The following is a 143,577-nucleotide window of genomic DNA, read 5'->3' on the forward strand; positions in this document are numbered from 1 at the left end:
TGGAAGACTGAACATCCTTTCTCGTTCCATGCAAACCGTGTGACAATACGACCTTTCAACTCTGCCAGTCTCAGCTAGTCTACATATATGCAGACAGGGAGAGCAGGTAGGGCTAGCAGAGTTGAAAGGTAATACTGGCACATGATTTTAATAGAATGTTGCTCAGTCCTGGAATGTAGGATTCTGCAAACAAGCTCAAGATAGCTCAGATTGAATAACAGAATCATTGCAAAAAAAGTTGGATATTTATAATATTGAGTTAATGGTAAAATGTAGAGTATGGCTGGAATCATCTTCAGCTTCAACGCTTAGGGCTGTAAAACCAATAATAAAAGATTGTGTTGGTTGAAGATATTCTGGAAATGTTGAGAATTGTAAGGAGCGGAGATGGGAATATTAATTACCAAAATAACGATTTTTGTCTAGATGTCGATCTGACACATGATGGTCCGGACCAGAGATATTCAAATACAGTCAAAGGATTATTGCAGGCTGGGAAGCAGGCACGATGTGTTTATCCGTGATATCAGCGGGGTGAATAAATGGCGTGGCCTTGTCCTTATGGCTGACTGGCTAAATTAATCCCCCCTCCCCGAAACACGAACTCATCTTGGGTTACAGGACAGGCAGGTGTGTCGCTCGGATCTCCTAATCCTCCCGAATGCAGGATTTAAAAGGAAGGGAAAACTCGAGCGGAATCGCGAGCGGCCACAGGTAGATCAGATTGCCATCTGCCCTGCAAAACTGCAGACGAGAATACTGAACGGGGATGTGGCATTGTTTCCATAGCAACGTTTATTATAGATCTGTCTATCTATTTATTTATTTCTTTATTTGCAAAGCCTTTTCTGAATAGATTTTGGAGAATAATAAAAAAAAAAAAAAAAAAAAAAAACGTGTCTGTTTAGATTCAAGATTGTTAACCCGTAGATCAACTGTTAGAGGGATATTTTCTAACACAGTTTTGCGTTTGTTTGTTTGTTTTGTGGTTACTAATTAACTGAACGAGAGTGAGACTGGCGCTCTCTCACACACACACACACACAGCCATACAAAGAGGTATGAAAATAACACACGATGTTTTAGATTTTCCCTGTACCTCAATTTATGTTTAGAAGTGCGTTACCAGCACAACGCGCGATCATTTATAACAGTGAGATCAATTATACAAAGAAAGAACGATAACGTAATTGCATTTTAAAGCAAATATTACGATTCCTGTTTTTATTTATTTATTTATTTAAAGGGAAATATTGAAATTGTCGGTCAGTTTGTGTGTGTGTGTGTGTGTGTGTGTGTGTGTGTGTGTGTGTGTGTGTGTGTGTGTGTTATAAACACATGATTTACCGCGATCACATTACTTTGCATTCAAGAGCCTTGTGCTGTATTATAGTTCGTTATCTTGCAAAATGTTCAGTTTGACGGCAAAACATTAACCAGGTCACTACGCATGAACTATTAACTAATATATTTAAACAGAATCCATATCGAATCTACATGAAAGAAAAACGACAGGCTTATTTATATTTAACATTTAATGAACACGAATACAGCAAGATCAGGCACTCGATTTACAATGAAATCATTATTTTATATAGACTGCTGAGCATACATTGTCCAGCTCTTCCTGTCCCATAAGAACGCCATTCATCTAAGTGACTGCAGTGCAAGTCCACCTGCGAGCAACAGGTGGCCACGAAATGCACATGTAATCATGTTAAAGTAATTGGGTAGAAAAACAGAGTCCGACGGGCCACTGCTTGGAGACACATTGCTGGGCAGCCGGGTGTAGAGATTGCATGCTTGAGGTGGCAAAGTGGTCTCCGGTCATATTAATCCATGCAGCGGCTTCATACATCTGTATAGGAGGGTTGGGACGAAACTGTGGACAATAGACCTCCATAGGTTAACATGAGTACCCTGTTGATAATCTTTAGGCAGTGCGCCGACACCCGCCCACATAAGCTTAACACACAGACATATCTGATAGTCTTACTCTTTTACACACACGTGATATATATATATATATATATATATCCAGTGGAAAGTGTACGGCGTGTTTTTTTTTTTTTTTTTTTTTTTTCTTGAAGGAATAAAACAAAACAATATGTAATATATATCCTTGTGTCTGGTTTGATTTTGTTGTTGTTCTGAAATGGATCTCGGTGGCATTTCAGGGTTCTAAATATTATTCGAATAGAATAATCGCATGTATTAATGAACCTTTTCTTGGTATCGTCCTGAATTGCGTACGCTTTCAGTGTACCTGACGCGGAAAGACTATCGTGCTGAACTGCAGAAGTCCGAGCGGCTCCCATCTGATACAAACGATCTGATATAAGGACATTTCAGATTGCTTTGCCATATCAATATCAGGGTCTGCTTCATACAATCACGTTTGTTTACTGGTTTCATGTTTTGAGTGCCCTCGTCTCTCGATCTGTACACAGGTGCAGTTTTGAAAGACAGTTTGGTTTGTAATGAAAACACTGAACGGATCACTGAAATACACACGCTACCAAATTAGTTCTGTTGAAATTATATATAGTTTTCAAATATTTTGTTTAAATGCGTTGACTTTGTGAATAATTCAATGTATATATCCATAATGCATTGGTCATGTTACAGGTCTTTCAAATACTCCCCAAGCAAATTCACAGCATTGAAATTCACAAAAGAATAAGGTGTTCTATTTTTTTTAATTACGCAGTGAATTCAAATGCAATATGATTAAGTATAGAGATCAGTTTATGAAACATTATTTCAAAAGTTTTCTTTGTTGCATTTTATAATGTGACCCAGTCCGCATGAGTAACCATTGGACCATATGTCGGCATCGTTTTACTGTTTATAGATATTGCATTTTTTTTACCACCTTCCAAAAAGCATTCGTACCAGGACCACCTACATGGAAGCTGAATTTGCCATTTCAGTTTGTGAAGCATATTATTTTATGATCTGGGTCTTTTGCCAAGACGATAGCTCGCCCACTTCTGCCTCCAACCTTCGCGTTGTCAGTGGACTTCTATTCTGAAAACGCCTTTGTAGAACTATGAGGTAATCAATATAAGTACCCAGCGAAACAGCTTATCTCATTGGTCCGTTTAAAGCCTTCCTCTTGGAAGACCCGCCCTCTTTTCTTTCCTGGGTGATATAAATATAATCCGCTAGAGCTAGAGGCAGAAGCGAGACCGAGGAGATTGGCAGACGGTGTGAAGTGAGAGAGGGAGAGGAAGAGGGTGAGGGAGAGGGAGGGAGGGAGAGAGAGAATGGGAGAGGGAGGGAGAGGGAGAGGCAGAGGGAGAGTGGGATGGTGAGGGAGATCGAGATGGTGAGGGAGAGGGAGGGAGAGAGTGGAAGAGGGAGGGAGGGGGATAGGCAGAGGGAAACGATTGCAGACTTTAGAAGTCTGCAAGGAGAAGCTAAGCAATCCGTTTCAGAGAGGCGAGGCAGGAGAAATCAAAAGGCGGAAAGAAGTTTCAGAAGACGGGGCCAGATCCACCTGTAGATCACTCGCTTCGGGGTCTCGCTGAACTGCAACCACTAGTATACCGGTAAGCAGAGCTGGCTCTCAAACTCGGACTGTGACACAGTGGTTCTGTACTAAGTAGCCAATATATGTGGAAATGTTTTATTGGTTAAAACGGCGTGCTCCGCTACACGGGCTAGATTATTTTCTCCTACATTATTTACAGTGCAAATATCGTCTATGCATCTGCTCCAATAACATGGGTTCTATTGAGTTAACAGAAGATTAATAACATTTAAGATCTAGTAGGTACAAAATATTAATTGTGCATGCTTTTTCATACCTGTCAATCATTACTGATGCCAGAATGCAGAGTTTCTTCCAGAACTGTACATTTTGTACATATTAGGTTTACTCTTTTCAGCTATTGCCAAAAAGTTTTGCAGCATCTAGAATTTAAGGATAATAGTAGTACAGCGTTTCATCTTAGTGTTTCGTTAAGTACATGGAAAACTACAAAGCGGCGGCGGTGTGTAATTCAATATGTTAACGTAACATTATTCCGCAGGTTTCATTCGACTTTATGAAGCAAAATGAGTTAATTCTTGTGATGCAAAACTTTTAGCCAGGGCTGTAGTTAGATAAAGCTGAAGGGACTTGTATTAATGTTTTATTAACAGAAATCTGAATTTTTGAATACGCAGGTCTTCTACTTCTCCAGCCTCGGTCTGGATTAAACCAAACCTTTCGGGGCAGCCCGTGTAGTGGTGACGCGCAGGCTTTGAAGTACAATGGGGTTCTGTAACGGTAACTTTCGTGACTGGCACAGTACTAAGACGGGTATCCCGTGTGTGCCAGTGCTGGTACCATTGCATGGCAAACATTAGCTTGTCACCCACTGCTCTTCCTGCGCGTCTTACTTATTTAAATATTTGGGGTCCGATTGCTCCTTTAGGGGTCCGTAGGTACGCACTCACAATGCCTGTCTGGAGAGATAACCCTCATGACTGCTACTAACACATTAGTACAGGTATCCTATTAAAAGTTGCAGCATGCTTTGTTTTTACTGGTGCAGAAGTGCAGAGAGCACCTTTCATTTAGTTTGGTCAGATTAGCAGGTTTTCTTTCTATCGTTTTACATAAAAAGGTTCCACATTAAGCACACGGTAAACGCTTCGTGAATAGGGCCCACAGAGGATATGTGGAAGTAATATCGCTATCTTTGCGTCATCCCCGATCCTGTTCTGTTTAGCCTTGTCGAGAAAAAAATAAAAATCCATGTTTTTGAAAACAGTACCCGTTTTTATTTATTTTTATTGTTATTTTTAATATTTTGTATTATTCTTTTTATTAATATTTCAGCTATTTACCCAGTAAAACTGTTTGAGAAATCTCGAGATAGATGCAGCTTGCTTCGGACGATGTTTAGCACATGTCACCAGAATCTTGAGAGATGCCCGTCCGCCGATAAGAATGGTCGTGCTACACTTACATTTCTGCTTATGCAGATGCGATGAAACTGTGTGACGGAGCCGACTGTCAGTCGTTTGGTGTGCAATAAACGAGCGAACGACGGGTGTAGGTAATCTACTTTTGAACTGAATCGATGTTCATTGTAAAAGTAATGGCAGTGGTATCGTTTTGGTTTCATCCAGGTGTTTAATTTATTTCGACAACCGTGTTCAAGAAAAAAAAAAAAAAAAAAAAAAAGTTTGTTTGACCCTCCTATAACGCACGGCTTTTTTTTTTTTTTTTTTTTTTTTTTTTTTTAAGTTGCGTTGGTTTAATATCAAGACAGCGAGCAACTGTGTAAATGTCATGATCTCTCTTGGAAATGAAAAGGGCCGCTGTTAGGTTTGAAATCCATGCTGGCTGCTAGTCTGTGCTGAATCAATCCAGCAAAGAGGAGATTTCAGCACTAGACTCTGGACAGCTCCCGGGACTCCCAGTTGACCCGCTCTGTGCTGAGCGGCGCCACCAGCTACAACTCAGGGTCCAGCTGTAAAAAGATAAGCTTTATTTATTTATTTTATTAAACTTATTTTTGTTATAAACCTATTGCTTTGAAATATTAAATGCACATTTACGTGTTTATTTGTTTTACAGAAAAAAGCGACACAATGGAAGAGCTGTTTAAGTTAAAATGTCCGAGGTTGTGCGCTGTGTTGTGATTTATGGTTACACTCAAATAATTTGATATCGATTATCAAGAGAAGAGTACCTGAATTTAATATAATATATATATATATATATATATATATATATATATATATATATATATATATATATATATATATATATACACACACACCATTTACAAGTCATTGTTACGGGTGAAACAAAAAAACGGTGAATATTATAATCCATTCAGACTCTTCTCGCTCAGTTCAATAACACAATTAAATCAAGCGGGTTTCAGATTTGAGTAAAATCTTGGTTAAAATGCGCGATTGAGTTCTAAACAGTTTCACCTGAATTCGTTGTAACTGAGTCACTGTTTTCAAATGTAGTTCTTCTAATGTCGGTATTTTGTATTCCCCGAACAATACTCATGATGTAAATACAAATATTCACTCTTTCAAAACACGGAAAATAATAATAATAATAATAATAATAATAATAATAATAATAATAAAATAATAATAATATACACTGTAAAAACCGTATTTTTACGCAAAATTTACCTTAATGTTGACATATTTTTTTTCAGTTTGTTCAATATTAGTGTAAAATATTTTTGAAAAAAAAAAGTTAATAATACAGAAATATACACTAGAACTATTCTACAAATATAGTGTTATTAAGTCAATATTAAGGTAAATTAACGTAAAAATACGATTTTTAAAGTACTTATTTTAAGCGTTGTTTTTAATTACAACAAATATGTGTTTGTTTGTTTGCTTGCTTTCTTGTTTTACCCTTGTAAACCAGTTGTCTTATCTCCCAGTAAGAATAAATTAATTCTTCTTCTTCTTCTTCTTCTTCTTCTTCTTCTTCTTTCTTCTTCTTCTTTTCTTCTTCTTCTTCTTCTTCTTCTTCTTCTTCTTCTTCTTCTTCTTCTTCTTCTCCTGTCATTTAGCAGATGCTTTTATCCAAAGTAACTTACAGAGACTGGGTGTAGAACTAAGGACTGTGTTAAGTAGGTAAAATAAATAAATAAATAACAAACACGTTTCATTTAAATCATAGTCACTCCGCTAGATAAAAGTGCTATCTAGTGTTAATTCAAAACGAGCCTTATTAATAAAAACAAAAACAACAACAACAATAATAATAATAATAATAATAATAATAATAATAATAATAATAATAATAATAATAATAATAATAATAATAATTTCAAAAGTTCCGTTCAGTCGCACAGGTCTGTATATTTTGCTGTAAGGCTTGCCTCTGTGCGCCGCTGGCCTTCAGATTCTATTAATAAAATCCATTCAAATGGGGAAATGCGCTTTACCAGAAACACAAGGTATATATATACCATGCATTAAGAGTGACTGCTTTGATTATCTGTACAGTATAAGCTGACAGTATTATGAGACAGTAAAAGTACAGTTTAAATATCAATATACCGATATTAAATTTCCCTAAAGGGTGCATGATTAGGGAGCTATTGATCCAAAAGAATAACACAACAACAATAATAATAATAATAATAATAATAATAATAATAATAATAATAATAATAATAATAATAATAATAATAATAATAATAATAATAATACATTAGCTGCAGCCTAAGCATACATGCAATGTTTGTTAAATAAATTCAATTTAAAAATAGCGTTGTGTCTCATTTTACATAAACAGTGCTAATGTTAGTTGACATGAAACGTGGTATATGGGGACGAGCTCTTAAAACGACTGCCTGTGTCATTTATTCAAAGCTGAACGTCCGCGTTTTCTTTTCTGTTAAGAAGAATTGATATATCTCAGCATAAGCATAAGACCACACTGCGTTTTTCCTCATGCGCAAACATTGCCGTGTTCATTTTTAACACAAACCTGCGAAATGTTTAAACAGAGCGCAAATCCCAGTACAAGTCTTCGTTCTGTAGTGCAGTTTTCTATTTTGGTGGAACCGGCGCAAATCGCTGAAAAGCGAGCCATTTAATAAGTCATTCAAAAGCAGTGGGTTTGTCAAGTGTGCAAGCCTAGTCTAGTGGCCCTGGAAATAACTGGCAAATTACACTGCCCTACAGGATGAGCAATTGAGGAGCCCTTCAAACTGGCTGATAGGAGAATTATTGAACAAATCAAAAATACTCATGCAAGTAATTTTTTTTTAATTTTTTTTTTTGAGCACGCCGGGCACCCAGTTGTCACGTCTCTCTGATTATTTATTTCGTCTTCCTGCAATCGCCGTGGGTTTGTATTTGAATACAGACATCACGACGTGTCCATGTGGATATTTTGTCTGCCACTGGTCTTGCTGTGCCGTTGCTGGAATCGTACTTTTTGAATAGACGTGAATAACTCCAATTTCCTGTTCAATCTAGGAGGAAGGCACGAGGATTAATTTTATTTTTTAGAGTTGATGAAATATATAAAGTAATGTGTGAGATTTAAGGGTATCCAAAAAAAATTAAAAAAAAAAACTGTAAAACCAGAATTGTGGCACATGCGTTTGTATAAATGGACTGGCCCTAACGTCTTTGTTATCAAAATTGTATTCTGACATTATGTAATATATAAAGGTTATCTCTTCTGAGTCTCCCGTCACAACTCGGAAACACAGCTGGATTTAGAGAGGTACACAGTGGCGGGAATCATTGCTATTTTACACATCTGACGTCCTGAAAGGTATTAGCGACGAATTGTGACTTTTTTTTTTTTTTCTTGAAAGTCCGAAAGACTAATTTGCAGGTAGGAGCTGTTTTTTTTTTTTTTTTTTTTTTGTGATGGTTTGAAAACGTTTACAAAACTATAATGTGAATCAATAAAGGGTTAATCGCCATGCAGTTCGTGCAGCGGCTGTCGGGGCGCTTTTGAAGCAGCGCGCAGAGGCTGGGTCGAGTGATCTGAGCCCAGGCTGGCTCTCCTCCGGGGATTGAAGTTAATCGAGGGGAGGGGGTCCGTTTCATCTCGAGGGTCTCTCTATCGCCCAGAATCAACCCGTTCTCTTTAATGTTGGCTTTCAAGGAAATCAAAGCGTGCCCCGCCTCTCCCGGCCTGGTGTGCGTTACAAATCATAAAGTCATCTTAGAGTCGACTCGCAGCTCCCCCTCCTTAGATTCATTTACACCAAGAATTTAACAAGAGCCTCGCCATCACCATACCGATCATTATAGCGAATGTTATATTTCATTTGGATAGCTGATGCAATTGATTAGACCAGAAAAGCAGACTGGCCTTCATACAGTATTGATAATTTTTGACACCACGTGTACCCCTCTTGTTTAAACGTCCTGACATTTATTTCTGTTGCATTGTTTTCCCTTCATAGATCAGACTATTTAAGTATTTTAAATTTCTCACACAGACAGGAAGGCGATGTCAGCCCTCCCTCCTAACCTCTCCGACCAGACGACCTTAAAGGAGTGGACATGTGTGCCTTTGGAGGTACACAAGATTACATTCTGTGATGTATTGTGCTCAGGACGTCATTGAGTAGGGTGTTGTGCGCAGTTACAATGCCTGTAATGTGTAAATATTTTTTTGCAAGATATATGTATGTACACAATTATATCAGGTTCAGGGTTAGGGTTAGAGTTCTGTGGTGAGAATTATTTTATGAAAGGAGAAACACGCTGAATAAAGCTGCCAAACCAGAAATAAACAAACTACGACTGTTAATACAGGGGCATGCAGGTTACTCTGGGCCTTATGTAATTTAAAATGTTACAGTTTTTCTTTTAGAAGACCATTGCTGGCGACTATCAGGAGTAAATATCTCCGAGAATCTATCCCATTGTGTCTCACCCACCATACCTTTGGGTTGAGTTTTAGCTGTGGTTTAAAATTGCGTTTTCAACACTAGTTTGACCCCTTCCCCATTTTTTCTATAGTGTAATATTCTATGCTGACAGTGGCCTTTAACAGTGAAAGAGATTAGGATTGCGAGAGGCGAAGCTGATCATACAGAGGCACTGTGGGGCAGAGCAGCCCCTAGAGCTGATAATATATTAATTACAGATCAGATGTGTTTCTTTCGCTGAAGCAGCCACATGCTCCCTTCCCTGAAGCCATTAGAAAATGAATCACTGGTGCTATCTCTCGCCCTCTCTCTCTACAGCCCTGTTGCATGGTTACCAGCCTTGCAAATAAAACACAGGAAATAAAGAGAAGGGAGGCAGCGCATTATCACTGTGTACTCAGTCCTCCCAGGGTAGATAAAACCTGCTGGACTGTTAGTGCTCCCCACTACCCTGCAGGACGGCTAGACCAGTGACTAGCAGGTACAGGGATTTGAAATGAAAAAAAGAAGGTAGCTAGGCTGGATATTGACTAATAAAAACAGAGAGGTGATTATCATAGATAACGGGTTCTATAGCGATTGACACACCTAGCATCCTAAAAGGGAAATGTTAAGGAACGAATTGCGCAACCCTCTAGAACAGCTGCAGCACCTTATTGACAGTGTTATGACGGGTGTTCTAATTTTTGGGGTGAATGATACTCAGTTCCCTCTGATAGTAATTTGAACATCTCATTTTCTGTTATTTTGAAATGGTATTGTATTAAGTTTCTTGGATACGTTTCTAAGGACCATTTTAATTCTGGTCATTCTTGACGCGGACAGTATTACCGCTGTTATATTGCTATTGAACTGGTTTGAAATGAAACATGAAGGGGCAATGAACACAAGAGTATATAATGGGGGATCCTTTATCAGGCCTTTCCAGTAGAGGGTGTCCCAAGAGACAGCATGAAAGCAACTTTCAACCCAGCGCTCTCGAAGAATACATTTACAGGTCTCAGACCTCAGACCTCGTGATGTGAATATGGGTGCTTCCAAGACTGCCAGGGGACTAATTGCTCTGTAGAAAGGAAGGTTCGTTTTTAATGTCTTGTTTGTTTAAAGCTGCAGCGTTCTCTGGGTAATTACAGAGTGACCTCCCCCTGCCTCCCTCCCTTCTCCATCAGTAAAGGGCTAGCATGCCTTCAAGTGTTAGGATGGAAAGCTAGACAGTAGGGGGTCGGGGTAGGGTTAATGGGGGGGGGGAGTATGTTCGGCATTATACAGTAGGAGTGCTTTGCACTTCCCAGAATCTGTGCCCCGCGGTTATAAAAATGAGACAGGGTCGTGACTGTGAACACTTCATTCATTGCTTCTCCCAGCTCGGACTGGCTCCATTTATAGAGTGAGAATTGAAAAATATTGAGTTTTCCAATGTCTTTCTTCCAGGTAGCTGGGCGACCCCAGTTCGGTGAACGGGGGAACGGTGCACCCTGGTGGCAGGAGGGCTGTACTGCAACGTGTAAGTATAACTAGACTGCTTTAAAGATAGTGATAGTAGACCGTGCACCCTTTGTTCAGAAAACCTTCCATTTATTTCAATTGTTAAGGGGAAATAATAAGACTTTATATATTTACTTTTCAGCAAACTGCAGGGTTTAGTGTTCTGTTAAATAAATCTGCAGACCTCTGTGCTCATAATGAACCAGGGTTGTCTACAAGTGTTATTTATTCATACAGAATAAATAACACTTAGCCAGAGAGAGATAGAGAGAGAGAGTGATGTAGAGGAGTCCTGTTATAGAGGTGACCATTGGCTGCACAGTCGTGCGTTTTGTGAATAAATATATACATGGATAAGCATTGCAGCGTGAGTGTTTTAATCCTTTTAAAGAAACCCATTCATTCACGGCAGCAGCTGTATCTTTTTTTGTGACAGGCAAACAGAGTGCAAGGGTTGCATCAGTACTTTCCATTCTCTCTACATGTTCAATCTTTTAACACAAAGGGTTCACCTATCCCACACACAAACCCCTCCCTGCTGTCTGTGAATAGGCCTGGTGTGTTGCTATGGCGATCAGGGATGCTATTTCCCCCCTCGTCTCCTGTGGATGTCTTTTCCTCCTCAGCAGTGAGCTCTTTGTGTTTGTTTTTTGTATTATTGGTAACAGTGACACCTTTTTGATTGCTTGAAAACGGGAAGTCTAGATGTACAACCCACACGTGCCCACACACACACACACACACACACACACACACACACACACATGAAATTACATTGATTAAGCTCAGTGGGAAGTGAGGGTAATTCTCCAGCAGTGTAGAGCTTCCAGGACCTGGCTGGTTAATTACAGTTAATAGCAATTCCTGAATGCCATGATATTTCACTGCTCCACACTTCCACCTTTCGTAATTGCAGTGACCTACATTCCACATCGAGGCAGACTGTTAGTATACATTCAGCTAGACACAAACGCTGCAGCCTTTGCATTTTACTGATTGAAGTATTTTACACAGAACTGACTCCTTGGTGTCTTGCCTATGTTCGTCTGTGATAACTATTGCACACGTACACAAAGTGCCTCTCGCTAGATGGCAGTATTAAGCCTCACAGACTTGGTGTTTTGGGTACATCAGTCCAAGGTGAAATCAGGCATGGGTCCGTTGCCAGGTAACAGGGAGGAGTTGTTATGAACGCCATGGCAACAGTGCCATGTGGCAGATCTATGGGATTGGAATCAGCTGCTGTATGTCGTTTGCCACTCCATTTACTAGGCTTTCACTGGAGCGGCAAGCTTTTTAATCTGATGACCCTGCACTGTTAAAGTGAGGGGAACATATGCTTCTGTTCACTAGAATGAAAACAGACTCCTGTGCAAACAGCTTCAGAAATGCATGCATTATATCACAGAGCAAACACTGTGCATATGCCGCTTCATTCTTTTTAACACAGACTCGCAGGCAAACAGTTTAAGTACACAGAAAACGCTGTTCGTGTTTTAATCACATGAAAATACAGGGACTTTTGTCATTAGCCTTTCTGCTTATGTTTCCGCCAGGGTTGTTTTACACAACCCCACGCGTAGAACTGTCAATCGTTCCTGTTTAGCAGATGATTTAATTCATTAAAAAAATAGTCTTATAAGATGTGTCGAAGTTTGCACTACTGTTGTGAAATTTGCAGGCTTTGGCACAATGGAAATTGGAAGGGAGTGTAGGGTGTCCTTCTGGCACTGGGTGCCCCCAGTGTGTCCTTCTGGTTTCAGCCTGCCTGCACTCCTCGACCCCTGGCCCTGATGCTGTGTGGAAGACTAGTGATTTTGTTGTTTTTTTGCTGATAAAGGTGACAACAAGTCACAGTCTCCCATCCAGAGCAGGGCTTCAGCTCAACGGCGTAGGGGAATTATTTCTTTTTTCTCTTTCTTTCTCTTTTGTTTCTCTCTCTTTCTTCACAGTGGCTCAGATGTAATGGAAGTGAACACATCTATACATACAAGCATCTCTCAACATGTTCACATGTGTCTGTCACACGCTAGAGTTTTTACATGTATCTGGAGAACCGGAGGTGTGTTTGTGATGGTTCCCGGAGCATGTATGCACTGTCTGTGTGACTTGGTGTAAAGGCATGTTCCACCACTCTGCTGTTTTAGATTGGCAAACAAAGACCCCCTGTAACACACAGAGGAACAGACGACCTATCAGCACCTCTTCGTCACAGAACGACTCAATCTCCCGGTTTAGCACCCACAGAGTCACATTTTGGCATGGACCCGTGGTTTGTGTTGAATTCGTTCTGGTCAGCTGAACAATTTGAAAGACACACACTGCAGGAGTCGGTATGAGCTGCAGTGGTGGTCTAGAATGTCCTGTGCAGGCACCTGTCAAGTTTCAGGTGTGACACTGAGTTGAAATGTACTGCAGAATTCCAATATCTAAGTGAATCATTTGCTCAGGGTGTTTTAAAAGACAGACGCACTGGGCTTATTTCCACCGATCACTGCAGGGTGGAGGGAGGGGTGAGAGAGGTTTACAAACAATGAGAACCTGACGCGTTGCTCAGATCTTCCCAGTTTATTCTCAGTGGTGGCTCCTTTTCTCCCTTATGAATAAATTGTCACACAATCAATGTACAGTAACAACTGTGAATGATATCTGGGAAACAGAGTTGAATCTCGACCTTGCCCAGGCATGGATGTTCATCACAACTGCTGGACTCGTGCTGTATCTGTTAACGAGACCCTAATAGTGAAACTCCAGATGTAGGTGTTCAAAATAAACTTGATTATGTTATTGCACATGCCTCCCCTGTTATTGTAAAACAATGTATTGTATTATCACTACCTGCTGAAGAAATACAGATTGGGGTTATATTTAAAAGTATGTTGTCTTTGGAAAAAGTTTGGAACATTAGTGGACAGTGTTTGAAGTTAATGCATCACCTGGCAAATACACTGAGCTGTATAAAAAATTGTATCTATCTCTTATTCCTACAAGCCTGGTGTTAACATTGAGCATGGCTGTAGAATGTTCAGTCAATACACTGCAGATCAATCAGTCCAATGAACAAGGACAGAATATTCCGCAGTGCAAAGCTAACATCCTGCTTCTTAGTATCAATTAGGATATTATTCGAGACCTCAAGGGTGTTTGTTTGGTTCACAAGTCCCTGGAGAGCTGGGAGGGGAGCAGTTGCCTAAACAATGCCAGCCTCTGTGCTATGAACTCAGGAAGGTAATTAAAAAGCTACCTGCAGAGCCAGCCCAACGAATTACAGTGGAACACGATCACATGCTGTATTTAAATACTGCTTTCGCAGCGGATTCACATTAGAAAGACAAAGAACCTGCTTCATGTGTTGTAATCTTTTTTTTATTTTTATTTTTATTATTTTTGTAGGAGGAGGAAAGGGCTGACAGGCTGGAATGTTTTGGAGCGCACTTCAGGCAAGAGAGGAGCTTCTCTGAAAACGAAGACATCTCATGTTTCTGTTTCATGTTATAATTATATAATTAAATCCAATAAGAAAGCTCTTTAAAATATCGTTGAGTTATAACACGGAAAGGGTTTGGGCATTTCCTTTTTAAAGACTGACTCCTTTATAAAAGTAAGCCACAATCAATGTTGATTACAAGGCGTTTGTGTATGTGTGTGTGTGTGTGTGTGTGTGTGTGTGTGTGTGTGTGTGTGTGTGTGTGTGTGTGGTCAAATGCTGTGCTTTTCATCAGCTATGTGCAATGTAATCTTACATTTTAAAAGCAAGCCTATATTGTACATAATTATTTTAAATGTACCTGTGGCTGAAACAGCAGTGGTATGATTGTCAAGGTGAAAAAGCCCTCTCATGAGTTTACACACATAAATACCAGAAACACCAAAAGAATAATATATAATAAAATAATAATAAATTAAATGACAACCCATAGCTGTGTTGTATAAAGAAAAAAAAAAGAACGGCATTGTGATTGAGTGAGTCATTTACAGAGATATATAGATAGAGAGAGAGAGAGAGAGAGAGAGAGAGAGAGAGAGAGAGAGAGAGAGAGAGAGAGAGAGAGAGAGAGAACAACGTGAAGCCCACAAACAACATGCAGAAAAACCGAGGTACTGACACGGGAGTACAGTTCATTCACTGACCACAGGAGGGCAGTGTTGTGTACATGCAGCTAGCCAGCGTGCAGCACATTGCTGAAGCCACCCCGCCTGTGTTTTCTGCCCATGGTTTCCCAGCAGAATTGATTCAAGGTCGTGCAGATTGCTTGTGGCTGCCTGCCCCTCAGAGGGAGGGCTTTGACATCCAATATTTGGAGCACAATTTCAATTGGATTTCTCTTGCCTCGCCACTTATAGGAAGCATGGAGGCAGTGAAATGGTTCTGTTAAGGTGACTTTAGCTGAATTCAAACAGCAATACACAGTATTGCAATCATAAAACATGATTAAACAATGCTAAAGACTGTAGTTTACGTCGTCATAGCTACGCTATGTGGTACTCCTAGCGGTAGAGGCCAGGCCCGGCGTTGTGGGCCGGCCTTAGGGGGCCTGGCCCGTCCAGTTTAGGTCCAGTGACCCGCCCGGAGGGGGGGGGGGGTGGGGGGTGGTGTCCCCCCCCCCCCGTTTCTGATTCTAAATTGATAGAAACAATCTTGCCATAAGAAATCATTAATCAAATCAAATTAACGCACAATAATAACAATTTTAAAAAAATGTCTAGTTGCTTCTGGTGTTTGGAAACCCGTTGGCAGAGTTGCTCTATCGGGTTGTTTACAAGAGCGCATGCATTGGGGTGGGGGGTCTGTTTATTGCAGTCTCTGTGGAGGGCTGCTCACTGTATGATTGTATTCGGTTCAAGTAGTGATGCTCAGACACAAAGTTGTTGCTACACTTGTATACACTTAAAATAATATTTATTTATGTGTTTATTGTCGTCACAATTAAGTAAAATAGTAAATAGAAAATGCGTCTGCTCTAAATAAGTGAATGCTTGTCTCCCCCCCCCCTCTCTTTGCGTTCATGCTGCTGCCGGTCCTGGTTAGAGGGCGTGTCTGTGTGATTTTTTTTTAAGAAGCAAGCCCTGGTATTTGAAGCGCTGGTTTTATATTTCTTTTCCACACAACGTGGCAACTGCAAGATCAGTGTTTCACATGAGAACAGCGTTAGGAACAGCTCGTCCCCGACGCTGGAAATTCAAGACCGCGTCTTCTGCAACATTGCTTGTAGAGCACTGACGGTCACTTGAAAAGTCTGCAAAAAACATCACACACTATAATGACGTTTCAGTTTCTGCAAAGCACACACGTTGCTTTGTTTTTTAAAAAAAATTAAATATGCATTAAGCGACAGCAACCTGCACCCCCACCCTCAGGTTTAAGGACCACCCCTAACTTCTTGGTAAACTTTTTAGTCTCAAACCGATTCTCCTCACAGCTGTGTACGAATTTCAACGCTCCCGAGTATTATTTTTTGTTTTGTTTTTGTTTTAAAGTAATCAGTTATTTTTATTTTTATTTTTTTAATATAATTTGATCTTGTTTTAACTATGGAGCATGCAGCAAGTACAATGCCGGAGAATGTCGACTGTCTGGACAATCTCATTCAATCGTTACACGAAGTTTTCTCCGCTGATGAGGTAGACATAGAAGAAGTGAAGACGCTCATGGAGTCTTATAAGAGTAACCCCAAAGACTGGATGAAATTTGCTAAATTTGACAAACACAGGTAATTCACACGCACACAGAAAAAGTAAATGTATGAACAAAGAGGCATTTCAATTGCATGATTCTGGATGACCAAAGGCTGAAAACATTGACTGCTTTTGATTATAAACTGGGGATTTGAGCGATCGTAGAATTTTGGTAGTTCATAGATCTTAAGATCTGCGGTGCCGGAGTTCACTTTTCTTCCCAGTAAAACCAGGCGTGTTTCCCGGGATGAAGACCTGTGTGAGGGTGCCGGCATGTCTATGCAGGCTGAACCCAGTGTAATTGAAATGGCTATGGTGTAATCATTCGAGAAAGAGATACAGAGAGAACCTTTGCGTTAGTTAGCCACTCTAGAATACTGACGTTGCACAGCACACCGTGAGCTATTTAATTCACAATATTTCAAAAATGCGTCTGGACAGTTAATATCCCGTGTAACCCAACACACAACATCTACACAACAATAAACAAAAATACAATTCAGTCACTTAACTGTAAAAATAAGGATTAGTTGCACTACCTTTTAAAAGTGAGAAATCTGTAATAACTAATATGAGGTCGTTATGAAAAGATCGGCACCCACAGGGCATGGATTATAATCAAACAGTAACCTCCATGGAATGCTATTGCCACTAAACACCCTTTCAACAGGGACGCTAATGTGTTTTCGATAGGGCTCTGTGTGCAAAAGATTACATAACAAAGTGACCTCACAGTGTTCCACCGCTCTCCAGAACATTCCAATACTGGTAACTGGGCAGGATTCCATATTGCATACAGCTGTGGAACCTTCTAGCAGTATAATGTGGTCAATGCATTACTATACCCTCTAGTGAAAACGTATGTTATAATGCCCAACTCACTCTACTGTCGCTCAGATACACCAGGAACCTTGTGGACGAGGGGAACGGGAAGTTTAATCTTATGCTCCTGTGCTGGGGAGAGAGGCACGGCAGGTAAGCAGGGAACACTGTTATCTCCACTAGTGCTAATCTCTTGCCAGGATCTGTTGCTAATGGGCTCTGTGTTCTACACACAGCTTTCTGTAAAAGTAAACCCAACACAGCAAACACAACTTGCACTGCCTGCAGTGGGCTGCTTTGTCAATGCTAGTTATTAAAGGCTTGTATTTAAAATGTCTTGCTGCTCCTATGATTTCAGACAGAAAAGAGCCAAGTACAGTTTAAGCTAAAAACAGTTCCTCAAGTACAGTAGCTGTTGATGTGTCCTGTTTCTATAGGTGTTGAGTGCTGTTCCCCACACCCCCCTCCCTCCGCCTCTCTCTCTCCACTCTGCAGCAGTATTCACGATCATACAAACTCCCACTGCTTCCTCAAGCTGCTGCAGGGCAGACTCAAGGAGACGCTGTACGACTGGCCCGAGGACCAGCGCTGCAAGCAGGAGCTGCAGAAGAGATGTGAGATCAACTTCGAGGAGAATCAGTGCACCTACATCAATGGTAAAACTAGAAGCAGACCAACGCTGTCTGAAGTGTACCCGCGTGTAGAAAATGTAAAACCTACAGTACATTTTCATCAGTATTGTGATCACTGTATTAGTATGGCTTACCGTATGACGGGGGGGGGGATATGCATTTGAAACCTTGTTGTTTTGTTTCCAGACTCTATTGGGCTTCATCGGGTAGAGAACAGCAGTCACTGTGACCATGCGGTGAGCCTGCACCTCTACAGCCCGCCCTTTGATACCTGCCACACCTTCGACGAGAGGACGGGCCACAGGAACTCTGTCAAGATGACCTTCTGGAGCAAGTATGGAGAGAGGACCCCCTACGTGAGTCCCACTTCCATTCATAACTTGCTCCTTCACTTAACTGTGCCACGTTGCCCATCTTGGTTGGGTACCCACAGGCTTTTGCCCTGCTGCAGGTTTAGGAAGGAAAATCGGATGGGTTTAGCTTGCCTCATTGTCTTCAGCGTCCGCTCAGGTCATGCTCCCAACAAGTCCAAGGGGAGATTTCCCCGGCTGGGTCCGTCCCACTGCAGTTCAGCAGCTTGATAATACCCGTTGTTTAGACTGGCTTTGACAGCCCAAGGGCGCCTGTTGATCTGCAGTCCTTCTAACTGCAGCAGTGAGGCAACATTCAAACTGAGGAAAACAAAAACAGGGGGTTTCAGACGATCCCCTCCTCTCAACAGGAGGCCTATAAATAGCCTTAACCCTCGACCTTGACTGGAGGTGTGCGGCAGAGTGAAATTTCACTCCCTTCCTGCTGCTAAGGTTCTGTTCCACTGAGGAGTATAATCCAGCTTTAGTTCTGTTCCACTGAGGAGTATAATCCAGCTTTAGTTCTGTTCCACTGAGGAGTATAATCCAGCTTTAGTTCTGTTCCACTGAGGAGTATAATCTGGTTTTAGTTCTGTTCCACTGAGGAGTATAATCTGGTTTTAGTTCTGTTCCACTGAGGAGTATAATCTGGTTTTAGTTCTGTTCCACTGAGGAGTATAATCCAGCTTTAGTTCTGTTCGACTGAGGAGTATAATCTGGTTTTAGTTCTGTTCCACTGAGGAGTATAATCTGGTTTTAGTTCTGTTCCACTGAGGAGTATAATCTGGTTTTAGTTCTGTTCCACTGAGGAGTATAATCTGGTTTTAGTTCTGTTCCACTGAGGAGTATAATCTGGTTTTAGTTCTGTTCCACTGAGGAGTATAATCTGGTTTTAGTTCTGTTCCACTGAGGAGTATAATCCAGCTTTAGTTCTGGTTCTCGAGACAGGAGGTGAATGAAGTACGATCCAGCAGTTTGAGTTGTCCCTCCTTCCTCAGTACAGCCTGGTATTTTTTCAGGGGAACTGACATGCTGTAAGTTTTTAGTTTAGTTGTAATTTATTTGCTGTGTGCCCACAGGGCCAGAAGACTGTGTGCTTTTCCAGAGTTCCTGAAATGTTTTTGCATGTGTGTTTCCATTGGTGCATTGGGACTGTTCAAACAGCCTGTGGAATAAAGATAGCATTCCATATTCCTGTCAAAACACATTTATTGTCTGGAGTATAGGAATATTCTCTTCAAAAGGACGGTTTGAAATTGCATGTTTTGTGATATGGGCTCCCATGAGATATTACCCCATTCATTAAAATACCATTTTGAACAATCAAAGGGTAACAGACCCAAATGTTTGACTTGATAAGAAATCTCTTGCTGGAGTCGGCAAAGAGCCAGTGCAGGTATGTTGGGCTGTGGGTCAGCTTCTTCGAATGACAACATTCATTGTGTTATTGTCATTGTCAATAAGGTATAAGACTCAGCTTACATGTATTTGATTTCAAGGCACAATCTTACAGGTGTTGCAGTTCAGTTATGTAAGGCAGTCACTGACATCAAACACCAGATTCCTGATTCCTTCAGGGGGTGGATAGGAGATCTGGAGGTGTAGGAATCTCAGCTCGGGGTGTCTCATTACTACCCTTAAACTGAAAACAAATCGTTTAAAGCAAGGTGGGGTCCCTTAACTATTTCCTTTTATCTTCTGTACCTGACCAAAAAAACAATTTCCATCAAACAAGTCATCATGCTTCTATCTCAGCCATCACCTTACAACATAATAAATACAAATATCGATCAATATATGAATATTCTCTTGCTAAAGTTTGATATAATGCAACTGTCACGTGTTTGAACTTGTCTTTCGTTCACTCGGTCATTTCCACTGGATCTTCTATCATAGTTCACCGAGAACGTAATTCAAACTACTGTCACTTATTCTCCACTCAGAGCTATCAATCTCTCTCACTCCAGTTGCTGGTCCACTTGGTGTACATGAGCATCACATTTCTGTACACATGTGACTATGATTCTATGCTTACAATTTTTTTTTTGTATTTATTTATTTGTTTATTTTAGGGAACGGCTTCATCAAAAGAGAACAACTGACTTTAGGACCAATGAAATACTGGAGTTCGGACTGGATTGAAAGAATGCTATTGGGTTCTGAGACGAGACCATCCTAGTTACTGTACAGCACTCTGTGTCCACTGAAACCTTGAAAATGCAATCGCATGCAGAATTGCAGGACTCGAGAAGAATATTAAAACTATTCTTCTTAAAAATATATATATTAAAAAAAGCTTTTATTATCAATATTGTTATTTGTTTAGAAAAATAAGTAGTGAAAACAAAATGCATGTTTTTAACGGGAACCTCTTGTCTCACAGACCACTAAGCTAAACAAGCACGGGCCCTTACCACGTTGTTGTATTTTGTTAACAATAAAATCCAAACTGAATTTTATTATTATTATTATTATTATTATTTATTATTATTATTATTATTATTATTATTATTATTAATTTTATTCATTTTATTTTTTTACATGGGCAAACTTGTCATATTTAGCAGGGACTTGCTGTATCATGTAGGCGTGCAAAGTAAGCGTGCAATCTGGCGCCCTCTGGTGTTGTAAACCTTACTGTGCTTTAAACTAATAATTGGTTTTTTTGGGGTTTTTTTTAAGTAGGTTACACCAGCGCTTCTCAGCCCGGGTCCTATGGGACCCCTTCCGGCTTTCATTCCAACTGAGCTCTCAATTACTTAACTAAACCCTTAATTGATCTAATAATTAGCTTAATTACGGCTTTTTGATTGTTCTGAGCTCCTAAAAAGTTGCAGATTTCGAGTTACTACAGGGACCTGGAATCCAGTGTTTATTGAGGCCCAGTGTCTCAGTCAATTCAAACAGAGCATCAAGGCTGCTCCAGTCGAATCAGTTCACTGATTCTGGCAGACAGGAAAGGGTCTGTAGATTACACAGCTGTACAAATGCCAGGAGCAAAGTCTCTAGCAAATGAATAGCTGCGTTCTGATTTTCTTTTCCATGTAAAAGTTTAGCCCCACTTGGTTTAAGAGGATTTATTATTATTATTATTATTATTATTATTATTATTATTATTATAATAAAAATAATAAAACCAATTGACCAAATTAAACTTAATTAATACCGATTCGTAACACCCAGAGATCTCTATTCTCAGTATACACACACACACACACACACACACACACACACACACACACACAATAAAACACCTCATATCACATGTTTCCAAAGGGGGAAATAGAAAATTAGTAAACATTAGTTTGTTCTTCAAAAACAATTCCCCGATAGCAACTGATCGCTCGACGATACCATTATAATTATGTTCTCGGATACTCCCTCAGGAGTCGACCGTGCAACCGATGGTTTCAAAGTTGACTCAAAGACATCGTGTTCACTGTCACAATTATTCAAGTAGTCGTAATCAATGTACGTACATCATGCATTACGTACCAATTGGGTTTAAACATAAAGAAAGAAAATTCACAAACGAGAGTGCTGTGCTCGACGTAAAACCATGAAACTATGTAATTATAATGATTATATTTAGAATGAACTTTGGCGGTTTAAAAAAAAAAAAAATAGACTATAGCAATACGGATAATGAGGGATTGAAAATATCAGGGAGCAGCCTGTCCCTTGAAATAAGGGGAGAATGTCACTTAATGGGTTAATACTGGAGCAACGTAACTGGGAAGCGAGAACCACCACGAACATATAAGAAAGGACCAAGGTAAAAACAGCAAATTGATTTTAATAGGCTAGTTATTGGTTGTCACGGAATGCAGGAGCATCTGTCTCTTGGTCGGCTTTTGAGTGTTCAGAAATAACCTGGAGCACACGGTGACGTCATTCAGTGGCAAATATGGGGAAGGCTTTGAGGTCTGTGCCGTACAAACAGCTGGGCAGTGCGTGTCATGATTCATATTTGAAATCACACAGCAACGGGGAGGCGCGCCAGATCTGTAACTCATACCGCAGCGGCTCATTTCTAAGGAACACAAATCTATAATTATTATACTGTAATTCCAGATACAAAAAAACCCAACAAAACATACACACGTCAGACAATGTGTGCACTGATTTGAGAATGCGTTTTTTTTTTTTTTAATCTAATCTATGACCGTGTGAAGAATTTCTAGGCACTTTACAAAATACATCGCATGTTGCCTCATTTACTGTAGTCATTTTTAACAACTGAGACATCTCTTGCTCCAAATCATGACTTTTTACGTTTTCGTGTAGCTGTTTCGTGCTTGATTTTAACTGTGCATAAACAAACACATTAAAACAAAGGAGGGGGGGGGGGCTATATATGTTCACGACGGCTTAAAATTGGCTACATAAATACACAGTTCTGTCCCTGCAACTATTATGCACGCTGGGAGTTGTAGTTCTGCACAACGACATCAACGCGAACCTGAAAGGCTCAAATCGTTCTTAAACACTACAGCACCCATAAAGCCTTGGGGTTCGTTGCGAAAAAAATCTTACCGGCTGCCCGTTGCGCTGCATTCCGGGAGTTGTTGTTCTTACAGAAACGTCGCACCGTTGATCCCAACTGCACAGGCACCTGGGAAAGACTACAACTTTCATGATGCACAGCGAGTTTGGTAAACACAGAACTGTCAGAACAGCAAAATCTCCATTTTGTCAGCAGCAGTCTTAACATGGCTGAAAATGAAAGCGACAGGCAGAGGTAGGGATAGGATTTAATTTTTACTTCGTAAACAGTTTTTTTTTTTTTTTCACTACAAGCACTTTATGGACCCGGCGCAGGTTTAAATGGCCGAAGGAAGACCACAACAGCGGGGAGATGGATATTAAAACAGCGTTTTTCAATGCTGCCAGAGATGGGAAGCTGAAACTTATTCAGAAGTTAGTCAGCAACAAAAGTATAGAGGAGTTGGAAGCCCTGGCCGGGGAAAAGACCCAAGGAGGCACCCCGCTTTTAATAGCGTCCAGAAACGGGCACCTGGAGGTGGTGGAGTATTTGCTGCAGCACTGCAGGGCCGATGTGGAACTGGGCGGTTCTGTAAACTTTGATGGGGAGACTATAGAAGGGGCGCCACCTCTGTGGGCTGCCTCTGCGGCTGGTCACCTGCATGTCGTCCGCGGCTTGTTGAAAAACGGGGCGTCTGTCAACAACACCACCCTGACCAACTCCACCCCGCTGCGGGCCGCTTGCTTCGACGGGCACCTGGAGATCGTCAGGTACCTGGTCGAGCACAGGGCAGACATGGAGGTGGCCAACCGGCACGGCCACACCTGCCTGATGATCTCTTGCTACAAGGGCCACAAGGAGATCGCCAAGTACCTGCTGGAGAAGGGGGCCGACGTGAACCGCAAGAGCGTGAAGGGCAACACCGCCCTCCACGACTGCGCCGAGTCCGGCAGCCTGGACATCATGAAGATGCTGCTCAAGGGCAACGCCAAGATGGAGAAGGACGGTTACAGGATGACTCCCCTGCTGGCCGCCAGCGTCACGGGCCACACCAACATCGTGGAGTATCTCATCCACCAGCCCAGGACCTCCAGAGAGGAGCGGATCGACGCCCTGGAGCTGCTCGGTGCCACTTTCGTGGACAAGAAGAGGGACTTGCTGGGGGCCATGAAGTACTGGAAGAGGGCCATGGAGATGAGACACAGTGACAAAGGCAGCATTGTTCACAAGCCCGAGCCGGGGCAGCAGGTGCTGGCGTATGATTACTCCAGGGAGGTGACGTCCAGCGAAGAGCTGGAGTCTTTGATCACAGACCCGGATGAGATGCGCATGCAGGCCCTTTTGATTCGGGAGCGCATCCTGGGGCCCTCCCACCCGGACACCTCCTACTACATCCGCTACCGAGGGGCCGTGTACGCAGACTCTGGGAACTTCGAGCGCTGCATCAACCTCTGGAAGTACGCCCTGGACATGCAGCAGAGCAACCTGGACCCACTCAGCCCCATGACTGCGAGCAGCTTCCTCTCCTTCGCCGAGCTCTTCTCCTTCGTCCTGCAGGACCGCGCCAAGGGCACCCTGGCCACCAAAGTGACCTTCAACGACCTGATGGGCATCCTGTGCAAGAGCGTGCGGGAGGTGGAGCGGGCAGTCTGCCAGCGGGAGAACCCTCCGGAGGTGACCCAGTTCACCAAGGCTCTCTCCATCATCCTGCACCTCATCTTCCTGCTGGGCAAGGTGGACTGCAGCCCAGAGCAGGAACATTTCAAGAAGCAGACCATCTACCGGCTCCTGAAGCTCAACCCCAGGGGAAGGAACGGCTACACCCCCTTGCACCTGGCCGTGGATAAGGAGACCACCACCGTGGGCCGCTACCCCGTGGGCAAGTTCCCCTCGCTGCAGGTGGCCCTGGTCCTTTTCGAGTGTGGCGCCGACGTGGACTCGCGGGATTACGACAACAACACCCCTCTGCATGTGTCCGCCATGAACGGCAGCATCGAAATCATGAGCGTGCTTATAGAGGCCGGCGCCCATTTCGACGCCACCAACTCCCAGCGCAAGACCGCCTGCGACCTGCTGGACGAGAAGGCCACCACCAAGAACCTGATGCACCCCTTAAACCACGTCACCCTCCAGTGCCTTGCTGCCAGAGCCATTGAAAAACACAAACTGCCTTACAAGGGCCTGATCCCGGAAGAGATGGAGGCCTTTATTGAGCTGCATTAACCTTTCGTGCTGCCAACGCCGTTGCATTATAGAATTGTAGGGGCTGCTGAGAAATATTTGAACTGTGTCAGCCTGAGGGGCTACAACTTTTAACTCTTGTTTTGTTTTTAAACTGTTGGTGGCATGGAGAGACGGGAGGTGGGCATATTTGCCAAGAGCCTGCATGAGGCTTGACAACAGCTTCCGATCTTCTTGTTTTTTTTTGTTTTTTTTAATTTGTTAATTTTATTTGAAGCACTTTTAAGTTCTAGTACTTTGTTTTTCATCTAAAGTACAGAAATCGCTGGGCAACCATTGAGTCTCTTGTTTAAACATGTAAATTAAAAATAAGATGCCTGAATAAAATTCAGTGATTATAAGAGAGGGCTATTTTGCATTTGTTTAAAAAAGCACAGCAAACAGGGTTGCGCTGGACGTTTGGAGAGCAATTATTTCTGTAGCCTAACTTAGAGTGGCAGACCTGGGTTACAATAGTGATCTTTATTTAAGCCGGCCAGCAAGCACAATGAAACTTGAAAGGTGTGTTCACTCCCGTTGCAAGTAAGTGGGGACAAGTCTGGCTACAGCACAACATGTGCATGGTATCTTTACAGTTACTCATAGGTCTTTTAATAGACTGGGTGAAACAGGAGTATAAAGTAAAAATAAATATCAGTCCACGCCTGTGTTGCTGTTAGTAGCTGGTGGGTTATTTGGTTCTAGTCTGGATAGGTACGGTAGACCCAGCATGGAACTTTCAGGAGACTGGGTTTCAGGCCACTGGGGAAGACTTGTGGTCTGATACAGCAACGTTGTCCCAGCCTAGGTCTCCTGGACCCAGGTTTCAAGCCGCTGTTCCTGAAAAAGTCGTGTTCCCTCAGATTTAAGGGACCCTTTGGGGCACGCTGAGGAGCAGCATGGAGGAGGATAGGGCTGCTCTGTAGTGTTTTACAAGCAAACAAAAAGTTGTGCTTAAAAAGGGGGAAGGAAAAAGTTTTTAATTAGGGGCATGCAATTTATACCCCACTGGAATAAGCCACCCCCTGGATTTTATTAGCGCATTTCCCAGTTTTGGTGGGTCCCTCTGGGTTGCATCAACCACCTGCTTTTAGCCATAGCCACACAGATAGGAGTTTGATGCAATCCAGGGTGATTTCCTCAGTGCTGAAAAATGCTTCAATTAAATCTGTCCGAGGCTTATCCTGGTGGGTTAATGTAATTGCAGAACAATAGCTGTAATAATAATAATAATAATAATAATAATAATATAGTAATATAATAACATGTAATATTGTGAAAATAAATGCAGTGTTCTGTGCCTTCAGTGTGAAGTAGACAGTATTGTAAAATGTGCACATTCAACAGCATTAGTTTCAATGAATATAGACTATTTGGGGTTGATTTGATGAACCGTACCCTGCCAGGATAAGTCACAGCTGGATTATAGAGCATTTTACAGTACTGTGAAGGTTGATTCAGTGCAGGGTGATTGCCCTCAGTGCTGTTAAATGCTCTGATAAAATCTGTTGCTTATCCCGGTGGTGTGCAGTTTGAGCCCGTCAATCTGAAGTTGAAGGGTGGCTCATAAATGTCGTTGTGCATCCAGGGGTGCCTCAGAATGGCCGTCTCCTCTTTGCGGAGTCACGGGGAACAGAAACTGCTTTAGGGAAACTAAAAAATGCCACCACTGAAATCTGTGGCCCCTCGGAGGTTGTAACAGTTCTGTTTATTTGATCCAGTCTGCATTGCTTTTCAGTTTGATTTACACTACAGTGAACCAAGAAATACACCGTGGAGCAGTCCTCTCAAACTTACTAGCACCGGCGGGCGGTGGTCTGTGGCCACTTGTGTATGTTATGAGAATTATTCTGTGTTTAAAATGAAATTGCACATTGTCTGCATTTAATTCAAATTACTTTACGGTTTATTTAACCCAATATGCAAATGTTAACCCTGCAAATGGTGCATGCTGTAGTACAATAAAATGCATGTTAAACAACACAATAGAATATTGTCTGAAATATAGAATTAAAAGTGATTACGATCTGATGTGAAAGCCCTCTGACTGCTTTGAAATGAACATGATTTGTGTGTTGCTTTTAGTGAATTGCCAGCTACAAGAACACATTTTTGCAGGTTTAGATTGGTACAAAGTGCCTTTTCAGAGGTAAGCAAACCCTCTACTTCCAGAAAACACAAAGGCAGTTTCAGATACTGGTATACGCCTGAATGCTGTAGAGTGCAGTCATGTATAAAAGCAAGTGGTGTCCCGTTTGTGGCTAATTCCTCCTAATGCATCATGTCATATGGACTAACTTGGACGTGTGAGTGCTTAACTCCCCAACTTCAATGAAGGAACTAGAGGTCATAATCACTGAGGAACTGTGATCGATCCATCCAGAGCAATTTTAAGACAAACCACTGCCGCCCTGGGTACCTGTTATTGACACTGCTTTGTAAGGTGTTTCTAATGTTTTGTTGCATGTAGGTTAGCATGCTGGAGGATTTTAGCATTGCAGCAGAGCTGGGATTAATGTAATGTGTTATACTGGGCTGTACAGAAGCCAAGCTTATACTCTGCAAGATGACACGAAAGTCATGATCCGGCGCAGATCACAATATACACGTCACAAGCTCATTCATGTGGGAGTCCTGATGGATTTGATATGATGAGAAATAAGATGAAGTGATTGTTAATGATGGGACTGTTTTGTAATAAGAGAATGTGGAGCATGTTTTAATACCAACGATAAATTGCATTGACATGTCACTGAAGGACCACATTTCAGACTACTGTACAAGTAGCTGCCGAGTACCATATAATTGGGTACTTGGGTACACTCTATTGTCTGTGCTAATGCTGCTGCTATTTTAATTTTATATATGTGCGTCATACTGACGTGGCTAAGATAAGATTTTCATACTAAACAAGAGAATTTTGTGACAAGCCTGTTTGCAGAAAATGTCTCTGTGTAGGTCTGTGTTTATGATACAGACACATGTGTAATGCTATTCATGTCCTTGGCAGGGATATAGGACTTTATGTTACAGCTATAACTTTAACAACTGAACCATAAGATCTTGAGCAGTAATAAAGAGAAACTAGTTCTAAAAAAAATGGTCTTTGTCGGTTGCCTAGATCTGAATAGAAAAGTGTCTTAAAATATTTGGAGATTTAACAGGTTTATTTTTGCTAGACTGTTGTCTGGTTTCACAGAGCTCGGTTTGCACTAGGCATGGACTACCTCAGCTAAGGATGGTTTCACAAACTGTGATTAGCACGAATCTTTGACTACCTAACGTTACCCTAACTGCTTGTTTCAGAGACCTCGATTAGCATGAATCTTGGACTACCTAATGTAACCCTAGGCATTTCAGAATAAGTGCTCTGTGAAACCAGCCATGCTGTTAGGTAATCCAAGAGTAGAACTAATGGGGGTCTGTGAAACCAGCTCAGGATGAGTGCGGGAGAACCCGGATCAGATGGGATCGACGGTCAATCTGTGCTCATGGAAACAAGGTATAATTGTAGGCTGTCCAACACTGGTGCTAATCCAGGTCTGTGAGTCCTGCTAGGAATGTTTTACAGATCGGGTCAAATAGAAGAGCGCTGGCCCCAAGTCATGTGCACAGTGTCTGTAACTTGATACATACAGAATATTGTAATGAGCTACTGTCATTTATCAATATGCAATGTATCGTTTCACCTTTGCTCAAATGATGCTGTTTCTCACCTGGGACTTGAGTGTACTGTAGCCCAATCAGTGGCATTAGGAAATATCAATACTGTTTGAATAATTAAATAAATGTATTTGATAGCAATCGCAATTTTCCTCTCAATCATTAAGGCCCCCCCCCCCCCCAGCCCCCAAACTTTGAATTCCACAGTTCAACGGTTAATTGCAACAATGGGCTCTACCTCTGTGTAGGACTTCTCTTTCGAAACTGCCGTCTGCACAGGTCCTGAAAGGATAACCCAGTTCAATACGGAGGACTGCAGTAGTGCCATTCAAAACAGCAGAGCAGAAAACGGATGATAAAATTCAACAGTGTACTACCAATCTTTCACATGCAATTACCCTGCAATCGTCTTTGTAGGGAGAAACGATACTATCACCTAACTAGACCTTGTTCCTTTTACCAGACACAAATACAATAAAAAATGTAGCTGACAACACACAATCTATTGCACAAGAAATGCTGGCTTTTGAAGGGCTAGACTATAAATGTGATACAGAGGGTGGTGTGTGAAGCAAGAATTTAAACTGAGCGAGTTTAAGCTTTAAATCTAGATGTAACTGCTGTGTGTCAAGAGACTATCCCCTTCAGTGACTGTGTATAATTGCATAATTGTGCATATGAAAACAAATTAAAAGGAGAATACTAGGCAGAAATAAATACTAGTACAAAAAGCAAACCTTTGTATTACCTGTACTTTAAATTATTTAGAAAAATGACTTGCAAATGTGGGTTCGTCTTTGAATGTAGCCTGTTCATGCAACTTTAAATCAGAACACTCTCTGAAAAGGGTGACACTCAACCCCTAGCTAGCAATGAACTCCAGCAAGCTTGTTTCCTGAACGGATCGTATCTAGCTGGGATAAAAATAACACTTCATACTGAGACCTAAAGGCAGAAGTGAGTAACACTGCCTGATAGTGGAGATCAGTAATCTTCAGGTATAGTCTTAATCTGACAAGGTATGCTTTTGACAGCCTTTCCTTGACACCCAGGTGAAAGGCACTGTATAAAAGTGCATTGTATTGCTCTGTATTATACTGAGTGGTGAGCAATTTTATTTTTGGTAGTGGGGTCTATTTAAAGGTGTAGCTGCCCCGACTCGTTTAAAAATAGCATAGTTGCATGTTTGAGAAGGCTGTTGCCTTGTAAGGCCATGCTGAAAATATCAGCTTTGTAAGTATTTAATGTATAAATGTAATAAATATCAAAAACACCAGTTTGGGAGGGAAAAAATGCAATGCCCCTTTTTGAGTTCTGCTTCCTCTGCTATTATACAGCCTGCAATGGGTAAGGTTGGGTTGTTAGGTTTAGGCATGTGTAAAGTACATTGACTGGGTACGTATGTATGTAGGTTTGCTTTTCCAACACAAAACAACATCACTGACAAATAAAATTGAAAAAAAAAAAAACCTTTGTCGAATTTTATTTTGTATTCATTTAGATCTGTTCTAGCTGCTGGAACAACCAGTACTGATGGTGCAACGGCGCTTAACTGCTCAACAAAGTCAATGAAATCTGTAAAGCACAGTGAAACGGAAAGGAAATCCTCTGGGCCATACACTTTGGGCAGTTCCAGCTTTTGGATCCTCCAGTGTCATGGGCCTCAGCTGTAGGACTTTCCCACAGAAAACGTTGCCGTTGTATTGTATTTGTTTTTTTTAAGGCATGCCATTCACCCTGTAGCGTTGGCGTCACCTCTTACCCAGGCAGCTCTCTCTGGTCTGTGCTTTCCTAGACTGCTTCTTTGTCTTCATCTTCGTCTTTGTTGTCTTCCTCGTCTGTGTCTCTCTCGCTGTCCACGCTGATGCTCATCGTGGTGGATATTGTGCTTGGAGGTTTGGATCTCCTGGTAGCATCTGCATGTACTGCAAAGCCATGCATTGCTGCTGCTGAACGTTACAGATAGCGCTTTGCAAGAGTTCATCGTTCTTGTTCTGGTCTTTAAGTTGCTCTTCCTTCTCTTTCTGCTGTTTGATTTTTTGCTCCTGGCTCCAGAGGGCCTTCTGATTCTCAATCAGTTTTTGGTTGAAGGTCTTCTTCACCTTTTTTGGGAAGAAGCTTTTGTTCTCCTCCATGGCGATTAAGCACTTTAGCGCGTAGGGTATGCTCTCTCGGGGCAGGCCGTGGCTCCTGGGCAGAAAGGGGATGATCGTGTTGTATTTGTGGTGCCGCTCGATGGAGTCCATCAACACAGAGTTGGTTTTGTACTGGGCCCAGTGGGAGTTGAAGTTGGTGGTCAGGAGGATGAGCGTGAAGGCAGAGTTATTGACGGCATCCTGAATGCAAGTCAAGGGGCTTTTCCCAGGGATTTTGAAGTCCACGCTGAAGGTGGCTCCTTCCCCAGAACCCAGCTGCTCGAGAGTCTCCTGAACCCTGAAGGCATGGTTTGTGTCTTCCCAGGCGTGGAGAATCACAAATGAGAAGAACTTGTTCTCCATCTCACCCTCTTGTTCTGTGGTCGAGGCTGGGGTTGGGTTTCTTGGAGGCTCCGAAGGTTTTGTTTCAGGGTGTGACTCCTCAACCGAGGTCTATGGTGAGACACTTGGGGGTGAGGTTTTTTCCTCCTCTGAAGAAACCTTCTCTGCTAGGGCTGACAGCTCTTGGCTCTCCTCATGTAGCCCGGTTTTCGAAGTCACAAGATGATCTCTTACTGGATCTGCAATGGATTGCAACTGTTTCAGTTCACTGCAATTGGGCTTTTCTGCAGAGGACTGTCCAGTGGATACAGAAGAGTCAATATTACAACTACTATCCTTAGTCTGAGCGCCTGGTTGTATGCTTCCATTCCGTTCTTCTTCCCCTTGTACAGGTGGTATTGGTACCGGGTTTGGCTGAATGTCCACGCTAGATAAAACAAGATTCATACTGGCAGCCCTGTGACCTGTCCCTGAGCTGCTGACAGATCCACTGTCAATGGAAGAGTTTGAAAGTGCTTTACTTTTGAAATGGCACAGTGGGAGACTGGCTGATCTCCAGGTAACTAGCAAGGGAAACAGAACTTTCTGTAAGGCTTCGCAGAGAAGACGGAGAACTCTTGACTTCAGTCCTTGACTGACTTTTGCTGTTGTGAATGTTTATGGCGGGGCTTCTCCTTAGCATATCGCTGACCCAAGAGAAGAATCCGGTGCTGGATTTCAAAACCGACCCCCCGTTCTCCTCCGTGTCTCTTATCTCCAGGTGTGAGCCACACTCAGTCCTGGACTCCACTTTCAGATGCTCTAGGCTCACCTTGCTTTTCCCACCTGCGTTTTTCCATGCCTCCATCATGATCAGGTAGACATTGTCTCGCAGTGACTCGTCACAAAGCCTCTCGGCCACCAATACTTTAAAGATCCGAGCCACGTCCAGGAGAAAATCAGCTTGGCTGGACAACAGTTTGCTTCTCGAGGCCGTGTGTTGGCCATCCTTGGCTGTCATGCCAGCCAGGTAAACAGCCGTCTGATTGTGGCCCAGCTTTTGGAGCTCAGCGCGGGCTTCCTGTCTGCATCTCAGATTCATCAGCACCATGGCATAGACAAGCTTGTCCATATCTGAGACAGAACATTCCAGCTTCAGACTGAGGCTGGTCAGCCTGTCTTTCCCCACATTGGACAGGGCCTTAAATGCATCCTCCAGGGTCGGGCTACGATCCCGCTTGTCCGCCATTCTGCTATGATTCCCGGGAAGCTCGCTAGAAGGAAATACGACCCACACAACATGATAGGGGCCTCAGTCATGCTTTCTCATTACCGGTGGATGGATCAGAGTGTCCTTCTATGGAAATGGTTGCTTTCCTTGTTTTTTCTTCTTCCCTGAGACCTGGAATTAAAAAATATATACTTATGAGCATGCCCAATGCCGCAACCTGTTATACACTCAGACCATAACTAAAACGTTACACAGAATGCAGTCGCTGGAATCAGACCTCAATCTAGTACTAGCACAAGGAACTAAATATTAGAATTTTTGAAGTATTTTTTTTAAATCAAAATTCTGCTTGAAATATTGCAGGTATGCTTGAAAAAAAAAAAAACCTGTTCCCATCTGAGAATCAAAAGCGTCCCCTTTCTCCCCAGTCCCTTAATCTGATCAAACAAACGCGGGTCTTTCTTTATAAATCAGATTTTCCCTGCCTATCACTCATAAGTGAATTCAGTGACTGCTGGCCTATGCTTTCGCAATGCTTTAAACTTTGCTCTGCTAGGCGTACGCTGTAGTTAACCTTTGTAATACCCGTTCCGGAATTTTACATACTACCTCCCTGCTCACCTGTTTGGAAAAAGTTAAACATGTTGTCTGACTTGCCAAACCATGTAACAACTGAAAATACTGCACACTGCTCCCCCTTTCAGGTACAACTACGTGTCTTATGACTTCACTCAGGTCCTGTGTCTGAGGGTGTGCCTGCCTTAGCTTTTGCATACATTGCAACTGTATTTTCCTTTAATAATAATAATAATAATAATAATAATAATAATAATAATAATAATAATAATAATAATTTTTAACGAATCTCACGATAACCTTGGCTGCATATTCCTTTTAAAAGAAAGTACTCAAACTTTTATTACATTTTTTATTACATTGTTTTAAATACCTATACCTAATGTGATCCGCATATTTACATACTTCACGGGGTGCATACGGCAATTCATTACAAGATATTGCCCTTCTAAACTAATAAGGCCAAACAACTCAAGTCGATGTACATTGCACCTGGCTTTAGATCAGATCTCCTGATTAACAACAGTGCTGCCGAACCGCTGTCTGTTACGATGTTTCCCTTAGCCAGGTAGAGCGTGTGTACACCACTATGTTACCCGCACCAACACAACAGAAAAAAAATACATGTTAACATAAAGAAATACAACACTGACCTGTAAAAGTGTTTTTAAGCACTCGGCTGCTCACTTGCTGGACTTTTTGCGTTTTGTTGTGCGATAATTCTACATACACCAATCCTTGAGTTCAGAGACAGAGGTAGAAACGAAACGATATATTCTGATCTTATTAATAATATTAGGTGATATTTCGGTGCACATGTTCATGGTCGAGTCTGGGAGCCTTCTTCCTAAACAAGGAAGTGGAAATCTCCGCAAGAGACGCCAGACTCACTCAGTCACAGCAAATGAACAGAAGACACGGAAATCCAGCGGCCGTATATTTTATTCCTCGTAGTAGTATATTTACAGTAGCTTAGCAACAACAAAATAAGATAACAGCATCGCTGCTTTGCAACATTGTTGTGCAAATTAAACTCTGACGCGTTCTGCTCATAAAAGATATAACTTCCTACTGTTGCAGCTGAGTTCAGTCAAGATGGGCAAGAGCTGACAGCTGCCATAGTTTGATGGAACCGTGCTCGGTTGGCAGTTGCGTCTTTCTCCACCCATGCACAGCGATGTTTGACGAGGAACAGCACTATCACACGTGAGAGACGTATCCTGAATGATGGCATTCTTCCACGACAGGGTTACATTTGTGACTGCGATCACTGGGACACTTTGGGATAGTTCGGTCTCTTCAACCCCCCCCCCCCCCCCCCCCCCCCCCCCCCCCCCCCCCCCCCCCCCCCCCCCCCATGGTTTAAGATAGGGTCTGACAATTAAACACACTGTAGACTGCTGAGTTGTGTCAATGCACCGCACCGCACACACTATGCCTTGCAGTTCTGTTCTTCATACGAGAAGTTTTACTCAGTCATTTTCACAAACTCAGCTGCAACCCGGGGTATATTTGCTTTAGAGATCTACAGTAAACACGTGGCGGTTGCTATAGAAACAAGTTGCGTTTCCAAATATGTTTGTCTTGGCTTTATATGTAAATTTTTTTCTACATTGACAGTTTGTAGAGATCGTTTCCTTGAAATCTACCGAGCCAAACAATAAAACATTTATACGTGCATTTTTAGTTAATGGATACAGAACAATAAGCACTTTTTTTTAACAAGAAAACAATGCTTCACTAAGGTTAAAATTCGTTTACAGGTCGGCGCTTGCCAATAGCAGTCGGTACTAAATGAATATTTTGAGCATGCTTCTTGCGAAAGGGAATGGACACAGCAAACTTGTATCGATTCTGCATGAGCCCCGCAGCACTGCATGTCTGTCACCAGCAGGCGGCGCCCGCAGCAACAGTAACGCGAGGGCTGTTCGTGGTTTTTCCCCACTCGCTAACCTCGCTGTGTAATAAAACTGATGAAGCTGGCGGTTTCTGTTGCTGATTTCCGTGTACACCGACACCTCCCCGGGTGCAAACACGATTTTGACTGGCCTCAAACAAAACGTTTATAGTTGGCTTGTAAATGATGAAAATCTATAGAAAATCAGATAGGAAAAAAAGCTACAAATAGGGGGTGCGTTCTGTTTGACACATTCTGACCTAGAAACCTCTTTGTTTGTGTGGTGCGCATAGTTATAAATGCAATGAATGCATGCAATTCAACTGTGCAATAAGTTGTGCATGTCATGCATGCGCCCGATTGGTTGCAGCGATTTTTACCCGCGCTAGGCGCAAGTTATAAATCGGCCCGCCTGTTCTTGTAGCTCCAGAATACAGACACGTGGAGCACCTGCAGTTTGGAGAGCTGCATGTAGATTGCTGGTTTCCTGTTTACCTAGTTGACCCCCTTTATTTTACAAGTCACAGACTGTTGGTAAATAAACGACTGTGGTATCCTCTTACTGTTAAAATGTAAATGTATAGCTTGTAAATAAATCCTACAGCTTCATTATCCACAAGCAAATCGAGTCTGGAGCTGCCTGTTGCAGAGAGAAAGGGTTATCCTGAACTGACACCGAGGGTTAGTCTGTGGGCACATTATCTCCCCTTGAATCCCGCTCTTCCTGCCCCCTCTTTTATTCTCGGACAGTCGCCGGTGGTCGGTCGGGGCTGGGCTGTGTAATTAATGCCTGTGTCTCATCTGAACGGTTGACACTGACTCTTGTCTGTCTGTCAGCTGCGGTCCCGGCGGTTTTTCAATCACGCTTTGTGCTCCTCGGCTCTGCTGGGAGCGAGACGGACCCCTCTCCTCCTACTGTCGTTCCGACAATAATCTTTATTTAAGCTTAATCAGGACTGCGGAGTGTTCCTGGACTCTGCATGGAGCTAATGAGCAGCAAGCCCTCTGCCAGTCACTAATGGCCTCCCGGTAGCTTTATAGTCTAACAAACGCATGACTCTAATGTGGTCCCTTGCAAAAGTTTCCCATGGGATATTTGCATTTTCCCCCACCCCATGCTTTTGCCATGGCTGTATTATGGGTCGACCGTAGCTTGCCCCGGTTTATTAACACCATTCCTTATTGCAAAAATAAGAGGTAGCATATTTTGTATTTGTGGGACACGTGTGTCCCTTTGTGCGTTAAAGGGTTAAAGAGCTCTGGAGCGTCGGATCCGCCGCTGTTTAACCCAGTTGACCCCAGACAGCGTGCAATCCTGCGGCCATGTTTTTTTCTTCCACAAACACAGAAAGCGACGGGTCTGTTTAGTGACTCATTCCTTAACATTTTAACAGCAAAGAGCAGAGACTTGCGCAACACACCGTTTCTGCCGCTCTTGGTAATAAAAACACGATGCCTGGCATTATACTTTGTGGTTCGAATCCCTTCAGCAAGCCCCCGGCCCCCCCTTAGCTATGCCATCACACAGGATGCACAAGCTGAGCCTGCTTCCAGAGCTTGCATTCTGTCTTCACCGCTTCCCAAGGAAATGCACAGCCAGTGATTCACAGCCGAAAAAAAATCACACTGGTTAAGTACTAGCGTTAAGGAATGCTTCCTCAGTTTTTCTTTTTTTTTTTTTTTTTTTTACAAACATGTGCTCCTTATCTGTAGAAAAAAAAATCTTGGAAAGTTGTGTGTGGGGGGGGGGGGGGGGGGGTGGGGGGGGGAGTAAATGTGAGCTATCTCAATTCCTATCAGTTTGAATATCTCGTGTGACACAATGTGATGGCTCCACGATTCAGGCGATGAAAGTGATTGGGAGTACACTAACCCTCATGTGGATCACCCAAAAGCCAGTTCTGGGTTTGAATGGCAGTAAACTTTACACTGAGAAATGTTGGTGTAGCAAGCACATGTGATGTGAAGATATATATATAAATATACTATATATATATATATATATATATATAGATATAATATATATATATACATATATATAAGAAAAATTATTATAAGTTCGAAAATCCTTTTAAAAGAAAGTATTCAAGTAAAAAAACATTTTTGGATACAGTTTTTTTAATACCTATATCTAATATTATCCGCATATTAAGTCCTTCACGGCAAGCATATTCATTACAAAACTAAGTTTGTGTCCGTACAGGACTCTTTGAGAACATGTATGTATAGCTTTGCGAAACGTTGACCGCAGAAAGTCGATCGCTATATATATATATATTATATATATATATATATATAGATATATATATATATATTATATGCAATACGTGGAAAAAAACAGTGGTCAGTTGAGAATTACAAACTTTTTAACAAAAAACGTTTTAAAAATTTTCAGCGTTGTTGGTAGTTTCAAAACATTCAATTGTCGACGACATGAAAGGAAATTTATTATTATTATTATTATAAAATTGCTTAGACTACTATTGGAACCCGACGTAAAAGAAAATTTTCTTTCGTGAGTCGAAAAAATAGCTTGCGTATAATCCTATGGTAAAAAATTTACATATATGTATCATAGTAAAATGTTACAATATAGTCACACATATAATATATACAGTGGTATCATTTTTTAAATGTATATACAGTGGTATCATTTTGGTGCCCAGTTAAACATGCCCATCACAAAGACCAGCAGCAACAGCTGGGTAGAAGTTGAAAAGATCACGATCCAGAGAGAGCAGGGAAGAAGCAACACTAATGCATCATGGAGAGCGGTTTTCACCTCCAGCTGTTGAGGTATCTGTAGCAGCAGCTGCCTGCTGCAGACAGGCTTCCTGTCTACAGTGAAGACTCGTTTCTAGGTGCATAAACAAACAGGACCGTCAACAAGGTTTGCTTTGTCATAAAATAATAGTGTAATGATAGGCTAATCTATGAAGAAAAAAACAAAACACACACACACACACACACACACCCTTGTGTTTTGCCGTACCAAGACGGACCAGAACAGATTTTTATCATGAAGTCTATTCGTGCCGTTTGAATGTTACAGTTACTAGAAACATGTTAATAATGATGCTGTCGCGTTAATGAATTTTTTGTTCAGTTTTTTAGGTGCTGATGCTTCCAGTATATAATGTGGGCGGGGTTTTTAATTGGTAACAGCACCTCCCGCCAAATGTAGGCTACAGCAGAGTGTTCAGCACCGCAACACGCCCCGGCTGCTTTGGCGCTAAACCCCCCCAAACCCCTCCGCAGGTCATAAATTGTAGCGCGGCACAGCACGGAATAGCTTAAAAATAAGGAGGGGGGCTTATTTCTACATGTTCTGTATTATAGCTAGCCTCTTCATTTTGATGCATGACAGAGGACAGTATTTGCATACACTGCAAGCATTGGTTAAGGAATGGCACGGGCCAACTCGCAACAAAACAACATGCTGTGCTTATCATTTCTGCAATAGCAGTAAAACTGAAAAAAAAAAAAATCTAATCATAATTATTCTAATCGTGCGCTAAAACGGTATAATCCAACTATATTGTAGTTTGGTTACAGTTTCACGTTTGCAATTGATTTTAACCTTTATAATTAATTAGTGTAAACGCACAGTACTTCTATATACATAGACCTAGACATTGCATTAATAAAATTAAACAGCAATGCAAAATGTTTAAACGCTGATTTCTATACATCACTCAAGTATAACGCATTTGCATATTCTCGCGCGGGGACACTTGGAAGCCGGCCTGCGGGCGAGGGACCAAAGTTTCGCGCGCTGAAAAGGCACCGCCTTCTCTCTGCAGAGTGACACGTACGCAGTCCAACCGGACCTCAGATTTCGATACCGGGTGTCCAATGAGACGGCAGGCTGGGCGGGGCGAAGCGCGGTTGAAGAATCTCATTGATTTCGAGCAGCGCCAGTTTCAGATCGGACTTTTACGGGAAGCCGTCTGGAAGTGTTTGATTTGTGAATACCTGGAGGCGTTTAAAACAAGGTAAAAAAAAACAAAAATAAACGAAAGAAAGAAAGAAAAATAAAAAGATTATCTCTAATTATATATATATATATATATATATATATATATATATATATATATATATATATATATATATTGTCGTTTAGCAAGCAAAACGCGTGTTAATGAAAAGTTGTTTTTTTTTGGAGGAATTCAAAACAGTTTTCGAGCTACAATTAGTAACTCGAGTAGAATCCGACTCGTGTTTTCATTAAACTGTCATTAATTACCTCAGTAATTAAGAAGTGCCGGTCTAATTATGTCGGTAGTTAAACGAAGTGATGTCCTAAAAGAAAACATTTGTTCGTTTATTTTGTGTCACATTTAAAACCCCTTGTATTGACCGGAAACGCAACTTTATATAAAAAAAAAAAAGTCAAACTCTTTCGGTAAACTTCCTCTGTGCAGTAGGTGTACAAGACATCTGATTCACAAACATCTCCAATTGTATTTATCTTGTCAGCTAAGGACCGGTGCTTTTGCTGTCACTTCATTAAATCGAAATGTTAGAAGTTTTGCGCTTTTATTTATTTATTTTTGTTCAAGGTCGTTTTCGCGACATAGTTCTTGTCGAGAATAAGATCCAGTTGTGGGGTCAAACAAGTTGTGTAATTTGTAGGAGTTTACTGTAAAATACAACTTTACAAACTGAGCAGTACTGTATGGATACAAAATGGTGGACACCTAGCAAGTGCTCTGTTATGAAGTTGGGTTCCCTTCGCCACAACAAGTCGGTGCTTCTCCTGGACTACTTGGATCAACGACCGGGCAACTTTTATTTATTTATTTTTAAAAATGTACTTTTCTTGCAAGGAAACATGTGGATCCAGGTGCGTACCATGGATGGGAAGGAGACCCACCGGATCGACTCCCTTTCTAAGCTGACCAAGGTTGACGATCTCCGGCTCAAGATCGCGGAATTGTTTAAAGTGGAGCCCCAGAGGCAAAGGCTTTTTTACAGGGGCAAACAGGTAATCTTTCTAGCATCTTGACGCATCCTTTTTAACCCCCCCCCCCCCCCCCCCCAAACATTCACATAAGCTGTAACCTTGGTATGTGAACTGTAGGAGGGCAGTGAATTACTGGACAACCTAGCTGACACTTTGTCCCCCATGTGTTGGGTGCTTTCATGCTACTGTTTTTGGAAGTCCTGCTGCCATCTTGTGGCTAACTAGAGTATCCTATGCAACAAGCTTTCTCTTCCAAGGGTTGTAAACAAGCATGCGGGCACAGTGTGAAGTTGATTTTTTGGCTAAAGTTTTATAGAAACCACATAAGTACTATTTTGATTACAAGACATCAGTTTTTTTTATGCATTTTACATGCACATGTTAGGCAAATTTTAGATTTTCTTGAAACATCTTTATTTTGTATTTGCCTAGATGGAAGACAGCCACACCATCTTCGACTACAATGTGGGATTGAACGACATCGTCCAGCTCCTGGTCCGACAGGCTGTCCCTAACTGCCTCCCTGCTGTTCCGAAGGAGGCGGAGCTCTCTGATACTGATTCTGGCTGTGGCTCCGCCCAGAGCGAGTCAGACAAAAACTCCAATAACGGCGAGGAGGTGGAAGGCCAGGCTGGCACCTCTGCACAGTCTGATCCTGTAGAGCCTGCATTCGGCTGCTACAAGGTAACCTATTATATGAATGTAGAGCATGGTGAAAATGCATAACTGTCTACATCTGGTTAAGTCTCTAATCGGTGAGATTCTTGCTTGATTTGGACAGACAGCCGTAACAAATTGATTGAAGTAGTGGGTGAAGGTCACCATCTCCTCTGGTTGATTCCCCCCCCCCCCCCCCCCCCAGATTAACGAGTTTGTGGATGCCTGTGACCTGAACATGGGAGCCTGGTTTGAAGCTCAGATTCTCAATGTGACTAAAGAACCCAAGAGTTCAAGCGAGTCTGGAGAGGATAAAACTGATTCTGCAAAGCCCAGCAAAGAGGAGACTGTGGTTATGTATCACGTCAAATATGAAGAGTAAGGCGCTTTATTTTTGTATTAAAGGAAAGCTTCTTGTAGAAGACAAAATATCTGCTGTCTAAGGCCCATGCTGAAATGAGCTGTATAAAGTAGCTTATATATATATATATATATATATATATATATATATATATATATATATATATATATATATATATATATATATATATATATATATATTTTGGAAACCTACTCCATGTAATTGTATGCCAAGCATTTCAGTAACTCCTTAAATACACAGAAGGTCTAGATTCATCTAGAGCAGGGCTTCCAAACCCTGGTCCAGGGGACCTATGTGTCTTCTGGTTTTCATTCCAACTGTGCTCTCAGTTCCTTAACTGAACCCTTAATTGAACTGTTAATCTGCTTTAATTAGACCTTTAATTGTTCTCAACTTCTAGTTACTTTTGCAGTGGGTCTTATCTGCATCCTTGGCATATAGGAGTGTAGGAAGCTAGTGGTGTTCAGCTATGCGGTGCATGTTGTGGTACTAAATACAACTTATTAGGCTGAATTGGTGTTGAGCCCTTGTCTTTTTTGAAAGGTCCATTCTTGAAACTCTCTCCTTTTTTTTTTTTTTTTTTTTTTTAAACCAGTTATCCAGAGAATGGTGTTGTGAAGCTGACTGGGAAGGATGTCCGCCCCCGTGCCAGGACAGTGTACCAGTGGCATCAACTAGAAGTGGGCATGGTAGTTATGGTGAACTTCAACCCTGATGAACCCAAGGAGAGGGGTTTCTGGTACGATGCAGAAATCCAGAGGAAGAGAGAAACACGCACCGCACGTGAAATATATGGCAAGATATTGCTTGGGTAGGTTGATAAGTTCTGTCTTGTACCTGTAGAAAATGCAGATTGTGAATAAGTCTATATGTGATCTTAATGTAGTCAAATTCAATGCAACTATTGTGTGTAAACAGACTGATTACATTTTTTTTTTTTTTTTTTCAGTTTTACCAAATGTGTTTTTGTTTTGTGTTGCATGGTTTAGGTGTGTGTAATTAGCAAGATGTGTTCTTAATCTTTTTAAGAGATGCTGGTGATTCTCTAAATGACTGTAAGATCATGTTTGTGAATGAAATCTACAAGATTGAAGAGCCAGGAAGTGCAGAGGGTGCTGCTTTGGAGAGCCCCATGAAAAGTATGCATTAACTTTCATTTATTTGCCTGTTTGAATCCAGAATAGTGCTACGTTATGAATTGAAATGTGGATTTTATGATCAGAATATAAAGAACAAAACTGAAGTCTCTTATTACAGCAAATCTTGTAACTAGTATATTTTTGAAAATACTGCTATGTATATTAACAGGATTGCTTGTGTAGTTATCTACTAACTTGGATCCAAGAGACTGATATCATGGTGCTTTTGCACCTTCTAAACAATTAAAAAGACCAGACATTTGTAACTAGTGCTCGGTCTCTTTCCTCTTCAGGATCAAATGGCCCGGAGTGTAAGCACTGCAAAGATGACCCAAAGAAGAACTGCCGCATGTGTAACTGCCATGTGTGTGGGGTGAAGCAGGATCCAGACAAACAGCTTCTGTGTGATGAGTGTGACCAGGCCTTCCATATGTACTGTCTCGACCCTCCCCTAACCTCCATCCCAGATGATGAGGACTGGTAAGTAATGAGTGAAGTCATTAATTAGCTTCAGGAAAACTTGGGCCATGCAGTGGCTTCTAAATCTAACCGTTCAGATCTTAGTTATTGCTTGCTGACTGACTACTTGTGAGTTAAGTGAAATATAAGTCTTCTGGCTTTGACCAATTTGTCTAATTTGTTAGGTACTGCCCGAACTGTAGGAATGATGCAAGTGAAGTAGTTTTAGCTGGAGAGAAGCTGAAGGAGAGCAAGAAGAAATCTAAGATGGCTTCTGCAAACTCATCCACCCAGAGAGACTGGGGCAAGGTACGTTTGTCTATTTAACTACAAATTTAAAATGGGTATTTTTGTACAGATGTCAAGCCAAGTAGATGGCTGTAATTTTTAAATACTCCTCCCCCCTCCTCTCCAGGGCATGGCTTGTGTCGGTCGTACAAAGCAGTGCACCATTGTACCTTCAAATCACTATGGACCAATCCCTGGAGTTCCTGTGGGGACACAGTGGAAGTTTAGGGTGCAGGTGAGCTGTATTTTATTTGCATGCAGTTACGCAGAATAGGGGTCTTCAGTAAAGCTGCTAATTGGATGAAAAGGCAGCAACCTGGAATAGAAATAGGTTTTAAGTTTTTCCTATTGTTGCATTCACACCAGTAATCCGTAATCTGTTCACAGGTCAGTGAGTCGGGAGTGCATAGGCCGCATGTTGCAGGTATTCATGGAAGGAGCAACGATGGAGCCTACTCGCTGGTTTTGGCTGGGGGATATGAAGATGATGTGGTGAGTTAAGGGATTACTGGGAACTACATTTGTGGTCTCTCTCTCTCTTGCTGTTGGAATGCTGATAAAAACATTTAAGAAATGACTCAGTCCCATAGTTAATATTGGTGGCATTTTTAATGTATATAATTGACTCCCCTTAATTCCCCTGTCTGACCTTAAGGATATACCTTTTACTACTTCCTTCTGAAAAAATGCACTAAACAATCCGTGCATAATTTAAATGCCTCCCTTTTTTTTTTTTTTTTTCTTAGGATGCCGGCAATGAATTCACCTATACAGGATCTGGAGGCCGGGATCTATCTGGAAACAAGCGTACAGCTGAACAGTCTTGTGACCAGAAACTCACAAATATGAACAGGTCAGAACAATGGAGTGTTTCTATTACTTGCGCCGTATAAAGATTGAGTTGAAGAGGTTATCTAAAAGCCTGGAAGGTGGGTCCACTGGAAAAGTCTTGCCACTGAACCAGGAATGGCAGCAGTTTAAGTTGTGTTAGGGTGCTGAGAACCCTTGATGTTTGTTTATTCAAGTTGTACCGCGTGGGATTGCAGAGTAACAGGATTTGGAATCCCATATTTATTTATTTCTAAATAGAGCTTTGGCTTCAAACTGCAACGCTGCCTTGAATGACAAGGATGGAGCCGAAGCCAAGGACTGGAAAGCAGGGAAGCCAGTCCGTGTGGTGAGGTCCTCTAAGGGACGCAAGCACAGCAAGTACAGCCCAGAGGACGGCAACAGATACGATGGCATCTACAAGGTTTGTTTGAGCTGGTGGAGAGTACTGGCAACTGCTGGAGTTTAACTATACACTAAGTTTTGTTGAATTTTGAGATAGTTGCATAATAGCTTATGTGTTTTTTATTAAATTCCTTTCCAGATTGTGAAGTACTGGCCAGAGAAAGGCAAGTCTGGCTTCTTGGTCTGGAGGTATTTATTAAAGCGACATGATGATGAGCCAGCCCCATGGACCAGAGACGGGAAGGAGAGGATAAAGAAGCTGGGGCTTACTATGCAGGTAGTCTTTCAGTAAGCATCATATGCTGTTGGACCCAGTTCCTCCTCTTCAACCTCATACTTAAGGCTGTCTCCTTACACCCATCAGTATCCAGAAGGCTACTTGGAGGCTCAGGCTGCCAAGGAGAAGGAAAAAGAAAACAAAAAGGAAGACTATGACGAGGAGGAGGAGGGTGAGGTGGAGACTCCCAGCAAAGGCAAAAGGAAGAGAAAATCTCAAATAGGTATGTGACCTTGTTTTCACAGCTTGATGTATTGTTAATTGAACTGTCCCATCAATATACACATAGTTTATAAACTTATGATATTTCCTTTTGAATGTTCTGGGTGGACATTTTGAATGTTCTGGGTGGTGGGAGTTATTGGTGAAATCTGTCAAAATCCATTGTGTAAGGTGGACGAAACAGTTGAATGTAAGTTGCTTGGAGTACAGAATGCACTTCCTAATATGCTTGCTTATTTTTTTTTTGCCATTCTACAACTGTGATGGGGGCTGCTATATACCAGATAAGGAGACTTCTTCCCCAGTTAAAAGCACACCCAAAAAGATGAAAGTGGAGGCATATAAACTGACAAAGGAGCAGAAAGGGCTTATTAAGGAGGATGAGCTCAACAAGAAAGTTTGGGATGAGGCTCTGACCTCACTCAAAGAAGGACCGGTAAGTATCAGGGTTGACCTTAAATCCTAAACTGTATGCTGCTCTGCATTCTACAACTAATGACATGGTGTCAGTAGTTGAGACATTAATAAGAAATGTTTTCAGTTGATTCCATTGTGGTTTTTTCCCCAGAAATTCCTGAATAAAGTGGAAGAGGTATTCCTTTGTATCTGTTGCCAGGAAGTGGTTTTTCAACCAGTCACAACAGAGTGCCAGCATAATGTCTGCAGGGTGAGTTCAAGAACATTTCAAATCTACAGCTAGACCATGATTATCCACACCAACTTCTGTATTCATATAATTAAATTGGTAGCAAACATGCAAATGTCTAATTTTCTTGATTAGGATTATAGAATAGACTAAACTGTTTCTGTAAGGCAAACCTCACAGCTGTCTCCTATCTCTTGCAGGAATGTTTACAGCGCTCGTTCAAGGCCGACGTCTACACATGTCCTGCTTGCAGACATGATCTGGGCAAGAACTACAGCATGACTGTCAACAAACCACTGCAAAGCCTTTTGAGCCAGTTCTTTCCAGGATACAGCAGTGGCCGGTGACAACTTCTCCACTGTCATAGACATGACAAAAAAGGGGGGGTGGGGGGTGAGATTTTATGAACTGAAATAACGATTGGAATTTTCTAACTAAAACTACACACCTTCAGTACCTTCATGTTGGTGTGTGTCTCATATATATAGTTGTAAGATGCAAGATTCTTTCTCTCTCTTTCCTTCCCCCTCTCCCCCACAAGTTTTGTTTCCTTTATTCAGAATGTAAATATGTTGGTTTAATTTTGTGGACAGTGGTTACACATGTTAGTGTTACTTTTAATTGCAAACTTGCTTAATAAATGTGTCTGAGAAGTAGTTATTATGCTTGCAAATGGCCATAACCTAGCTTTCTATGTGAAAGGGTGCACAGCAGAGGTGAAAAGTCATAGCAGCGGGGTTAGTGTGCAGGAACAAAAAATACAAAACGCACAATGACAACCTTGTTGCCCAGTCACTGCAACACAATTTGTACGTTAGTTTTTATAGGAACTCGATAGCAGCCAGGTTGCAGTGACTTTTAAAAGTAAAGTTTTGGAATGCTACCTCAAGCAGCCCTTATCTGTTCTCTGGGCAAACTTTAGAATGGAAGTCTATTCTAGCTTGTTTTTTATGTAGAAAAAAATAACAAAGCCTTTTGAAGCCCTGAAGTGCCTTTTTATAAGAGATTTGCCCCCCATTCTAGTACTGAATTGTTCATTTAAACCTGCTTTTATGAGAAGAGGGTGTTTATAGCTCTGCTAGTTACTTGCATCATTTTGGTTTTGCAGTGACTCCTCATTTACATGAGTTTTTTGCCCCTTGATGTCTTGTATGCATTGCATCTTGCATGCAATGCATTTTTTAATTATTTAATGTAATAGTCATGGTGCAACCATCAGAGCCAGTATAAAAATGTACTTTTGTGCTGAAATGTACATTTTGCTAAATAATGAGGAACTTTAGGTTGTGCTCAGTTTCTTTTCTTCTGTAAGTCGGTAACAAGGGTTGCAATTGTATACCTCGGCTCATTCATACAACATACTGGACAGTGTATAAGTGTAGTGCTTGTGTTGGCAAACCATAGACTAATTGTAGTTTAAGTTTTTTTTTTTTTTTTTTTTGTCTTGTTTGCCAGTTCCTACTATCCATGTGCAAGGTTCTGCATTATGAAATGCTTCTGTTTCATTTGGACATTCACTTACAGCAACATCTGTATTTGACTTCATGTGTATGATTTTATTTTTTATTAATAAAACGTTGTATTAATGTTTCTTTAACTTTTACTTCCCATTGCTGCCTCCTATTTTTGTTTTTTATTTGCTGTTGAGGTTCCAGTGGTAGATTTGAGTTACTTTTATATACATACACTGAGCTTGCTATTGTGGTACAATATCACACAATCTTATTTATGTAAAGGAATATGTCTCTACATCAAATGTAAGCAATTAAATTGTTGCTTTTGTTCAGCAACTTCAAGGGTAAAGTTTACTGAGGGCTTCAGGATCCCACCTTTAATTCACTGCAGTGCTGTTTTCTATATCGGTTTGTAGATAGGGATATATTGATATGTAGAGTTATTTTCACAGGATTGGTATGTATGGCCCAATGAAGTGTGAATACTAGGCACCAGTTGGATTTAATTGAACTGCATGAAACATCCTCTAACTGTAAAGCGGCGTTTATAAACGAGGACAATCGATACATTTTGCATTGAAATGGCGTGATAATGACCGGTGTAGGGTTTCTCACGTCTTGATAGGGCGAGATGTTTCTTTGTCTCTTGATCATTGCATGTGCTGATGAATGGGTTCGACGTGTTCTTCTTTTCGCTGACCAATAAGAAGAAACCTGGTTCTTCTGCTGGAGGTCTCGGACAATAGGGCTGCGAGATTTCAATTAGCATGTGCCAGTCCGGACTCTCGCTGCTGCTTGTGCTTACCTGCGTGTACGCGCTTGCATTGCGACCGAAACGTGATTTAAACACGAAAAAAAAAAAGAAAGGCGGAGTTTGGAAAATGGAAACGAACCCCCCGAAGGACTGACTGACAGTCGAGCGAGCCTGTGCATTTAGAGACATGACCGGAACACACGCCCTTCCTCGCTGAAACTGCTCTTATAAATGATAATGTGGACGGGTGCTTGCCAAACCCCTTGCATGCCAACAAAACAAAAAATGCTAGAAGGGTTGCAAGTAAATGGAAAATGTGCTTCCCTTGTCTCTAAAATAAAGACTTCAAAAGTAGACTTAGGCACCATTGTGGCTCTATCATGCATGGCAAAGTGGTCACTTTGGAGCAGTAAGAGCCAACATGGCACACGCTGTAGTGCAGTTGCATACCGCGCTCGGTTCTGCAAGGCTCGGTTCTGATGGACCGATGAGAGGGAAGTATGGAAACTAATGTTGCGGAAGGGGTTCTCAGCAACTCTAATGGCCAATGAAAGCCTGTGTTCACATGCCAATTACTTCGTTTCTAGCTCATCAGTGGTTACCGCACCTGCCAAATAAAGAATCTATCCAATAACGCATCAGCACCGCGGCGGGCGTTAGCCAGCGCTGACACGGTCCAATCAAGCGAGGGAATGGCTCGTGTGGGCGTGACCCGGTGCGCTCGCTGGTAAACTGGCCGATAATCGTTCGGCCGGGGGTGTAAAGGGAAAGAGAAACCGAGCAAAATAAAGAAAGAAAAGATGGGAGACGACCGGAGCAAAGTGGGAGGTAAATATAATTCACGTAGTTGTATGCTGCTCAAACAAACAAACAAACAAACAGACAAACGAAAGAAAGAAAGAAGGGAACAGCAATGCAAACAGATCTGTTTTCATCCGTCGCGGTGTTGTTGTGTTGACTTTTTTTTTTTTTTTTTTTTTTTTTTTTAATCGGAAGGATTTGGCCCCAATCTTTAAAGTAGGTTTTTTTTTTTTTTTTCTCTGAGACTCTTTTTTTTTTACAAAAAACAAAACACACACACACACACACACACACACCAATATAGAAACGAGGTGAGCGTATTGGGTCCGTGTTGTGCTCTGCACGGGTTAATAATGTATCGAGTTAGCCAAACATGTTTGCGTGCGGTAACTATATCTTATTATTGTCATATTTGGTTGCAGCTGTGTAAATGCAGTGTAATGCAAACTACCCCATGCCTAAGCAGGTCTTTTTACATGTAAATACAGTGTGTTGCTAGTTTAGAAAAGGAGTATGCTTTTTTTGACCCATGAAAGTATTGTAGCCGTATATTGGTGGTATTATTATTATTATTATTATTATTATTATTATTTTAATTTCTTGTTTCAAAATCTCATGTTAATGAAATGTAACATACATTTGTAGGTAGTACAGCTTGCTCCTGACTGACATTTCTTGCATGCAGAGGTGCACGTCTACACTAGTGGTTGCATTTAATTATTCGACGCTTCGATCGCTAAGTTAAATGAGGCTCCTGTTCATTTAAACAAACAAAAAAAAAAAAATCAATATCGTTGATTTAATATCAGTATTTTTAAACATTTTTTAAATTCGTTTTTTTTTTTTTTTTAATAGATTTAGTATATGATATTCGAGTCTGTTGTTTGGGTCTTATGTGTTCAGATCTGTAATTTTTATGATGTGTGTTTTGTTAAAATGTGTGCAAACATGTCTTTGACATGTACAGTGCCTGCAGGCCGTGCCCGGATCTATATAGTACTATACTTTAAACATCTTATGGCGTTGATAACATGCATTGAATTGTGCATAACATAGGGACAGCTTTCTAGTGTGTGACCATGGTTACATTTGACTGAATCACTGTTTATATACAACTATGTAGTGCAAATATTTTTTATTCTTGTAACCCTATTCCAGGGTTGATACTACCGCTGGTGCGTTAATTGAATTGTTGCAGGTAGTTACTGTGAAAGCAGGGATGCAAAATGTAACATTTCTCTGTTGTGAAGCCTTGAGATGCATCCCGAAAGTCCTGCTTTTTGTTCTCTCAACTTCTTACTGTCACCTGGCATTCCTGCATCCAAAAAACACACAGTGCTCTCAGCTCAATGTGCTGTAGCCATATGCAGGTTTTGTGCTGAGTGGCATTGGTGGGAAAGCATACATGTTAGTAAAGGTCGGAGCGTTTTCAAATCTAAACCCAGCTGTTATTTTGAAGGCAATTGGCATCCTATTGGAAATGAATAGCAATTTATTTTGTATCTGTGTTGTTGAATAATTCCTTATTATGTTGGAATACAAAGCACTACTACATTTCTTTAAGTGTATATACCCAAATTTTTCTTCTACAGGCCAATTTTTATATACAAAAAAAAAAAAAAAATGCAATTTGGGCTGCCTGACTACTGTGAATATTGAGCAACGTGTGTGCGACACAGTGTAGTAAATGGGAGCAGTTCAACTTTGACGCAGTGGATAGATGTTCTTGTCTTTGACCATTGTGAGGTCAGGTGGTCAGGCTCAAGTTTAAGCAGCCAGGCTGAATTAGAGCCACACGACTGTGCAGTTCAGCTTCCAGCTAAACTGATTTCTCCGGTACCGTACCAGCTGTTTGGTACTGGATCCTCGCAGCTTGGTCGTGTGAACTGGATTCTGAAATCCGCTCTGTGCCGAGTAGGCTGACAGTGACTCTGTTTCGTTGTGATGATGTAACCCATGAAAAACAGGCGTGTTTTAAAACAAGCCTCATGCTCTTCTATGAAATCTCACTAGAATTTGAAATGTATACAGTAGTACTACCAAAAAGAAAAAAAAAAACATAGTAAAATCACCATTAAGGTCAATCTATTACCTCAATAAACTATCCCCCCACCCTAAAATACACACTGATCAGTTCTGAAAAATACATAATGCAGCATGCCTGCCTGGAGCTGTGTTTCATAATGTATCGTTTTTATAGTTTAAAAACCAAAACTACCTTAAATTTGCACTAGCCTTATTGTTATTATTAACGTCAGTAGTAGCCGCACTATTGTACCCATTTTCCTTTGCTGTAGGTTGGAGGGTATGGGGCATGTTCCAGATGCTTGCGGTAGGTAATGAAGGCGTGTCCAAGGTTTTGAATTTTGTAGAAATAATTCTACATATGATATGTCATTTATAATTACCTACTTCTGTGGGTAATAGCATATGGCATGCATTACATGACAGACAGGTGCCCCTTTCCAACTGAAACTCTTATCATTTAGGAATTGTAAACTTACAGGACTTTCTGGTTTCTCCCGAAGTTGAGGTCGCGGGAGGCAAACTCGAGCTTATCTTTGGGAGCACTGCAGGTTAAAGTTGCAGCAAGCGACCACCACAAATCCTCAACGCAGGTTCCCTTTTCCGCCGTGTATAGTGCAATAGTAGCAGTTTCCAATAAGTAATGTAGTGTGAAATAACAACAGCAAGCTGTTTCAGTGGCTCTAATATTGCATACACCTGCATGTTGAGGTTAAATGAGGGCAGGAACAGATGGTTTTGGAACCTCTTTTCCGCTCAGCTGTAATGAGAGCGCATTCTAGTAATCCGGCGTGTGTCCGTCCTAAACGTTTATCTGCCATGATCAAGCTCTTCAGCAACGTCACCCACATGTACAGCACTAACGCTACAGGAAAGCGAGCTGTGCTTACAATTGAACGTTGTTGGTTTTTCAAATTATCGTAACCCTATGCAATTTGCTGCTGTGTAAATGACTGCCACTAATGGAAGTTTATACAGCACTGTGGCAGGGCAGGAGCCCTGTGCTTGCAGAGGGTTTTTGTGTGTAAATGTAGATTATAAACAGTGTGTGTTTTATAGTAATTTAATTAATGAAGTAGGTGACCCTCCTGCGAGAGCCTGTCTGCTGTGTGTGATTAGCAGGTGTGGAATGTAATCAGCAGGTAGGTGTGTTCCGGCAGGGGTCGTCCAGGCTCCAGTTATTCATCTCAGGGCTGCAGCAAAACCGGGCTGAAGAAGCTGAAATCCGCCAGCATGTGTGTGTGTGTGTGAGAGGTCCAGGGCTGGCTGAAGAGTGAGTAAGCAAGTCGAAACCGCATATAACCGGGCGAGTAGCCCGGGTTTGTTTATTGTTAAACAGAGAAGATTATTTCAGAGATTGTGGATCCCAAGTTTTCGTACACTGTGTTGTATGCGCTCCTTGCGCTGCCGTTGCTGGTAGTGTCACGTCAGCTGTTCAGTGTGTTGTGTAAATTAATCCTGTTCACCTGCAGGGGGCGTATCAACTTCACCCGCCGTCTGGATCTCCTGCCTGTCACTCAGCAGCGGATGCACGCACCCACACGGCAGACGGCTACTCTGTCACCAGCATTAATACCCTGCATCTTTCTAAACATGGGATTTAGGGGAGCTCCCTAATAACTGAATCTCAAAACAATAATTGTGTGAATGTAGTAATTGTTCCAGCTGTGTATAATGGGATTTGAAACAGGATTCATTCATCCTGAATTTTTACAGATCCGTCCTTACTGTGGTCCCACTGCAGACGCATACGCGATGGACTACCATATCTTTCAAAAAATCATTTAACATTTTTGTAAAATATACATAATTTACTCATATTTGTTTACTGTCACACTGTGTGTCCTTCAAACAGAGAGAGGGGCTGCAGCGGGGCATTTTCAACACAACATGGAAGCAGGAAAGTGGAAAATCCAGTTTTTTTTTTTTTTTTTTTTTTTTTTTTTTTGAGGGAGTGGGCACTCAGTTACAACACAGAGTAATGGCAAAGTTCAGAGACGCCTGTCTCTGTTCCTGTGCATTACACACTGCTGTAGGCAGCCCAGTGCGTGAGTGAGCGTCTCTCTCTCGGTTAGAGTCTCAAAGCCGCTGAGGTTGGGTGTAAGAAGCTGCATACAGTACGGGCTGGAGCGAGAAGAGGAGAGGATATTGTTCGGTCTCTGCTTAAAATAATCAATTTATGGAATTTGTTTCATTTATTTATTTACTTTAGATAGTCGTGTAGGAAGGAGACTTTTAAAGGGAATGCTGAAAATCAGATCTGACATTTCAAGTCTTCATCCAAAATGAGGGATAATATCAGATGTGCTATACTGCAATGGATTGAGCCTAGGGTAGGATTCAGGAAAATCCCAGGCTTTTGCTCTGCAGCAAGGCCCCTGGAGTTGGGAGTGCGCTGTCTCCTCTGGCTGCCTGCTGTGAACGTCAGCGCTTTGCTTGACTCAGTAAACTGCTTACCTGCTGCTGCTTTTAAATCAGCTTGCTCTTCCTGTTTTTGTCTTGGGAAGTCTGGGTTGTGTGACATGCGTACTGTAATTTCACCAGTAGCATTTAAAGCTACGTTTTTTAAAACCTTTTTCACACAGATAACTTGCATTATACCGAAAGCATAAGGAAAGAAGTGTCTGTGTAGTCTAACAGGTCCCAAAGCAGCTCCGTTTTGTGTGTGACTAGTGCTTGGGACGGGGTCTGGGTCCCAGCCAGACAACAGTACAGTATCTATCATTGCCCTAAAATTGTTCTTCAAACAAACACAGGAAATGTCTGGGAAAGACAGCTTTCCAAGTTTCAGGGCGGTGGAATTAAGATCCGCCGCTCTTTAGAATCTTGAAATAGACCCCTGTTTCACAGTTGACAGCCCCCTTTCACCTCCAGCCTCTGACTGCTTTACTGTGCCCCTAATCCAAACGATCTGTCCCTCCTCCTCCTCCTGCATTAGTTTCCAGTGTCAGTTCATTGTGAGACTCCATCTGTCCTTCCTTTTGTTTGACTGGATGCTTTGGATTGCGGGAGACTGTGATCAAGGTGGCGAGGCAGAGCAGGAAATGTAATAATCTGGAAAGGAGAAAAGTGCTGGTGAAATTTCAGCTGAACCAAATACAGCAGCCTCTAGTGCTTCCTGAAACCAGTTTTATGTATTTTCCTTCCCAACAATCTACTGATTTTTTTTTTTTTTTTGTTTGTTTTTTACAGCTTTCGTTATTAGCAGTGTTTGATGTGATAATCGAACGCCCATCCGAGAGGTGGGGTGCCTATCCAAGCCCTCCCACCCTGAGGGTGGGGATTCAGTTCTCATTTATCACACTCTGCCCATGCAGGATTGTTTAGAATCTCTGGTGACCATGGTTTTCCTGCCAGAGTTCTGAAGCTCTGTGTTGCTTGTTGGGACGGGACGGGGCGGGGTTACTCTTAGTTTATGTCGGTGAGTTTTTCAGCTTGAGCAGTGGTGGCGCTCTGTTGCTGGTGTTAATGAGCAGGTGTTTCCTGTAATTACAAGCTGGTTTATTTTGGGGAAATATCAACTGAGTGAGCCTATTTAAAAAAAAAAAAAAAAAAATTGCTTACCGCTTATTATAAAACTTTTTATAAATATAACCAGCCAGCCAGAACAGTTTCAAATCCTTTTTTTTTTTTTTTTCTTGTGCCAAAAAAGTGGGACTGTATCTTGTTATCTTGTATGTCTGGCTTCAGTTTATTGTAACATCCGGTTCATTCATTGAAAAAATCCAATGAAAACAAATAGTTCAAATTGAAGTTGAGCTGGTGGTTTTTGCTCTTAAAGACGTGACATGCTGTTTCAATTAAAGCCTGCATGAAGCTGGGTTGCATTTTAAGCATCATTAAAGATCACAGGCACAGAGTAAAGTTGATGGCAAGGGTTTGGGGGATAAAATCAACATGCAAAATGTAAATGGAAATTGCATGTTCTTGAGCTGTATTACCCCTTACCCAATAGCAGCTCCTAAACGAGACCATGGCAAGTGTTGGGAGAATCCTCAGTCTCCGAGCGGGATTTGGCTGTGCATGTGGGGAGAGAGTGATCCCATATGTTGTAATTAAATGGCAATTTTAGAAATGATCCAGTAATCCTGTATTGTTTTATGTGGCCCAGAAGCTATTGTACCTGTGCATTTTATACCCACGCTTTACTTGCAGGCACTTGAATCATAAGCAATTTTCCAAAATGCAGTTTTGTTCTTTCCTGAAAACCCTCCTTTTGATGGCAAGTAACATCGTTTGAATTTGATTAAGTGCATTGTAAGGTATTCCCATCTAAAGGATCACCCCTCTTTAGATACTGTCGTTGTGCTGAGCACAGGCATGCACACTGAAACTGACTGGGGGTATCTGTAGTGGTTGTATTCACCTACCTGATACTGGCTGGCAGGTATATGATGCTGGAATTAATTGTAATGGCAACAGGTTTGACTTAACAAACCACAGCTCTCAATGTATACAAATATTTCCACAGCTGACATTTTCATACCTTCACATCCTTCAGGGGAAACGTGGGTGTGCGCACACCCATGTATTACTGCTGTTATCTTGCATACCGACTCATTGTGCAACCTCCATTCCCGCCATCTAGCAAGAATCCCCTTCCCCCTTTTTTAAAAAAATCTACCATACATTCTAGAATCTGTAACTTTTGCAGTGCTAATAAGAGAATCCGGGTTATAAAGTCTTGGTTGTCACTTCTTTAATACTGGGACACACTGCCGTGGAGGTACTGTCTAGGGCGATTGCAGAGGTAATGGGGTTGAAGCAGGACTTGGTAGTTTTGTTTTGCTTCCAAAAAGGCTGTTGCACATGGTGAGCTGTGGGCTGCAATTACTGTGGACTCTCTATGGAAACTGATGGGGAGCGACTCTCTATGGAAACTGATGGGGAGCGAATGTTCTCTAGCCTGGTCCGGGTGAAGTGAGCATCACCTGTCTCCCTTACCTGGGACTACATATTCCACCGGGGAGGGGGGTAGTGCTGCTTTTATTAGCATTCTCCCAGAGCTGTTCCTGTGGGGGGTGCTGCTAAACTCACTGCACGACGTTATCTGTGGTACAGTGGAAATATAATTAGGTTCATTAAGTCAACTCTCTTCATGTGGGATAGTGTCTCGGGGGTTCCAGAGAGCTTGGTTTAGACAAATTAATTTACGAATTCTATTTTCATGAGAAGAAAGTCTTTTGGAGTTACGTACCGGCTGGCTGGGTCAAAATAGAAAATAAAAATGTGTGCTAAACACCTTTTTACAAGTGTGCTTCCTCTTCATCAGAACCGGTAATGTTATCGAATCCCACAATTTATTGAGCTGGCAGGTGCCTCCATCCAAGGTGACTTAGAGGTGTTGCAGGTCAGGACTGTACAGGGTTACAGTGCAAGATTAATATTTAAATAGTGTAGTTTACACTAACTGCAAATAATACTGCTAGAATACAATATGAACTGGGATGCAACAAGTTAGGATTAAAATATATAATTCTTTTTCTTTTCATTTGAAGTATTTTCAGCCAGAGAAAGACGGGAGCCCCATTAACGATGGGTTTCAAAGCACCGGCCCCTCCTGCTTTGTAACTTTGTCTACGCTGTGCTGAACCACTCCTGCTGTCCGTTTTGATTTCAGGACTGGCTGTAGGCATGGGCTCGGAGAACCCCAGCCCCAACGCCCAGAATCCGGGCTGCAAGATCATGACGTTCCGGCCCACCATGGAGGAATTCCGGGATTTCGAGAAATACATAGCGTACATCGAGTCCCAGGGAGCGCACCGAGCAGGGCTGGCCAAGGTAAGCACTCCCCATCAATGCATCTGATTTCAGTGTAGTTATAAGCTTTAGCTAGCGGTCCATCTAGCTGTGTGTTCTTATTAAGTTGCTAACTTCTTTTTAAAAACGATACCAGCAGTGCCCCGCGTTTACTGTAACTGTCCCAGGGCACGTGGATGCATTTGAACCAGAGATCTGAAATTGCATTTCCATTTAGATTTGGTTTCATTTCCTAAACTTTACAATGTCGGTTTTAAACTTGCTCCACCTATTTTCCAAGGCTCCCTTTTTACAAAGTCTACCATCTGCACCATAACCCATTCCACTGGCACTTTCATTCCTAAAACTCGTTAAGTGATGTGAAACTCTTGGCAGTAGCTGTAGCTTTATGAAGGGTGTAGCTCTGTTTGTAACTGATAGCCCATAGTGGGAAGCACTCCAGTATGTATGACTGCAGTATAAACGCATGTATACACACACACACACAGTCTCTCTCTGTCTGACCCAGGTAATCCCTCCCAAGGAGTGGAGGCCGCGGCAGTCGTACGAGTCGATCGATGAGATGGTGATCCCGGCGCCCATCGTGCAGGTGGTGACGGGTCAGTCCGGGCTCTTCACACAGTACAACATCCAGAAGAAGCCTGTGACTGTGGGGGAGTACCGCAAGCTGGCTAACAGTGACAAGTATGTACAGCCTGAACCCCCCTAAAAACCCTTTTAAGGTTAAGCTATGTGTCCCACAAATAAATGTGTTTATTTTTTTTGCACGAAACAGGGTTTAAAATTTACTGACGGGTTGGAGCTGGTCATCCAAACGGTCAGTTTCCTCCTCGTGATGCCAGAGTCGCTCTCCATTGTGTTTCAGAAGAAACTGTTTGAGCATGCGCTCGTTTCCTTGTGTATTTTAAGAGGATTCAGGTCCCCATTCATCCCTGCTGAAGCAAGTCGGAATGATTTGTAAAAACAACGACGACTAGAAAACATTTAAATGCTTTTTTATGAGAGCTTTTCTTTCTGCTTCGAATGAAGGAAGAAACCAGTGATTTTTCCCTTGCATCATACATGTTTTCCAATGTGCTGTGGTGTGACCATCTGCTGGAATTATATACGTCAATATGCATTGCGTGCTGTGTCAAAGTCCTGCTGGTGGTAGGTGCACAGGAGTCATTTTTTGAATTCACGCAAATAACTTACTGGTGCAGATTTATTGAACTTGTGCCCCAGTTCCATTGTACAACAACCTTGTCCTTTTTGACTGCTGCTCCCTAACAGTACTGATAAGCTGTCTGGTTTACTTGCTACCTGAAAAATTTAAATACGTTTGCATGAAACAAAAGGTGAACACAGTGGACTGGATTGATTCCAGGCCGTCTTTTGTGAATAGCTGCGGAAGGGAATGCAGACTTTGAATCTGGCAGTAACCTTGGCTCTGGTTTGTGCGCAGATATTGCCCCCCTCGGCACCAGGACTTTGAGGATCTGGAGAGGAAATACTGGAAGAACCTGACTTTTGTGTCCCCCATCTATGGAGCTGACATCAGCGGATCTCTGTACGACAAAGTGAGTTGCAGAGAAGGTTTTAGTTTAGCTTTTTCTGTTGGGAAAACTAAAAACCGTGGACTTGCACATACATATTTTTGCAAAGGGGATATAGTGGAGGCAGTCATACACACCTACGTCCAAGTGTCACCTTGCAATTATCTGGAGAACTGCTCATCCAATTGCTAGGTGGCTTGGGGTTAACATTAGCATGTATTTATAGAATTTTATTGGTTTTTTGTTATACAGTTAATTGCATGCTGGTGTTCACAATAGCATCGAACATCTTTAACAACATGCTGGTATATTTCTCTTTTTTTCCTTTTTGGAAAAGATTAAATACTCCCGTAAAGGAGAGAGGAAATTAGCAGACTATGGAATGATATGACAAAGTAGGTATTTAAATGATATTGACTCGCCACAGAAGAGAACATACATTTACAAATTCATTTTTTTTTTTTTTTTTAATGAAATGTATCTGCTGCCACCTAGTGGAGACAGGCATGCCCTGCAGCCTTCTCAGAAAGGCGCAGATTCTGTATTCAAACTAGAAGCAAGTCTCCTTTGGCACACTGTGTTGGGAATGTTAAGTGGTTTCTGTTTTTGGAGATGGTTTAAGGGTGACAGAATTAAGACCCAGTGAAAGAAAACGATAAATGAAAGAAAAATGAAAACCATAACCCAATAAGAACGAAATAAGTACATTTCAGGAAATGCTGCACAGCAGGATCCTCTTTGTGTGCTTTGTAGTTGGTAATGCATCTAGGTAGCTTTTTGACCCATCTCTCTTCTTTTAAGTACCAGAAATTCATGAGTTAAAACAAAACTATAGTGTCTTGGTGAACTTGGAGCCATCCTTACACTTAGTTTTATACATGCAGAACAGTGGCCTCTAGTGGCTGCCGGGTGTCTGTCGAGCTGTGTGTGTGACTGTGCTGCGTTGCAGGGCATTCGGGAGTGGAACATCAGCAAGCTGAACACGCTGCTGGACATGGTGGAGCAGGAGTGCGGCATCGTGATCGAGGGAGTCAACACCCCCTACCTGTACTTTGGAATGTGGAAGACCACCTTCGCCTGGCACACTGAGGACATGGATCTGTACAGCATCAACTACCTGCACTTCGGAGAGCCCAAGTCCTGGTGAGCCCATCCCGCCCCCCCCACTGGCTGCTGCCTGTCCGTTTATTGCTTGCTTGCGTGCGAATCGCGACAGGCTTGCACCCTCCCCTTCTCTCCCGTCTACCTGCTATTACATAAAAAAACAACGCTAATTACAGAAGCGTTACCCAAAGGAAATGGACTAATTTTCCGATTTTTTTCCAAGCCTTGTGATAGTCTGTGTGCATTTAGGCATTTTTGATCACCTCATCAGTGCCTCTGCCCCCTCTCTGTACGTCCGACACACAAATCCAGGATTTTGTGATTTCCTGATTGGAATCCCCCGACATGAGGCACTAAATCCGATGAGCTCTAATAGAAGCCCCGCATCTGGTCCCAAGATGCTAAACACTGAGCCGGGTTTACCAGCTGGTTGGGATCTCCTGCTCCTGCAGACAGTTAGAGCTCTTAAAGCAAGGTGCTTTAGGTAATGCATTGGGGATATTAGAAACATGTTCGCTGTAGGGTTGGAAGGATTATCGCGAAGCGCGATATTAACGACTTACGACAATCGCGATACCAACGAGTTTCATTTAAAGCTGCAGAGAATATTCAGATTGTGGAGTGGCTTTATTTTAAAAAGACGACGGAAAACAGTGTGAGTGAGGAGGAATCGCAAACTCGTGATTTTAAGTCACGGTCATTTTTAGAGGATCATTTAATGTCTCTTATGAAGGGAGAGGAGCCACCAAATGTGGCCGTCAGGTTGGCTTTGAATCCAGTCCTCTAGGGCTAGCTACCTTTGTTTTTGTGCATGCAGGTTTTCGGAGACAGTCCTGGTAAAGTAGGGTTTTATATAGAGCCCAGTGTGCTTTTATACGTGGACACAAGTCATTGTAGTGTCTCTTCGTAGTCACTGGAGGGAGCTGTGGTATAGCAAAGTGCTGAGATTACTGTTTAATTTTTATATATATAAATAACAGTATTTCAAAATAAATAATAATCCTCTTTGGAAAAATGAGACTTGCTATAATTCGGCCAGGCAGAAGCCCGTGGAAAGGGTGTCTGTAGAAATGCAGCTTGTAGACATTCATGCACCTCTTAATAAATCATTTGTGCCCATGGCCACACTTGGAAGATAAGATTTTTTTTTTTCTCAGCATTTTTCATGCAGTGTTCCTGTCCTGTGTTGGAGATGTAATGTATGCTGATTAGCTGATGCGTTCGTTTGCTTCTGCAGACACCACCAGCTCTGTACTGGAGTGGGGATGTCAGGGTCTGGATTGGGTTTGATACCCAAGAACCAGACTGATCCAAATGCAATTCTACTGGATTCTTACACAGACCTTTCAGCCCAAGTGAAGGGGAGTCTTTGGGGTTCATATAATCAGAGTCATAGATTGAGATCCCGGAAGAAGGAATGAATGAAGCCTAGCAGGAAAACCCCAAGAAAAATAAGTGTGGAAAACACGATATCTCAGACATCTGTATTATTTTAATAGCTTCAAATGTATTGAATTACTTGTTGAAAATTGCTCTTCATTTGTCCTGGGTTCGGTATTCCCTAAAACTGCCCTGGCTTTGTGTGGATAAAGTGTTGCAACTAACAGACGGCCTCATTCTGTTCAAATCATGTGACCGTGTAACCTTTCCACCCCCACGCATTACCTATATATCTAGGCTGAGGAGGCGGAGCTAGCACAGTTGAAATGCTGTTCAGTCCTGGCATTTAGGATTCTCCAGACAAGCCAGGTAAAGACAGATAGAGAAGAGAACTAAACTCAGTACTGGAGCAATGGAACAGAGAACCGCTCAAAATCATCGCGGACAGCCTAAAATAGCAACGGCAGTGTAAAAAAAAAAAATAAAAAATACTGTAGTAGAGTCGATTCTTCCTAGCTCTGGTCTTTAATAGGATTGGAAGAAGCCTCCTGAACCACCAGGAAGCATCCTGGCAGATACAATTGCAGTGTAGGAAGCAGTGCAAGACATTGGCAAGCTGAGTGACTTGCTGTCTGCAGCTCCAGTGAGCGGCTGGAGAGTGTGTGACACACGCCCGTCCTGGGACCAGGAGATGTGGTTTCACTGGCTCGGTGTAATTCTGTCTCCTTGGGCAGGTTTATGACAGGAGCGCTGTTCGTTATATATGTGATACTGGAAGGGCGAATCAGCTGTTTTGCTTTTCTCTACCCCCCCCCCCCCCCCCCCCCCCAATTGTAATCTGTTTTATGGCTTTTTCTGATGTAGTCTCTTTTTTTAACTCATGGCCCTGTTTGATTTATATGTTGGAAAGCGGTTCCACTGTTAGCTGTCGAATCTCGCTGTGATTAAACCTGTGCGGACAGGCCGATAAAGAAGCTTCTTCTGGTCAAGGGAAAGCGGTTGGGATTCCTGAAACCAGCACTGCTTTGCTGTGGCTCATCCAGTCAAGTCCTTGAACAGTTCCATCTAGCTCTTTTAATTGCAGCTTATTAAGTCAGTTTCCTGAGTTTGAAAAATGCCATGCAGCTTTTGCAAGGCAGTATTTCCGAGACCGTGTCCAAATGAGGCATTTTGAGCAATTCCAGTAAGGTAAAGCTGACTGTGTCCGCTGCAAGGTGTTTTATCATTCTAGGTGGGGAGTCCTGTTGCCTGTCGCATTAGTGCCTCTAAATGACAGGTTTCATTGCTTTGTGGTGAATGATTTTCTTCCACAGTAGTGTTGCTGAGCAGCGGGTTTACTGTATTAGCTGGGGCTTGCACTGGAGCAGACTGGGTGGGAAACGGTCAGATATCAAACTGTCAGTGTTATTAGTCGCCATGCAGATAGATTCTATCTCGACGAAAATTTGAACTACGTTTTATTGGAGATTAAAAAGCATTAATTTTACCTTCCTCTTTATTTTTGGGTCTGGATGTTCTAGTTTTTATTATTTATTTATTTTGGTTTGCTGTATAATGTACAGCAGCTGTTTTATTGGTAAGACTCTGCATGCATCATCTATACCGCAGTCATTAAGTAAATCAGTACCGGCCTTGACATTAAGAAAGCTGTTTGTAAAAAAAAAAATGCATGCTGCACATTATCACCATGTTGGAGCTGCAGTTAGGCAGAATAGCCAGCAGGTGGCAATGTGGCTAAATTGATTTGATACGAGAATATGGTGTGTGTGTGTGTGTGCATAGCTAACGGCAAATAGCTGACTATATTCCACTTAGCTGATATGTGCTTGTGGATTTCAAGCAGGCTTCTGGTTTAATGCACTGTGAATGTATAAACGGCTCTTAATAATGTTAAATCTGAGAGTGGCGCATCCAGTAAAGGTGCTCTGTGTTGAGTGCAGGATGTGTCCTATAGCCAGGAGATTGCAGGTTCGAATCCAGGTCCTTGTCGACCGTGACCAGTGGTTCCTAGGGGGCAGCGTATAATTGGCAGAGCTTGTCAGAGTTCACGAAATTTTAGTAAAATAAACTAGCTGTTCAGATTCTGAAAAATATTTTATTTGCATGACTCCCCCCCCCCACCCCCCTGCAGAGCCCCACTTCATCCGTCAATATTTAGCATTTCCAAACCCATTAGCAGGAACAGCATAGTCGGTGTCCCTCGTTTTATCATTTTGGCTGTTTCATTAGGCAAACCGGAACTAATCCATAAATCACTGCAAAAATCACGAAGCACACGCAGGGGGGGGGGGAGAGGATAAATGAATACAAATTAAGTGATATTGTCATCTTCCCAAAAACAAACCACAAAGAGAAATCAATTTCACACGCACCAAGGCCCTCGTCTGCTAACAGCTTTCTTCCTGTTTTATTTTCTTCTTTTTTGTTACTGTGCAAGTTCAAGGCAGCTGTGGACTGAAGGGTTAGTTTGCACTGCGGTTACACACAGCTGTACGACTCTCTTCTGTGTGGATCCTTTCCATTCATCTCTTCTTCCAGTAATAATAATCAATCTATTCTATTCAAACAGCACCAGTTTTTAATACTGGAGCGTTTTGACTCCTATAAGCATTGCCCAATATGATGAAATACAGGGGTACTAGGTCTATAGTGTTGAGAGTATTGAAAGGCAACTTTTGTAGTGGTCTGAAGTATCAGTTTATCTCAACTAATGTATTTTTCCTATTTGATAATCGTCTTGTATATCATTTTCTGGTTACATCATCGCATCCTAGCTATTTTTTTTTTTTTTTAAAGCAGTAGATGTAAGAAATACCACAAACCATCACTGTGCCATTTCTTTCACCCGCTTGGAGCTGAGAGTTGCAGGGGGACAGGTTATTCGTTTCACTCTGGTGTACCAGCTGAACTCTGAGAGAAGCCTTTTGAGACCGCAGGGGTATGCTTTAAGGCTCTCTGTTTTTTGAAGTCCCCGAGATGCGGGGGCTTGAAAAATAGAACATGCTATAAGGTGAAGCTGAGCAAGAAGAGGTGTTTGTTTAATAGCAATGTGTTCATTTCAGATACCAGCGCTGTTCAGATTAAATGCAACCTGCAGTGTTCCAGAACTGTACTCGGGTTTAACACAAACTGACTCGGACACACACTAGCAGACAGGAGGGAGAGCCCGTCAGTTAAATAAGTCTTGGGTCATGACTACATTGGTTAACACAAAAAATAGCTGAGCTGCTTGTGGCAGTAGTATTTAAGACCATTAATAGGAGGCTGTGTGGTCCAGTGGTTAAAGAAACAGGTTTGTTCAAATCCCAGCTCAGCCACTGACTCACTGTGTGACCCTGAGCAAGTCACTTACCCTCCTTTGTGATGGTGCTTCACTATGAAAGGCGCTATATAAAAATAGATTATTATTAAAGCAGATCTGTAAGACATAAGTGTGTACATGTCATTTAGGTGGTTCTAGCTCTTTGAGAAAGTTTGACAGTGTGAATAAAGTCTTCCAGTGTCTTCCAAATGGAAAGTGGTTTTAGATTAAAACTTAAAAGAACTCCTGAGTTCCCCGAGAGTTTAATCTTTCCCTGTCAGTTGTTAAAAGTACATTTACTCACACGGATGAACCTTCCACTCTTTGACGCGAACGTCTCTGTTTTTAAAATTCATCATTTTCCCTTTTTGCTGTAATTATAGTGTGTTAAACTGCATGGTGCCTGTTTGCCTAACCCCTGTGCAGCAACTGTGAAATTAACTTTCTTCCCCTCCAACACTGCTCCGATCAAAATGACATTCTCTGAAGATCTGCTGTCAAATCTCAAAGACTGTTGAGCAATTCTCCGGTGTGCATTGAGGAAATAAAAAATAAAAAACTGAACAGGTTCTTTCAAAACTGGAGCCCCCCCTTTTTATTATTAGATTTCACTGGGGAGGAAAAAAGTGGTTATTCTTGAATGCAGCAGTCTTTGCATGCATGTAACTCCTTTTTAAAAGTTTCTTTGCATGCTCTTCAATGTAGAATCTGCTTCTTGAGAATAGGTAGTCACTCGCATTCAAACCTCCTGTCACACCTCCTGAACTTGCACACTGGAAGGATTTCAAGCTCTGTGCACCCCCTCTCTCATTTTTCTCCACTTTCGTTCTTTCTCCATGCGTCTTGTTTTACATGTGAAGAACCTCATTTTGAAGAGTGCTCACTCCTGCTTTCAGATAGACCCGGGGCGGGTGAAGATTTGATCAGTCGGATTGTTGTGAAACTGACAGTCCTGGATGCAGCATTCAAGCTCCAGCAACATGTGTAGCTGTTTGAGCCGTTCCAAGCTTTGCCACTGTGAGCTAAATAAAATATCTGAGCTTGGGACTGCTGTAGCTCACCAGTCCGGATAAGCCTGAAGCTTGGACTGTGCTACTTTAAGGCAGTTTGCCTTGAACACAAACCCAGCACATCGCTTCGGACTGCTCATTTGACGTCACTTGGTCATGTGATCATGGAGCACTTTGACACTCCCAGACGATGGCTAGAACACCGAGGCAAAGCTCTTGTTTTGCTGCCCTTTAAATTGCCCAAGTGTTATTCTATGAGGGCTGGCCGTGGAAGAGAAATGGTATCTACCACTCTAATTGTGGCTCCATCACTGCTGTCAGCACACTTCTTTAATTCCAGACTTGCTAGTCTCTTACTCTTTTGTCTGCCTGATAGTCATGCAGCCGCAGAGAATGTTCAAAAAAATGTTTTGCACCTTCTTGGATCTGAAGGAGGGGACAGGAGAGGAGGCACTTTTTCACGAGCTGATAGTGATAATTATTCACATCTGTTAAACAAAACACAATCAAGTATTCCCTATTAATAGCGCAACCCTCGGAGAGTATACATTATTTATCACACATGCGTGGCGCTGAACTACACTGGCAATGGGGCTGCCTGAGGAACAGGCAGGGGGTTCTCGGAGGCAGTAACTACATGCTTCTGAGAAACTACAGGGAAGCGACTGACTGCCGTGATGGCCCTATGCAAAAAATACAAATAAAAAGTGATTCACACTGTCAAATGTTCTTTTAAAAGAACATTTGACTGTGTGAAGAGTAAAGCAAAGAAAATAATTTGACAGACTCTCGGAACAGAAGGTGCTGTGCAAAGCCACGTAGCTGGCGTTTGATTCTGCCACCTGTCTGATTTGAGAAATATTTGGGTCGAGCCTTGTGTTTACATTCGGTAGCTCTGTTCGACTGAGCAGCCGTTCTTCTCCAGATCTCTCCTCTAATTCGCACCCCATCTGTGGCTTCCCAAAAGGTGGAAACTATCTGGTGTGTGTGTGTGTCCAGAACCTGCATTGTGTATCTACTAAAGCAGTTTTGCCAGCGCCTAGCAGGATTATTACGAGAACTGCAGCTTCTCAAACTTTTCATTATGAATTGGTGTAAATGATTAAGTAAAGCCAATGAGCAGACCATATGTTCTTTACGATCAGCGCGAGTGGTGAATCACGTGTGCTTGGAGAGCGTGCAGCACCTAGCTATGTTTACAGGTTGGTTTGCAATGAACGATTGCTACAGATTTATCTGCTTGCTCCATTTTAAAAAGTTGTATGCAGTGCCATGATGGCTGCTTCAAAATGTCATTCCCTATGTATACCCTGACAAGCAAGAAATTAACCAGTCTCCTAATGACTGAGTTTTGTGCTGTGGCTGTAGGCGTTTGGAAATCTGGCAAAGGGATGTATGCAGTGTATTCTGGAAATAAAATTAAATGCAGAGGGAATGTAAGTCTACATTCTCACGTCTTACTGTGGGGGGGTTATGATGTAATGTTAAATGGCTCTTCATATACTGTGCTGTGTGTCACGTGATGCTGAAAATTGAGAAAGGAAAACGGAACATTTGCAGTGAGAAATATATTCTTGCTTGTGTGGTTACCTCTGCTTGTCACGCAACTTTGCTTTTCACTCAGCTGGGCTTTGTGTCTCCAGGGGCGTCTTGCCCAGCTGTGCTCTCAGTAAATAAGCCTAATTAAAGTCTATATTATATACAGCAGCTTGCTTGAGATGCTTTGTGGCGCTGCAGTGTGTTTGAATAGCTCGGTGGCTAGTGCTGGGCTGCAGTGTGGAAGGTGGTGTGTTTGAGTACACACGCTTGTCACGCTGTATCATGAGGACTGCTCATCGTAGATCATAATGTAACAGTGAGGGTTTTATCCTTTTAAACACCGGGGAGTAATCCTCATATTTGTACTCTGCTTGTCTGGTGTAGTAGCTGAGGTTCAGCGTGTGTTGTTACTTCCGTCTGTGCTGTGCTGTTTTGATTCGAGTGGTTCCCAAGATAAAAACACATTCAAACTCCAGAAGAATGAGCTCGTCACTTTTTGAAACTGTATAAAAAGCCAGGTAAACATGGTGTGTGTTTCGCTACAAAAAAACCCAGGAGCTTCAAACGTTGAAAAATAAACGCTGAAAAGGGGAATTAAATGGCACGAAAAAATACCCTGATCATGATCTAGCATTCGCTCTAGCCTATGCTGAGGTTGAAGGCTATTTGTTCACAGCTGCTCTTATTTATGTAGTTTTAAGATGTTTTTTTTTTTTTTTTTTTTCTCGCATTCTTAGTTTACAGTGAGAGTTTCAAGGTTATGCGCTTTGCGGATAATGATCATGTGTTTTGCGGATAATGACCGCACACTCTGAATCTCATTTGCGAGATGATCCTGTGTGGACTTGTCTGTTTTGTGATGCTGTCAACCACAGTTACGAGTTCAGGCTAGAAGAAATCGGTCTTCCATGTCGGAGAGATGGATGTCAAACCACTACTGCGTACAAATACTCAAACCAAATCAACGCATCGACCTTTGTTTCCAGATTTGGATTGTAGGCTGCAAACGAAACAGCCCCTTGTTTCCTATTGATAAGATGAGAGCTACTGCTTAGAGATTCCCGTTGCACAAACATGCCATAACAAGGCTGAGAAGCTGTTGCTTATTTTGTGAATGCTTTTTAAAAACAATACTTAACAATTTACTGTATTATAAGAGTCAGTTTTGCTGCTAGAAAAGGGGTTTGGAAGGAGAGAGTTGGGCAAATCATTAATACAAGGACTGCCAGGATTCATTTAAGCCTCAGGTGGCTGTTTTTACTTGCTATGTTCATGGCTTGTGGAGTTGGGTATAGATGTGTGGCCGGTACTGGGGTTACAAGGCTATCTGTGATGTATTAAGCGCTCTGTGAGCTTGTCAGCAGTGTGTGTTGCTAGCAGTGTCTTGGTGCCGCTGCTCGCCAGCACTGCCTGGAGCGTCTTGACTGATAAACCAATTCAATTAATTAGTTTCCTTTTCAAGGTTCATCTGCCGCTGATCTATTGAAGTGTCTTTTGTCTCGACTAAAGCTAGCCTTGGATTGTAAAAGCTGTTGCAGTTCACTCCTTCGTAGTTGAGCTTCTCGAGTGGATGAATGGGAGTGAGGTTTGGAGAGAGGGGTTACATTGTAGACACTCTTAAGGAGGTGTATGTAATCAACGTTAAACTGAACGCCTTTTCTTCATCAATGAGGACGTTCTCAATCCTTTCGTGTTCCTTCTACTATTCCTTAGGGAACTGTAATACATGTATTTTATTTGGGTTAGGTTAGTGGAAATAATTCAGATTTTTATTTTGAATGTTCAGCAAGTTTAAGGTTTTTTGTTTTGTTACAAGAGCAGTTATTATAATTGAGCTGTAACAGCATGAGTTTGAATGGCAGGTCCTTGTAGAGATTGAAGAAAGGTTGCTATGCACATTCACTGCCTGCAGGGAAGCACAGAAGATCTGCTCCAATCCCATTAGCAGGGCTGTTGTTTTTCAGCATCGTTTGTAATTTGCTCTATAAAATGTAAGCGTGTTTTGAAGTCGTTTGTGTGGAAGTGATTATGTAGGATACTTTCAGTGTTGGATTCTCTTGCTGCCGTTTCGAGATTTGATCCTGTTTTCTCTTTTATTCTTTGTTTGACAAGGCTGCACCCCATGCTGCAGGCAGTTCGGTCCGTCCCTCGCTCTGTGCAGACTGGGGGATTGACTCGATCAGGCTATACCCCGCTTGCATATCTCATAACTTGTTTTGTTTTTTTAGAGCTTATTGCAGGACCTGGGTATTCAACTGCATTGCATCGGCCATTTATTTTAAATCTTGGCAGAAAAATAATTGTTGATGCAATCTAGGCTGGTTGCCCCCAGTTCTCAGAAAACTATGCAGTTGTGGCTGAATGCCTGTGCATTTTAGTGCTCGAAAAAAGCTTAGACAATGGCACTGGCTTCAGTGAGAGAGGACGCACCTTGCCGTTGAGCCTCGGAACATCAAACAAGGCTAAATCATGTAGCCACAGAGTGCTAGGTTAGAGACCACCAAACCTGGTTTTGCAGATTTGTGCAGCAGAAGAGCCAGATCCATCCGACAGAAACACGGAAGGCTGGAGTGTTTTTATACTGGCACAAAGTACGAGATGCTGTAAGATGCGGTGTCCTATTGCCCGAGGCCTTCTCCTGGCACAGCGTCTCTCTCGCTCACAGTTCTGCATTGCCAGCCTGCCTGGCACCACAAACGTATCTCCTTTACACAAACGTGGAGCCACTTCACTGCAAACCCTGACAGACTGCACCACTTTAGAGCCATTTCATGGTGTTGAGTGTCTTATTAGGCCTTTCATTAACTGGAGCCTAGCCTAATAAAAACCCTTTTAACCCAACCCCCCCAGCACACTTAGGGGAACAGAATTGTAACAATTAAAATGGCCATTAATTCCACCCCTCCCCCTTTACTCATACAACAAAAATAATGATTTTGCCCTGTAATCTTCCCTCCTGATTTTAATGAATGGAAAAACCTCAACAGCTTAATGATCCAGCTCTTGGTTAGGGCTGAATATTTTACTCTTTCCCTCGAGAAATCTGTTCCAGAGAAGGATGCGGTTTTGATTCTATGAACAAGGCTTTTTGATGTTTCCACTCTGGACTGATTCTAAAGCTTATGTAACATTGTAACAGAACGCATTATTTTTAATTGGCTCTACTTTAGTGCGATTCCTCCTGGCTCGCAAGCGTGCTGTAACCTACTGTTACCCTAATTGCCAGCTCAAAATTAGTTAGCTAACTGAACTCCATTGAGGTAATTTCAATGAGTTTCTTCACTTCTAATAATAACTACAAATTTAGTTTTGAAGACTGCCTAGCATAGTTCATTTAACATGTATTTTAATCAGGAAAGTGCCCTTAAGATATAGAAGGTTTGGGCTGTTGCACTGTGGCAATTCATAAACTGAACCTTTCAGATAGCCCTCCAGCTATATTTGTTGTATATTCCGGGAAAAATCTATTTCTGAAAAGAAGCTGTAAAATATTTAATGTGCTTGTTTTTCAGGTATGCAGTACCACCAGAGCATGGCAAGAGACTGGAGCGCTTGGCAAAAGGTAATCTTTCATTTCCTACTGAGTTACCTGGCTGAACCAATATGCAAATTTGTACTATGCAGATATGCACCAAATATAGGCTTGTACCCTTTGAACAGAGGCCAGCAAAAATGATATGCGACTGCAGAAACCAGCTGCTGCTCACCCTTTATGAAACTTGGGGCTGACTCGGCGAACTTTCTAAAACCCAGAGAACACTTACAAAGCCAGCACCATCGCAATGCAAATTTTGTGCATGTGTCAGTCAGCTGCGTGTAGCAGTGACGTTTCAATACACCATTCGAGAAAGCTTTTTTTTTTTTTTTTTTTTTTTTTTATAATGTGTTTATATGATGGAGCGCACGCTTGCAGATGTTGCCAGTGTGTTGTTGTAGCTTTTTAAGTGCATTTGAATTTTGTGCTACAAATCGGCACATAGTTCACCTTGGCCAAAGTGGGACTCAATCCAACTTACATTGAGGATTTTATCATAGTTCCAAGGCATACGTATTGCCTTTAGCGCACCTGTTTTGAAGGAAATCCAGGAAGGTGATCACCGGGAAACGAACGGTGATCCACGTGGGATGAAGAGCCTGCTGTCTGTGCCCCTGTAGTGCTTAGCTTAGACTGTCGCGCCAGTCCCGCAGGCAGCGGGAGTGGCTTTACAATGTTTCAATCTACCTGATGGCTATTGACTGCAGCACACAGGTTACTGTACTTGAATGACTCTGCTGGTATTTTCTGTAAGAAGAAACCTTTCTCCTTTTATTATAACTCTAGTAAAATACATTCTATTGGACAGAACAGTGTTGGTCTCCTTTTCCTTACTTGGTAATTTGATAGTTTTTACTGTAATGTAGTATAAATTAAAGGAATATTCACACATCCAAAAACTCTTGTCCCAGCACTAATTATTTTATATGCATTGCATAGTATATCAAACTCGAGACCAGTACAATAAAGACATGCAGTTACAGATGTCTGTAAACGAGGTACAACAGGTGACGTCTGTCATGTTATTTTTAACAGTATCTGTTCTTGAAACTGTGCAAATAAGCAGGTCTCCCTGCAACCTTGCAACGCAGCTGTATAATAAATTAAACATTGTTTACTATTTAAATATGGCTCGGGTTTTATTACATTTTTGTGGTCGTCCTTTTAATCTTTAATGAAGCGCAGTCGCCCCGGGGGGGGGGGGGGGTGGGAGAGAGGAGAAAGCGAGAGATAGAGATGCAGAGACAGGCACCGACAAGGTTGCTGTTTTCAAGAGGTGCCAGGTGATTTATCTTAGCATGCCAGTGTGGCTGTGCACTGACCCGTACCGGTCAGCCACCTGGCACTTCCTTCGATCAGTTTAGGATCCTCCCTGATGACGGCCCACTGTAATGGGGTGTGAGGGAGGCTGGATGGGAGAGCGTGTCTGTGTTTAGCCTCTGCCTGATTGCATCACCAGCCTGTCGGGTGGGTGCCAGGATTTCAAAGCCTGTCCCTTTGAATTTGCCTAACTAATTATCTGTTTTGTTAACCCAAGATGCAGGCTCTCAAGTTAACATTTGGCAATTTGCATTGCAAACATATGATTTCAGGAGGCATATCAGTTAGTAGTGCTCCCCCCTCACTGCACCCGTAGCGGTACATTTATTTTATACAACCTCATTCGCAAATTCAAACTGGTTTGCAGGCTTGCTCAAAACCAAAAAGTACATGCATTGTGGTAAGAAGTTTCCTTGAGCTTGAGCTTGGAGCCTAAACTATGCAGCACTGTATTAAACAGACATCGGGGGGTGTGGGGGATGCTGCACTGCTTAACAAGCGCCCCCCCACCCCCACGTACGCGCTGCTGCAGAAACACAGACAAACACAGAGCAGAGTGTTTAGGGAGGTGTAGTGCTGGCAGTTCAGCCCTCTGTGCATTATAGGAAAGGCAACCTTGTTGACAGTCCCTTTTGTTTACACTGTAGGGATGCAAGCTTTCTACCAACCCCCCCACCTTGCACAATTCTGCTTTATTTCTGTATTGCAGAAATATAATATTAGACATTTTTAAACATTGTTAAACTTTCTTATTCTTCAATAAGATATTTAACACTGACCCTAGGTCCCCTTTTAAAAACCAAACCATTTAAGCGATTCCCTATGAGCAAAAGTTTTCAATACGCTCAAAGCAACAGCAACAAAAAAATAAAAGGTTCTCGCCCAAGTGACAAGGCGATGCCAAAAAACATTTAGCACTTACACAGAGAGAGAGAGAAAGTGGGGAAGCATTCAAAACTGAACATTGAGGAATGCAGCAGTCCACATTCCGACCTGAGCACGGTGAAATACGAAATGCCAGCCATCAAAAAAGGATGAGCTAAAGAAACCAGCTTTCAGGAGAGTTTTTCAATTAACCCTGTGGCACCTTCTATTCACAGCATTGCTTACCAGACTGGTTACGAAAGCCCGGGCGCGCGAATGCACTGGTTTTGCATTAAACTTTTTTGAAGTGTGCTCTTGTTATCCGCCCAGACCCATTACCTCCTCTCTGATCTGTATGAAGCAAGGTGTTGGATGGGAGGCACAGCTCTTGACTAAAGATTAGCCCCTAAAGTCTGATGGTGACTAATTTCTATGGACACAATGGCATTTAATGAGGCGTGCGGTCTGTGTAGCAGTGGATAACTTTTTTTGAAAGTTGTCTTTCGCTAGATGTGTAGCCTGTAGGGGTATCATTTCAGCTCGGTTTTTATATAAAGCAGCAAGCTTTTCAAAAGTCATCAAGCTAGGCTGTTGGAAATAGGATCAAACTTCACTTCTCAATGGCCCGCTTGTCCTTTCCATCGGTTTGTCATTCATCCTGGAATGTGGGCTTCAAAAGTATTTTGCATCTTTTACTCTTTTTTTTTTTTTGCTATGGTTTGCTGTGATTTTTTTATTAGTTTTTTTAATAAGCTTTACCCTACCTCTGTGCTTTACCGTGCTTTCACTGTGCTTTATTACACTTTGGTATGTTTTTTCAATGGGGGACTTTTTTCTAAGGGTAACCGCACTATATAATGGAATAGTCCATGTGATTGCTTCTATTTCAGCATGATAAACCCAGCCCTAGATGGGGAAACGTTTACATTTGTCACATTTCATATTTAGTGAAATGACTTGCCTACCGGTGCCCCCAGCTGATTGACGACCATAAAAAATATTAAACCAATACGCGGTATATGAGATCCGCTGTTGACACCGTTAATATTCCCTTGTCAAGGAAAGAGCCTGCAGATTCTCCACACTGGAAATGTGCATCGGCAAGCAGGAAAGAGGAGCCAGCCCCACGCTGGCATTAGATATTCTCTTTGAAAAGGGCTGAAGAGACCTGAAGCTCCAAATAATAGATGGTGTCAGGGCTTTGGGGGCTAAATTAAACCTTGAAATCCATCCGGAGTGAATTAAAGCAGTTTATAACGGGTGAAACTCAGCTGCGAGCTCCGTTGTAAGGCTTTGCTATTCGGGAGAGCATCTGACAGGGTTGTTTTTGTTATGAAAGGCTTGAACTTTTATCCAGCGCTTGGGGGAGTGGGTGTCACTGTTTGCTCCTGTAACCCCTAGAGTACTTTCGCTTGTCATTCCTGAGTTATCATTCCCATGCTTTTACCATAGTGATGTGTGCTCTAATCTACTATGTTGCTGTCCTTCCTGTGCTTCTACTCTGGAATATCAAAAGGTGCACTGATCGTTCTCTGAACTTCTCAGAGACTATTGAAATGCACGTTACCTGGTAAAAGCACCTGGGGTCTCGTATATTACCGAGAAGCTACTTCTCGGTTGTTCCCCACCATTGCTATCTCATTTTATCTTGGCGAAAGCAGAGTCCAATGTTAGTATGAAGTAAATAACAGTTTTGTATTTGGGTATAAACGCTGCATGAAGACCCTCTGTACGCGAGTGCACTGGTTTGTAAGCGACTCCCTGCGTCAGGAATGCACCGATCCCTTTTAAACAACAGATTTAATACAATGTTTAACATATAAAAGCCAGTAGCGTGTAATTGAAATTCTTAATCCTAATGCCGTTCTATAACATGCTCTGTAGCTGCATATCAGCAGATCTTTCCTAAAGGCGTGTCCCTCTGTCTTTAACCCCTTGCCGTCTGTTCTGTATTCCAGGGTTTTTCCCGGGAAGTTCCCAGGGATGTGACGCCTTCTTACGACACAAGATGACTCTGATCTCACCCTCCATACTGAAGAAGTACGGGATTCCTTTCGATAGGGTAGGTCTGCTGAATGGGCTCCTGGGAATGCTCTTAATCTTTTATTTTTTACATTTACTGTAAGATACTTGTGTGTGTAAAATACTTTTCGTACTACGGATCCACAGCAAAGCCACCAGACCCATAGTGCCAGAGGACAATACAGATCTGAATGGCTCCACTGCAAACCCACAGCCGCCCTGTCGGCCACAGGGAACCGTGGATTGCCCTAAGCCCTCCCTTCAGCCAGATTTAAGGCTGAAGAAGCACATAGCATTAACTATTCTCATACAAAAACCTGTAAGGTTAATTTAAGGACTGAAAGGCATGCCTGTCCTTTATTTATTTATTGTTTGACATTAAGTTAGTTTTTGTGGAAACTGGCATTTGTAAAGGTGACCCCATTTGTCTGTACAACTTCCAAAACTGAATACTTTGCATCTTCTGTTCAAACTGCATGCATTGACTGCTTTGATGAAATCTCTTGATGTAGTTTTGTACCTAGTTTCTGTTTTGTGACAGATCAGTGGTATTATAAAGCATGTTAGAAATCTTGCAGTTCTTTTCTAAGCATTTCCACGGTGCTAGCTCGACGGGAGAGATGGGGCGAGTACCGCTGTGCAAGACGTGATTAATGAGACCAAACTCCATAGCACCTGAGATGAAAGTTCAAAACAGAGAATACAAAAACTCCATTCTTCTTTTTGCCGTTCTCCCGGCCGGCTTCCCAGCAGTGAAACTCCCTGCAGACTTGAAAGGCAATAATCAGTCCGTTCCTTTAAAACAGCAGCTAACCCTGAAATATCAGCCTGTTAAGATTCTGTCATTGACAAAGCAAACGGAATAAACTTCATGCAAAAGAGGGCTACTTTGTTATAATGTATTTATTAATTTGCTTAAAGGATGAATGACTTTTCAGGATGCACAGACTGTACAGATCACAGCTCTGTCTCTGATGTCTGCAGTGATGTGTTTTTGTCTCTGCGGCACTGCTAACTTGCCAAGATATCAGACTTTGGTCTGGTTATTATGTTGATGATTTTTCTGTTCATCTCCTGCATGGCTAGTAAAATTTCGTATTCCTTTCTTTCTCTGTCTGCAATTCCTATGAGGACTGGATAAAAATCAGATTCATGCATCTACCCACCACTGTCAGCTTTCTATAATGAGCTTGCCATCAAGTGAGCTGGAGTCTTTGTAGATGGAACGTCTGACTTTATTTTCCACGATGGGTCCATCAGTCAACAGTGGTGAAAATGGCACTATACTAGAAGTGCTGTACACATGGTTTTGAAAGTAGTACCCTGCTAGCCCATTCATTTTTGTGTTGAAATGTCTGTGTTTCCTGCTAACTGGGGCAGAAACAAAGTGCCCAGACCAAACCACAGTTCTGGCACTTGCAGATGAAACTGTAGCTCAACAAATATTGTACAAGCAAACGTGTTTCCAGAAACTTGTTTAGAAGGAAAAATTGTTTAAAGAAATGGGAAAACTGTTTCCTTCAGTCAACCAACAGTTTTCATGGAGAGACTCTGGGGATGTGATGCAAGATTGCAACCTCTGCCAAAGATGACTTTGGTGGACAGCCTGCTGAAATACATCCTTGTATTGATATGTTCAGTAGCTGACAGAACTGTAGTCTCCTCATGTTTCTTGAAATTGTTTCAGGGCTTAAAGAAGACAAGTAAATTGCCACTTGGGCGGGGCTCTTAAGGTTTTACACACGGTCACAAGATCTAAGCGATCACCTGCTCTTAAGTGAACTGCAGCTTGCTTGCTTTTCTTTCTTTCTTTCTTTCTTTCTTTTCCACAGCAGCCTATCAATTTCCTATTAGCGTATCTTTCCTCAAACTTGAAACATCAATTTATATAATCAAGCTAATTGTATTTACATTTAGAAGGAGAAAAAAAAAAAGATAAAGAAAGCGAGCGATCGATAAGAGGGAGCTTTTAATAATTAAAAACGTGTATTTCTGTAATCTGCTATTGATTTTGTTCAATCTACTCGCTTGGGTGGCTGGCTGGAAAGTTAGTAAATTGTCCTGCGAGTCCAGTGACTGGCAGCTACTGGCTGTAGCTTTGCTTTAACAATGATTACTTGTCTATACTGTCTATCCATCATGGGAGGCGATTCTTAATGCAGTGCTGGTGCTTTATTGACAAGGCTGACGGTTGGAGGGAGGCTTGCTATGTTGAGTGGCTTATCTTTGCTCGCCTGTTTTGAATGACTTTACCACTGTTTTTTGACAACCAGGGATGTTCCCAGTTCTGTCAAAGGTGTTTAACTGTGGTTCTCTCTGGCCTTTATACTACAGCCAGGTTCCTAATCGAATATCAGAGGTAATAATCAGCAATGATTGATGCGTTGAGAATAATTCTCATTCAGAAGCTTTACAAGATACGTGGACTCTTCAGAAAGCCTTGACATGCATATAATGAAATCTGTACAACCGAGAAACCTATTAAAAGCAGAATAGCAGTGGCCTAGCACTGTGGGAGGAAAGCAGGTGTTACTGGTCAGCGAGCTACGTGAAGCTCCAAACTGGGCAGCATTGATTTAAACAATCGATGGAGGTCTGAGGCTGAGAAATAAATTCCAAAGGTGTCACCCAGCCTTGAAGTCAACACATCCGAACTCAGGATGTGAAAGCTGCTATTAACGGTGTATTCACACTGTGCACGATGTGATGATAGTCCTGTTATAAAAGGATTGCATTTTTATAATGATTGGGAAATAAAGTAGCAGGAGGTGAAAAGGAATATCAAGTTAATAAATGTCATTTGTAACCTAATTTTCTGTCATTTTACAAATCCACAAAGAAAAACAAAATGCACGGTGTCAATTTCACCCTCCCATTACTTCACCTTGCAGAGAAAATGAGTGTGTGTTTCTTGCTCCTGAACAGCTCAATTTTCTGTAATAAAATGAAATTGAAAAGCCTGTGACCTGAAATGGCAAATGGGGGCCAGATTGATCAAAGTCTTGCCTTTTGAGTACAGAGAAAGGGACATAAAAGCATTCTCAGGTTGAAAGCACTAACACACATGGTATATTTAACTCATGAAAAGTATAGCTAAGCTGGCTGTTCATTGCTTGAATGGCATTTTAAGTGATATCTGATTAATTCCTACAATAGTACCTTCATAATTGACCAGATTGAGGTATTTAAACTGCAGTTTAAACCTAGAAAGAAGTACAAATTCTACGATCCATAATTGTCTTCCAATTTTTGTTTTTATAGTTTTATGTGGATAGTCAGTTGCTAATATGCAAACTGAAAAAAAAAAAAAAAAAAAAACGAATCCCTGTTTCAGTGGTGACTTTACATTGTTATGCACTTTTACCCCCCCTTTATTTCTTTAAAGAAACAAAACCTGTTGGAACATTGAGGTGGGGTGGGGTGGGGTTTCCACAGTGCTGTAAAAAAAAAAAAAAACGAACTGCGGCTGCTGGCTTCAGTGTGATGGCACTAGTTAAATCGTTCCGGCTCGACTCGGTTAGCTATAAGTTGCGTTCATAGATTTCCCATTTGTAAAGGAGAAGGTGTAAACCCTTCTCAAAAAGCTTGGTGCAGTAAGTCTGTGTTGGTATGAGAAAGGGGATGCAGGCGCTTTTTTAAGGGGTTTCTTTATCCCATTTATTAACAGATTTTGCTCAGATAAAATGAAGTTAGTCAGCTGTACACAGGAATGTGTACACACTTGAGTATTTTAACCACTTTACCACTGGAATATATATTAGTTATTTTTAGTTCCCTTTGGTAAAACTATAAGCAGCCAAACGGTTTGTCTGCTTGAGTTCTTGGAGGTTTGCCGTGTTGTCGTTCTTCAGAGTTTTGAAGTCCTGGATGACAAGCTCCATTTCACTAGCTTCATTTCAGCCCAGTGATTGTATAAATGCATCAGATAAATGGTTTCAGCAGCTGTGGTCTTGTTTTTTTCTGTGGCAGATCACACAGGAGGCTGGTGAGTTCATGATCACCTTTCCCTACGGGTACCACGCTGGCTTTAACCACGGCTTCAACTGCGCCGAGTCCACCAACTTCGCCACGCTGCGCTGGATCGACTACGGCAAGATGGCCACGCAGGTGAGCGTCCCTTTTACTGTGCAAAGGGCATGGCTTTGAAGTGTTTGTCAGAACTGACAACGGAGAGGGCTTAGGAGAACCGTTCAAACTAGTGGTAATCCAGGTGATTCTTCTCTGCTGCTCGAGGGGTCAGAGAAACAGTATTTACTTGCTTAATAAACCTTGGCATACCAACATCAACTCTACTGGCATCTCTTTTATTATCATTTATAACCTCCTGCTGCTGCAAGACTTCATCCCTCACTCTGCCTCTTGGGGTATTCCATTCAGATTGACCGCAAAGTTCAAAAAATGTTACAAATTATGTATAAAATTTGTTACAAATTATTCAGCACACCTGCAGGTCATTTTATTTATTTATGTTTTTTTGGGGGGGGGGCGCGTAAGTAATATGCAGCGTATTGAAATTGAAAGACCGTTGGATCTTTTTTACTTAAGAACAAAGCGAGGTGCTGAAGAATGTCTGTAATAATCTCATTCGGTCAAACTGAAGCCTTCAAGACTCTTTAGATGATGTGAAAAAGAGTGCTGTTCACAAGCAAAGAGAGAGCAAGGCGTGTGAGGAGACTATGTCTGTAATTGGAGGCTGTTTCTTCTGGATTGACCTGTGTAATGAACCATAAGCCACTGACAGCAAGACCTTATTAACATGATTGAGGAATTGGAAATCTACCTATATATGTGCGTGTGTGATTTTATACATTTTGCACCATATCAAGATATTTAATAAGTAAAGGATCTGAGTGAGGGGACAGTATTATTATTATTATTATTATTTGTTCATTTAGCAGACACCTTTTATCCCCTAGTCTTGCTGTAAATCATTTGTTGTTTCCAAACCTTTTAAAAACACTGCTGTATATCGGCTTGAATCGTACAGTGCCCTAAACAGTATTATATATCACCTTGAGCAAGCAGTTCTCATTTGTGATTTCTATATTTGTAAAAAAAAAAAAAAAGTGTGTTGTGTCACTTAAAGATGAACATAACTTCACATAAATAACTATGCCTTCAGTAACTGTTCCTGCTGGACATGTAGGTGGCCAGCGACTGGACTGACACCTGCTGCCATGTTAATTAGCATTAGGACTATGAATGTATAGTGTTAATTAATTAAAGGTCTTCGATTGAACCTAACCCAGCGATCCCTTCTGGTCCTGGCTAGCATTATTAAGCCTTCGCAAGGTTAACAGCAGACTGTCTGATTTACATTTTTAATGCAATCTTTGGGCACACATCTAGATGGAACAAAACTGCTCCTAAACTCCTGTTCTAACGGCTGCTGCAACCCTGAGTCTTGACAGCTTTGGAGGGGAGGTAAGAGGAGGCTTTGATGGGGGTGTGTGTGTGTAACCAAAAGTAGAAAGCTGGAATGATTTTTTTTTTTTTTTTTAAACACAAAACGCATCGATGTGTTGCCTGCGCACGGATATTTTTCTCTCTCCTAACAAAACCATCCGAGTCCCTCTCGCGCAGCTCAATAAAGATTGCCCCCTCTTGGGGGAGGGGGGGGGGGGGTTCTCCGCTGGAGAAAGGACTGTATCTGCAGTGAATAATTCAAATTCATGAGGCTTCCTGTGGCTGCAGCATGCTGACCCTCGTCTCTCTAGGGTGCAACGGTATGGGAGCAATGTTTTGATGTAGATAGCGATTTTTAGATCAACAAACAATCCAGGTCCATTTTGGATGCTTACTGCCTCTCTCTTCCTCTGCTTTTTAAACATTTCGGTGCACCAGAGATTTCATTGATAATTCCACTGCAGGGAATCGCACAGGGTTTAGGTGACACAAAGTTCATAAGAGCACTTTCACCACCGGCTGTGTTTGATGTGTCTCATCTGGGAAGACAGCAGCTTCAGTAAGATTGAGGCAATTGTATACGTTCAGCCTAGAACAAAGAATTAGGGCAAAAGGAGCTGACAGTTAGGAAATCATTTTAAGCGCAGCACAGAAACCAGGACCAGAGGACATGGTTGGAGATTTAGGTGGAGACCAAGAATGGAAAGTAGAAGGCACTGCTTTACCCAGAGAGGGGTGAGAGTATGGAATGAGTTACCTGGTAATGTTGAAACTGAATCACTGGAATCCATTCAAACCCAACTTGACAAATTTTGAGGTCAACCATTCTTGTTTGCACATTTTCTTATGTTCCCAGGTACCCTAATCATTGGTCTACTTGACTTTTACTTTCTATAGTTTTATGACCCAGTACGTTGGCAGTGTCTGTTTTGGGAGAGGCCAAGCAGCCTTATGCAAATTGGAAATATAATACTACTAATCCAACACTTTTCCCCATCCTATGTTTTAATTTATTCTCTTTTTTTTAAACGTTTTGCTAGCAATTAAAGCCAGCCCGTACTGAACATTTTAAAAGCAATTTTGGGTCCAGCCATGTGTTCATAAACAAGTGACACCAGCAGAACGGCTTTTAGATTGAGTCGCTTTGGTTACGTTGTTACACAGCCTAGCGTGAAATTACTGAACGAGTAGTGCTGACTGCTCCCAGCCAATCTGTCGCCACACAAGGAGAGCGGCACTTCACTTCATCTTTCCTCTTGATTCTTTTAAAAAAAGAAAACTCGCTTCTCCGATCAGGGTAGACCCGTTCAGCTTTGGGTTTCATTGACTTTTTGCATCTTTTTCATTTATCTGCACTCCACAGCTGTGCGTTTTTATTTTGTTTAGTGCATTTCTCTGACAGTAACGGGTTGATTTGATGAGCCTGCACAGTAATGGGTTGATTTGATGAGCCTGCACACTGCTGTGCCACAGCTGGATTTTGTTAGAGCGTTTTACAGCACTGGAGAATCATCCTCGATTTGAACTGCTTTGAGTTTGTGTGGAGAATCTAAAGTGTATTAAACAGACTTCCTCATCCTATTAGTCATGTGACAATGAGAACTTATTATATAAATATAGAGAGAGAGAGTAGATGTCACCAGCAGAGTTGAAAGGTTCCATTGCCACACAACTTGAATGGAACAAGGAAGTGTTCATTGCCAGGCAGTTAGGATTCTCCTATCAAGCTGAAATCAGGAGCCAGGTTGAGAGGAAATGATGACGTGATTTTGCATTCTTCACGAAAACCACACCGTAACCCACACACACTCTCCAGCTGCATGGAGACTGTGGGAGTGGGGAGCACATAGCACATGAAATGTCATGGTATTTTAACGCGGTGTTGCAGTCATGCAAGCGGACGCATTGTTCTCTGCTGTAATTGGCTGTGAAAAGTGTAGCGTCTCGCCACCTCGCACCAAAAATAAATGCCTTGAGCATCCTCTGCGACCAGTACTGCTTGCATAAAAATATAATGGGCTGCTTCATTTCTGTAGTGCCAGTTTACATACTGCTATCCCCATCTCTCCCCACACACACACACACACACACACTTAGGGTTTTTGCTGTTGTTGTTTTCTAACACCGAGCTTGTTGTTTGTGTTTGTTAGTGTTATTTATTTATCTTTTTTTTTTCCTTTTCGAATCATGGAAAACATTGCACTGAAACCCAGACCCCATGTTTTTTAATAAGGTGAACTCTTGTACTTCGTGATCCACTGAGGCATACTGAAGTAGCCTGCATTTTATATGAAGCAGTGGGTGAGCTGGAGGGGAGCTTTAGAAGGGTAATGAACAAAAATTGTTCTCTACAAGTAGGCTGTTGGAAGTAATAATGGGTTGAGTGGGTGAAGAAAAGTCAGTAGTTATTTATAAATAATAATAATTAAGTAAAAACACTGTGTGGCAGTAATGTAGAAGTTTCAGGTTTTCCAGCTTGAAGGACTTCTGTTCGTGTTGTGTGTGTATAGATATAATTAGCACAAAGGTTCCGGATTTGGGCTGTTCTGTTTAACCCATGCACATGTGTTAAATCTCTTCCATTTGCAGTTGAAGGTCAGTATTACGGTTCAGGGTGTAACACTATACTAATGATACGACACAGAGGCGCATCACAGTAGGCAGGTCGCGATACGATGTGTGCGATGGCCCAGATTGGCAGCTTCTATGATGCATAATAAAATCAAATGGTCATTTAACAATGGACAAAAATGACATCACCTGGGAGGGTATGTATTCGTACCATCTGTAAAACACGCCTATTCTTCATTCAAGAACCAATCTGTTAACAACAGCGAGCTCTGCTGCGCGATTCTTGTATCGGCAAATAAAAGACGCATACTTCTGTTACGATACATGTAAAGAAAGTATCACGATTCACCGACATGCAGCGTCCTAATTCCGAATGCTCGAGTTTCAGCGTTTGATTCCCAATGTGTTCATAACTTTTCAGGTTCTGCTGTTGGTTTTAAAATGCCTCTGGGTTAATGGCACTGTCTGATGATCTGTCACCAGTACTTCTGAATCCTTCACTGGAGGGGGTAGGGTTGAATCTGAAGGGGTTAAGGCAAAGCCTAAATTGAACAGCGTTGCATGCAGCTGTCTGAAATCAGTCGCTCTGCTGTGCGTTACACCTTTGACTTTGTGGCATGCGCTGTCCCTAAACCTGCTGCTGTTATTTCTAGTTGTCTCACTTCCCTGCCCAGTTCAAGTCTGTTACTGGGTGGTTTGCACTGTTGTCCAGTCTGTGCTTGGCTGCCCTCCCCGATTTCTGGTGTTTAAGAAGCGTGTTTGCGGATTGTAGAGTCTATTGCCCCTGCTGCTGACAGTAATTTTACAGCTTTGTAATCGTGACGTATGAAGTAAATAATCAATGTAATTGTTTTTGAAGTCCTGTTAATTGAAATGCTGTGATTTTATAATTTCTTTTGTTGTGGGTTAATCCTTTTCCTGCTATGGGAAACTAGCTTTCTGCTAAATTCATTGCTGGTTGTAGAGCAGAGTTGAAATGTCAAAGACCTGCTGTCGTGGCGGGTGGTCAAGGCTATTCGGCTGAAGAAATGGCAAATCCAGACACGAAACTTCAGTTAAAATGCCTTAGTGCACTTTTATTGTATACAAAACAAATGAAAGGTTTGAACAAACTGTTCAAATAAACCCCAAAACGGCACTCAAGCTGCAGGGCAGAAAGCACAACCTGCTGTGTCTCTCTCTCTCTGCTCTTCTCCACAAACATGTGCTTTGTTCTTTTTGCAGGAGTGATTGTCCACTCAGTAAATCAATCGCCACATTCCACACTTTCCAATTCCCTAATGAAGCAATGATCAATTAAACATTTAAATAACACGTGGCTGTGCAGAATCAGCCATCTTGGCCTCAGTCTTAGACTCTACGCCTGAGCCCAAGATGGCTGCCAGCCACAAAAGTTTAGTGTTTTTGTAATGTCGAAATCCTACTGTGAAATATATTCGGGGCACAATGCAGCGATTTTCAAGAAGCAATAAAACTCTGTAATTTGGAGGAAACATACGGAGCAGGAATTCAACTACCTCCACTCACACACACTGCTGTGACAAACAACCTCGCTGTGGGAGAGCAGGTTTCAGTGGTCTCAGCTCTCAGGGCAATTCTTCTTGTTTAGAATGAGTCAGAGAGCTTGAAACAGAGTCTGATGTGAGTCTGAGCTGGGTCTGCGGTCTGAGGCACATGTGCCCACTTCTGTGTGCGTAACCCTTTTTACTGCCATGTATACCAGTCCCTCCAGTGTGTGCCCTTGCATCACTACGAAAAAAAACTGGGGAACCTGTACAGCACCAGCATGTAAGCGAATGCTAGATTTGATAGATAGATAGATTGCCTGCAGAGTCTTTGCTTCTGGATAGACAGATGTTTCAGAAGAGGTAAAATACAGTGAGGCTTTCCGCTCATGCCTCGGAAAAACTCTAAACTGACAACGTAGGTCAAATCTGAAGGGTCTGAGAAGAACAAAAACAGCCTATAAAACAATAAACCCTCGTGAGCTGCTTTAACAGGGAGTCTGTGGAGATGAGCAGTAGCGCTCAGTCACAGCCCACTAATACAGTAAATGAGAAAGAGAGAGAGAGAGATGCTTCTTGCAGAATACGTCTCTATTGGAGCTAAAGCAGTGTTCATAATTCCCCTGGATTCAGGCAGCAGAAAGGCTACAGTTTTGTCACAAGCAGTGCAGCATGGCTGCTACTGTACCTGTCCACTTTTTTAACATGGGCCCTGTATTAGGGTTCATGTCTGGGGATTTTTGCGGTGCAAACAATGCCTCCTGGTTTTTGAATTTATTTTAAAAAAAGAAATGCAAGTGGAGCCCTTGTTGAGCAGTTAATCCACCTCAGCATGTTGTCTATAGGGGATAAAGAACCCCCTGGTTATTCCCCTGGGCTCTACCTGCCCTTGTTAATTCTGAGTGTTGTAGTTTTCAGGAAGGCCTGTAGAGGGCAGCAGTGTTGTCTTATAGACTCACTAGGGAGGGAGGGCTTGTTCTCTCTAATGGGCTGTATTTATTGCAGTGGCCTGACACTGCCTGTGGAGTTTCATAAAGAAAAACGATTCCTAGGGATAGACAAGCAAGCAAGCAAATGTATAGAATAGCAATGCAGCCGTGCAGATAGAAGCTAGGGAACTAAAAATCTTTGCACAAAGGTGGTGACAGAGAGGTGGTACTGTGCTTGTGTGCGGAAGAGCAGGGGGCGGAGGGGGGCTTGTGCTTTCAACCATTCAGAGACCTTGAAGAGTATATACAGAAAAAAAAAAATGAAACCAAGAGCTTTTCAGATCGTATAAACAACTATTGTAATTCTGAGTTGAAGCAGGCCATCTTAACCTCAAACGACAAATGTTTTTTTTCAGGGCCACTAGTATTAACAGAGAGAGATTACCTGAACTACTGGAGAGATGGTCCTGATGATCTGGAGGTATTGGGAGCTTGTCTCTGTGTCACCTCTATGCCTGGTATTTATACTCTAGTACACTCAGAGACCATGTAATCTAGAGTTAGAAATTCAGCTGTTACTACAAGTGCAACCAACCACTAACTACTTTACAAGGTTACTATGGTTCATTGTTTACCATATTTGTCCTTTTTTTCCCATACATTTCTGTAAATGCTTTATCTCTCCAATCATTTGTTACCTTAGCAACTATACTGATGCCAAAGTCACCTCCAGCATGCTGGTTTAACATTGCCAGCATGTTTTCCCTGCAGCATGGTTGTATTCAGATCTGCCACTGTAATTTATGCAGACCCTTAGGTAGACCCATGAAGAATAGAGGGAACTGAAATGATAATACAAAACCAACAAGAGCGTCGGCTCACATTATAACATGACCTCTTCTTGCTCCAGTGTTTTAGCTGCCATGGTTACACAACTGGTCTGCTAATTTCAAAAGAAAACGAAGTCTTAAGGTTGAAGTACAAGAGTCTCAAAGATCATCTTGTTTCTGAAAGCTCGCTCCTCGCTAGAGGACGGTCTGTTAATCGCACTGTTAATGAACATAATTCAGACGCCCAAAACAAAAGTAATCAGCTAAACATTGCTGACTGCGGCTGTATCTTCCTGTAGTTGTAATGGGAATTTCAAACACACTTCAGGCTGTTTTTAATTTGTATTAATGCCTTATCTGTGTGCTTTTTGATGACTGCTAGTCTCTTGCGTACCAGAGTTGCTTGTTTTGTGTTTTTTGGTTTTGTTTTCCTGAGAAGTAACAAACGGTCTCTTGCCAGCTTCTTAAATATGACCCCCATTTCTTTAATGTTCGCTGCCACTATTATCAGTTAGAAAGCTTTTGCATTATTTCGACAGCCTGCGTGTGTGTCTGAGTGCAGTTGTCTTTCACTTCGCAAACCCAGCTCAAAATAGCAGGTTGACCATATTGAGAAGTGGAATTAAACTATTGAGCCATGTTCTCTGTATGCGTGTTAAGAGTATGCACCTGTTTGGCTCTGTGACTCTCCCCTCTAGTTCCTTCAGTGAAATGGGTGGCGGAAATCTTTAGAATGAGACGGTTCCTAGGAAAAGGACTAATTGGTGCAGATTTCAATACAAAAGCACCCATCAACTGAACACCTGCTGCTGTGTCTTTCTCCACTCCTGTGTGCGCTCTTGGCTCCACGTGTGGCTCATCTCATCCACACAGACTGTCTGCCTCAATAAGATCATCCATTTGCAGATCTGCCTGGTCTTTCTCAGAGGCTGATCGTCTGCTAATTCCACCTCAGCTGGAGACACGATCGCTGTCTAGTGTAATAAGATAAGCCTTGCACTCGGAGAACAAACACGACAGAAAGGGGAAATCAACCAGAGGGCACTGACTGTGCAGGCTTGTTGTTCTGTTGGGAGGGGTGCTGTGTTTGCTATTTCAGGATGGTGTTGGGAAATGGATGTTGTGAACATAGGCCCATAAATACTTTTTTGTCTTTTTTTTTTTTTTTTTTTTTTTTTTAAATTTTAAAGTAATTTTATTTACATGTCAGGGTTAAATGCATTGGTCTCTCCAGGCAGGCTTCAGGCTTCGTGATCGCAGAGTTGTAATGGCTGCCCCTGCTGTTGCTCTTAAACTCGTTCTGTGAGCCGGAACACAGCCTTCATTAACCACCTGTCGTCTCTCGCATTACTTTTTTTTTTTTCAATGCGTCGTTCAGAAAGGAGGCAACAGACACTTGTGCTGTTTTAATGATCATTTCTGTTTGCAGTGTTTCACACACACACACACCCCCTCCCAGAGGAACAAAAAGTTTGCTTGTTATGCAGAGTGCTTTAAGTAAAATAAATTGGGCAATGTATTACACACGCACACCCCTTGCAGTAAAAAACTGGGGAATATTTAAATTTTTTCCTGCAAATTAAACAAAATCAGCTAGAGTTTTATAAGAGTTTAAACGTTTTCCAGATGTTAAACTTTTAGAATTGGTTCCTACATATTTCACACTATGATCAAAGCTGTATTGTTCTGCATGGTTAGAAAAGTGACCCCCTAATGTTCACTCTCATTCAGCCTTGGTTCAGGTCTCCAAGCAAACACTACAAAATAAAACCAGATGCACCGAAAACACTCTCAAATCTATTCCTTTTTTAACACACTTTATAGCAGGGAAGTCGACATGTTTTTACATTTAAATATCACCTAATGCCGTGATTCCCAAACCGGTCCTGGGGACCCCCTGTGTCGGCTGGTTTTCATTCCAGCTGAGTTCTCAGTTACTTAACTATACCCTTCATTGACTTGATAGTTTGCTGAATTCTAGTTCTAATTGTTTTCAGCTTGTTTTAACAGTTGCATATTTCAAGTTACCTCTAGCATTTTATAAGTAACTTGAACTCTGCAACTGTTTTAAGAGCTGAAGTGTTAAAGTGGTCAAAAAGTGAAAAAAAAAAACACTAAATTAAAGCAATGCACACACCTTACATAACAGTTGTAGCAACACATGGGAACATGCAGCACAGTGAAATAGAAAGGTCCTCATGTACCCTTTAATTTTAGCTACTGCAAGCTTTACAAAGTGTTTTGTTTACAATGTGTCATTCAAAATATAACTCCTTCCCTCCTTGGTGTTTTTAGCTGTGGCTCATCTGCAAAGTTCGTACAATTTATTTATGATCCTTCAACATGTCGGCAGTAGTGTTTATACAGGACTCTAATGGGGGGGGGGGGGGGGGGGGGGGGCTTTGATTTATGTAGGAGTCATTTTCTGATGTGGTGCAACTGCAGCCCATGAACTGCAGTGAAACTCGTTTTGATTTGAACCCAGGTCTTCAATGCCGCAGGTGAAATGGTAGCACTTTGAAACCGCTGTGCCCACCGCTCCCTGTACCCTTCAGTTCTGTTTTGCTGTCAGCTGCAGTCGTGGCACCAGTGTGTGTTGTGGATGGAGGGTGAACACTGGACGTTATTGAGAAAAGAAGAAAGTGGACAATTTTAACTTGCAGTCAAAAGGGATTAAGAGATTAAGCAAGGTCAGTGAGACAGGGAGACTGGTAGCTCTGAAATATACAGCAGCACATCTCCTAGATGAATGACTGAGAGGGTAACGTTGTTTAAATCTCTGTCTACCTCACTCCGGCATGAAATACATTTATTTAGAATTGATTGCTGATCAGTATAAAAAAAGATATAACACGATGCAATGCAATCCTGTGATTTCTGAGCACTTTGGCTCATGTGTTCTCTTTTCATAAATTGAAAGTGATGTAAAAGAAACCAGAAAAATCAGTAGAAATCACGTTAAGGTGTGATCTGCTTGTTTTTAGTTAAATGTTAAAGCTGCAGTGCGCCACAACTGTGTTTTACTCAAAAGATAGTTTTCTTCTAGATGTGATTATTAATATGAAGCGTGCTGGGAGGAAAAAACCCACTGCGGATTGCAATAAACCCTGTTGATGAGGAGGTCATTTTGTACTCTGTTTATAAAGATGCCGCAGAGTTGCAAGAGCTTGTTACTGTGGTCCCACCACTAAGTCAGTAGTAATAGCTGAAGTGGCGTGCCGACACACTTTCTATCGCATTCATCTGCCTTGGCTGGGTTGTTGACAGCGCTGTGGGTTTAAGTGGCAGTGCTGTTGAGCAGACCCATGCATTGTGACTCCCACTCCAGTGCTGCATGCTGTTGTTTTTACTTGAGTCTTTACAAACCCTTGTACCCAGTAACTGGGCAATGTAAAATGTAAGCAGACAAGCGCTGCATTGACCCAAATCAACCTTGATTTTTCCACTCAAACTGTGTGCTGGGAACTATGCGTTAAAGCCGTTCTCCAATTCTGGGGTCAGTCGGTGAGTCTCACACCTTCGAGTCGTGCAGAATTGCTATGCACATCATGTTATACAGCTAGATAAACCACTTTTGTGGTAGGGCAGTGAAACTGTCAATTATTGCAGTACTAATTTTTGTCCTTTTTTGGTCTGTTTATGCCTCTGTAGTAATTTCTTTTTTTCATAATTTGGATTTAGTTGTCTACTGTGTTAAACGAACAAGCAGCCGAAACAAATCATTGAAAAAGCAGCAGCCCTGGTCTAGTTCTGCATGGTGTCTGCTATACTCGTAAGGGACAATTTCCTGGTGCCCGAAACGCTTGTCTTCACAACCTCTCCTCCTTTTGGAAGACCGTACCTCCACATCTGCTGGTTATTCATAAAAGCCATTTCAGATTTGATAGCATCTCAATAATGAGAGAGCCAAAAGCCATCCCAGATCCCTTGTTCCTGGATTGCACCGGTAGCAGTGGGTAAAATGTTTTGAGCTCTAGGGCACCACAGCTACAAGTCCCTGATGTGCGTCCCTAGATTGAAATTGCTGCTGCAATTGGGATTTTTATTTCCCTCCCACTGAGGTCAAGGCGTAAGGAGATAATAAAAATAGCTAACAGTTCCTAGAGCTGCATTGCGAATGCACTTAATCCCGACGAATATAAGAATATCAAAGGGAATCAAATGTCTTTTTGTAAGGGAATCTGTTTGAAATGAATCAAATAAAAGGCTAGCTTTACTTTGTCAGTGCTGCTGTGCAGAAGCCCATGCTGGTGCTCTGTGGTTCAGGTCCAGCGCTGCCTTTCTCAGCTGTCATTCACAGCCTGTTTGTTTGTGCCTTGAGCAGAGGCAGCAGCAGGTTACTGATCTGAAGAGGGAGAGACTTTTTTTTTTTTTTTTCTGGAGTCCGCAGCCATTTCCTTGGAGACCCTCATTTATGAATATTCCTCTGTTTGATGTGTCAGTCTTCTCTCTCTCTGCTCACAGAGAATGGAGAGGGTGACACACTCTCTACCCTTGCCTACCGTCCCCAACCGGCAGCCTGCAGCAGTTTTTTTTTTTCATTATTGCTCACCGAACCTTCAGACTCCTTCCTAGCCTCACACATGTCGGCTTTTGTCACGCAGCAACAATATATATATGAATGCAGGCTACAGCAGTGCCGTGTCGACACCCTCTACTCTATTTGTTTCCGTAGCAGAATGCAAGGTTTAAATTTTGATGAACTGTTTGAATACTGTTAGTGTGGAAACACCAGGGCTCACGGGCCATAGCCCAGACTGGCTCTGGCTGAGTTGAGTTGGTGGAAGTAGGGCTTTTAAACTTTGAGCAGTTGATACGGTTCTGTTGATATGCTCTAGACTGGCTAGTCGTTGTCTAGGAGATGTGTTAAATCAAAAAGGCAAAATGTAATTTAAAACCGCTACACTAAAAATAATTACAAGGCTGTAGCTGATATATAATTTGCTTTAAACTGTACGCAATAGTATTTTATGCAACATTTAGAAATGCTAAAATAAATGTAATGCATTTAAATATAACTTAATCAAAGTCTTCAGTTGAAGATGTGTGTCACTGGACTTGCAGAGTCTCTTAGTATTTCTAAATATATTGCCATTGACTGTTTTTTTTAATAGTACTGGCTAAAAAAGGTTATTTTGAAGGTTTACAAAGCTGAACTGGGTGGGGGTGAGCAGTGAGAGATCAGAGATAGATATTATTAAAGGAATCTAAAGCAGGGAAGCGGTTCTGTGTGCTTTGACAGAGTGCTGGTCTGCTTCACTCTGAGCCTGTCCGAGTTGGAGAGGGGGAATGCTGTCTGTTGGAAACACGCAGAGAGGTGCTCAGCCAGCCATTGAAAACTCTGCATCACATTTACAACACAACCAGCCATCAGCAAGGCGTTTGCCTTTCAGTTTCACCTTTCTGCTAATTAGGGCCACTTTTGTTTTTGGATGATATGAAAACGCTAACTTATGAGCAATAAAAATCTGGCATTTTACTTTTCTACATCATCTTAATGTTTGTGTTAGTAATTCTTGCAAACTATTCCAGTAAAAATAGGCTGGTTTGTGGCGAAGCATATTAGCGTTGCGCTGCATGCTGAAGCCCAGTGGTGACACTGTTACTTCTCCATGTGAGGTGTCCCATTGACGCCCATCCAGTTCCTAATGGATAATTGTTCCTAGAGCCGCATTATGAGGGCACTTGAACCCAGTAAATATAAGAATATCAAAGCGAGTTGAATGTCTTTTCCAATGGAACGTTTCGATAACATTTAATCTCTAAAACACCAGCGTAGGTTGTGATCACCAAACACATTTAAGAGCTGGATTCCCCTAAAACAGACACACAATACCAACTCTAATACCAAGAATAATATTTCCTTGATTTTTGTATGGCTCGTTTGGGCTGTACCGGGATTCTCCGCCCTTTTGAAGTGCAGTCATGTTTACAGTAATTGAACAAAAGGCTTCCAGCTCAGTTCGTGAAACGAGAGAGATGCACTACAAGCGCCAGGACGAAAGAAGAGGATTGGGTTTTTAAAGAGCACCAGCTTCAGGATTAGGTCATGCATTTTTTTTTATTTACATTTTGCAGCTAATAAGATGAAACCTGGCTACAGGGCTTCATTGGGTTTGTACTGGATTACATGCAATTGGTCTGAATGTAATTACTTTCCCAGCTGAGCCCAAATGTCACGGGGTCTTTTCATATAATCTGATTTTGCTGGAGGGGGTTGTGGGGTGCAACTATATTGAATTATTCTAGTATTTTTTTTTTTTTTATTACTTGCATGTTTTGTAAAGAAGGAAAAAGCACTGCTGGTTGCATTTCGTGAGCTAATAGTTATAAACCTTTTTTTTTAATATATAGATAAAAGTGCAGAGTTATTTATTTTTATACAATTGCAAAAAAATATATAATATAAAAATACGTAACTACAGTCAGAATTGTATTAGAGCTTGCTTGCCCACAGCTCTGGCCAAAAGTTTTACACATCCACACCTGCACATCACCCCTTTGTAGAATTAACTAATTTTGCTTCATAGAGTCAAAAGAAACCTGTTGAAATGTTACGTTCACATACTGAATTATTATAGACCGCTTTTGTAGTTTTCCATGTATTCCTACTTTACTGAAATACTGAAAGACATTTTGAAATAGCGTAAAATACTATACTGTTAATATGGCTTCCAGTAGCTATCATGTAATAGTTTCTTTGATTACACGATGTTAAATAAAAGATCGAAATTGTGTGTTAATTTTTTTTTTAAACAATGTCTCAATCCTAAAATTCTAACTGATGCTAAACTTTTGGCCATAGCTGTACCGTAGTTGCTCTGCGGGAACCCTCGTGTTAAACCACCTTGATACAAAGAGCCCGAGTGGTCGTTGAGAGACCGGTGTGAGGGTACCCTCTTGACTGCTGCTCATTCCGGCGCTCCATGTGTGTTTCAGTGCACGTGCAGAAAGGACATGGTAAAGATCTCCATGGACGTGTTTGTGAAGTGCCTGCAGCCCGAACGCTACGAGCAGTGGAAGCAGGGCAAGGACATCACTGCCCTGGACCACCAGAAACCCACCGCCCTCAGCTGCCCTGAGCTGGAGGTCTGGAGGGAGAGGAGAGCTAAGAGGTTACGCAGGTAAGGAGTTGGGAGAATGATTGATGACTTTTACATACTACTCATCCCCCCCCCCCCATTTAATTTCATACATAAACAGGTGTAGCATAGCAGACTGGTGGCCATCTTGGTGAAGGAACACCCTGGAGACAAGATTGCTGCTGTTTGCTCTACCACATGGTTTTGATTGATTGGTTAATGGTTTCATTGTTACATGTGATTGTCAGTCAAAACTATGTGGCTATGTGACTCAAGGCTGTCCCTTCACAAAGATGGCAACCAGCCACCACACACCCACGCCCACACATGCTGAGTGTCTACTCTGCCACGACTGGGTATAATAATATACAGCCAACTGCACATAATAAGGCTGTCATTCCTTTGTGTTTGTTTGGTGATGCATACATCGTGAGATGGAATTATAGTTTGAGGTGGAGAGTGGGGTGTACTCTCTGTGTTAGTTGGTTTGATGGAGTTCTTTCTGGTTTCTCACATTCAAATTAAATTTGTTCCAAACAATTTGTGATAGACAAATAAAAAAAAAAAAAAAAAAAGTAAAAGGAAAGAAAAAACACTTTTCTGTTTTAGTATAGACTTCAGAGGAAGAGTGTTGTGTGTGTTGTTTTTTTTTATAAATTTGGTCTTCTGTAAGTCAGTCAGTGATTTGAAAAATTAGCAATTTCCCCAAAGTTATTTTGCTGTGAGGTAAATGCAGTAAATTGTGTGAAGTGCTGGGCTCAGGAGAATGGCGCTAGGCTCTACACAAGCTTGATTTACATAATGGCTAATTGATTGCTAATTGGTCAACAGAACTGAATGCCAATACACACATAAGAACATAAGAAAGTAAGAAAGAAAGTTTACAAACGAGAGGAGGCCATTCGGCCCATCTTGCTCGTTTGGTTGTTAGTAGCTTATTGATCCCAGAATCTCATCAAGCAGCTTCTTGAAGGATCCCAGGGTGTCAGCTTCAACAACATTACTGGGGAGTTGATTCCAGACCCTCACAATGTGTAAAAAAGTGCCTCCTATTTTCTGTTCTGAATGCCCCTTTGTCTAATCTCCATTTGTGACCCCTGGTCCTTGTTTCTTTTTTCAGGCTGAAAAAGTCCCTTGGGTCGACACTGTCAATACCTTTTAGAATTTTGAATGCTTGAATTGGGTCGCCCCGTAGTCTTCTTTGTTCAAGACTGAACAGATTCAATTCTTTTAGCCTGTCTGCATATGACATGCCTTTTAAGCCCGGAATAATTCTGGTCGCTGTTCTTTGCACTGTTTCTAGAGCAGCAATATCTTTTTTATAGCGAGGTGACCAGAACTGCACGCAATATTCAAGATGAGGTCTTACTAGTGCATTGTACAGTTTTAACCCAATAGAGCCTTGGATCAGTCTAATCGGAGTAAACAATACGAATGACCTGCCAGTAAAATAACCTACCTCCTTGTTTTCTCATCCATCTCTACCAAATGATGAGTTATAGGAAATTATTAAATAAAGATTTAAATTACATTTTTATGTGAGTGCTAATTATTGCAATAGGGACACAGTGTCACTTGGGAGATCTCGTTTGAGGCAGATTTGCTGTATCAAACCCCAAGTCTCCCCTGGTGTGCCATACAGTGGCCTGAAACCCAGTCTCCTGAAACCAAGCTCCAAGCCACACAGTGGCTTTGTGTTCCTTCTGCTGTAAATATACAGAAACCTATTGTGAAGTAAAGCTGCACAGAGTTGATTTAAGCTTGCGGTCTGGTCCATGGGGCCTGGGTGCCTGGGGGCTTGGGTCACAAGTGAAATAGGTTTGGCTGGTCATGAACTGACTGTAGCACACGGCTTGCCGCATACCGAATGAGAATAATTGACAGGTTTGGCTATCACAGTTTATTATCCAGTCTGAATATCACTTCTGTCTTTGAACAGGGTTGCTCGTGAGGGATTAGTTCACTGGCCTGGTTTTACAGTTTAATTAGATCAGAGAATTTGCTTGTCAGCTGTTTATCCCCTGTGTTGTTGTTACTGCTGCTGCTGTTTATTATGATATTATGACTCTTCTTATTTATGTAGTAATAAAACGCTGCTCTCGATTGCTCCACTGCTCTGACTCTGTGCTGCTTGTGTGTCCAGGGCTAAGAGGAAGAGGAGAGAGGCTCGCAGGAAGAAGCTGGAGGAAGCCAAGCTGCTGGCAGAGGGGGGCGTGGCCACCGCAGAGGACCCTGCTGTTGAGATGAAGACCGAGATCGAGGAACAAAAGAGCAAAGCGGCTGAGTTTGGAGAGGGTAAGGGGGGAGGTGTAGGGGCAGTATGATGGGGCTGGAGGGGGTCATGTTCCTGGGTTCATTTGGTTTATTCACTTTGTGCCCGCAGGGCCAGCACAATACATCTCAGTAGTGCAAGCACTAATACAAAGAGAAGTAGACCATACTCTGTAAATTAACTTTGAGACTGTTATGCCAAGCAGTTTCTTTTCGTCTTTCCTAGACCCCTATACTAAGCATTGTTTACTAATATCATTTTCAGGTACAATACTGTTTCACTGAATGTTGCTGACCTATGCATTACTGAACTGTTATTTCAACCTGCAAGGCCATTCCGTTGAAACATTTGTTATACTGCGTAAGTCGTCAAAATCTACCAGAGCCCGTTACCTTTTTGACTTGTGTGTGTGTTGGGATAGACTCAGTTGAGTTTGCTGTTAGCACCAGTCAGTTTAGACTTACCAGTTTTAATGGAATGGCCCTGCAACACCAGAAATGTGAAACATTGTTCTCCTGTGCAACACTGTGCTGTCTTTCCAGCACCGCTAGAGGACGAGAAGAAGAAAAAGAAGAAAAGGAAGAAGAAAAAAAAGGAAGGGGAAGAGCAAGGGGGCGGGTTGCTGTCGGATGTTGTCGGTCCTCCGGTAGCAGCAGGGTCTCTCAATGTGGCATCCCCAATCCAGGCAGTGGCCCCCAATCAAGAGGAAGACTTCAAACCCCGACCCATCATCCCCATGCTGTACGTTGTTCCCCGCACGAAGAAGGTCGTCTTCGACAAGGAGCGCATGTCCTGCCAGGAGGCCTTCGAGCAGTTTGCAAAGCGCAAGGTGGCCCGAGCCATACCCCACCCTGAGGAGGGGGGCATGAAGGAGGAGGCGCTTGAAGATACCGAGGCACCACCCCTAGAGGGCAGGGGCATCCAGGTTTGTTCACTGTGCTTCTGATTCTGTTACAGCTTTGTGGTTGGGGTTCAGTACGCGGAGAGCAAGGTTGGGAATTAGAGTCCTCCAGCAAAACAGTTTGAACCGCGAGTTGCTGCAGGTCCTTTTAAAATAGAGCTTTCTGAGCTAAGGATTCGCAAAATGAAAGTTACTGTTGTGGGTGGGTGTGTGGGGCTGGGTGTTCTTCATCCATCTTACAGTAGAATTGTCATTTAAAAACTAATTTTCTACATCCCAAAATGTGCAGCACATTTTAAAGTAATTGGGTTTGTGTACAGCAGTGGGCCTCTTCAAAAGACGCTGTTTTCCATAACTTACGTACGGGAAGAGCTTTTTAATATCCTGATCCTCGGCAATCAACTGATCCAGAAATAAACAGCTCCGAATTTTAAGGGCTGTCTTTTAATACTAACCTTTTGTTTGCCTTACAGAATAAAGTGGTTCTAGTTTTAAGCAAGCACAGAATCATGGTAAAAAAGGACCCCACATTGTTTGAATGGGTTTTTGGCTTTTTTTTTTTTTTTTTTTTTTTTAAAGAATACAGTCAAACTTGACCGATCAAAGGACAATCTGAGAGGTGGTCTTTATATACGTGATAAAACCTGACCTCGCGTGCCTCTGCGTGGGCCAATCAAAGTGACCTTTTTATAAAGAGCACAGTGATCGAAATGAGTCAAAAGCATTGCAAGACCATCTGGCCCCTCCAAATGCAATGCCCCTTGTGTTTACTGTAGGTTTGACTGTATTTTTCACAGGGTGTTGCTTATCTGTTTTTTCATATAATACATGGTGAACTTCCATTGTCTTTCAAACTGCAGAAATTAATCAGCTTCTGCAATTCACCCTTTAATTCTTTCACCATGCATTATATTGAATAAAATACACCAAAACTGTACATAAACGCCTCCTCGTCGAGGCGTATTGATAAACATCTGTCTGTGGAATTATAGTTCTAATATGTACAAGCTGGGTGAATGTTATTCCTAAAGTTATGGGAAAATAACGATGTGCAAATAGTCTTCAGAGCATTATGTAGCTGCTTTATTTGATTAATTTCAATTGTTTTTGCTTTTAATACTCTAACAGTGTTTTTTTAATGCTGTTTTCCGTGGTAAGAAAATACAGTAGAATGCACTACACTGTTCCAACCAGTACCGTTCAGATACAGTAATTAACCTTGATCTATCAGTTCTGCTGTGTTGGAAAGAGCCATGCCCTTTTAGCAGGGCTGAAGTGCACATTATTCCAGCCTTTTAGTTTTGGTGCTGCCTCCTTTGCGGTAGAAGCTGAATTGATTGACCTCCTGAAATGGAAACATAAGTTGCCGTGGCAGCTGATCACCTGGCTGGCATGACGGGAGACTCTCTTTGGGGGCAAAAACTGCTCAGACTCGGGATCTGCCTTGGGGATGCTCCCGACAGTTCATGTAACGCCCTGCTCCCTACCTTTAGTTCCACTCAATGGTTCTGTCCTTCCGCGGAGCACACTGTGTGGCAAGAAATTGGTAGATTTGCAGAGCCTATTAGACTTTTTCTATTCTCATTAGGCCTGATGATTCCTGAAGGCTGGCTGGTTCACAAACAGGCAATTATCTCTTAGCTTTGAACACTGCCATGTAGCGCTAGTCTACCTCTATAATATGATTTTCTGATACAGGGTATGTGTGTGTCTTTCCCTCTGTCTTCTTGGCACCTCTGTCAATCTGAATAGTATGGGGGGGGGGGATTTAGGCTAAATGTGCATATAAGAATATAAGAAACCAAGCGTGCTGATGCACTTCAGTGCACTAGCAAAGGCACTAGCGTTGTCGACTTGACTTAATTCTGAGGAATAACTAAAACTTTGATTTCTGCTCCCAGATATATAAATTATGGTATTAACCTTGGTCGCATTTACCCAGGATCCCTTTTAAATTACCACTGTTTGAGAGATTTAACCTGGCACACAGTTATCTGTTAAACTACCCGATAAGGCAAATGAAATGATGCAGCATTCGTATTCCAGCCCCACACGCCTGTAGGTCCACGTATGTTAACCCGTTGGTTGCTGTCTGGTTGGTTGTGTGTTCCAGTCTCCACCCCCCCACTCGAAAGCAAAGACGAAGATGGAGGTGAAGAAGAGCCGGCGGCACCCGTTCAGCAAGCCCCCCATGCGCTCTCCGATCTCCGTCGTGAAGCAGGAGACTTTCAGCGATGAGGGTGAGTGCGAATTCAGACGCCTCCCACCCCCTCATCTTTTATTGCTGCTTCAGAGCGGTTCTGAATAGGGGTGTTTTAAAGTAATTGCAGCTTACAAAATAATTCCAGAATTTTGCGCTTCTGTTGGCTACAAGTCTCAAAGGTCCAGTTTTTAAAGAAACACGTTACAGCACACATGTGTTTTCCTTTTAAAACATGATATCTGGTACTGCTTTAGGGTTAAAGGAAGTTCTGAGTTTCTGTGCCTTTTCTTGGGTTATCTGTTTGCACTTGCACTCCCTGGCTCACTTCACTGCAGCAGTGTCTTCTGGGTAAAGTGTGTTGCTGGCTGAAAGCATGTCAGTCATTAGGTGAAGCAGCTGATTGGTTATTGCCAGGAAGTACAAGCCAGTGAAAAAGCACCGTATCCAGTTTCTTTTACCCTTTCAGTTAAATTTCAATGAAGTTTTGGAAAGAACTAATAAAGAAATTAAGTTAGCAGAGCAGTACACGACCAGCACTGAATTGACCTCGGGTCTATTGTGAAATCCCTGCTTATGGTACCCTTGGGACCTGGCAACAGGAACCTTTTTAAAAGGGTGCAATATCGGGGAAAGAAGCCAGCAATTAGCGCACAGGGCTGGAGACAGCCTGTCAGTGTGGCCTGCTTTTGGGTTCCTTGCGGTTTGACTCAAACAGACACTTATTGATTCAGGGATCATGACTTCCAATTACCTGCCTTCAAAGTCACTTTGAGCCAGCCAGTAGTAGCTGTCAGGGCTGCCCTTCCAGGGCTGCAGCAGCAGTTGTGTCTGGGCTGGTCTAGACTGTGTGCAGACTGCAGTGGATAAGATCGGGAGGGAAGGGGAGGCTATCGAATGGCAAACCCAGATTGACATTTAACTCCTTTTACACCTGCAGAAATTCTTTTTAAGTTGCTCGGTAGTAAAGAGTAATTTTAAAGTTACAGGATTTTTATTTTTTATTATTGCTGTCTCAGTGATCATTTTCATCCAATTTTTGGGGTGGATGAATGGTTAAAAAAAAAAAAAAAAAAAAAAAAAAAATGTAAATAAATAAAATATGTCCTGATACTAGACAATAAAGGTGTTGTCAGGCTACATTCTCTCTAGCCTGGATCTTGTAAAGAAAACACAAGGCAGGACTGCTGTTGTAGCAGAAACTTTGTTTTGATCTTCTATTTATTTAACTGTGTATCTGTTTCAGAAAAGCTCATTGAGATGCACAGCATGCTGTTGGCACAGTCACCCTGGGAGTTAGCAGGCAGGCTGATTGAAGGGGATGGCAGACCTAGATTCAGTGCATTTGATGTTTTGTCTTCTCTACTCCTCCCCCAGAATGGTTGTCTTCGTTGGCGGGAGAGGAGGACCCGAGCGACCCCGAGTCTGTGAGGACTGTGCTGTCTCATCTCTGGCAGAATAAATCCCACAACTTCCTAGCTGAGCGGCGGTTCAACGCAGCTGGAGCACTCATTGAGCCTTACTGCGCCATCTGTACTCTCTTCTACCCTTACGAACAGGTAATCACACACGCAAACTGCTTCTTCAGCATTGTGCTGTCTGTCCTCTGGTCTAGGTTTCAGTGCTGAACTTAGTGCTGCCTAGAGTCAACTCCTTTTTAAGATTCACTAGTGCTTGGTGCAACCTCCTTTGGTTTGTACTCTACTCTTTGAACTCTACAGTCAAACATGCTATAGAACCCTCAAACACACTGTGCAACAGCTACAAAACCCACCCCCTGCATTTAATCTACACTCACTTCTACCCATGCAAACACATACAGCCCTGTCCTTTTTAACGCGTTAATGGTTCATGTTTGTGTCCAGCACTTTTTTTTTAGAGAATTCTTTCTTGTATTCCCCCCCCCCCCCCCCAGCCGGAGAAAGACCAGTCTGTACCGGTAGACAGCTTGACCATCCCAGTGTCCAAGTGCGGCACAAGGACCAAGCCGCTGATCCCAGAAATGTGCTTCACCTCTGGGGGTGAGAACACAGAGCCCCTGCCTTCCAGCTCATCCATCGGGGAGGACGGCACCAGCCTGCTCATCTCCTGCTCCAAGTGCTGCCTGCAAGTCCATGCCAGTGAGTGCCTAAAATCCAGCCCGGGTCTTTTGATCAAACCATGTCCTTTAACTGTTAAATGGATCCAGTCAAACTGAAAACAAGTATGTAAAGAATCTGTTAAAACCTGGAGTTGTGGAATTGACTGGAGTTGCCTATACCTGGTCAGGTGAAGCATTCGGATGTGCGTTGTTTGTGAGATGTTAATATATTTTCAGATTTTGAAGTTTTTGAGACAGTATAGAGAGTCTCATTACATGAATCTGACGTGTTTTTCTGATGGTGTAGCAACAGGTAACAGTCAGCTCTACTGGAGCCTGATTTCACAGCTTGACACATTCCAAAAACGTCAACACTCCGTCTCAACCATTCATTTATTGAAATCCAAGCTTGTGGGACGATTTTATTTGCAAAGTACAGTTCCAGTGAAAACGTAACATTCAGGGATCGTGTGCTAAAACAGTAAGCATTTTACAGTTAGGAGTAGCAAAGCACCCTCTTCTTAAAGGGTATGCAAGTACCTTTTTATTATATTGTTCCCATGTGTTGCTGTAACTGTTTACATAAGGTGTTTGTGTTAAATTTTTTTCTTTACATTTTGACCACTTAAATTTTTAGGTTGCATTCCCTGTCTCAAGATGGCTTCCCATGTACCTGCATGTCCCTCTTAGAACTACATTTCCCATCATCCTCCTGCTCATATATGTAACTGAGATGGATTTACCAGTGAGAAGGTGGATGATGGGAAATGTAGTTCTGAGAGGGGGATGTGGGAAGTCCTCTTGAGGCAGGGAATGCAATGTAAAAGTTTAGTGGAAGAAATTGTCAAAATGTAGAAAAGAAATTAAAACAACACACACACCTTACATAACAGTTGTAGCAACACATGGGAACATGTAACAATAAAATAAACAGGTATCCTAATAATGCACCCTTTTAACCCTGGTTAGTAAATACATTCCTAAACCTTTTAAGGATTTTCTGATTTAAATGTGGAGTCCTATGGGCAGACTGCCCAATAGCGCCTGTGAAATATGCTGCAATTACAGATTGATTTGTGTGCTTGTTATCTCAGCGTTAGAATAATACAGAGCATTTTATCCAGCATCAGTCTAAACCCCTGTTACAAGTGTCAATTTAAAGAGCTTTTCCTTCAATGTTTGCACACTCAAAATATTAGCAAATGTGCCATCACTCAACCTGAACTTCAGAAGTTATTTGGCAATTATTATTTGGTTATATATATACACACACACACACACACACACACAACTATAAGCTGCTTTGCTGATTAGCCACACTGTTGTGATCTTTTAATTTACCATGCAATCGGTGCACATTGTAAGGACAGGATGCAATTTTGGTTCTATTCTTTAATAGGGAAGCATGTCTGGAGTTGATGGCTAGTTTTGACTTCATTAAAATCACAAATATAAAGGAATGTAGAGACTAGCAAACACATTTCCATTGGTCTCTATACCCTAGGAGGTGTCTCTATGTTTAACTTTGAAGCTGTGGTGAATCATCGCTTAGTCAAAACATACCCCGCTACTCTGTCTCTGTATTTCTGTTGCCCAAGGATTATCACATGCATAGGGAATAGAAATAGAATGTTTAATTGGTCTAGAACTTTGTTGCTCTGATGTGTGTGTCAGTATGTCTGTCTGTCTGTCTGTCTGCTATTCATTCTATCAATCCTAACACCCTAAAACGCTGTGAGGTCACGCACGGTCCATACCAAGCATCAGGGTTAGATTTACCCTCCCACTAGCTTCTTTTTATCCTGTTTTCCCAGGCATTTTTATATCGGCATATAAATAATAAAACGCGAAAAGCTGAAGCTGGATTTGGCTCTGAGGGTCCAGGCAGCTGATTCCGCTGCTTGCTAATCAAGCCTGTGCACTTTTCCTAAGTCCTTTGTCTTGTCTTAATAATAATAATAAAGCAATCCTGATATAATTACCACATCCTGCATCTCTTCACAAGGCATTGCCCCTGCAACCTCTCATTAATCCACTGCCCCTCCCTTTTCCATTAGAACTGCCTTCAGCCTTCAGTGGGAAGCTGGTCTAGTGGTTAGAGTGGAGCACTGCAAGCCAGGGACAGAGTGTTCGGATACAGAAACGCCATCAGGCTGGATTAACTTGAAATACCAGCATTTTCTTAAGATAATAGATTCTTCTTGTTTTAGATTCACTTACTAATGAATGTTGTCTTACACAGAGGGAATGCAGCATTTTGACAGGCTTGTGGTAATGATGATGATTTATAAAGTAGTTCCAATTTTACAGAGAGCACTCTGATTGGCCGGGAGAGCTCTGCTGGGTTATGATCAGGGTTAAAGCGAGCAGCGACGTAGACCAGATAAGAAGTGAGAGTATAATAAGGTGCATTGAAGGGAACCTCCTGGGTTCCTATTAGTACAGGAGCTGGAGATGAGCGAAGGGATGGGAGTTCTTTAGGAATTCAAAGGCCTTGCTTGCTGCCTACATCCACGACAGCAATAAAGGAGAGATGGAGGAACAGCTGGGGAAAAAAAAACATTTTGTTATTGCTAAAATGCTAAAAATGATTTCACGGCTAGATCGAGGGATTTGAAGATGGTACGATTTTCCGCCAACACAGATACTGATATTCAACTAAATGAATCCCTTCGCAATCTCCTCCTCTCTGGCCAAGACTCCACGGCCACTCCCTTCGCTCCATCCACCCTCTCGTTCTGCGTGACGAGCTGGGCTTCCTTCAACCTGGATTACAGGTCCCCTTCACCCCCTTCAACCGGATCTCCCCTTCTGCATTATTTGTCCATTTGTCTCTGGGGCTCCCTCCTCCTCCTCTTAAATCTTCTGATTCAGCAATTTTATATCTGAATTAAAAATACAATGTATTTTAAAAGCAAAGCTATAGAGGAAACGTTTCTTCCGATTCCTAGTATCAAATCATTCCATGTGCTGTAATTCTGATCCACTTCGGTGGTCGAGCTGCAATGAATAGCGGTTTTCAAAGACTGAAGTAAACGCTTTGAAAACATACATAGGTGGCTCAGTTTTTTTTAAAAACAGCATCTCTTAGCTAATAGTCAATATTGAAGTGAGGAATCACAACTACCAGTGCAAATGCATAACAACCAACAATTTGCCTTTTCTAACGCTGATGTCTTGTGCCCTGCACTCTGCTCAATAACTTCTGTTTTTTTATTTGTTTCTCAGTTCATGGTTGCTGCTCTTGACGTTGCAAAGAAAAGTTTTAATTTCTCGAAAGACCAATTTGAGCTTCTGAACAAAATTGGTCCATCTACTGTGTGTGTGCATTTTAATACTGGGAGCTTCCTCTCTTCTGCTTGCACAGTATTCTGTGTGTGTGTGTCTGATTTGGGTTGTTTGTAATTAGTTCCCCTGTGTGTGTATTTGTTTCTTTCTTTTCCAGTATGCTTATTTCAAATCCAAAAACAACCCTTTTATAGCGGATCAAACCTCTGTAATAAAGTGGCTGTGCCCAACTGTAATGTTCACACTATAAATATAATGCCAGGGTTCCTCTCTGTTTTATTACCTTCATCTCTAGCCTAATGTGCACTGTAAATGATCAGAAAGCATGTGCTGCATTCTTTGTTACAGAGAAACAACCATCCTGTCCTTTTTTCAAACCTGCTTTCCAATACAACAGCACAGGAGCCAGTGAATCCCGCTGCTGCAATTACTTACAAAAACAGGTGCTTTTTTTATAAATTGCATCTTCCAGATTAGTTACAGCTCAGAAAGCATTACTGAAATGCAAAATGAGGGTGCTGCTTTTCAGCAAGAACAAACTAACAAAGGTGTTAAAAAAAACACTTTTTTTTTTAAATAGATCACTGCTGTACATCACAGGCTAAGTAAACTGCGACATTCGTTTAGCCTTTCAGGGTTATCAAGGGACCCAGGGCCATACCAGGAGGACATGCCCTGCCCCAGGACAATGACAAAGTCAATCGGATAGACACATCCTAATAAAGTGGCCAGGCATGTGTGCAACAGTGGAGTTCACTCATGTCATACTTGGGCCTGAGCTGACCTACCTGCTCCAAAAAGGAGAATCTTTCAGCTTGGGGCTAAAGGAAGAGCTCCACTAGAAGGTCTGTTTGATCTCAGTGTTGGTGTTTGATTGTAACGTGCACTGTCTCTCGTGTGTGTGTGCAGGTTGTTATGGAATCCGGACTGACCTGGTGAAAGATGGCTGGACCTGTTCTCGCTGCACGGCTTGTGCCTGGACAGTGGTGAGTGCCGTACGTTTACGAATCAGCAAGCCCAAACTGTCTCGCTTCAAATGAACACTTTTTATAATATTTACATTTTGCTAATATTTAATTTTTTGCCCGTCTGATATCCTATGTTGTGTGATTTTCTTATTGATTCAGCTTAGATCATTATTTTCCATTCTTAATAAATGTTCCAACCAAAATTGCTAATTTGTGGGGAAGAATATTAGGCTCAGGCTTCAGTGCACAATATATCACCTCTGGGCTTCAGACCACAGCGTATTACTTATATACTTCCCACATCTCACTTGCCAGCAGTCAGCCTGGAGGAGTCTCTTTTCCCCAAAAACAATTTTAACACAGCAAACACTAATCAAATTAGAAACAGTACAGAATATTAGGATTTTGAGCAGATGAGAAATTAGGAAAATATAAATGTCATTAAGTATGTCATTTAGTCTTTTGCTGTATGGAGACACACTGAAGGAACTAAATTGACATTGAAAAGTTTCTTTGTGTGTGTACGTACGTACATACATACACATTAGCTGTCTGCAGTGCAGAAAGAGTTACAGTAATGTAACGATAATCACCATAAAAACTGACTGAACAATCAATCTGTGTGAAATGATAAAAAAAAATAAAAATTTTAATTGACCTGACTTGGTCATTAAAGCCTACACCCCAAGCGGAATCCTGAAATCACTTTTGATTTGCTTGGCGGGTGCTGTTACTGGGATGTATTTCGAGGTACATTACAAACAACCACTACCATGAATAGAAACGTCCTGGGGAGATTATTAACGAGAGTGTTTTTAGTGCTGGCACTTGAAGAAGAATAAAGAAGCGTTTGCAGGGTTCTGAAACGAGCTGCTCTACCTCGGGGTTCTATTCCTCGCCTCGGAGTGTTAATGAGCTCCGTGGTCATGTGACCGAGTGAGAGGCTCGGTCCTGAAGCGGCCCATAGGGATGGGTTGGTTTTGTGATTATTTTTGCACATGGCGCCCTATATAATTGAAGCTGCAAGGCAAAACTTTGTAATGCTATCATATATCTGACTGTAGATCAGATTTGAGTAAATTCATTTAAATGAGTGGGACTCGTAATATGTACAGACCCAACATTGATGTTTCAAAGTTAAGAGAACGTTTTTATTATAAAGTAAAAATTCAACATTAAGTGCAGGGGCATAGAAATCTACCTGTAGCGAATTAAGTGCTGTGTGTGTTATCAAGGAGGGTGGATGCTGTGTTACTGCCTTTACCTGTCTGGTATTCTCAGTCTTTCTCTGCTTCTCTAGGATTGCTGTTTGTGTAATTTAAGAGGAGGTGCGCTTCAGATGACAGTCGACAAGAGGTTGGTATTAGTTTTATTTCTCGGAGGGACTTTTGTACCAGGAGAGCACCATTTTAAAAAATACAGGCAGACGCAATAGGTGTGCTGTTCACCAATGTGAGATGATTTAAGAAACTGACTTTCAAGTAACTCTGGAAACAGGTAGCCCTACTATAACTAATGCAGTAGTGTCTCCTATAGGGGCATTGCAAGAAAGGGTATTTAAACTACAGCTACAGCCAGAAGTTTTGCATCGCCTAGAATTTTTAGGATTGAGGCATAATTAAGGAAAAATAATATGAACTTAATTTAGATCTTCTTATTTAACATCCTTGTAATCAAACAAACCACAAAATTATATTGCTAAAAGCCTACCGGAAGCAGTAATAGTAGTGTGCTATTTCGTGTTTGGACATGTCACATTTTCAAATTTGTCAGTTTTTTTGTGAAGTGTATTGGAGAAAACTGCAAAATGTATGCAAAACTTTTGACTGTAGATGTAGGTTACTGTCCACAGCATTGAAAAAGTGAAATCACTTCAAAGCTTTGCAGTTGTTATGTCCTGGCTCTTCTGATTCGCCCCGGTTCCGGTTCCCTGTTGTAGGTGGGTCCATGTGATCTGTGCAATAGCGGTTCCAGAGGCCCGCTTTGTGAACGTGATCGAGAGGAACCCAGTGGACATCAGTGCCATCCCAGAGCAGAGGAAGAAACTGGTGAGTGTCACCCTGGGCAACAACTACAGCCATGCACAGGCATGCATTGGTGATTTGATTTGTTTAATAGTTGCATTGGATTCCTTTTATTGAGCGGTTGGGGTGACTCATTAAACCCTTGAGAGTGGGTAGAAGGCTGTAGTGCTTGAGGACTGGCCAGGTTCTGCAACTCAAAACCAAGACTCCTCCTTAGCTCCTTGCTCTTTGGACTTCCGCAAACTGCCCCTCCTCCTGCCACACACAGTGCCTTCAAAATAGCCGATTACCTGCTACTTCTGTTCTAAACCATTGTAGAAACTATTTTTGGTTCATCGGGAGTGACATGGAAGAGTATGTTGAGGCTTGGTTATAAATCCAGCAGCGGAGGTACTTTTATGGACCGTCTGACATTTGCAATCAGGTCTTGAATCTGAGAATTTAAAGACCCTTTTCTGAGCCGCACACTTGTTCTGCCTAATGGCTTCATGCCTGGGGAATGAGTTAACGCTTCTCCTGAAGTGCACGATGACTGCTTATCAAGACAGGTGGAAGAAATAGCAGTGACATCTGTTTGAGGCAGAGCTGTGTGCGTACATGCTGTGTGTGTGTCATATATATAAACCCATAATTTTAGATCTTTTATTTAACATCATGTAATCAAAGAAAGTACAAAAGATCTTGCAAAAAGTCACATTTTTTCAGTTGTCAGTTCTTCATGAAGAATACGGACTACTACTAAGAGGTGTCCAATATGCTAACATAACCCTATTCAGCAGCTTTCGTTCGACTCTATGAACCAAAATTAGATAGAATACTGTAGGGTGATGCAAAACTTTTGACCATAAATGTAGACAGAAAGGTGTCTGGAAATCAAACATCACGGGCGGAATCAAAACGGTCCGTCAACTTGTTTCCCAAGCAAGTGGCAATCACTCTGATTGTAGGCAGGGGACCCAGAATGTGTCAGAATAACGCCTCCGCTCTGCGACGCATTGTCTCCATTTCTTAAACCTTACCTTCTCCGCTCGGCTCTTCAGGGACTCCGGGCTTTTGAAATGCGCTGCTTTCGGAAAAGCATTTACTGTACTGCAAAAGCCTCAGCCTGCAGCCAAACGTGTGCGATACGGGTCAAAGCTGTGCAGCTACTTGCTTGTTAATTCTCTAGGACGAAACCTCTGGACCAACAGTGATTTTTTCAAAATAAGAAGTTGAAGGCGGCATTATAAAACAAGTGTTACCAACACCCAGAAGCACAATGCCATTTACCATACACATTGTTCAGCGTGCCTCCCATAGTGGTGTTCTGTACATAGAGAGTGGTTGGCAATGGAAGTGTGCAAGTAGTCCAGTACGGTACAGTATGATTCACAAGTTGCAGAGTACTGACAAACTGCTTATGCAGAGAAGGAAACCACGTCGATGAACAGTGCGGATTGCTGTAAAACCCTATTGTTTAATAGGCCCTGTCTTTCTTTCTGACTTGATGGTTCAACAGCTATGCCCTTCCTCGCTGAGACCTGTCAGGACTCCTTGCTTCAAGCTGTGTATTGCTTTCTGCTGCTGCTTGAGTGGGTAGGAAGCACATCTTAACACAGCTTAAATTTGCTGTCCTGGAGTCATGCAGCAGCTAATTTTCACTTTAGCATGAACCAACATCTCTTGTCCCCCCCCCAGCAGTCGGAAACCATTATTTATTTCAAACTAGTTCTTCGGAAGGCACACCTTACAGGGAATTGAAAACACACTGTTGACTTAGAAAGACACAACTAAATGCACATGTAGCAAAACTTTTTTTTTTTTTTTTTTTTAAAACTACCTTCCTAAATGTAATCTGAAAGATTCACAGTAATGTGATGGAACAGATTAGACGCATCTATACTTAATGCTGCAAACAGTTAAGGGATGTGTGAAATATTAGGTATGTGCTTGCTGGCTTTTCCAGTATGCACGATGGGGGCCAGAGCTGTGCTGGTGCCTGTGGTGGTCACGCACCATATCGAGCGGGACGGCTACAGTATGATCTCCAAGATGTGAACTCGAAGCAGAATCAATAAGACAGCGCTGTAATGGAGACGAGTTGACTAGCATGCCTATCATTTTTGAGACAGATTTCCAGGAGAAGTTTGGATTGACTGAGCAACAGAACTGTTGAATTGGAACTGAGAACGAAAGAGTGGGCTTTCAGTCATTTTAACATTTCAGATTATTGGGGAAAACTACAGTTGCACTTCAGAAAACAGACCTGGTTGACTGTCAGGTTTGTTTGCATTCACCATAGGCAGTTTTATAGCTGCTTACTGCCTTAAAAAAATCTGTCGTAGCTAATAAATCTCATGGCCACAGCTCTGTCAGTCTGTCCACGTGTCTAGTTTAAACCATCAGTCTAATCTGTGTCTTCAAAATATAAATAGGATGGCCATTAGTATGCCAAGGCACCTAGGCACGAATATCTTTGCACAGAAATTATTTCCCAGAAAAGGGAATTTGTGCCTGACCAACCAGCAAATGTTTATTAATTAAAATACAGGTTCTGCTGTTGAATATTTAGTTGCATTCTGATTCTATTCATCCAACCCCCGACACCATCGTTGACTTTTTTTTTTACAAACCACTTGTGAAATTCTACCTCAATCAGGTTTTATTAAAGCTTTAGAAACAAAGATAAATATGCATTCCAATGTGAAACCTTTGCGCATACATATTGTACAGTGGGAACTCATAATCACAATCTCAGACCATCTATAGGGTGCTAGGAGTGTATGATAAAATCAAAACACAGCACAGTTGTGTTTGCCATGTAAAATGTGGCAGATGGACAGATGCGATCAGTGCAAAACAAGGACCCTACAAAATACAATATTTATAAAACATGTATTGTTCCGCAACTTTATTTGAGCTTAAAAAAAAAAAACTCCCCTGGATACCAAACATTGTTTAATTCTGCAAACCAGTCTAAATAAATACTGAACACCTTATCTCCTCTCCGAGGTTCATCGGCGCGACTTTTCTGCCTGCCTGCACCTTTTGAAGCGCGTCGTTGAATATTTCTATAGATGGATTCTTTGAACGGCTGAGAAAGTCTGCAGGAAGGGGAGAGTGTGAGGAGGGCTGGCAGAACAAAACTCTTAAGATAACAGGGGTGCACAATTCCACTCTCTTGAGGTGTGGAGCTCTCAGAGTCATCGTTCAACCTGCAGTATACCCTAAATTAATTAAATGAAGCATTTCAAACTCCTTCCCATCGGGCAATTCTTATTTAATTTATAACACTTGGTAACTCCAAACCCTGAGGATTGGATTTGTGCACCTGTGCCTTACTATAAGAAATTCTATAGCGTAAGTCTCTTGCGCAAGTCATTTTTCTAACAATGAGATATTTTAGTTTTGGAGACGTGCACTAAAGGATTGTAGTTAAGTAAAGATGCCGGGTGCAGAGAGCTGTAAGTTTAGGGTAAAGCTTCCGCTGTCTTTAATACAAATCGCAGGCTTGTTACCTGCGATCAATGCTTAGCCAGGAGCCAACCTATCAGGTTGCATAACTCACCTGCGCTGCTGATGCAAGCCACCCATGAGTCTCTAGGAGACCCCTTTTCCATCACCCTGCATGTCCGGGTTTTGGGGTAGTATTCACCCCTCCTACCCAAAGGCAAGCTGCTAGATCGCTGAAGGAAAGCTATTTTTGCATGCATTGCATGGCCATGCTGATTAATGGTATATTGCCAGACCATCAGCGTGTAAATTATTTATGACGTGGAATGCAGAATAATTAGGTGTCATTTCTCACTGCGGGAAATGAATGGCCTTGATCTTCAAGCTAGAGAGAGGCAATTTCTTACTCTCCTGATCTTTTGAACTCCTGTACAATGTTTTTATGTATTTATTTCGCTGCTTATTTAACACAAGTTTACATACTGAGTATAATATTGTTAAAATAGCCAGTAGGTAACTCCTTAAAGGCGCAGTCTCCTGTGTTTCCAGTTACCTGCCCTGAGTTGATCTCTTATATTTTGTGATTACAATTGATGAACCTTAAGGGAGAGTAAGTAACTACATATGGGTTAAACACAGCCATGATCATTCTGTTAGTTTCCATTAATCAGCTGGGGTCGTTACTCCCAAAGTAATTTCACTGCCCTCTGTTCATCCTTCAGATCACATTAAAGTGACTGTTGCATTTGCTATAACGCTGCTTTTAAAACTACAGAGAGCTAATGGAAATGCAAAACCAGTAAGGTTTATGGAATTATTTTGTCAGCTCTAATCACTGTAAAGACAAGTCTTTTAAAGGGTGGGATTGAGATTGGCCACCTCTCCAGCAAGCCTGGGGGTTCCTGCAGCACTTGAGAACCCCAGAGTGCAGCCCTGCTAACCTTACGCACCAGTGCTAAAACACTGCCGGAGCCAAGGCGGGTGCATCTGTAGACTGAGAATGAATTAAATAAGAGAACCAGAAAGAAATTCTATTAATGCATCTCTGCGCGTCCTTTTCCTCCTCCCAATCCCCCTCCCTCCCGTTCAGAGTATTAAATCTGGATCTCGTGGTAAATTAAAATATTTCAATGTTCAGCAATATATTGAGAGGTGTTATACATTGCCTCTTACTTGCAGGCAAGCAAAATGAGGTATTGACGGTTTAATAATGCATTTCAATTTTTATTGATTTTGCTGCTTGCTGTACCAAGGGGAAGCTGATGAAGCAAGCGAGGGAACTAATGTGAGCCCTGTTTGGGAAGAGGCTGTGTTTGTACAAGTGTTTGTTTTGCAGTATTCAGCTGATGTATTATCATGATGAACACAATTATCACCCAATTTAAGTAAGACATGTTAACTGTCTTCCGTGCACTTTTGACTCCAATAGATTAGCTTTGGAAAGCAGGACAATCCATTTTAAGAGAGACCATGTTGCAGGAGCTTGCTGTAGACCCTCGTAAATAATAATAAACAATGGAAGCCATGCATGCAAGTGGTTTATAAATCTCTGTTGAATCCAAGAAATAAGGCGTTTGGCGTGTCAGACTGTAATTGTAATAAGTCACATACTTGAAAGACTCAACATGTACTTCGGTTGATGGCTTAGTTACTGTGCAACCCTTTATTAGGAACCTCAAATTCTTATTCAGCGTTCACATGTCCAATAATTTACCATGACAGTTCTACAGCCTTTCATTTGTAACTAATAAGTAATTAGCAGCCTGTACCACTATAATTTTTTAAAATTAAGAGGAGATACCTGGTGTTTTTTTAGATAATTAAATATTGTATGTTTGACTCCCAGCCCCAGGCTGGTGGAAGATTTCAGTTCCCCTGGCAGAGTATTCTTCATCGTAGGTGCTTCTAATGCTTAAAGCAAGTGTGGCAGACAGACTCAAATGTCATGCATGCAGAACATATTCAAGAACAAACTTTTTTTTTTCCTGTGTAAGTTTGTATTCTTGTAAACTTTGAGTAGTCTCTTTATTGGTAATTTTCAAGGCTTTTTGGATACAAAGTGGATACAAACTCTAATTTTAAAAACCCTGTTGTGGAACCAAAATAAAATAAAGTTCAGCTCTCATTTTAATGATTGTTTTGATTTACCCTTTTCTAATTAACCTGCAGCACTTCTTTGGTCTGTAAAGCCACCCTGGGAAGCTTGCTATGAGCATTATATACATTTCTGCCATATATTATGGAATGGTTTGTTGCTGTTGGCATCTGACCAGTCTTTTACCGAACGTTAACCGCGCTGTGATCTGTGCCCATGCAGAAATGTGTCTACTGCCATAAAAAGACGAAGCGTGTGATTGGTGCCTGCATACAGTGTTCCTTCAAGCATTGCTCCACCTCCTTCCATGTGACCTGCGCCCATACTGCAGGGGTCCTCATGGAGCCAGACGATTGGCCCTACGTGGTGTCCATCACCTGCCACAAGCACAAGGCAACCAATGAGAACGTGAGTACCGTTGTCTGAGGGCTCTCCCACAGGGTAAGCCAGGTATCCTGAGAGTAATTGATAATGTTGGTTGTCTTTAAGCAAAGAGGAAAGAATCCCTATAATTGATGTATGGTGCAGATATGTGATATAGATGTGTGATACATTGTATGTAGCTGTCTGATTTTTAAGAGAACATTCTAATCCACATAATATATAATGCTGTAAAACCATAAATATTTGGTGAATCACATTTTGTAAAAACCTATTTTGCTCTAGAAATGTTGCCGCCCTGTTGCAATATACAAAGTATGTGTTGTTGGTGGAATTTGATATTCGTGCCAAAAATGTTTGCAGTTTTTTTTTTTTTAAATGTTAGAAACCCATAATAAAAGGCTTGGAAATATTTATGGCTTTACAGTGTTTGTGATACTTGACTTTACTGGACACCCTGTATCTTATCCCCACAAAACTAAACAGTAAATAATGGTCCATTTTTAAATTGTATTGTATATCAACAAATACCAGTCTAAATATGTTTTTTTATTGTGTAGCTGTAAAAAGATATTTTTAGTGGATTTATTTATTTATTTTAAACTGCACCATATTTCCATCCACCACTATTAATGGACCTAGTTGCATCAATAATGGGAGTCCTAAAGTATAAACATTTTAAAATCCATGAATACACATGGAAGTGGAAGAACAGCTTTGTGGTAAAGGGGGAGGGGGTTGCAATTAAACAGTTAGTGAAAACCACAAGCAGATCAAATCGAGAGAAAGCTCGTCAGTAACTCCTGTAAGTAAGACTTTATTTACCGTGTACATCCTGCTCTGGCTTGCCTGAGACACAGCAACCCTGATTTCCTCATTGGTGCCACTGTGTCTTAAACGAGCCACCCTTCCTCACGCTGCAGCTGAGCCAGGCGCCGAAGGAGGTCTCGTTAGGACAGACTGTCATTGGCAAGAACCGAAATGGCTTGTACTACACGTGCCGGGTGATTGGGACAGCCACGCAGACCACCTACGAGGTCAACTTTGAGGACGGCTCCTACATCGACAACCTGTACCCTGAAAACGTCCTCGTGAGTTTCTTCTGCTCTTACCATTTTTCAGTCGAGGGATAATGGAATTGATGCGCCGCGTTATGATGGAATAACAGAACACAACCTTCGAGAGCAAAGGAAAGGTGTTGCTGTGCCATCATTTTCAAGATTTCCAGTTATATGTTTAATTAAAGAAAACACACACACACACACACACACACACACACACACACACACACATATATATACTGGAACATGAGTCTATAGAGTAAACGTTAACACATATCTTCCCACGGAAGCAGAATAGTTGTTCATTTTGATTTCATTTCTGTTTTCATGGTACTAATGCAGTTTCTGTAATTTTATATGTATGCCACCGGAAACATGTGTTGCAGAACACCTGTTATACAGCTGAATTTGCTAAATTGGGGTATAATGCAAATCTACCTTAATTATTTACATAAACAGATAGTTAACATGTTCTGTGATTGCAGGACATTCGACAGCCTGCAAACACCTGTATCATTTTCACTAAAGCAATGCTGAGACTGTTGTCCTGTATTAATCAATACAAGGCAAACCTAAATGGAATATTTAGCTCCTGCAGGCATTCTAGCTTTTGAAACCGTTAAGATAATTTAGAAGCAATTAGGATTGCTTCTGTAATTTAGCTAAGCAAGTGACAAGCAAGGAAGGAAGGAATCCTGCCAGATACACCATGGATAAGTGTAAACAGGAATCGCTTGCCCGTACTGCTCCCGCTGTTCTCCATGGCTCGGGGCTTGAAACTATAGTTTTCAGGACTTCCATTGCTTGGGTATTTTATTGAAATGACCAGGTGCCAGGAGTTTGAACAGTCCGGTCCCCTGTGAGTTTTAAGCTGCGAGGGCCTCTCGACTGAGTCGATCTCTGTGCTCTGCATCCATCCAGAGTCGAGACTGCCTCCAGTACGGACCCCCGGCTGAGGGAGAGGTCATTCAAATCCAGTGGACAGACGGAAGTGTCTTCAGTGCCAGGTTCATCACTGCCCACTTCAGCAACGTCTGTCAGGTAGGTACAAGATCCTCATTCCTTGACAAGCTGTTTATATAAAAAAAACTTGTTCTGTTACAATAATAGAAAGCTCTGGCAAAACTCTTAAAAGCAAATTGACCACCTGTGTTTCATCTCTGTCGTTGCGAGTGTGACTTGGTAGTGTGTCTTAATGTCATATTTTGGGAGCAAGACTTTTTTGGTATCTCCCCAGAGCCCAGTGGGAATGAAGAAGATTGTGTACTTGCTGATATTGACAAATACCTGCAATGCCGTGTTTCCACACAGACCCAATGCTGGTGTACATTGATCTGTAAACCAGAAATTATTTTCTCGCACACCTAAACATTTTAATAAAAGCTTTTCCATAATCTCGAGGGCTTTACAAACAAGAGAAACATGCTCACGATTTTAAAAGGTCAAATCACTCAAGCACATCTTGCTCTGAATGCTTAAACAATATTACTGATTGAAAATATGCCATCTGGAGCACTGAGCTGCACAGGGTTCGTGTCGCAGTACAAAAACATCACACCTGGATACAAATTTATAGCATCGCCCTGAATGTTAGGGTTGAGGTCTAATAAAACTACAAAATTATATTGCAAAAGTCTAGAAGCCATAATAGTAGTACAGTCTTTCATGTTCAATTTCCAAATGTCACAATTTTCATGAAGTAAATGGCAAACAAAGCAGTATGCAATTCAATATGCTAACTTAACATTATTCATCAGGTTTCATTCGACTTGCTTTACTGTATTATTACTTATTATCTAGGGGTGTGATCTGTGTAAACGATTTAGTAACAACACCTGTACAGTTGACGCCTCTCCATGAAGTAAATCGGGCTTCTCCTTCAACAGCTGTGCAAGTCAGATCGTGGACCTGGCTTGGTAGCTGCTTTTGAGTCACTGTGTCCTGTTACAGGTGGAGTTTGAAGACGGATCTCAGCTGACAGTGAAGCGCAGTGATATTCACACAGTCGATGAGGAGCTGCCGAAGAAGGTTAAATCCCGGCTGGTAAGTAGCGATAGTGAAGGCAGCTTCACAGTCTCAGGGCAAGATCGGTCCTCCCTAAACCTGGGAGGGGGTGGGGTTTAGTTTTTAAATGACTCTGCTTCTTAAACCTCTTCTACACTGCAGCCCTGTGCTTTACCCATTGAGCTCTTTCTCAAGGAATCCTCCTGCTTTCTTGCTTTAACACAGAGTGATGCTTCATGTTCTTTTCTGTGGTACTGAGAGAATATCTAAAGGGTCCCATTGGGGTGGCCGCATGCTCATTTCTATCTAAATGAAGATAAGTGTGGTATCCCACTGGCAACCATTAGATATCCTTTATTTATTCCACGGCCCATTTGAGGGCTTTTCAATGCATTCCCTTTAGCTGGGTTTTCGCACTGGAGCCCAGAGTACTGAGAATAGCTACCAATCCCTCCCAAGCTTTTCCTGTTGCTTTGCATCTGCAAAGTAGCTAACTTTTTCACTTTTGCAGTTTTTTATTTTTTCTAGACTTGTATTTTCACTTCGAATCAGGGTACGCCCATTTGTCCTGGTCCTTAGAAAGTTAGTTGGACAAAATGTCATTTTGTTCAATTCCAATTTTTGCATTCACTGGTGGTACCAGAGAGGAAGAGAAGGGATCAGGGGTCTGGCATCAGTGTGTGGAGAAGACCATAGCTTCATGATTACATGCAGTCCTGGGGGCTCTTTATGAATTTGTCAGGATACACTGTGGACTCTAGGAAGAATAACGCTACCAGATTATATTGTGGAGTTGGCAGTGGCACACCTATTGGCTGACTTTGATTTGCAGGAACAGACCAGACTATCGTAAAGGTAATATTTGGTAGTAGTTGAGTGAAAAATCCTATCTTGGGAACAACACTAATCTGTTTCGTCGATTTGTATACAATGCTGTAATGCAATGTTATTCAACATCCCATAACTATTAAACACAACATTGCTAAACTGCTAAATCTTCATTCTGCTGGGCTGGCAGTTCTCTTGTGAGTGTATTACCAACACCCTAGTGTCTGTGGATGTCTGAGGGGAGAGGCTGATAAATTAGCCCTGTTCAGCGGCTTTCTCCATCCTACCCAGCGTCCGCCACGCTTGGCTCATTTTGGATTCCTTCGTTCAGGCTCGCTTCAGGGCTGGGATAACCAAGCAGACAGCCTTCTATCTAAACACGAAGGAAGGTCGTGGATCATACAAACAACATCTGATAAACAGGAGGCTTGGATCTGCAAGCCTGGGAGTCAGCTGTGCAGGGGAAACAGGTTTTATAATGGGATTGATGAGCTGTGCCTTTGGATCCTCATATAGAATCAGCTACCCCTGCCTAATCTAAAGAGTTTTTTTTAGTCTTTTTGAGAATATTCGTCTCCTGAACCCTGTGTTCATTGGGGCTTATTGTGGAGTATTATATTGATTATGGCAGGTAATCAAATGTTCCAGCTACACTGAAGATCGCCCTGCTTGTCTTTATGACTTGTTTCTAATAGGTTTGCATTCAGAATTGAGCGTTATGAAATGATTCGCACAAAGAAATATAAGCTTTACTATCATTTTGGTTTGTTTAGAATTATTTCAAAACAGTTACTATGCTATGTGTGAAAATAGATAGGGATGGAAATAAGACTCCCATTTGATAGCAGTTTGATCCACTTCTGGTTTTACTAGGAATATAATAAAACACAACTGAGCTTGTTGCCAATAGACTGGGGCTACTCAATCTCATGTTAAAACCTGGGAATGGAGAAACAGCTATGCAATAGGAGTCTTCTTGCCGTCCCTGCTGCAGGTGTATTTTTTTTACCTTGCCTGATTGGGAATCACCATTACAAACATGTTAAAGTGAATGGCTGTCAGATGATGACTCTTAGTTGGTTTGTTTCTCTCACAGTCTCTGACGACCGGAGCCCTTCGGGAAGCTGTTTTCTCTGGGGACGAGGTGCAGGCAGCCAAGCGACCCCGTGGTCCCAGTCCCGCCCCCGCCCCCACCCCAGCAGAGGACTACTCAAACTATGTGACTTTCATGGAGTCACTACTTCAAGCACAATACCAACAACAGCAGCAGCAGCAACAGGGGAGCAGCCACTGCATGTTTTAAACACCAAGGAGAGACTTGGCACTCAAGCGATTTCTCTTCTCCGCGGAATGGAAACCGTGCAGCCCGGAGCAGCCCTTTCCAACCCGGCGCACTGCACGGAAACTTCCCATCCGATCGAGGAGAGACTGTTGGCATTTGTGTTTTTCCTGGACAGTCGGGGGGGAAAAATAGTTTTGCATCCTTGCACGTTGTACAGAACCGTCAAATTCAAGGGAGGGAGAGAGAGCAAGTCACATTACCTCCGTTTCAGCTACATGAAAGACATGCTTGGATGTACCAATAGCAACCACTAGCTTTTTTCGTTTTCAAACTCATGAACTGTTCTTTCTCACACACAAACAGTTGTACAGCTTTAAAATTGATTCAAGTGCAGATGCAGATTTTTTATTGTTTATGTAAAATCACGAACAGTATAAAAAAGATTTATTTATAAAAACTTAAGATGATACCATACTTACAATCACATTTTGGGTAAATACCTACATTGATGCTCCTCAATGAGGGAGTACATTGTACATTATATATATATATCTATATATATATATATATATAATATATATATATATATATATATATATATATATATATATATATATATATATATTTATATATATTTCTCCCCATCTCCATCATTTGTGGTAAAGTAGTAGTCTTTTTTTTTATGTGCTCTTAAATTATTATTTTTTTGTTTTCTCTTCAGTTGTTGGTAGGAATCATTTGAATATATAAATATATTTTTGGTAGAGTGTTGACCCTTTTGAAAGAGACGTTCTTTTGTTGGCATGGAAATGGATTTTGTACCGTCATGCAAAGATTTAAGAACAACAATTTTCTATTTACTGTTGAGCCATTTTCACAAGAAGTGCTAAATACCCACAGACGACAAACTACTGATGCAGAAAATAACCATCATGTCTTATCTAAATACGAATACCTTTTGTGAAGTAGGGTCAGGAACCAAATGGGGTTTTTTTTGGTAGTTTAAAACAAAACCCAAAAGGGCAGAGCATGACTCCACAGCAGTTGGGTAGAACTGAACAGAACCTGTTGAAACCTTGAATAAACCAGGTGTACACCATTTTTTTTTTTAAAGCAATGATTTCCTTTGGTTTCCCACTGTATCTCCTGGCTGAGCCCCCTTTACCCCTCCCTCTGGCAGCACTCAAGGCTAGAACCAGCCTGCTCAATCCCAGGGCTGATTTGAATTTAATTGGCTCTGGGACTTTCAGGTTGCATCCAGCAGAGATGGTACTAGAGCCTCACTGTGCCCTCCCTGCAGCAGGGAGCCCTTCCGTTTTAGCAGAATTTTGTATTTAATAGGCACTGCTGGGCTTAAAAGAAGAAATAAAGGACAAGTCATGCCTGCTGCATCAGGAAGGTCATCATGTAAGACCAGTGACTGGCTTTACCAAGCTAGCTGTGGAGAAACAAGAAGGTTGGATGGTGCTATAGCAACTCCGAACAGCCTTACAGAAGGGAGGAGAGGGTTCGGATTTGTATGCGATATAATTTCAGGCATTTGCTTTTATATTTTAGGACTTGATGAAACGTTTGCCGTTTATCTGCTGGATTTGAAAGCTACAGCTTGTCCACGTGCACAGAGTGGTTCAGACGTTGCTTGACTTAACCGGTTCATTGAATGCTGGGGAAAAAAAATGACGAGCAATGACATTTTAGCAGGTTCTGCTGTTGTAACTGTTTTTGTTTTTATTTTGTAAATAGCATTAATTAAATGACATTTAAATATTGTTTTTCCTTTTTTGGTTTTTAACCTTTCTCCTTTTTCTTCAAAGGACCGTACACCATCAGGGAATAAATAAAACCTAATCTTAGAGCCTCAGAACTATAGCAAGACGACAAGAGTTACTAAAACCACACGTATGAACTGACTGGTCAACCAAGCACACCAACTGGAACCAGTTTGGCTTCAATTATAAAAGAGACGTGTGACTTCACAGTAAAAGCCACTAGCTCTCCTGGCTTAACATTATGCTTGATGTTTTAAAGTTAAACATTCTTACAAGTTACCACTTGATTAAATCAATGTAAGCAATACATGTTTTTGTTGCAAAAATAACTCTTACATAACATGTACACAAAAACACTTTCCTGTTCCATTAATTGAATGTCAAACGTGCACCACAATATGTAAGGTAACAACTAAAAAAATACCGCTCCTGCCAACAACAGTGTCGCTACTGATCATCAGATTAATCAGCCTGCCACTGGTATAGTTCAGTTATTCAGGGGTGGAAATCTAAAAAAAGGAAAAGAGATCTGACATTTTATTCCTGTAGAAGAGACTTGTATGCGTCACAGTTAACCGAATAAACAGTATCGACTCCGCAGGTCTGATACCACTACTAGTACATTGATTAACACAGCAAGAACGATCTGCATTGATTTGTGCAAGCTACCCAAGTGTTCCTCCGTGTTACTTTAAAGAAGACCCCCTCACACACCAGTCCAGCAAATCGACCCGAGGGAGTCAGATCCAAGATACAAGTGCCGCTAGATTTATAGAACATTGCGTTGAGCCACCGTTAACAGATTAAACGGCTGAGGAACGAATTGAGATTATCTTTGGTGTGTAATCTGCACAATGTGTGATATTTCCTATAATGCTTCTGGGACACCCTTATTTGAAATACAAATAAAACATTAAAACAGTAGCTCAGGTAAGGGAAAGTAACAACCCAGGCAGTGGACAGAGCACTACAGCAAGAGCTTAAACGATTCAATCTGGAGAAGCACACGGGGCTTCCCTCGCTGTGCGTCTCTGCTCCTCCTGTGTGGAACAGCCTGCCCCAGTCCCACGCCTCTGTCTGCTAGTCATGGGACAAATACTGGAATATTCCAACAAGCGCCGCCTGGGTTGGGTTGCAATTAACCATTGCTAAACAATTTCAAAATCTCGGACAACAGTAACCAACCGTGAAAACGCAGAGGCATTTAAAATACCGATAGAGAAACACGCTCTGCTTTTAAACAGCAAGATAACAATAGTTTCCACTTAATCCAATTTATTCTGTTTAATGCGCTCCAGAAGCCGCTATGTCTAATCTGCACAAGCACTGTGTACAATTTCTCCTGCTGTTGAAATGAGCCCCTTAAATCAGGACGAGGAACAGAGCAGCACAGCCAACGCACGCTTCTGCAATTAACTTCAGCATCAAGAAGCTTCACAATGAATATCTGTGAAAATAGTCACGAATAATCACGGTGTAAAACTGGAGTTTCATTTTTTTTTTCTTCCGTTTGCAACAATGGTAAACGTTTAAACTTTCCAAACTAAGCAAGTGAGAAAGCTGTTGGAATGTGTCGCAGTGAGCCTGCTCAACCTTACAGTCTCTGACCTGTTCAGTGTCTGTAGCAATGAGAGATGTCACAGGATCTGACTGTGGTTCCTTTGACATGCGCACACACACACACACACTCATGAGTAAAGTGTTCTGCAAACAACGGTACAAACAGCAAAAGGAAGACGTTTATGTCTGTGATATAAATACTGCTAAATACGCTTCGCAGTATAGTATTAAAACAGCAGTTAACACATTTACTGATGACCACAGTTTATATTTCCAGGGACTCTCTCAACCTCCGATACCCAGAACAAAAGAAAACAGCTATCCACCCCAGGTCTTATACTGCACATATGATGGCGGGACTTCTCACTTGTCGCCTTTGCATAGCAGGGCCTCGAGATTGTATTTCGAAAATGGCAAAGCCTATTGCAGTAGCGCACCAAATCGACTTCAGTAATGCTTCTTTTACAGAGAGATTACATAACAGACTGCAACCCGGCATTTGCTTGTGCCCCGCACCACAAACTAGTAGCCTGACAGCTTCTGTGGGACAAAGCGTCCCACGCCCCGTGATTGTAAAATGGACCATGTTAATACACGCTTTACTGCCCCAGCAAAGGGTTAGAGCGCTCAGCCGCCCGTTAGGATTGCACATTGGAAATAAAGCCGATCCTAATGAAATGTTGTGATAATTGTAGGACCCGGGTGTATCTGACATTTGCAAATGAAATAATAAATTCGTCTTTTAATTACACTATCAATGATGTCTGGGGTTTTTTCCTCCATAGAATTTCTTACCCTGATAACTGTCTGCTCAAGCGTAGATCGCTGCTATTAGTGTTAGCTATTAGTGCTAACTGGATACAAAAAATATACATTCCTTAATATAAAAGTTGCACGAAAGCAATGCAGTGCAAGCCACCCATCCTCTTGCACTGAGGCCGTACAGAGATAGCTTCAGTCGAGAGAGGAGAGAGAATGAATGAATGAATGAATGAATGAATGAATGAGAGAATCTAAAATTACACAGACCTTTTTAGTCAGATTTTACATTTGAAAAAATGCATGCTCCAGCCAAGCTGGCAGCACTCAGGAAATGGATGTGGCCGTCGTTCGGCAGGGATATTAAAATCGCGTGATAAAATGTTTCTGCTTGAAAAACAGCTAAAATGATTGTATTATAATAAAACACACGCCTTTTTATTGTATTTCTAACAGTTTTTCTCTGGAGTTTCAGATTCATGTGAACTTGGGTAGGTGGCTCTATGCCTATGCTTGATGTAGTAATTCACACCCTTTAGATTAACGATTATATTTTCAAGCCCACTCTATAGCAACATCATGAAGCCTGTTAATTGTGATGCAGGCTGCATGGGGATTAAGGCTATCATTTTCAATGTATTCTTCTGCTTCTGAGGACAATCACAGCAAATGAAAAATAATGAGTAATATCTGCACCCAAGAACTACTGAAGGCGCTGAAAGCAAAGATAAAAAAAATCAGATTGAAGACTAATTTATAGGGAAGTGTACCGCTTTCTCTGGACTGTCAATAAAGGAAAAACAAACAGTTCCACCATTAAAACTCTTAATTACATCATTAGTCTTCTGGAATGTTCTTGTCTTCCAAGTTTAGGGCTGCATCTTTTATCACTTATCTCCATAACAACGGCGGTGCCCTTTCAGAACAGAATGAGTCTCCATCACTCACTGGGTTTTTTTGCTCTGGTGATAACAAGCCTTGAAATACCACTCACACAAAACATTGCAGTGATGTGCTTAAAATGTATTTATTTTTTTTAAAAAAGCCCTTTTTGTATGTAGGTATATATCTTGTTAAAAGAGTAGCTTCACATGTCATTTTACAATTTCCCTTACTCAAAAGGATTGCAAGCACAATACCAGTGTGGTTCGGCTTCTAAATATGGCTTTAAGCTGCTTGGAGCTTGTCTGGAGAATCCCTCGTCCAGCTATTCCGACAAAACCTTTTTTAAAAAAATAAATAAATCAATAAAAGCTGCATCTCCCTGTTGGTTTTATATTAAAAAAAATGGAACAATATAAAAGCTTTGAACACACAGGGAATCAGCGTCGCCACGGTTACCATGGTGTTCCACCCTATTCAATGTTTTTATAGCAAACATTTTGATCAACAGCTGTACTCAGCCCTGGTACTGTGGCCTGCAAGCACTTAGTGAGTGGCCTCATAGTTTAAAATATATTCTAAAAACCAGCCATTATATGAATTGTTCTGTGTTCTGTTACAGTACTGCATGCAGACAGAACTCAGAGTCCCTCGTGTGATGTGCATTTGTTATAGCTTGATTCATGCGATGCAGTTTAAATCTTGCCCAATTAATTTGCGTGTGTGTTCTCCCCCCAGAATGGTCAGTTTGCTCCTGCTATATTAAGGGTTTAAAATGTAGTCAGATCAGTTTGTTTTTAATTGATATTGAATTCAAGTAAGCCATCAACAGTAATCCATTCAACACCATGAACCCATTCGTGATCAGTTCACATGCACACGTGTGAAATACACATACAATTGAATGAAAGGTTTACGGCACATTGATTAAATTGCAATTACATATCCTAAGTAGTTACTATGGAAGTGCATTGAAATCAAGCAAGACAGAGATGTTTAGCTCATCAGAAAACAGGGCAGTGTTTTGCTATGACACTGACAGGTACTCATTGGTTTCAGAGGAACTGGAGACATGTCACATTAGCAGCAAGGTCACGTGATCTCCAAGCGCAGGGAGGTTGTATACATGACAGCCACTGCACTGCCTGGCAGTAACTCGGCACCAACGAGAGGCCTATGCAGTGGAGCTGTTAGGCTCCCCGGATTGAGATGTGAGGAATAGAAATGCCTTCATCTCAATGCTGTCAAACCAGAATCAAGCCAGGAGACTGAGTGGAGGAAAGTGTTTCGCTGCAAGCTCCCTGCAGACCACGAGTGCAAAGAATGGAAATCTCTCAAAGTCTCGACCTTCGCCAACAGGTCTGCAATTGGATGTTTTCGATTTTGGCTCTCGACGTACCCAGGAGGAATGGTCGTGCGAGAAATGAAAATAAGAAGCGTGCTTCAAAAAAAACCCCCAAAAAAACCAAAAAAACACAGGAATTAGAAAGAGAAGCCAAAGGCTTTCAGTCTCTTGCTCTGACTGGCGTCTTGAATCACTCAGAGCACAGAGTGAGAGGGTCTACTCAGAGTTCAACCCACCAGTTCTCCACTGGAAAGAGTTTTCAAAAGGCGTCACCTACAGAATGGATTGTTTCGAAGGTGTTTATTGTAGCCTGCATTAGCCTGGTCGTTTTCGTAGGTTTGCATCATTAAAATTCAAGGTGCCTGGAGTCGACTGACCTTGGAATAATTTGTTTCCCACTTTAGCTTAAAGATCTATTTATAAAATATCTATAATTTTATGTTATCAAAGGACTTCTACTAACAAGGAATACTGGTATACTACAATAACATTTTAAAATGACACATTTCTAGTTTAAAGTTTCATTGCAGGTCAGAGTTAATGTCTCACTCAGTAGTCATTACCTGCTGGATAATTGATTGGGCAACACTTTACATTAAGTATCTCTAATTGCTGTGTATTTTCATAGTAGTTACATAGCAAATACATTCCAAAGTACTGTAAAACCAAAACAACAGAGCTCATATGTACACTGCACTCCAGCTACAACCAATTACATAAAAGCACATACGAAAAAGCATGGTTTTCAATTTAGGCTTAAAAGAATCCAATATTTTGACCTGCCTAAAATGTCAATCGAAATGGAGTTCCACAAACGAGAAGCAACACAGCAAAAAGCTTCTGCTTCCAATTGATTTAAGATTAAGTTCTGTGTTTTTTGGAACGAATAGAAGCACAGCTATTGATGATAAAGCATTCCCAGCCCTTCTCTGCTTGATCCCGTTGCTGCCTGTATCCTCTCAGAAGTGACAGCAAAGCTCTCAGAGGGCTGGTCTCAATTATTCAGCAACTGAGGTCCCGTCTACTCTGCAAAAGGTGGTTCATGTCTCATTCCTTCTCCCGAGCAAAAGTAATAAACTGTCAAGAGATGGTGGCAGCAATATAATCAGAGAAGCAACGGGTCACTAAACGCTCAGCAAATTGCATCTCGCCATCTTCTAATGTATGCAAACAAGAGGCAAAGAGTCACTTAATTACCGGGAGCGGATTTGCATATTCCCCGGGTCTGACACTTCAAGGTCACGCGGTAGTGCTGCTCTCAGACCGACCTGATTTTAAAGGACGTTGCCAAAACGCTGTCATGCATCTTGTTTGAATATGCAAACAGAAGAAGTCACAGCTCTTTTTATAATTTATCATTTTTACATTATATCCACAGCTGCTTGTGGGAATCCATAGAGACCTACAAAAAGCAGCCACACTGCCTCCCACTCACTCAGCTTTAAACTCTAAGCCACACTGTCTCCCAGTCCCTTGTCTCGAACCCCAAGGCCACACTACCTCCCAGTCCCTCAGTTGTAAGTACCAGGCCACAATGGTTCCAGCAGGTAACGGCAGAAGAAAAGACTCGCGCCTGAAGCTGCAAACAAGGCATCCATCCAGAAGATCAAGCTCCCTAAAGTTCCTGCTGGGGATGACGCTTGTGAATTATTCACCAGCTCATTTCAAAGTGCCTGTATCCATACAGTCTCAAGTGTCACAGACATTTGCACATGAAAATGAGCTTTCTGCTCTTTTCTATTTGTTCTGTTCCAGGAGGATAAGAACTCACGGTCCTCAGGGGGGCTACGTGAAATTCTCTAAGTTAGAAAGATGAACACCCAGTTAATATGCACTCCGCGGTACAGACTCTTCTACAGCTGCACATTGTGGTATCGCTTTAACCCTCTCTCCCTTAGGGGCTACAGAAGAACTGACAATTCATATGAAACAGCCCAAAGTCCTGTTCATTTAGCGGCTCAGAGCTAAAATCAAGGGGCCGGTAGGGTGCCATGGTTCGGCAGAGGCCTCAACCCACAATCGCAGGATGCTTGTTTTTTTCCAGTGTCCAGAATTATTCCCTTTGTTCCCCAGGACAGTATTGTAAGTGGAGTGTTCGGATTTTTATCTTACTTAAGAAATGTACTTGGGCTTAAATTCAATGTTACGTTTTCCATACACTCCCCAATCCTCTTTTCAACAGATGAAAGATGGTAGTATCTTGAAATATATTCTCCTTTTACCAAAGAGGAGACGAGTTGTCTTGTCATCTGCAAAGAATGCTCTTTCTTTTTCTGTCAATTGTGTTTTTTAAAAAAAGAACAGCACTTTTCTGTAGAATTCAGTATTTCGGCCTATAGAAGAGGCCTATAGAGGTCTATGAAATCTTCAGTTATAGAACTGTAGGAGTTAGACGCATATACTGGAAAAGTTTAAGAATCTGTTATACGCAATCAGGAATCAATGCGTCTGTTAATGTGTTAGAAACAGCTTTAAGACAGTTAATAAAAAGCTATTGCAGCACATGTAACTACACCATTTATAACAAATCCTCAAACGTATAGACGTTTTAGAAATTCCCAGATTATTTCCTGGTGGCCAATGAGATTAGAACAAATTGTGTTTAAAGAAAAAAAAAGCAAGACATACTTGAGTAAATCTGTTTCGACAGCTGTTTGAAGACAAGCATAATAAAATGTATTAAATGAGGTCATTATTATTCTTTAATTAGCAGCTAATAACCATAGATAATCATCTCAAAAGATGAAAATGACAAGAAAACAAAATGAATATTTTTTCTGTCTGGTCGTTTTAATAAAGCAGAAACGTTGTGCGGCTGTTCGATTTGTATGGAGCACGACACCCTTTTCTCTGGGTTCGTTTTTGTAGTTTTAATAGAAATTTAATTAAAAAAGAGAAGAGAAACTGTTTTTTTTTTTTTTTTTTTTTAATTATACACTGCAGCGCCTTCACGATGCTCCAGCGACAACGTGGAAATGAGTCAGTTTAAATAAAATTAATTTGAATCAGGATGTAAAAAGATATTAAAAAATGCACAACCCTCAGGGTCAACTTGACATGAAAAAGAAATTAAAACAAGCAAAACATTTCTACTGGATGTAACGAGGAGAACTAAGAAATCAAATTAACCTGTGCCTGGAAAGGTGGCTCTCCTCTCCACCTGTTTGCTGGCCTCCCTGACAGTTCCCAATTTCATAGCAGTTTGATCCATTCCGGGTTACACTCGGAGTGCAGTTAGCCATGGTGTATAAAAACTCTGCTGCACCCAATCTGTTTTTAAACAAAGTTCCGTCCTTGTATTTGTGCAGCAGTGATAACACTGAATATCCTGCAGACAAAGGTTTTAACTTTTAACTGCTGGGGTCAATGAGGTGAAACAATGAACTCTACCCAAGACCCCTGCTGGACAATAAACACATTGCACTTGCATCTAGTTTTAGCCAACTGCTGGGCACTCAGTGCATTACACCTGCATGCCGCATCAGTCCTCGACATGTTTTAATTTGTTTTGCTCACTGCTTCGTTTTGCTCTTTGAAGATTTCTAAACCGCCCCCCATAACTGGTGCACACACAGAGGGTCCTCTATCACATACTTATCGGACAGTAACTGAAAGGTCACAGGTATTTTTATAAAACCAATGTATCCTAGTACAGCCCGAATGCAAGACGAAATGTCAGTAGCAGGCTAGCGTGTTAAAATCTAGATGAAGACTGGTGCAAAATCAAGGTAGTTCACCACGCGTGTGTCAGACAGACGGGTGCAACCAGCAGACGAGTCTTGCTTAATGTTTCGTCTTCCTGGTAAACAATGTTTTACACTGTGGGGATCTGACAACACCCTCTTTGTGCAGATGCCTCACCTCGTACTGTATTTCACCTTCTTTAGAGAGCTCTTTGACTTGCTGTGTTGCATGAAACAGGGCTATGATAAGCATGCTATCTGTATTTTTCTCAATTACACATTTTCCTTGATGGAAAATCAATTGAACAGAAACTCACAATCCATGTAAGGCATTACCTGTAGCTTTAGACATCAAAGATGAAATATGCACCAAACTCCACAGACACTTCAAATGTCACTCTACGAATTGAAACCGTTTGCCCAATCATTTCATTTTTATATTACACTGTGTGAAAGGTTCAACAGCTACTCTTTCCTCAAAAAAAAAAAAAAAAAAAAAAAAAAAAACCCTCTTCATTAGAAGAAATCAGACTCGCAGAGCAGACTTGGGAGGGCTGAAAAGGTTTGGTTTAACGATCAGCTGCTGCTGAAGAAATCTGCCCATTAAGCAAATGGCAAGGGTCTATGAAGATGGAAATGGTCTCAACAAGCGACGCCTCGTGACTCAATATTTACTGTGGAAGTTCTTTCACTTTAATAGAACTACCATAGGGCATATCCTGCAACATTTGACAGATGAAAATAGGTACACTATTTTGCTGATATTATTATTATTATTATTATTATTATTATTATTATTATTATTATGCAAATTCAAGGTAGTTTTGTTTTTTTTTAACTATAAAGGCAACCCATTTAAACACAAGGCAGGAATGCTGTATTACATTTTTCAGAATGGATCAGTGTTTATTTTATGGAGGGGTCTAGTGTATCGAGTTACTTTGTGGTTTTACACTTTCTTTTGGGTATCCTTTCAACTCCGCCTAATAATTTCATAATGGAGTAACAGAACCCAGAACCACTCAGAATAATTGCAAACATCATAAATAAGGAAGAGAAAAGTAAAATAAATAACAATGAAGTTCTGTTGCAGCTACAGGGTTTGGAACAGTCACACACATACACGCACACACACACACACACACACACTACTCCTGGGCAGCTGTGTGGCTTTTTCATTGTTAATTGAAGGAAACCAAATGTTTCTACCCAAGATTCACTTTATCAATGTTCATTTTCTATGAGGCCTAATCTTATTAAAGCTTCCTAGTAGCCAGGCCTGTGAATTCATTAGCGCTCCGTCAGAAAGGCTGCAGCCTCGGCTGGTCCCGAGGTACTATATAAATTGTCCGGGCCCTTGTATAATTAAAACAAAAATCCTCAGACATAATTCTTAATTAACCAGTAATGTGATAAAACAAGATAGAAGGACAAAACTCTATCTAAGGAAAAGCAGCATTTTGTAATTACATGATTAATGAACTACCCATACAAAACATAAGACTCCTAAATTCAATTCCAAACAATGAGGATTTCCTTAAACAAAACTTTCTCAGCTGTGAGTGCATTACTATTAAATACTGACAATGTGATTTTTTATTTTTACCTTTTCAGTCATTTTCAAATTTTATATTAAAATATAATCCTCCTATTTGTAACACTCAGCTTCATTGGCAGGCACTTATTGTTTACGTTAAGTATTTGAATCCTGCCTGTTAATTTATTATAGAAGAAAAAAATAGTTTAAGTGACGTGGCAGTGAAACAGTTAACTTTCTGACCAACAACTGTAATATAACCTAACAGAGAATAATTCTAGAATACAGATGTATGCCAAATATGAGGACAACATCTCAGTGTGCCGTATCCATCATGCGGACACCTAAAAAGTCACATGGCCTCAATATGGCAGTCTATACCGGGTCAGGGGTCAAGACACTAACCCTCATGCTCTTGTAGATATGATGAGGCAGCTTTGTACACATCCTGCCAGAACATGGTTCATTAGGTACGATACCTATGAATAAACTAAGAGAATCATAGAACACAGGTGTGTGACCAATATGAAGCCAAAATCAACATGACAGCTGTCGTTGGATCAAAATAGAAAGCCACAGATGTATTTAGCAAGAAAAGCTTCCACAACATAAAAAAACTCCCCTAATGTAGGAGATGAAGGTCTGAATCAATAAAACTGTTTGTCTATAATATGTTTGTCTTTTTTACTTTCGCACCCTTGGATCAGTTTTAAAGACCCCGAACTCCAGGAAGAACATGCAGTTAGCCACATTCTGGTGCAGTTTTGTGTTACAGCTCATTAGATGAGAGAGACAGAGCCTGTTGACAGAACCTCAGTGCGACAGATCTGGATTCCACACTGACCCTGGCATTGACCTCCTGCCCCTCCGCCTCCACTCTCTAGACCGTCGGCCTTCCCTGACCCCTATTTGACTCCTGTCAGAGAAGCCAATCCAACCACTTGCCAATTAGCGCTACGATAAGCTGTTCTGAGCGGAGACTGAAATTCATACTTGACTGAAGTCCCAACTGGGAGGTTTGGAGCCAGCAGCACAGTATTCTTTAAGGACAGTCAAGCAATAGGAACAACCAAATGAGCAAAAGCCAACTCATTTGGTTAATAAATGTATACTTGTCTAATCTCTAGTAGTAGAATTTTTGTACCCTGAAAAAGGCAGTGCTAAATCAAAACACGCCTTGTTTTTTTTTTGTTTTTTGTTGCTTTTTTGTTTTCTTTGGAATTTTGTTCATTATGAACGATTAAGTTTTGTGGGACGAAAATTTCTTAAAATTCGAATTTGTCTTGTTTTTTTTTTTTTTTTTTTAAATCAGAAGTTTTTTTTTTTTTTATATGCGAATTGCATGGATTTCCTTGGATAATTATTTATTTATTTATTTCAGAAATCACAAAGACGAACTGCCATCGTCTGAACCAAAATAAAAAATAAATCTATAACATAAGCAGCCCTGTCTCTGGCACCTGCTGTAAGTGTTCTTATACGTGACACCGTTTATCTCATTGAAGACTTCCATTTTGAGCAGAATGTGGTGCCTCTTCACAGCAACAACCCCACTTCCTCTCCATTCAGTTATAAACGGTTTCTTTCGCACAGCTGTTTTGTAAATGCCCCAAGTGATTTTAGAAAATCACCCTGAACTATGTACTGTGACCTGCCATGAGAAAAAACAAGCGTGAATCCAAGAGTCTGTGCTAGCACATCACTGGAAACATTACGTTGAATCATATGGGGCTCCTCTAGAGCCAAGAGGCTGTACAATGGATAGGTTTTGAGATATCAGTAACTGAATGGAAGTGTACACATTTTTTTCACATTGGAAATCTAATGCGCATTAATCCTCGGATAAACTCATGCTAAAAGTTCAAAGATGATAAGAGGATACTGGGAGAGATTGCTAAAATCCCTGATATTCATATTTCTACTCAGGATAACTTCTTGGAATAAAACTAAGACTATGACCAATGCCTTTTTTCACACCCTGATTTAAAAAAAAAAAAAAAAAAAAAAGCAGCTGTAATTCCACACATGATTATTTAGCACTGTGTTCACATTGCGTGTTAGTCTCAGACTGCATGTGCATGGGTAGCTGTGCAGGTATGAACAGAGCCCTTGATAAATCCATACCTTAATTACTTCAGTCAGTCTTCTCTGAACCCTGCTGGTTTGGATCAGGCAGCGATATAAGTTTCACTGCTCATCCCGGCTGTCAGAGAAAACCACTAGATACAGATGTTGTACTAGGGAGGGAGACTTACATCCAAGTACATAACGACAAACCCAATAGGCCTTTACAACAATAAAAAGGTGCTGTGCTAATTAATCACAAAGCATTGACTAGATATAAATCCCATTTCTCCAGAATGGTTCGGTTCCATCAGACTCCAAACCTGAATACACAAGCTTTATTGAAGGTAAACCTTAAGAGTTTTATGAAAAGCAGGTTTTGCATTTGACAGCGATATTATATAGCAAAATACATACCCAGATATACTATGCTGCTGGCATGGTGTACACCAGTGCAAGTTCTCCAGAAACAACCAATACTGCAAACTTGAATTGAGCATCTGACCCCTTCTGTACTACTATAGGATGGGCAGTGGCTGTGACTTGAATCCCTAACTGTCCACATTAAATCTGATCTCCAGCGAGCATTAGGCTAGCTTTCAGGCAACTTGGTAAGTACCACCAAAGGCCATGCCAGAGACAGACTGGCACCAGAGTCATTAACAGCCATGCTAGCTTCTATATTGAGGATGCAGGCAAGGACAACAAAAACCTTATTAAATCAGCAACGACCGCCTTGGGTACCCTCTCTATCTGATACGCTTAGGAAGATATATGTTTTTGAAGTGACGGCTCTTCTTCCAATGCTCTGTATCCAATTTGCACAATTTTTTTCCCCTATAAAAAATGTGAAACAAACTTCAAAAAAAGACTAAAACTGATGACTGCCATTCAACCACACTTTGGGTGACACTTCGTAGGTTTTGTATAGCCACAGTTTGCATCCTGGTACTGTCACAAACACAGCATATTCAAACATAATTAATCACACCCTTCACAATGCACTAGACACAGAACTCTCTCTTTTGAGGTAAAATGAACTTAGCTTGTTCTTCGGGTCTCTTTCCAGCACAGTTTTGCTTTGCTGACCTCCGTTAATCCTTCAGTGTTTTTTCTCCTGCAGCTTTCAAACAGGTAGACCAAACAAAAACATTCATTAAACCCTTTACATTTCACCTACCTGCCTGCTTCCTGTGAGCCTCCATTTGGAGCTGGTAACACCTGGTCAATTAATCAGGCCGCCACAAGACTCTTAAAGAAACAGGCCTCAATTAAACAGGGCAGCCCGATACAAAAAACAGAAACTCCTGCCATCTGTGAAAACAGAGTTTACAAGCGGTAGACCGAATTCGTATTCTGCGATGTAAAAAAAAACAAGTTGCCGGACCGTTTTAATTGCCAATATCTGACAGATAACAGGTACTAATTTGGTTCCTGCTTCCTCCTTCCTAATTTGATGTAGGTCAGTCTACCTTCAGAACATGTAACCCACAGCAATTAGGAACGAAAGAAAAAAAAAAATAAAATCAGCATAGTGAAAAAAAAAGACCACTGATGATGTTGTTCATACTGATAAGAAGTAAGAATATAAAATCGCAAAGCCTTGATTATATCACCCTTCCCTCCCATGACCTGCTTTCAATGTTCTGTGTTCATTGCGATTAGCTGCGAGGAAGCAACGTGTAACCTAGAACATTGCATTTGAAACATCTACTGTATTCCGAATCGTTTAGCACTCCTGTAACTTTGGATACATCTCATAGAACAGTGAAGGTGGCTGCCTCAGCCAGGCTGTAATCTGAAAATTGCTGCCTAGCGGGATGTTGTTTCGAGGCTCTGGCTCCCCTCTCTGCGACGGAAATGAGCTGGGGCCTGGGCGGCCGAGGGACCCCTCTACACAGCTTGCCAGCTCCAGCTCGCCTCTCTGAAGAGGTGGAATTATACCTTAATACACCCCCCTGCCACGCTCAAACAAGCTCTGGCTAGACTGTAATCCCTGGGCTCGACAGGGCTTCATTGAGAAAGCACGGGCACACGAGGCAAGGAGGCAGAGCCGTGCAGACACAAGCAAAGTAGTAATTTGGGGCACATGAGGATTTGTTAAAATGATGCAGCCAGATTCAGGGAAACAGAGAAAGACAGCTTTCTTGCAAGGTTGCGTGGAGGAGACTCACTACAGTAAATTGCTATTAACTTAATCTGCCGTCTGAATGAGCTTATCTATTGCACAGGCTCAGTTAAGTAAAAAGCTGATGCATTCTGAGGCGTCAGCACAACACTACTAAAAAACATTACAAATATATTTGTGTGCCCTTGTAATGTTTTACAGCAGAACACTGAGGAAAAAAAAACAAGGTGTAGTGAAGCATAGTGCTGTATGTATAACATAGTATTTATACACAACTGTAACTACAAATCATTTTAAAACACTCAGTACTAACAAAAACATAATAAATTAATTGTCGAAGACATGTAGTTGAAACGTTAGTCATTGAATTAATTATGTTTCGGTATTTCTAAGAATATATGTACAGTTTAAGCCTGGGTGAAGCCTGGTAAATTGACTGCAAAATTTTCAGTGGAAGGGAGAGATTTCAGTCAAGCTTTATCACACTGCCTACATATTTGTGTTAGACGGCAGCATCACTCCCTGGTTTGTATCAGTACATAATGAGACCGTATCCGTTTGTGTTATCAATGCAGACACACATTACAACACTCTGCTGTTTCTCCAAAACACAGAGGAGAATAAACTAGACACAAGCCTGCTGCTGAGCGCGAGATCTTAAATCCTACAGCCGCTATTATTATTATCCTGTCCTCTTCGGAAAGCCTGTTCCTCACAGTACCGGAGCGCAGTGTCTCAAATAATTTTCGGCTGCAATCGCCTGCAAAGCAGAATGAAGAATGTCCAAAACACAGCATTTTTCAGGGCTATTGCTCTGCTGCAGATGAAAATACATATGAACTTCTTTCTGGTTATTAAAATTGAGATCTTCTGCGAAGGTACTGGTTTGAGTATGGATGTGGTTCACTGTTGATTAAACTGTCAATGCATTTATCAACTGCTGTACAGTTTGTGATCCTTACTATATGGACTTGTAATAGAATGGGAACATGGAATAGGATTGGGTGAAGGTGTAGCTCTGTTGTTACTTGCATTGTGCCTAAAGCTTCCAGCAAGTACTGGGACAATTTTCCCCCTGGATGGTAGTGTAGTTTTGTAATAAGAACTAAATCGTGATTATTTTGGTCTTTGCTAATGTTTAAGGACCCTAAACCAAATAAAATGTTCATAAAAACATTTTCTCTAGATGTTAAGATGTACAAATATCCTTAGACGTCCTCCTTGATGACTCTCATAAGACCACATCTATGTAGCTTAATAAGGTCAATTGCATACTTAAAGGAATTTTACAGGACAAGTCATACACTAGAAGCAAAAGCATCATTCACATAAATCTAAGAAAACAACCAACACCAATTTTGCAGTCAAAGACACAGAGAAACTTCAACACTAATGCCCCACTTTTCAGACAACCTTTTCTTTAATACAAAGTCAACATATCTACATACACAGTGGTTTTAAACCAATTGTTGTTTCCGTTAGATGCAACAGTTTTGATGGTGCTAGGCTCATGCTTCTCGTTGATGTCGTTCTTCCCATCGAGCGCACGTCCCCGTTAGTTTGGCTGCAACGCAAGCCGTAAAGCCGTATAACACCTTTCACAAAGTCACGAAAACGACCCAAAAAATAAACAATAAACCGCTTAACAAGCTTTGGAAACTCTTGCAGGTTTTGCTTGGCTCTGCAGCAGTCCAGTCAAGGCCTTCCTCTGTATTTCACTGCTGCATCAAAATCCTAGCACTAGGACAAGACAAGAACTGGTCATGTAGCAAAGTCTTTACTGCAGCTGACATGAGTTCACTAGATCTGAAATCACACGTCAATCCTGTGTCCTTGTACAAAAACTAAAAAGCTGTATACTTACAATAGCGGTAAACTGTACAAAGTATACAACATATATTTTTGTAAGGGCTAAAACAGATGTGCTGATGAATCACTGACCAATTTATATATCTGATACAACACCATATGTGTATCATATAAAAATATAGCTGAATACCAAATTGTTAGCGGACTCGCTTTTGAATAGCTCCTTGGAGCTGCATGGTTTGGTAAGTCGCCAGGGCTGTAACTAGCAGCACTGTCTCATGATTTAGTAAATGGTTTGGAGGAATGTTTACTCCTTGTCTTGAATAGGCACTGGGCAAATGGCCTTCATAGCTTAGGGATCAGAATAAATCAATCTGGAAAGATTAGTAAGGAAAGGCGGGTCGTTATGGATGCGTAGGCCCTTTTGCAAAGTGAAATCAAAATGGAGATAGTGATACCAGAAGCCACCACTAGAGGTGTCAGATGGTTGAGGAAAAAGCAAGGGAGGGCCACATCTCTCAGAGATTGGGGGTTAGGAAGTGGAAAAAGGATTGGTTTAATTAGCCTCCATTTCCCCTTGGTCTGTCATTGCATGGAACCTGTGAAGGTATGACCCTAGTCCAGGAAAGATGGAGGCCAGTTTAAGCATTCAGAACTGCAGAGACGCACACTGTGAATCTCTAACTGCTGTAGCACCCATCCAACAGCAGGGGGTGCTGCAGACAACATAATAATACCATATCCGTTATTTTCAAAGGGTAATGCTTGTTAACAGTGGTGGACCCTTTCCCAGTTGACCGGCGTTTGCTGCAATGAGTGGAAATAACAAATATGTATAGAAGCGGAAGATGAGAAATGTAAGAAGATTTAATCCATTTTCAAGCTAAAAAGGCCAAAAACATTCAAGTAGATTTTTTTTTCCTTTTTTTTTTTTTTTTTTTTTAAATCTAAGATTATTCTAGATTGGGCCAGACGTAAGTGTCGGTATATCACAAACCCATGGTTAATCCATATTAGTACAATTAAAAACTACAGGAAAAAAATAAAAATACAAAACAAGAATATTTTCACTATATACTGAATAATTAGTTCATCAAGTACATAGACAATGAATTGGTTATTGACTAATCATTCATTATCTTCCATTATTTAGCAGACCAATTACACTACTTTTGTAAAAAATAAACAATGCTATCGACACAGCTCTTCCCATTGGTAGCAATTAACGAAACATATCTCCCAAGGTTACAATAAAATAGAATACATTTAGAATGGTAAAAAAAAAAATATAATAATAAACAATTCATAGTAACATTGCATTGGATGATTATATATAGCCAGTTACACAACATTTCTACAGTGAAAAAATAGACCGTCTTTAAACAATATGAACAGATAAGCAGCTTCTTAGCGTGTACATTTCTGAAAATGCTAACAAATATAGAACTGTTAAAAACAAAGGAAAAAATAATGAAAAAAGAGACAAACAACGTCTTATTGTGAAGTTTCGCTGACAATAAGGCTTTTCTGGGTGCAGACTGCTCCCAGCTGACAGGTAAAGCAGGTTCACTGTGTGCCAATGGGCTGTTCTTACAGAGAGTGTGGGAGTTTAAAGGGGGAGGCTGCAATGCGCTACGGAAAATACACCAAAGGCTCACACCTCATATTAGAGGTTTATACATGGGTCACCAACATGGTCAAGCTCTGTTTTAGTGGACTTCCCCTTTGGGATTTCGAACTCAGGACGGTCATCACTGACCTCTTTATGTTGTGAAGGAAGTGTTTTTCCAGTACGTACCCTTCCGTCTCGCAGCTGGTCAATTGCTATTTCAAAACACAGAGAATGTGTTGTGTGGGGCAATGAAACAGCCCAGGAAATTGGGGCAACTCCCTAAAAACAGCCTCAACAGTGCCTGGTAACCCCAAACAAAACGAAGCCTGCTCTGGATTTTGTTTCTTAGCAGTTGGCTGCATTTCCCTGTTAACGCCCCACACAACAGCGTCATCACAATCCTGCCTTTAAGATACATACATTATACAGCATATTGACAGCCTGGAACCCTATTAGTAGAAGTTAAACACAACTTACTGGAAAGCAGAATGTTGTATTACTTTTTTTTGCATCTCAGAAACATCTTGCATAGGCAAGTTCTCTCTCTTTATAAACCAGGACTGTAGAGTAAGGTTTTTGTTTTAAATCTGGTTAACATTACAAGCTCTTAAGGTCAAGAGATATTATTGCTGTTCTGGATCTTGTATTACCTCAAATAACGCATATACTGTACTGTATGATGTATGTATGTATTTATACATGTATTATGAGAATGTATGTGCTGTATGTTTAAAAACATACAAACATACTCACACTCTATAAATTCACGTATACAGTGCATACACTCATCAGATAATCATGCACACTATACTAGGCTGTTCTTGAAGGCAATCGAAATGCTGGAATAAATCACAGCCTGGTTCTTTTAGCATGTACTGTATGTATATTCGGGCAAACATACATATTTTTTCTGCATACACAATTAATGGATACTTGACATTCTGGGGTTGAAGCTAAAGTGCTTTGTGTTCAAACACGCTCTCAGACAGCTCATAAATAAAGTAGGCAATATAAGCAGGCTGTCTAGATCGTAACCTTGAGATCTGTGGTTAGATTCAAAGCTTTGTATATTGTTATTTACTTATGGGCTGTCCAAGACGAAATATTGAACGTTAATTCAAGGGTCCGATTCTAGCTGGATTCTTCCAAAGCCGCTGTTTTTTTGGGGTTCCCCACGTCTCTCGGACCTGTGAGGAGTCTCCCTGGAGACACGCGACCCCTCTATTCGACCATTTCGCCTTTTTTGTTTTATCTGAAAAATGAACCAAATTCCACAATGAATGAGTAACCAGAACAGGCTCCCTTATTAATGTATTCTTTAATATATTTTAAATGGTTTGTATTTCACTTCTCCCTTCTTCAACATCAAAACGAAGCCACGTTTAGATTTTTTTTTTTGTTTTCTGCTTTTTTTTGTTTTTTTTAATTGTTGTTTTGTTTTAATAGATGTCCACAAAATATTTATAATGTCCTCCACTTTTGAACACTTGAGGTAAGATAAGCAGTCCGACACATAAATAGGTCCCACCAGAAACCTGAGCCGCCGCCTTCAATATCCAGGTTATTCCTGAGGGGGGCCTGTGTGTTCCATGAAATTCCTTCCTCCCCTCCCTGCAATTGCTGTCCTTTGCTCAAATAAATGGTTTGTTGTTTTGTTTTTGTTTCGTTTAATTTCAAACATGGTTCTACGGCTCAGCAGAGACTGGGGAAGGACAGCAGAATTAGTGTCACAATGACATTTTACGTTGCATAGTGATCGAAGCTTCCTAGATACTCCAGACCTGCTTGATAGCAGAACTGGTACTCGTCCTGAGGAATACAAAAGAGAGAAGAAGAAAAAGCAACACTTAAATGAGACTGTTGAGACCTCTACACCCAAAATGACTTCTAGACGCCCATGTTGAAATACCAGCTACATATCTAACCAAGAGCTAACTCATTTTATTTTATTACTTAAATCAAATTAAAACTGGGACCCCCTTTTTTATTGTGCTGCGGTTCAACACTTCAGATAACCAGATCAATGGTGGGAGATCCTTCAGGGATGTTCTGCAACAGGGTTAACAGATAAAACAAAATCATTTACAACTTTGGGAGCCGAGTGAAGGTTTCACTGGCCCTTCACTGATTGAGTTGCCCAATCCTACTGCATCTCTGGCACCTTTTCTACATTTTTAAATCCTTGGTTGCCACTCCCTTAATTAATAACCTCCGTCTGCTGCAAGTAGCAACAGGAGTACGGCCATTTGCCAAGAAGGTTTCAAGAAGGTTTCCTAGCTGCATCTGGGGAATGTTAACATACTTACACACATCTGATGAAGTAGAACTGCTGAACCTAATCAAAAGACGTCAACACTGTAGGTTACAGTCTTGAAGACGGCTTTATCTGTACTATGCATGGATTTCTTAGGGGCACGCTTTGTAGGGGTTTGAAGGCACGTTTGTGACCTGAAGAGTGGTCAGCCCTGATGGTCACTCACCTCTGTCTGCACCATGGCTGGCCGCTGTGTCCTCAGCATCTTGACTGTCTGGAAGATGTCCACCACCCCCTCGTAGCGCATCCTCTCCAGGACTATACTGAGAGTGATGAACACGCCAGTCCGGCCGACTCCAGCGCTGAAACACAACGGGCATGGTTAACAGAGCTCCAGCAAGGGGTCTTTCTTCCTCACATATTTAATTGTGTTATTTAATTATTTAACAGACGCTTTTATCCAAAGCGCCCTGCTTACAGGGAATACTGCTGTTGAATACAATCAGCAAGTTAACAATAACCAGCTGGTAACACACCAAGCTTATAGCTCACAGCTTCATGAAGGCATACAAATATAGGCACAAGACAGACACTGCTTGAGACAAGCTCCAAGTCCCTCTGATGACCTGCCAGGTGTGGCCGATGTGCTCCCAAAGGGAGAAGTAACTGAGTGCGGCCTTTACCTCTGCAATAACTAGTGCTACATTATACACGTACACCAGGAAGATGTGCCAGCCTAGTTAATAAGAATATGAGAAAGCTGGGCTGCGTTGTGTGGGACAGCTCTCTCCTGTGCTCCTCTGTACCTGCAATGCACAGAGATAGGCCCATCCTGTCCAAACTGCTCCTTGGTTTTGTGCACCTGGCCGATGAAGTCGATGAAGCCCTCTCCCGATTTTGGCACACCCTGCTCGGGCCAGTCTGTAAACTGGAACTGCCGTACTGTTCGAGACTGCCCATCCTGGAGAGACAAGAAGAAGGGAGGCTCTGTGAACACGTGCGCTTTTAGCAATTCCATTTGAAGCAGTTTCAAAAAGACAGCATTACATTACGTCCTGGCGACTACCTTGTTGAAATCAGGTACTAAAATGATCGGTGGTTATCTGCTGGAAACACACGGGCAATCATGGAGGAAAAATGTCTCCTACCTTGTTATTGGATTACAATATAAAGTATTAACCCTGCACCATGCTCAGTTTTACAATAAAGCACCCCCAGACTTTTCTTTTTGTTTAACACACTTTTCCATGGTTTGGCCGTCAATAGCTGCAGAAAGCTGGCCCCAAAGGTAGCCCTAGGGCCACAAGGTTCCTGCTTGAAACCTGCCTGACACAGCTTTGTGCTTTGAAATCAAATTACAGTCACCTTGTTAAGGTTCAATAAGGAATCATTCTTTATTGATAACCATTGATAAATGACACCCTACACCAACACACACTAATAAGCTTGACAACCTTGTCAAAGTATTTCTTAGAAGTTTTACCCGGTATTTTTTTGAAGAAGATATGGATAGAAATATATGCAAACAGCTATGTTAAAAGGTTATAGGTCACTGCGCCTTTTAAAAAGTCCCCAGTTGTGCTATTAAGAATCCTACTGGATCATTAAGTCTGTGTAGCGTGTAGTCTTTTTATTTCTGTATAATGTAACAGGTGACTCACGAAGACATGCGTTTTATTTTTGTGTGTTTCCGGCGTGTTGATTAACCTGCACTCCACTCAGATACTTTAAGTGAGTAAGTAAAAGAGGAGCAATCAATAGGGCAGAGGGCATGAAAAAAAATCTTTTTTCCGAGACAGTGGCAAATTGAATAATCTTCAACAAAATCGATAAAACAAACTGGCTTCAAATGAGGAGGCAGACAAGCCCATGCATACATGCCTACTTGTACCAGCGAAGCAAAACAAGAACAAAAGCGAAAAGTTTCAGTGCAAAAAGACTTGAGAAACTGACAATACAAGTCTGTTCTTAACCTAGTATCAGAAATCTTGCACATCGTACAAAGAGTGCGTGTGTTTAATATATATGTAAATTTAAATGCTGCTTGTGATTTAAATGGGTGGTTTGAGAAAAATCATTAGATAGCTTTGTTATTTATTTGTTTATTTAATTGATGGTTAACTAATCTATTCTATGCTAAACTTACTATGTGCAACATATTTAATTAGCTACTTATGTGCAATACGTGTAACAAGTTCATTAAGCGTGCATACTATCTATCTATCTGCACACTTAATTAGGGTTAATAACCTATCTGAATGCAATATAATCTGCAATGCAATATATAACAATGGTGTGCAATATATTTAATTATTGGGTGCAATTTAATCAATTAACAATGTGATTGGTCAATTTTATTATTATTCCCTGTGTGTGTGTGTGTGTGTGTGTGTGTGTATATATATATATATATATATATATATATATATATATATATATATATATATATATATAGGGTGTAGAGGTGTTGCATATAGAAAAATGAGTATGTCCTAGTAGCAGATTGGTGACAATTAAATATGGTAGATTACGCATTTGCCTAGATAGCCAACCATTACACGGTCTACAACAACACACTGTGTCATGTTTCTAAAAGCACTGTTCATGTGCAAGCATCCCACGCTGCTTTCAAAGCAAAACGTAGCGAGCAGCTGGTGTCCAAAATCTATGAAAGTGCTTGTTAGTCTCTTCATTGATACAACGTGAAGGGTTTCATTGCAGCCAGAATGAATACCATAGCTTGGCATCAGCTACTTCTACACCAACTGAGCGATATAAAGTAACTGGCTTTGGTATCACAGCCGGGCAATACTGAGTTAACGGTTTCCAACAGCTACATTTAAAAATGATTAAAACTCACACTCACGTTCAAGTCTAACAACTTGGGATTATAATTTTTTTTTTTTTTTTTTTTTTAATTCCTTAAGAAAGTCTCCTGATAACTTCATCATTTAACAGGTACCTCTCGATGACTCTACTACGGAACTGAGTAAGAGCCCAGTGGGTCACCTCGTAGCCAGAGCAGATCTGAGGGGCTTATCTGCTGTGAGACAGCCTGGAGATAGAGCAGCTATTTCCACGAGCGCTCTTCTGTAAGTCCCCCAGTGGGGATTGGGAAAGCAGTGGGCTGAGCGGTTTAATGCAAGGCTGGGAGACCCAGGGGAACTGCACACTGTATATTGAAAAAAAACTAAACAAACAAACAAAAAAAAAAAAAGCCACCATAAGCTGTTAAAACTGATGCACAGCATTTAGGGTACGGTGAGGGGCGGCTGTGATGATGTCATCGAAGTGTCTCCATGGCAACCACTGTTTCCAAGAACACAGGAGACGAAGACAGATAAGCGAGAGAGGCGACTGTCGTCTGCGTTGTAATTAAATTAGTTATAAAACAAAAGTCACCATTTACCCAAAACAGCCATATTTTAAATGCACATACTTAAATGTTTATACTTATAATTATTTATGAATTTCTTTTAATTTGCGCCCATGAATAACAGCTTTGGTTTAAAATCCTTTAGGTTGAAAAACGGTTTCCTAACGGAGGCAAAAAATGGTTCTTTTAACATTTTGTGGAAGGAATACAGAAAGTGGTCTGAAAGAGATGTACTGAACCTGACACATTGCAGGCCACAGTGAGGCTCGGTTTGGGTTGTGTTTATGAAGGCCTGAACTCACCCTGGCATCGGTGACCTTGAACTCCCTCAGGATATACTGGGGCATGTTGTATTCAGCCATTGGATCCACCACGAAGTACTGGTACCGGGCAGAGCGCTCTGCTGGCCAGTACTGGTGGCACTTTTCCTGTGGGCACAGAGAAATAAAAAAAATCTGAATAAAAATAAATAAATAATAAGCAGAAGGACACATTTTAAATTTGCTGAATATGGATTCAATATAAATTATGGTGCTGCTGTGCTTTTAGCAGATAAAAACTGAATTCAAGGGTAGGTTTTGTAAATAGACGTTTACTTAATAGAAAATAAAAACAACCAAATTCGGCATTGCAAACTGCCAGGGTAAAATCTACTGTCACTGAACTGAACAAAACTTGAGGACTTTTGACGCAGCAGCTTGTTCGGCCTCTCCTGCATTAAATATCCTTCATGGTATCCCATCCCATCCAGTGTCCCCGGATACAAACTACTTTCCCCGTTTCCAATGAGCCCCACCCTTCCCATCGCTCTCAGTCCTGCCCCGCTCTCTCTCACTTAGCTGCTGACACCGGGACGTTGAAATTAATCATTAATTCTCATCTTCTGGCTGCCATGGCAACAGCGGGTTGCATTAATAACTGTGCATGACCCCATGACCCCCCGAGCAGTTCCTCAGCCTGTGCAGAGTGCCACAGAGAAACCATTCCTGCTTTGTGAACTGAAATTTAAATGATTACAGAGGCAGAAGTGCCCTCTGTGGCTTGCTTTCCTCAGCAAGGAAATGACATTCTATCATTTAAAGGAGAAGCGTTTTTTAGTCATTTCTGTGCCACAAGACATTCAGATATTGTATTAAGCCTTTAAAGTGGGCTTGGATTACTTTACGTTTTTTAATCACTGATTTTGTCCAATGCGTTTGCTAAAATATAAAAAAAGATAATAATAAAAAATGTACTTGGTTACGGCTTGAAACGCAGCATTGACAGCATTTTACGATTTTCCTTTCAGTCAGTAACTTAGAATAGTTTAAGTAGATCTTTATGGAATATAATAAACCTTGTGCATAGTCTTAAGAAGAGTGGTCATTATCCTACGGTAGATGCCCTCTAAAAGCATCTTTAGCATCTTGAGACTCGCTTTAAAAATGAAAAGATTTCATGTCAAGCAGCCTAAGTGATCCAGCAAAAGAAATGATAAAACAGGGATAAAAAGCTTGAAAACGTGTCTCACCCTCCCCATTTCTCGTAGTTTAGTCAGCATCACCACGATGGTGGAGTTGTTTTCCCACAACATCCTCCAGAAGTCCTCTGTCGTTTCTGCCAATGGTCCTTGCGTGGCAATGTAGGCTTTTTGTTGCCTGTGAAAAAGGATGAGGTTAGATTTCAGGCTGCTGAAACAGCATTTCGACAAGGGGGGTGGGGGTGGGGGGGTGGTGGTGGTTACCTGTAGCCGTCGATGAAGCTGGCGTTGATGTAGTCCGAGCCCTCCACCCCTCGAATTGGTTGTAGGCACACCCTGGTCGTCTCGTAGGGCATGATGTTGACCAGGCGGTTCTTGAATTTGTTGCAGGGAAGGTTGGCACTTATGAACCTGGACGTGTGGGCTTTCGAATTGGCAAGGCGCTGCAGTGGGTACAGGAGAAAGATCAATAAATAAAGCACTGATGCGCTGGAAAGAACCCATGCTGGATTTGTTTCAAAACTGTCGCTGCTGGTCTCCGTAAAATGTCTTTTTTCAACACTATTGTGGGTATTGTTTTGATATCATTGCTTTCACAGCTGGGTCATTTATCGACTCCTGTATCAAAACACACAAACAAAGAACTGT

General features: G+C 41.6%; 6 protein-coding genes and 1 long non-coding RNA gene across 32 annotated transcripts in view; 5 read left to right on the forward strand and 2 right to left on the reverse strand.

Moving 5' to 3' along the window:
• The first annotated feature begins 3,323 nt into the window (after window positions 1–3,323).
• LOC121301355 lies at window positions 3,324–14,889 on the forward strand. Its single transcript, XR_005947612.1, has 4 exons — window positions 3,324–3,554; window positions 8,952–9,031; window positions 10,818–10,890; window positions 14,265–14,889. It is a non-coding gene; the product is annotated as an uncharacterized LOC121301355 (long non-coding RNA).
• A 1,254-nt stretch (window positions 14,890–16,143) lies between these two features.
• On the forward strand, window positions 16,144–20,810 carry LOC121301124 (cysteine dioxygenase type 1-like). Of its 2 annotated transcripts, XM_041230245.1 has the most exons (5): window positions 16,146–16,582; window positions 17,445–17,522; window positions 17,865–18,025; window positions 18,188–18,357; window positions 20,424–20,810. In XM_041230245.1, the coding sequence occupies exons 1-5, from the start codon at window positions 16,404–16,406 to the stop codon at window positions 20,451–20,453; spliced, it is 618 nt and encodes a 205-aa protein (XP_041086179.1). In that variant the 5' UTR covers window positions 16,146–16,403; the 3' UTR covers window positions 20,454–20,810. The 2 variants fall into 2 exon arrangements, with proteins under 2 accessions (XP_041086180.1, XP_041086179.1); XM_041230246.1 differs by lacking the exon at window positions 17,445–17,522 and having other exon boundaries at window positions 16,144–16,582.
• Window positions 20,811–22,963: 2,153 nt separating this feature from the next.
• LOC121301382 (protein fem-1 homolog A-like) lies at window positions 22,964–28,861 on the forward strand. The gene has a single exon (XM_041230728.1). The coding sequence runs from the start codon at window positions 23,210–23,212 to the stop codon at window positions 25,058–25,060; it is 1,851 nt and encodes a 616-aa protein (XP_041086662.1). The 5' UTR covers window positions 22,964–23,209; the 3' UTR covers window positions 25,061–28,861.
• Window positions 26,937–34,297, reverse strand: LOC121301180 (TIR domain-containing adapter molecule 1-like). The gene is made up of 3 exons (XM_041230319.1): window positions 33,637–34,297; window positions 31,718–32,578; window positions 26,937–31,308 (listed from the first exon to the last, which is right to left on the reverse strand). Exons 2-3 carry the CDS (start codon window positions 32,423–32,425, stop codon window positions 30,589–30,591), a joined length of 1,428 nt encoding a protein of 475 aa, XP_041086253.1. The 5' UTR covers window positions 32,426–32,578; window positions 33,637–34,297; the 3' UTR covers window positions 26,937–30,588.
• Window positions 34,298–37,501: 3,204 nt separating this feature from the next.
• On the forward strand, window positions 37,502–46,715 carry LOC121301125 (E3 ubiquitin-protein ligase UHRF1-like). The gene is made up of 17 exons (XM_041230247.1): window positions 37,502–38,875; window positions 39,710–39,867; window positions 40,279–40,530; window positions 40,709–40,881; window positions 41,481–41,696; window positions 41,915–42,024; window positions 42,318–42,504; window positions 42,669–42,792; window positions 42,899–43,006; window positions 43,159–43,263; window positions 43,518–43,624; window positions 43,861–44,023; window positions 44,144–44,281; window positions 44,369–44,504; window positions 44,788–44,939; window positions 45,072–45,170; window positions 45,350–46,715. The coding sequence occupies exons 2-17, from the start codon at window positions 39,715–39,717 to the stop codon at window positions 45,494–45,496; spliced, it is 2,370 nt and encodes a 789-aa protein (XP_041086181.1). The 5' UTR covers window positions 37,502–38,875; window positions 39,710–39,714; the 3' UTR covers window positions 45,497–46,715.
• Window positions 46,716–48,059: 1,344 nt separating this feature from the next.
• LOC121301427 (lysine-specific demethylase 4B-like) lies at window positions 48,060–117,203 on the forward strand. Of its 2 annotated transcripts, XM_041230816.1 has the most exons (23): window positions 48,060–48,185; window positions 55,804–55,964; window positions 56,452–56,627; window positions 57,388–57,502; window positions 58,428–58,621; window positions 69,325–69,374; window positions 73,490–73,593; window positions 77,523–77,660; window positions 91,734–91,918; window positions 94,020–94,171; window positions 94,691–95,073; window positions 95,523–95,561; window positions 97,163–97,289; window positions 98,627–98,808; window positions 99,165–99,369; window positions 103,527–103,603; window positions 104,886–104,941; window positions 105,525–105,633; window positions 111,359–111,544; window positions 112,441–112,608; window positions 113,500–113,619; window positions 114,529–114,621; window positions 116,507–117,203. In XM_041230816.1, the coding sequence occupies exons 1-23, from the start codon at window positions 48,158–48,160 to the stop codon at window positions 116,711–116,713; spliced, it is 3,255 nt and encodes a 1,084-aa protein (XP_041086750.1). In that variant the 5' UTR covers window positions 48,060–48,157; the 3' UTR covers window positions 116,714–117,203. The 2 variants fall into 2 exon arrangements, with proteins under 2 accessions (XP_041086750.1, XP_041086751.1); XM_041230817.1 differs by lacking the exon at window positions 95,523–95,561 and having other exon boundaries at window positions 116,507–117,202.
• A 17,874-nt stretch (window positions 117,204–135,077) lies between these two features.
• Window positions 135,078–143,577, reverse strand: part of LOC121301331 (receptor-type tyrosine-protein phosphatase S-like) — a 131,073-nt gene continuing 122,573 nt past the window's right edge. For all 24 annotated transcript variants that reach the window (XM_041230626.1, XM_041230634.1, XM_041230625.1 and 21 more), the window contains 6 exons: window positions 143,194–143,372; window positions 142,981–143,107; window positions 141,773–141,898; window positions 138,901–139,055; window positions 138,321–138,456; window positions 135,078–137,649 (listed from right to left, as the gene is read on the reverse strand). In XM_041230626.1, coding sequence (XP_041086560.1) covers window positions 137,581–137,649; window positions 138,321–138,456; window positions 138,901–139,055; window positions 141,773–141,898; window positions 142,981–143,107; window positions 143,194–143,372 — 792 coding nt within the window. In that variant the 3' untranslated portion in view covers window positions 135,078–137,580. The remainder of the gene's footprint in view (window positions 137,650–138,320; window positions 138,457–138,900; window positions 139,056–141,772; window positions 141,899–142,980; window positions 143,108–143,193; window positions 143,373–143,577) is intronic.

The sequence above is a fragment of the Polyodon spathula genome, chromosome 27 (genome assembly GCF_017654505.1).
Source record: "Polyodon spathula isolate WHYD16114869_AA chromosome 27, ASM1765450v1, whole genome shotgun sequence".
NCBI lineage: Eukaryota > Metazoa > Chordata > Actinopteri > Acipenseriformes > Polyodontidae > Polyodon > Polyodon spathula.

Bases quoted from the DNA above. Each gene is read 5' to 3' on its own strand.
- LOC121301124 (XM_041230245.1), top strand. From the start codon at position 16,404: ATGGAGCATGCAGCAAGTACAATGCCGGAGAATGTCGACTGTCTGGAC. The intron at 16,583-17,444 runs GTAATTCACACG...ACTGTCGCTCAG, and splicing joins GCTAAATTTGACAAACACAG to ATACACCAGGAACCTTGTGG. The intron at 18,358-20,423 runs GTGAGTCCCACT...TGTTTATTTTAG, and splicing joins ATGGAGAGAGGACCCCCTAC to GGAACGGCTTCATCAAAAGA.
- LOC121301382 (XM_041230728.1), top strand. From the start codon at position 23,210: ATGGATATTAAAACAGCGTTTTTCAATGCTGCCAGAGATGGGAAGCTG.
- LOC121301180 (XM_041230319.1), bottom strand. From the start codon at position 32,425: ATGGCGGACAAGCGGGATCGTAGCCCGACCCTGGAGGATGCATTTAAG. The intron at 31,309-31,717 runs TAAAGCACTTTC...GTCTCACCATAG, and splicing joins CCACTGTGCCATTTCAAAAG to ACCTCGGTTGAGGAGTCACA.
- LOC121301125 (XM_041230247.1), top strand. From the start codon at position 39,715: ATGTGGATCCAGGTGCGTACCATGGATGGGAAGGAGACCCACCGGATC. The intron at 43,625-43,860 runs GTCAGAACAATG...ATTTCTAAATAG, and splicing joins AAACTCACAAATATGAACAG to AGCTTTGGCTTCAAACTGCA. The intron at 44,505-44,787 runs GTATGTGACCTT...GCTATATACCAG, and splicing joins GAAGAGAAAATCTCAAATAG to ATAAGGAGACTTCTTCCCCA.
- LOC121301427 (XM_041230816.1), top strand. From the start codon at position 48,158: ATGGGAGACGACCGGAGCAAAGTGGGAG. The intron at 95,562-97,162 runs GTAAAAAAGGAC...TGTGTGTTCCAG, and splicing joins TAAGCAAGCACAGAATCATG to TCTCCACCCCCCCACTCGAA. The intron at 98,809-99,164 runs GTAATCACACAC...CCCCCCCCCCAG, and splicing joins TCTTCTACCCTTACGAACAG to CCGGAGAAAGACCAGTCTGT.